This window comes from Nipponia nippon, unplaced genomic scaffold (assembly GCF_047370975.1).
Source record: "Nipponia nippon isolate SJK-2023a ecotype South Korea unplaced genomic scaffold, ASM4737097v1 scaffold_3, whole genome shotgun sequence".
In the NCBI taxonomy this organism is placed as follows: Eukaryota; Metazoa; Chordata; class Aves; order Pelecaniformes; family Threskiornithidae; genus Nipponia; species Nipponia nippon.
Genome location: NW_028262347.1, coordinates 106,598,426 through 106,742,604, shown reverse-complemented (window position 1 = coordinate 106,742,604; position 144,179 = coordinate 106,598,426). Strand labels below are relative to the sequence as shown.

General features: G+C 41.8%; 3 protein-coding genes and 1 long non-coding RNA gene across 8 annotated transcripts; all 4 read left to right on the top strand.

Moving 5' to 3' along the window:
- The first annotated feature begins 44,130 nt into the window (after nucleotides 1–44,130).
- ERCC6 (ERCC excision repair 6, chromatin remodeling factor) lies at nucleotides 44,131–93,821 on the top strand. Of its 5 annotated transcripts, none has more exons than XM_087766479.1 (22): nucleotides 44,131–44,255; nucleotides 44,663–44,896; nucleotides 45,436–45,869; nucleotides 48,416–48,536; nucleotides 50,969–51,077; nucleotides 53,102–53,828; nucleotides 62,906–63,031; nucleotides 66,825–66,983; nucleotides 71,471–71,606; nucleotides 78,372–78,467; nucleotides 78,919–79,095; nucleotides 80,473–80,589; nucleotides 82,039–82,134; nucleotides 83,940–84,158; nucleotides 84,921–85,031; nucleotides 85,471–85,590; nucleotides 86,648–86,742; nucleotides 88,636–88,781; nucleotides 88,864–89,592; nucleotides 90,220–90,421; nucleotides 90,758–90,836; nucleotides 91,272–93,821. In XM_087766479.1, exons 3-22 carry the CDS (start codon nucleotides 45,439–45,441, stop codon nucleotides 91,698–91,700), a joined length of 4,425 nt encoding a protein of 1,474 aa, XP_087622605.1. In that variant the 5' UTR covers nucleotides 44,131–44,255; nucleotides 44,663–44,896; nucleotides 45,436–45,438; the 3' UTR covers nucleotides 91,701–93,821. The 5 variants fall into 5 exon arrangements, with proteins under 5 accessions (XP_087622605.1, XP_087622602.1, XP_087622606.1 ...); XM_087766476.1 differs by having other exon boundaries at nucleotides 78,297–78,467; XM_087766478.1 differs by having other exon boundaries at nucleotides 44,196–44,255; nucleotides 44,820–44,896; nucleotides 78,297–78,467.
- A 3,616-nt stretch (nucleotides 93,822–97,437) lies between these two features.
- Nucleotides 97,438–100,493, top strand: LOC148054820 (uncharacterized). Its single transcript, XR_015706882.1, has 3 exons — nucleotides 97,438–98,527; nucleotides 99,197–99,399; nucleotides 100,280–100,493. It is a non-coding gene; the product is annotated as an uncharacterized LOC148054820 (long non-coding RNA).
- A 90-nt stretch (nucleotides 100,494–100,583) lies between these two features.
- Nucleotides 100,584–106,651, top strand: LOC148054819 (bone morphogenetic protein 7-like). The gene is made up of 5 exons (XM_087766289.1): nucleotides 100,584–100,878; nucleotides 101,081–101,220; nucleotides 101,970–102,086; nucleotides 103,278–103,479; nucleotides 105,057–106,651. Exons 1-5 carry the CDS (start codon nucleotides 100,584–100,586, stop codon nucleotides 105,503–105,505), a joined length of 1,203 nt encoding a protein of 400 aa, XP_087622415.1. The 3' UTR covers nucleotides 105,506–106,651.
- Nucleotides 106,652–121,820: 15,169 nt separating this feature from the next.
- DRGX (dorsal root ganglia homeobox) lies at nucleotides 121,821–141,188 on the top strand. Its single transcript, XM_087766356.1, has 6 exons — nucleotides 121,821–121,890; nucleotides 124,696–124,793; nucleotides 125,060–125,161; nucleotides 127,744–127,916; nucleotides 128,246–128,358; nucleotides 138,450–141,188. Exons 1-6 carry the CDS (start codon nucleotides 121,857–121,859, stop codon nucleotides 138,713–138,715), a joined length of 786 nt encoding a protein of 261 aa, XP_087622482.1. The 5' UTR covers nucleotides 121,821–121,856; the 3' UTR covers nucleotides 138,716–141,188.
- Nucleotides 141,189–144,179: the final 2,991 nt, after the last annotated feature.

The following is a 144,179-nucleotide window of genomic DNA, read 5'->3' as shown; positions in this document are numbered from 1 at the left end:
TACTGTAGGCAGTACAAAGCCTGTGGCATGCTTTGGGCTCACACAGAGGGGTCATGTGCACCACCAGAAGACATGCCGCGGCATTTCAGTTGCTAATGGAGATGCTCATCTGGGGCTTGCTGACCCACTGAGCTTCTCTCTTGGGCTCTGGCAGGCAGCCCAGCAGCCCCAGTAGTCCTCCTGTGCCACACCACTGCAAAGTCACACAAGCAGTGGGTCCTTTGGGAGGCAGCATCTAGTTTCCTTGGGATCCTTTTGTTCATAGACAATGCTGAAATAACTTCACCCATTGTGGCCAATATCAGTGACTGTATAGCTCTCCAGAAACAAAGCCATAAGGTTTCAGACTGACTTGAGCCACAGAGCTAGTCTGCACAATGAATGTCTGCACCACACGTATCCACAACAGGTCAGAGCTGAAGGGGCCCTGGAGAGTCATGAAACACTCCCCTCCTCACGCAGAAATTTGACTTTTGGCCTTAATTCACATTCCCTTGGGGTAGATCTGGTTGCTCTCTGAGGGAGAAATCCAGCCCTGGCTCACTCTGAGGCTGGAATCAGGCCCCCACAGCATGGTCTCTCTTTCAGCATGAATTACATATTATGCTCCAACTTTGACATTTCCTGGGGCTTTGCCATGCTGACGTCTTATGCAAGGTGTCCAGGCTTTCAAAAGAAAAGGGCTTTCTTCAGCAAAGAGGTGGCCAGAATGGCCAGGTGGAGCTTCCAGAAAACCTGCTACCAGGAATGTCCTTCCCACACCCCAAATGCCTTCCATAATACTGCAAACAATAAGTAAAAGTTTGCTTCCTATGAAGGATATCTGAAAGTCCTTTGGGACTACAGTACAGATCAGGACAATATAAGTCTTTGGGATCACAAGTGCAGGAAACAATGAAACAATGTTCAATTTTTTATTATTTTTTAATAAAATGAATTCCATATTGTATTGTAATACTTCTATGAGACTGCTCCTCAGTCACTTGTGGCCCTTAGCACACGCTCTTCACCTTCCCTGGGGGCACCTGACATTTTTAACATCAGCAAATTTGAACGTGATTTATTCAGTTCCTTAAATATAGCACTTACCTACTTATAAAATACTGCCCCAATTCTTTTATATACAATAACCATTGTGCTTACGATGACTTAAGCCATGCATATTATTTTTTAAAAGAATTATATTTACATGGAATGTTTAAGAAAAGAATTTCCCAGATTCCGGAAGTAGAACCTCCTTCAGAACAGGAAGGAAATCATTAAGTTTTGCCTTAAAATCCAACAAGTGTAATGGTTTATTACCCAGCAGGAAAACAGTGAGAGAGTTTCTTTTCAAATTGATGAGGTGAGTTTTTATATTAAGAGATTGTTCTGAAACTCCATTGCCACTGAAGAGTGAGTAACAACACTCAGATCATATCTCAAGCTCAAAACATTTTAGAGATGAAGTCAGTAATATTTTGGGATGGGGGACACGTGAGGCACCGTGAAAGACAAGGACTTGCTCAAAGCCACCTCAGAGGCCAGTAGCAAAGCTGAGCACTGAACTCAGGTCTCCCGTCCCTCTCTTCTACTGGTCTGACCATGATTCCTTCCTCACTTCTAAAGCCTCAGTCACAAAGTCTTTTTCTGTAGTGATTAATTCCTCCTCAACGGACAGGACTTTAGGGACGCACTCTGTCATACTCTGAGGTTTTAGTACATCTTGTCCCTGGATTTTGAGCTCAATACAAGGAGATTTGAGGAGATTGCCAGTAACTCATAATTTGACAGCATTTTGGAAAGTCCCATTTAAAAATTAAGTTAAGACAATAACAAAGATCTATGGCCCTGCTGCAGCAGGACCACTGTGTGTTCACATCTATTCATGTCTCTCAAGTGACCCCATTTCTGGAAATGCCCAACATGGATGTGCAGGGATCCAAGGAGGGTGATACAATAGGGAGTGTGTTTTCCCAAATAATTTCTGAATTACACAGGGAAGTGCTGTCTAGCCCCTTCCACATTCCTGCTGGTGATTCAGTTCCCTTCTTACCCTGCTTTGCTGCACAACCTTGACAGTAAATAGACTGCCCTGCTGTGTCCCAGAGGTGGGGCTGCATTTCAACAGTGGCAAAAGTAGTTCCTGAACATAATTTTCTTTTATTTCCAGGCTTCAAAGCACTTTGAAATCCCTGAGAAGCTGGGGAGATATTACTCCTTCTATAGAATATTACTCCTCCTACAGACATGCACATACCCCTAGGACCCAAAGGCAAACACAGGGGGAACTTCAGTCCTAGAGCTGAACTCCAGCTGCATTATCACCTCATCTGTTATTTGATGGACTTTTGCCAATGGGCATTGTCAACGGGAAAAAAAAAAAAGGAAGAAAAAAAAAACTTAACAACTTTCCAGCTACTATTTTAAAGCTGTGAATTACACGCCATTTCCAATAAAGGAGAAGTATAGACATTTTGAGCATGTATTCTGTCTTCAGCTGGACATGGGGGAAGGTATGCCACTGTATGACTGGTCTTCCAGTATGAGCATTGCATGAATCAGTCAGGAGAGCTGGGGTGGAAGGGAGCTGCAGTCCCTTGAGCCACATCTTCTCCTTTGGCAAATCCACCCCTTCATGAGAATACAGCAAAAAGATAACCAGTAGGGAAGAAGATTTGATGTTGGGATCTCCATCACATCCAGATATGTCAATGACTTTAAAGGATCTCCAGCTAAGATGCATCAGTGAAAGCAAGCTCCGTGCTGGTAGTGGCCCAATCCTGTGGGACATTTTGTGTGCCTCCACTAACACTCACTCACCTCCGGCTAGGGAAATGGGCTGCACAGCCCCTGATCTCAACTCTCAGACATCACTTTTAGAGAAGTCTCCCCCTGCCTTAAGAGCAAAACTAAACTTAAACCCCAAACACTTTCCTGAATGTTTGTATTCCTTAAAACAGCACCTTCCGAAACTTTTCCATCCCTCACTTGCTTCCTTTATTTAGTCAGTTTGTCACTTTGTATCAGTGAGCTGTGTTGGATCTGGTGGTGGACATGTGTGTATGCAGTCACAGGCAAGTGCCTGCGTGCTCAACTGGATGAGATCAGAACTGCAGGACAGCAAAACTGTGTGTCCTGGACCGTACTGCAAAGGACAACAAATGATTCACCTAGCCTATAAGACCCTGGGATCTGAGTTTCTGGAGCAATACATTTTATTTTCCTGGTTTCTGTGAAATAAGATGTAGCTACTGGGTGTGTAGCTGAATCAGGTATGGGAAGCCATACGCTTGTTACAATTCCTCCTCTGTGGGATTAGCAGTTCTCAGAACTGGACACCAGCATGCCACAGGCCAGCAGCTGGGGAGGTTAGCTAACCTGCACCCTCTGTATTTCTAACATCTGTGATTCAGTGCGCGTAACAGTCACCTTCTATAAGAACAGACAGAATTTGCACATTAGCCACTGCTTACTGTTGGGCTTCAATAGGCAGAGCACCTCCAGCATTTGCTCCTGAAAGGATCAGAGCTGCAGATCCTCTTGCAGTGACTCACAGCAACCTCAACCATCCCAGCCTGAAGCTCTGCAGAACACTAGGGACAGACATACCAGTGTGTGTCTGGACACTGATTCAGAGTTTATATCATCGCCAGGACTTGGGAAAAAGGGGGCAAAGGGGGAAGGGAGAACTGGATTGAAGTCAAAGTCATTAATATCCTTCTACTTGAAGAACAAGTCCAGAGAGCAGAGGCAAGTAAGGTCAAATGTACATTAAACTAGTGAGATATAATAGCTACCAGGCACAGCTGAGGTCACAGAGCAATAATTGCCTTCCTTCTCCCCCCTCCAAACTGAAGAATTCTTGTCTAAGCAAAATTAAGTTTCTGAGCAGAGACTAGTCCATATTTATGATCCTCTGTGCTGAGGCAGAATGAAGCAAGCTCCCAGATGCAGGGTGGAGGTGGCTGAAAATGAGCTGCTCCAGGCCTTAGGGATATCACCACTACTGTGCCACAGAGGTGTTAGTGCTGCACGAACTGCTGTTGCAAGCATGGTCACCTCTGGGCTCCCTGTGATTTGCAGAGTGGCAGAGCACCCTTGTGCACTAGCAAGGGAGATGTTCAGGAGCTCTGCTGTACTTCTTCCCACTACAGGAGAGAGGGTACTTGGTAAAGGGAGATGGCTCAAAATGAGCAATCTTTCTAAAAACTCCTCCTCATACCCTGTTACTAAACCAAGAAGCCCCTTCCCATACCACTGTCCTGATCTGACTCATTGTGAAACCACTGGGAAATATATTTTCATAAATACCTGCATTTTTCACAAATCTGGTAGAGACGTCTCCATCTAGTGGTCTGGCCAGTGAAGAGAGGCTTACAGACTTCATGCTCCAGCTTGTCCTTCTACACTGAGCAAGCCTGCTCTGTTTCATGTGCTTTGGCTTCTCCAGCTGCACACTGATATAGCAACATTTCCCGAACTTCCAGGGGGTCCTGTTAATGTCAGAGAAAGGCCTGGAGATTCTTGGCTGGACACTCTGCTGTGAGCTACAGCCCAGATTCCACCCACTCAGCTCAGCCAGAGCAGGAGGGGATCAAATTGTCATCTCAACATCTGTTTTGAATCCAGTAAGAGAGAAGCTGTAGTGTCACACACATGCACACGCATACACACACACTCAAGTGCTTACAAATATCAGGCCGTGGTGACATCCAAGTGGTTTCAGAAGGTGGAGGTGTGAGTGAGGGGAAAATCTGGCTGTCCATCAACCCCCAACTACTATGTACTTGGTTCTCCTTAACAGCAAGTATAGCAAGTAATAGCAAGCAATAGCAAGCAATACCAACATTAATGCCTTTATCTCCTCAGCAACCCTAAGAGGCAGGGCAGCATTGTCAGCCTCACTTTACAGTTCGGGAACTGAAGGCCAAGAGTAGCCAGTGAGTCAACCCAAGTCACATGCAGGCTAGAGGCAGAACGAGGAGGTCAGTGTAGGTCCTCCACCATTCAGCCTAGCCCGCTTGCTGACTCCATGTGTAGTGACTCGCTCTGAAGCCTGGCAGAGGGTCCAGAGCAGAGCTACAGCCCAGTATAAATACAGAAACACAGCTTAATTCCCCAAGCATTGTGTAAAGTAGTATCTCAGCCAGGGGACACACTTGGATACCTCAACAGGACAGCTTTGTGTTGTCACCAAGTACGATGATGAATTGCCTGCTAGAAGGTAGATTTCATCCTGTGTGGCAGATGGGGAACAAGCCATGAAGATAGCTCACAAGAGTACAGAGGGGAGCAGGGCTGGATCCTCCTACTGACCAGGCGCCGTGCATTGCCTGCCACAGGGTCTTGGCCCCAAACTGAGCATTTTGAGGGGCAGCCAAAAGGGGAGAGTGGAAATGGATGGGGAGGTACAGAAAATGGCAGGGACTTCATACAATGTAAGCAGACACATTTAGGATGGAAAAAGCAGCTCTAATCAAATGGAACTCTGAATTTCCCTCTAGACACAGGGTATTAAAAATAATCCCAGCTGAACTCTACCCACCTCTCTCACAGCATCTCCCAGCTGCTTTAAAAATAAACAGCTCTGTCTGGGTGGAGCAGCAGCCACACATGATTTTGGGCTCCCAACCTGAGTGCAGAGACAGTGAAGAGTGTTCCCTGGCCCAGCTATCCAGGAGGGTCTGCCACATACAGTTTGTGACTGCAATGCCAACTGCGCCGAGGATAAGATACAAGGAGAAGTGCTCTGAGGCCATGAGCCTGCTCCCACGCTGTTGCCACAAGCTGCTCCTTGCAGACCTGCAGCCCCCCAAGCTCACAGACTCCTTCCCGCCCTGCAGCTGCTGTGCTGCCCTACCCCAGCGCAGCCTGTGTTCCCACCCAGCTACTGGCTGGCCTCAGCCAGCTCTGGTGAATGCTTCATCCCAGTTTGCTCCTGCTCAGAAACCCACTGCATGCACAAGAAGCCCCTGCTCCACTCCCACATGCCAGCTCACTCCCCTTTGCACAGCACTTCCAGACAGCCCCCACCCACTTGCCAGCACCCACACCTCCCTGTGGTCCTCTGTCTTACACCTCCCTCCTTCCCACATGCACACATTTCCACGAGCAGTCCTTGTCCCCCCAGTCTCACCCTTCTTTTCTCCCAAACCCTACCTCATGATGCTGCTTTGCCCCAAAGCCACAAACTCCCAGCACACCACACCACTATTTCTGAGATGTCTGTCCTTCCCTCCTCTTCCCAGGCTTGGGCATCTTGTGCAGGTAGGTTTTGAGGCAATCCTGTGTTTTTCCAACAGTGCTGCCAGCAGCATCCCCCTCACCATCCCATGCCAGCACCCGCATGGGGCAGCACCTTGCCAGGCACCCCAAGAAGAGAAGGCTTCCCTCCAGCATGCCAGGATATAATCTCCATGTGCCAGGCAGCACACACACTGCATTTTAAGAGGCTTTAGCACACGTTACATAAATTCCAGTGTCCATGGGACTCTTTTTGCCCACAGGCTCTCCAAACCTGGGACAAAAGTTTCACCAGGAGGGCATGGGTGCCTGGTGGAGTCAGGGCCAGGATGGGGTGCAGGCTCACTGGAAGACCCAGGACCTCTCAATGACCATGTTTTACCACAAACAGTTGTCACAGACTTTGCATTTCTCCTCTGGAGCTGGGCCAGCAGCAAGTCTGGCGGCATGGGAGTTGGGGAACAGAAAACCGAGGCTTTATCGGTGCCAGGGAAGAGGACACAGTTTTGGTTGTGAAATGGTTCCTGACTGGCTCTTGGGTTTTAAGTGGTTTATGTTGCAATCTCTACTTCTTTGAATTATCGGAGGTTAGTCAGGTATACAAAATTTCCTGCATCAGGCTCTGCTGATCTTCAGACACCAGAAAGCTTTTCATTTTTTAACAAATTCTCTCCCAGGGACTGCAAGATCTAACAGGTACCTGGCAGATGACAAATGAGCCCATCACAGGCTGGAATGCTGGTCTCTGTCAGTTGTCTTTCTGTCCCCCTCTCAGTCTAAAGACTAGGATCCCTTCCACCCCTGAACCCGGCCAACTCCTAACAGTGTACAGAAACCCCCAGGGGAGGTGGAAACCACTGTCTCCAGCAGACTCCAAGTCTCTAGCAAGTTCCGAATACTTGAAGGTGTTAACCTTATTTGAAAGGGGAAGCAAGTAACAGGGCTAGTTCATGGCAGAAATAATCAGACTGGGTGGGAATTACAGCTCCTTTTGACAGGGCCACACAATCTGCTCAGCAACAAACCCTTTGTTAATCTCCCACCTATTTCCTGCTGCAGCATTAATTGTCGGGTGTTACTCAGAGGGAGGCAGCAGGCAGCAGCAGGCTTTCTCTTCTGACCCAGCAAGGCTCACCACCACCTCACGGCAAGCCCACCATGCCACTTCGGAAAGCTCCTTTCTGAGGGACTTGGCCAAATGACTGTTTCCAATTCTGGCTGCTCTGTTTCAGGCAGAGCACGTACACCCACCGCGGGCTCGATGCATCATTGCAGGCTTGCCTTTTAACTTTCTTCAGATTCTGTTCAGGCAAATTCTCATTGATGTCTGTCCTCTGGTACATCCTTCTCAGAGAGCAACTTAGCAATGATCTCGGTTGGGCTGAGGCAGAGTAGCCTACGCCGTGCCCAGACGCAGACAATCTCTCCAAGGAAGCCTCAGTCAGAGATGCAGCCACATGCTCCCACCCGCCCCATCTGCCGTGGGTTCACAGCGGAGGCTCTCAGCAGAGGAACCCCCCAAAAGAATCTGCAGCCGCTGTTCCTCCCAAGCTGCCCATGGGCTGGGGGGAAGAGGAACAAGGCTGGGCACTTTCCTGCTCCCAGAAGAGCTTTCCCCAGCACAGATATGGTGAGAACTCAGCCAGGGTAGCAAGACTGACCCAGCATAGGCGTGCATAGAAGTGCCTGGCCTGGCACAGCTCTCCCTTGGTATTTTTAGAAATATCTTTCTGGCATGAATGAGGAGCTTTTCATACAGGATGGACAGGGCATGGGAACAAAGCAAGCATGCACATCAGAGAGAGAGCCCTCAGGCAGCACTTGACAAGGGGTTTGGAGAATGTGACAGAGATTGAAAATCTAATGCTGGTGAGTTCATGAAGTGACAGAAAATGAGCACTAACAATCAGCTCCTTCAAGTCCAAGGCCTCAGAGATGTTCCTGACTCCGTCACTCCTGCCAGCTGTATTCTGATGTGACAAATCCAAATTTTTAACATACCAGCGTGCTTTCCCCACCTTTCCTATACGGATTGCTCATTGTTTTCTCATTCCTCATGGCAGGCGATTGCTCCTTGCAATGTAGATGTTAAAGAGTCACAGGTTTCCTGAAAACCGTAGCATGGGCTGTGAAACCAAACAACACATGCTGTACAATAAGTCATAAAGCATGTGTGAAAAATAGTTGACACAGAAGCTGTCATGGAAACCAGTGCTACCAGAGAGCACACAACCACAGAGCTGCCATTAAAGGCTGCAAAGTTGAACACAAACGCTAATCACTAAGGCAGAATATATTAAATTTACCCTCATGCCCCATTCAGTATTCACAGCAAGTTAGCTGAAAACTGCAACCATTTCCGCTAGCAGCACTGGATGGTAGTTAGTAGTAATTAAATTACCAGAAATCTTCTCATAGAGAAATTCTTTTCATCTTGTGTACCCTAGAAACTGTTTTTCCTGACTAGGCACTGCTCTTCTCCCAGGGAATAAGTCCTTTGAAAACAGACTACATGCATTTCCCAGGTTTGGGTTATATTCTCCTACTTGATTGTCTCCCAGCTCCCCTCAGCAACAATACCCTGCAAGCGAGAAAAAGCCCAGGATGGGAAAAGAAGCATGGTGAAACCAGATTAGGCTGTTCAGGCAAGATAAAGAGAGACAGACTGAAAACTATACAATACCCTGCAAGTATTACAGGCGTATCCCACACCGTGATCAAACCTGTGGTCCTTAGATACCAGCTAGAATGAAGTAAGCGACCTAAAAATATTTACATATATAGATACCTTTTGACATCCCACAGGCAGAGAAGGGGTGGAGGAACCTTGCCCTCTGTTGTGGAGAAAAAGCCTTAGAGCCTTTCCTCACTCCCCAGCCTGGCATGTTTCTCAGATGGCCTCGCTGGCTGGGCCTCAGGCATGGGTGTTGCATGTTCCGATGTTATGGGGACACACCAGAATTCATCCCTGATGGCAGCATTTACAGACGAGAGCAATGCTGAGCTGTCTGGTGTGGTCTGGATGGAGGTGGAGGATTCTATTTTTTCCTTCTGCCACTTGCTTCAAAAGATTTTGATGTATCCAAGGGCCAGAGCTGTGCATTTAGTGTATTTTTCGTGCTCTCTCTCAGGGCCTGGTCTTTATCTCAGTGACTTCAGAGAGCTTCAGAATTGCACTGGTTCAGGCTATGAGGAAAGCCAGCTTTTTCTGCTGACTCTACAAACATATAACAAGGCTTTTACTGACCTATAAAGGAAGCGTCTAGGCCAGAGTTGTCAAAAATAGGGCACTGGCAAACTTATTTCACCTTATTTTTAATCCACCTAAATACCATAGGTTGGAAAGTTCATCTAGTACTCAAATGTTTATAGGGATCTTATTTTGTTCAAGAGGCTATAGAAAGAGAAATGGTGGAGGAGAAAATAAACTCCTGATGAAGAAAAATTAGGGCTGATTGAAAAATTTGTCAGAATTCTTTTTCTGGACAGAAGTCAGATGCTTGAGTAACTGCAATTTTTAGAGTACATGAAAATGTGTGCTTTCTGTAGAAAATAGAGTGTCTGTCATAACCTTTTGACTGAAAAGAAAGTGATTCTGCTAAATGATCCTGGCTAACTCTTTTTGGTTTATAGGTGAAAAGTTGCATTGTTTCACAGAGAGATGCAAGAGGAAGAGGAAGGGTCAGGTAGGGAGGGGTCCAGTTACAGTTCTACAAGAAAAGATTTTAAAGTAAACTAGAGAATGCCCCACTACAAATGAGAAAGAAAGAAGGATCCTGAAAAGGGGATGAGGCAAAAAAATGTAAAATTAAAGCATAGGTTCAGATTTAATGAGGTGCATAAGAATGACAAGGTCCATGCTCTTTTAATGTAGGAGTCAGAATAAGGTCTTTGGCCAAGACTAGGGCCTTTTCCACACATTCACTGCCTTCTTTAATGACAAGATCACAACCCATTTTTCCTACAGTGCTGTTCACTGCACATACCTTGTTATTATGCTCCAGCATATCAAACTACAATATGCGCATTTTTTATGATATGTAAAAGGTGCAAGCCTAGCTAACACAGATGGCTACATGACAGTCATGATGGGAAAAGGACAATATTTTCCATTAAACAAAGAGGCTTCAGTGCAAAAATAATGAAGCGTGACACAAGATCAAGCTGCAGCTCATCAGATTGGGTGCAGCTTTCCTTTAGAATCACTGAAATCCAGAATTCTGCTGCTGACCCCATGTCAGCCTAGGTTTGTTTCTTCAAATGAAGGATGTGAATGCCATGGCTCCAAAGAAGGCATTATCTCTTCACTTGCTCTTTCCCCACATGATAAGACGGGGAGGTGGCTGTATTTCTGACATTTCCCATTTTAAGTCAAAATACTTCTACTGATGCTGCCAGGACCTATACAGAGCAAACAGTGGGGCAAATTTACACCAATGGAACTTGTGACCCAAACTGACTCAGACCTCAGCATTTTTTTCTATGAGATAGACTCCAGAAATGCCAGTTTTATCTCCCAAGCTTGACAAAAGCAGCTTAAAGGCTTTCCCATCACACTCAAAGTGAGAGCTGATAAGGCTCAAAATCCAGAAATTGCTTACTTTACAACTCTAAGTCCCTTTCAAGGTGACCTTCTGCCCTGAAAGCCTAAAACCCCTCACCAACAACTATATTTAGGCAACTAAAGAACTGGAACATCTGGGAATAATAACAGCAGTCTCACTTGGAAATGGCATTTATATACCATTGTCTAGAAAGCATCACCATGCTGCAAAAGCTTTGCAAAATCCACTTTGTAGATTTCAGACTGGAAAATTACTTGCTAGACAATTTGTGCATCACCAGACGTGATGAGCAACAATCACATGTAGGAATAATCCAGTTATTAAAAAAAAAAAAATCTTAAAACATGGCTCAGCAATGTGATCTGGCAAAAAAAAAAGACCCTTTAAAAAGTGTCCAAAACTTTCTTCAACCAGAATGTTTTTCATGATCTTTTGAAGGTGTATTTCAAGATTGCCCTTCCAGCACTGAAAATGCAAACCCATCAACAACTGACCAATGCTTGAGAAAGAGGAAAGCAAATTGATGTGTATTTTCACCTCCCAAGCTGAGCAGCATGTGAAAAAACAAACAAGCAGCCTTCAGGATCTCATAGCACTTTCTTTTGATTGCTTCCTTTTAAAGGGGGCTGCAAAGCTAAATGGAGCTCTGGGTCAATATTAGCAGCATTAGTTGTTTGTCCAGCCTGCTCTTCATCACAGCTTGCCTAGGGCTATGCATGTTCAACACGTAAGTAAGCAAAATAACTAATCTCAGCTAAAAGTTCTTTGTAGATAGCCAGAATTCTGTTGGTCCACCCTCTGATTCCTTGAGAATCCCTAAATGCTTCAGTAGTGTTGAAAAATAACAACTAATAAGCCTACTTCATACAGCCAGGGGAGCAGAAGCAAATGTGCTAGCTTGACCTAACACTAGACTCTCAGGACTGTAAGCTGGGTGCAGACATCAGCTGTTGGGCCTCTAGAGGTCCCCAGTAGAGACCTCTTTCCTAGACTGTCCTGTACCAGCAGTAGGTGATAATTTGCTGAAGCCAGTGGCTAAGCTTGCAGTGAAGTGCAAAAATAGCAGGTTACAGTTACACAGGACATCATATTCATTGGCTCTCTAATGCGAGGACATAATTCCTCAGGTGGGGGCTAACAGCTGTATCTGGATAGGTTGCCAGGACAACCCAGGCAATTTCAGTATGATGGACCAACCCTAGCAAACATCTTCATGCTGTGGCCAAGAGTTGAGGTACAGACAGTAAAGAATTCATTTGCATCTGGACATATCAGTACATTGAGTATTTAAAAGCATTTGATGTATCATGCTGATACATGCAGAGATATTCAGGACCAGAATCTGACCTCCGTTTGAGGCCAATAGCCTCAGCCTGTGGCTGAGATACTCATTCAGATTTACATCTCTGGCTCTGCCTGCTTGCAGTCATAGCAGCTCCGCGTGATAATTAAATGCCTGTTACACTAGTACACTAGTACTAATTCCTGGACTAGTAGGAACATCCTAAATTTAGTAGCACAGCATCAATGCAGACAGCAAACAGTGTAAGACTGTGGGACTTGTTAGCATTTGCAAAAGTCAACACACAGGCACTTATATACCAACCTCTACCACAGCTGAAAGTAAAGGCTGGGCTCCGAAGTCCAACAGCATATCCGCACCAATTACTGGGATCAACATCAATGTCACTGTTAAGCTATGATCCAGTGACCACCTGAGCTGCAAACGTCCTTACTCTTTTTCACCATCATCCAATGCAGTCAAGGGAGTTTTGTTGAACCCCCACATGTGAAGTCAGCACCATCCCCAGTCTTTGTCCTCTCCAGTGAGTATTCCGAATTTAGTCAGGAATGCAGGACATCAGCCCAAGAAGATCCCCTGCAACTCCACCTCACTCCCGCTCCCCCTGCACCCCATTTCCTCTTCCACCTCCCCATAAGTAGCAGCAAGTCTGCGAGGGTAGGTAAAAGACTTTTTTAGATAAGATTGCTTTCTTGAGGGGAACTCTGAAAGGAATCTGAAATATGTATTTTGCACGGAGCTTAAAAAACTATGAAAAAGCAGCATCATCTGGACAGTGCTGGTGTGCACTGCAAGGTGCAAAGCCTGCAGAGGAAGGGCAGCTCACAAGATCCAGGTCCACTCAGCAACCCTTGCTCCATCTGCAAGTCACACTTCCTCCTCAGCTCACCTTGGTGACTGTGCAGCGTCTACGTGCTTGTTACGTGCTTGGCAATTGCTGAGGTCAAACTGAATTCCCACTGCCTCTCTGATTTCAGCTCTAGGCTCACTTAAAAACCCAAAGCTGTATCATGTAGCATACATTCTTTAATTTTAAAATTAACTTCTGTGGGGACAAAAGGTGAAATAAAGTAGGGAAGTAGGACAGGGAAAGGCAAAGGAAATTGCTTTACTGGAACACATTTTATTAGTTTTGGTACTGTCTCTTTTTCAGCTGGCCAAATAATTGTCAGGGCTGTTTCAAATCTTGCAGAGGAGTTTGTGGAGACTCGAATGATATGCACTTGTCACGACTCAGCCAGTCAACTTAAGGTTCCCAAGCATCAGCCTCTGAGCCAACAGGACACTTCATGACTCCACTAACAAAACCAATAATTAGAATTACAGAGTGACAGCTATGAAAAATAAACAGCAACAAAGATTAAAGACTCCAAAGTCACCCAACCAATGGGAGCTGAAGTTTATGTACTCAATTTAAAAAAGACTTCTTAGAGCTCCCCTGTGGTCTTTTGGCAATTTGATTTAATTTAGTCTGTCCCTCCAAGAAATAATTTTTAAATTAAAAGAAAAGGAAAAAAACCAACCCAAACACTGCAGTGCATTTGTCCAGTGCTCAGGCTTGGTTGATTACAGCTTTCTAGCTTCCAGAAAATCTTGGAAAGCTTTAAAAGCCAGACGACTGTTACTGGATCCATGAATTTTTCACTTTGGCAGATGTTTCTCCCTTTACTTACACCCCAACAGGGCTCACCACTTCCAGTCACAGTCAGCTAGGAAGATGGGAGTCCCCTGTCTCTGTAGCAACTGACCATAACCAGATACGGAGCCAACGTGTAGGTATACAGGGCTCCATACAGGTAGGGCAGGAGGAGCTATTCCTGGTCCTGCCCCCAGCACCACTAAAGAAGTAAGAGGAGGGCTTAAACACACACTTTGAACCCAAACAGTGGAGCTGTTATTGCTTTTAGCAGCTGTCACACACAGGTTGACTAACACCACTGTTTTCTTCTGGACATCTACTTTGGGCACTTGGGCTTGCCTTCATCTGTTCTATACACCCTCTGATCAGGCAAATAATCTGACAGTTCAAAGGACTTATTTTTCATTTTTGCCTGCCTTTTTCAGCCTGAAACCTTCACCTCCCTCCTCTGCGGAGCTCCCCCCCAGTCCCTCTTCAGTTCTGATCATGCTAAGGGGAATTTTCAAAGCCAGCCATGCAAACTTCAGCTTTCCTCTGCTGCCCTTCAGGATTACAGCCCTAACTTGCCTTTCTCCAGCCCCAGTCTGCACCAATTTTAGCATAGCACTGAAATCTGCTGAAAGGCGATGAAAGTCAGAGACAGAAAGAGCCAGGAAAACAGATCCCATCTTGACAAGCATATGACTCTCTGCAGCTAAACATCACATGTTGCAGTATGAAATTAAGCTCTCCAGACATGTTCTCAAGCTGGAGGCTTACACTAGCCTCAACTCATGCAGGCCGGACTGCATGTGAGTGCTTGGCGCCTGCCAGAGCACTGAGGTTGTTCAGCACCATGGGGTGTGCTGGGTTGCACTTACTCACAGATGAGATCCATGAGCTGAATGACATCTTTCAGTCAACATTTCATAAAGCTTTTGAGTTACTGAATTTTCTTCTCAGGTGCTTCCTTCCAGACAGGTGTTTGCCAAAGACTCATCCCACACTCTCTGAAGTCAGCAGAAAGGTTAGCAGGCACAGGGCCAGACTCCAGTCCCTCAGCACTAGCTTTAAATTTTCATGAAGCAAATTGCAGACTCACTTTCATCCTCCTCCCAGCTGTATTTTACAGACAAGCACCCATCACTCAGAGCTGAATCAAAAAGTTTCATTTATCTGCACTCCCCCAGATACTCCTCCTTTAGCTTTTGAAACATTGACTGGTACACCATTGTCCACCAAATATCGAAAATTCCTGATCTATTTTGAGAGCAATGTCAAAGGCTACTTTTACTATTAGTTTGAGAGAAGGGACATTCAGTGCAATGAATCTGAGGAAGGAAATTTAAGACATGAAAACCCTGAATGATTTATTATGTCCTGAATAGGAAAAAACAGTATCTGTGTGACTTGCTAGAAAAATGGTGGTATTTAAATGATTCTTCATTTTATGCTGGAATATAGTTTTTATACTTTTCCTTACCCCTTCCTGCCAAGCAGGTTCTTCCCACTCCCTTTGTCTCTATTCCTTGTACTGATGGTGATTTCAGCAACTTGCTTGTGGGGATCTTAATTTTAGAGTCACCTTTTTTTCATATGAGACTTTTCTCTTCTTTGTATTCTTGTCACTTCCTTTCACTTAACACTGGGTTTTTACATGATGAAAGAACAACAAAACCAATTCAAAACACATTAATGCTGTTGGCTATCTCTCTTGTGGAACACACACTCCTACTTTCTACATAACTTGGCAGTACTCAGAAGACCTATTGCTTACATGCCAGCACACACACATGACTACACAAAACTACACTTTATATAATGGACCCAACCTTTTTGTGTGGCCAGTTTGTGGCCAGCACAGACTCAGCGGTGGCTCTACGGATTCTCACCATCCCTTGATTCTTACCAATTTACCTTTCTGATCCATTTGGTCAGTTTTTCATATAAACATATTTCAGCCTCTGATCTGTTTGTCTTCTGAATCACAGAGCATTATCATAGCTACAGAGTGCAGAAATCAAGAAGAAAGCTCATGAGAAAAGTTAGCAAAGCTTATTTGGCAAGGATGTCCAAGCAAACAAGGCTATGCTTTTAAAAAATATAGTTTCCTTTTACCAGAAAAACAGGACTTTGGTGTTTACATCACCACCAAAGCAACTTCAGGAGCACAGTGACTGTAGAACTTTGCTGGGACACTGATTTAATAAATAAAATATCTTAATAAACCAACACCATTTCCTGAAACACCTGTTCTTGTCTGCTTCCTATCCAAGTTTTGGCATGATTGACTCTTGCTTAGCATTAAGATCTGATGAGATCATAGCCCAAAGCAGTATGTTGAGAATTAAAGGGAGGAGTCAACCAATATCATCAGAAGCCCTAAATTCTCATTCAAGTCAACACTGGTGGGCTGCATGCCCTTTGGAAGTAATTACTGTATAGTTGTTGGCAAGGCACTTAAGAAATCACCTTTTGTCCTTCAATTAATTTTTATCAGGAAAATAACCAGATGAGGAATGAGTTTCGGTTGTTCCAAGTCACTTATCTTTTTCTAGATTAAAATGGAATAAAAAGTGAAAGAGTCATTTTTGCAGTACTTCAAAGGCTGCTCCATGCAGCGAAAAACAATGCCAACATTTTGAGTCAATACTACAATGAAGTCCTTCGCTATACTAATGACCTGCAAGTAAGTATCACTTTACATCCTTCTTCATATATTATCTCCCTCACAGCTAATCAATCCCATTGTGATCTCAATGTAATTTGTAGAATCCCTTATTTGTCAGTGGGCAGGAAGGGCCATAGTCTTTGGGGACTGCTCCATAAGCCATGAGAATATGCATCAATTGGTAACATTTAGGGACTATTGCAATCATTCTTTAAAAAGTCCACTTTAATTGCTAGGCTGCCATTGACCATGCTGCATGCCAACAGTTCCCAGTAATAGGCTTCTGCACATGAGGAGTGAAAGAGATCTGGCAGTAAGTGGTAGGTAGTGTCAGTGGCTTTCCTGAGTAATTTCCTGAGTTCCTACAGAAAATGAACCTGTAAGACAGCTGCCTTAAAGTTCAAGAGGCATAATCAGACACAGATGTGAAACAAGGGCAGCTCTTTGGGCTCAGTGAGAGGAATACATCATTTTGAACACACTCATCCATTGGCAGCTAATTAGTTCCAATAAAATTGGGTGCGTGCTGTTTGTCAAGGCTCTGAAAAGTCACTCACTCCCAGAACACAGATAGCAAAACACTCTGCCTGACCCACCTGTGCCATCATCGAGGCGAAACTGCTCATGTTGAGATTATTTTTTTAAAGGTGTCTTATCAAAACAACTATTTCATATTTATTAGAAGTAATTCCACCAGCCTTTCTAACTACATCAGTCCCTCTCTGTCCACTAGGTACAGCCCTGTCCTACTGCTGAGGCCTGTTTGGATTTGCAAAGGCCAGTCATAGATGAGATATGCAAGCCTAGGTCCAGGTTTTCTGAAAAGCCATCTCCACCTCTTCCAGTGATGGAGCATTGCAAAGTTAAAAAGCCTTGGAAGATGAAGCACCCACTAGTGGGCACCACTGAAGGCCAGGCAGTATTAACCTTTATGCAGGTTGCCTGTTCTCCAGTGAAAGCCACCTGGAAGAGCAGTAGAGGAGAGGCTCAGACTGACAGAATATGCAACATCATACTTGGAAGACTGCTGCTCTCAGAAAACACTGCTGATGACCTCAGATGGAGTCTCCGCAAGCAATTCAAGTGGCTGAGATGAGTATACCACAGTATTGCAGTTTTGCACCAAGTGGTTTGTTTTCATTGGGGTGTTTCTTATTTTGCCTTTTTTTTTTTTGTGCCTTTTTTTTTTGCCTTTTTTTTTTCCCCATCCTTAATTAAAAGGAGCTAAGATTTTGTCTAAGACTTGTTAAATCAAGAGGGAGAATGCCATTGACCACAAAGAATGGTGCATCAGTCTGTTTGCAAGGACACATTGTTGGTTTGACTCTAGTAGCATGAGCAGATTGAAGATGCTTACATAATATTTACAGACTGGTTTACTCCTTGGAAAAATTCCTGAATTAATCCTGTAATGCTTTCCCTTTTTGTGAGTCTTAAAGATAATTGCTTTGACATAATGCAATAAAAATGGTTCTTCCTTACTAGAATAAACATATCCTTGAATGAGTATAGTGAATTTGTATTTGGAGAAGAGACGGATCTTACATGTTTTACTCTTGTTCAGTGAGCACATTTTTCTGCAGCATTCCTCCTCCTCCCCTTCACAAGGAAGCCTGTAAGTGCAGGGTGGGATTTTTTTGCCAGGCTCTCTATTCACCAAGCCAAGGCACTGTTCAGGCCCAGTACCCTGACAGTCTGATCTTTTCACTGTAGAGATAAATAAGAACAGAAACTGCTGGCTGCTCATGGCTTGGATAAGTGCACTCTGCACTGGGTTAAAAACTGGCTGGACGGCCGAGCCCAGAGAGTGGTGGTTAATGGAGTCAAATCCAGTTGGCAGCTGCTCACAAGTGGTGCTCCTCAGGGCTCAGTGTTGGGGCTGGTCCTGTTCAATATCTTCATTGATGATCTGGATGACGGGATTGAGTGCACCCTCAGTAAGTTTGCAGATGACACCAAGTTGGGTGGAAGTGTCGATCTGCTGAAGGGTAGTAAGGCCCTACAGAGGGACCTGGACAGGCTGGACCGTTGGGCCGGGGCCAACTGCATGAGATTCAACAAGGCTAAGTGCTGGGTTCTGCACTTCGGTCACAACAACCCCATGCAACGCTACAGGCTGGGGGAGGAGTGGCTGGAGGGCTGTCTGGCGGAAAAGGACCTGCGGGTGTTGGCTGACAGCTGCTTGAACATGAGCCAGCAGTGGTCAGGTGGCCAAGAGGGCCAATGGCATCCTGGCTTGTATCAGAAATAGTGTGGCCAGCAGGACCAGGGAGGTGATAGTGCCCCTGTGCTCAGCACTGGTGGGGCCGCGCCTCGAGTACTGTGTTCAGTTTTGGGCCCCTCACTACACGAAGGACATCGAGCTGCTGGAGCATGTCCAAAGAAGGGCAGCGAAGCTGGTGAAGGGTCTGGAGCACAAGTCTTATGAGGAGCGGCTGAGGGAGCTGGGGTTGTTTAGTCTGGAGAAAAGGAGGCTGAGGGGAGACCTTATTGCTCTCTACAACTACCTGAAAGGAGGTTGTTGTGACGTGGGGGTCGGTCTCTTCTCCCTAGTAACAAGGGATAGGATGAGAGGAAATGGCCTCAAGCTGCACCAGGCGAAGTTTAGGTTGGATATTAGAAAAAACTTCTTCACCAAAAGGGTAGTCAGGCATTGGAACAGGCTGCCCAGGGAAGTGGTTGAGTCTCCATCCCTGGAGGTATTTAAAAGAAGGGTAGACGTGGTGCTCGAGGACATGATTTAGTGGTGGACTTGGAAGTGCTAGGTTAACGATTGGACTTGATGACCTTAAGGGTGTTTTCCAACCTTAATGATTCTATGATTCTATGGCCTTCTCTTTCATCAATACTGCACTTCCTGAGGAGGCTAGAAGCCAGCCAGGATCAGAAGAGAGAAGCTGTGGTCATTGCAGGTCATGGCTGTATTTGCTTTCTGGCTTCCTTCCAAAGTAATACCTTTTCTTGGACCAGAGTTTATTTTGCATTCTGAAAATATTCTCAACAACACCATTTCCTTTTTCAAGTTATTTTTTGCACAGCCCTTTGGGAAACACTGTAGCATGCCGGCCAGCATGTGTGCGTGAGCGTGTGCATGCCTGGATCTCACACCACCGCCCAGGACAGCCTCAGAGCTTTCCCAACAGCTTCTGACCTCTGCAACCTCTATTAAGTCTTGAGTAGCTGCTCAGTGCCTAGGCAGCTGCAAACTAGCGGCAATAGAAACAACTACTAGTTCAGTAGACCTAGGCCTAAATTCTGCCTTGCCCTCTCACTCAAAACCGTATATTTTTTTTCAAACATCATATACAACTCAGCCATGGCAACATCACTTTATGAAGTTAAACCATGCAGGATACCTGTCCCAGTGACTGAAAGAGAAGCAAGCATGCTACCAACATTTAGGCCGGGCCTGCTTGGCCTTTCTGATATTGTCCTATGTTCACAGAGGCTGCGTACACTTTAGCCAAGGTCCTCTCCTGGAGGCCAAACTGTAGATATCATGAAGGCAGCTGCAGAAAACAGGTACATTCCCATCTGGCATCCTCTGATCTAGGATCTCCAGTTCAGTTGTCGTAACTCTGCTCATGCTTAAGCCCAAAAAGATTCAGTTTGCATCGCATCCCTTTCACTTCCAGTTCAGACACCAGACTTAGTAAACAGTCTCAAATCTTCCAGATGACAATAACGCTGGGTCACAGCTGACCACCTCTCCATTTAGGAAATGGAAGATTAAACAGCACTCTGGTTCCCCCAGCAACAAAAACACAGGGCATTTCCTTCAGCCCCATGCTTTAGTTTCTCAGAGGATGTTTACCCACACGCTGCCAGAGCTAATGATGTACTGCAGGTTCAGGGACTTGTTGTGAACCAACCGTAGGATGAACTCGAGGAGCAGAATGCAACCGCATGGTGTTTCTGGAGGTGAAGAATGGTTCAGTGAGTAGGAGCAAAGGGCATTGATTAATCTTACTTAAACTTACTTGTCCCTGCAGTGTATTTCTGTTGTACCAGAAAAATAGCAGTTTGAAACATATGAGACATCACATTCTGTATTTAAAAATGCCTCTCTATATTATTTCTCTCTCAGTCACCATGGGGCTAGATCAGGCAATGCTTTCCATGAGTGCTGGACTGAATGTAAGAAGTCAGGGCTGGTAACTTAGCCACTGCCTCCTGAACAATGACCTGTTTCCCTTTTAGAAAAGAAAGAGAAAAGCTGAGCTTGAGCCAAAAATGTCATAGTGATCCAACTCTGACTCTGGCTTTTGGGTCAAGCAGCAGGGTCAGGAGGGCCACCGTGGCACTTATTCAGTATGGTACTGTTGGAAAATGTAGTTTTCTTGAACTTTAGGTTTTCTGTTGGAAAATATGTCAGTAGAACTGACCCTGGGGAGAGGAGGGAAGCATGGAGGGAGTCAAGAAGAAATATTTCACTTCAAAAAATTCCCTGTATCCACTCAGTTCCTCATATCCCCATTTTGTCTAATGGAACGCACTAACCTCCTAGCTGTCTCTTAATTTACTTGTAATCAGAGGCAGTGTGAGCTGCACCTTCCCTATTCTTCCCTATTGAAATGACCTCTTTAATGCAAAGCTAGGAAGTATGACTGAATATTTCTTTATACTTCCCTGGTGGTTATGTGTATAGCATTAGTCTGAGTCACTGAAGAAGAAGAAGCTGTGCTAGCTTCCCCCATCAGTTCAGGACACTGCATGGTCTCTACATCTGTGTCACAGATGTCAGCATTGGGGACCTTTCTTTGGACACAGCTCTTGTCCCAGTCTGCTCTCAACTGCAGCTCGCTTGTGTTTTTCTTCTGTTCTGAACTCTACCTTAAACATGAACTCACATGCAGAATGATTTCCAAACAACTGTGAAGTGTAACTGCAGCAAAGGCTACTGAGTGAATGAGCTTGGTTGTTTAGCTGCTCAGGGTGCCCCAGCTGGGGCAGACCAAAGGAAAAGAGAATAACAATTTCATCAAATGAGCCACACAGAATTACCACACCTCTTCGAGTGAGGCCATCCTTATCAGAATAGGCAAGTCCCACTAACAGATTTAATTTCCTATGTCTGTGGGCAGCTTCTCAACAGTATTAGAAACCTTTTGGTTTTCTTCCCAAAGAGTGGGTGGACAAAGTGGGGAAAATATAATTTCAGGAAACAAATCTTCAGGACCAACACAGAATCTGTGATCCATTAAGCTTTCTGAAATGAACCACTTCCACAGCATGTATCATTCACTAGCCACTACACACACTCTGCAGAAAAAGTCTCCTCCACCATGCAGAACCCCCATAGATAAATGCGGTGCCTCCTTCACTTCCCACCCTCCTTGCCTCTGCATCCGCACTGTGCTGCACAGGGAGCAGGGGAAAGGGCCACTACACGAGTGAAAGGGTCACACTTCTACTCATGGCCTCGCCTGGAGCAGCTGGGGTTTCTCAGGATCTGAGGAACAGTCAATTCCTTCTGCTTGAAACCTATTTCTTGAGCCACTGCTTTACCCAAGTGTACAGTAGAAGGTGGCCTTACTGTAAAAGTTGCTTTCCCACAGCACTCCTAAAACTCCTCTGCCTAGATTTATGCTCCTTCTGTTAAATAAATACAATAGCCTGCACCTCTAATGGTGACTAAGCCATGGTTGGTTTGTGTTTCATTAAAGGTTTAGCTCTTGACAAACGGAGATGGTCAGATTATTATATATCTGATGTGAATGGGAGAGTAATGCAATGCTAAATGGCTTAATGAGCTGGAAGAAAGCAAGCTCTGCCTAACCACTGTTTTTGCAGGCCTGCTAATATCTATAATTCATCCAAATAATTGGCAGATAGATGATCTATAGCAGCCAAGTAATTCTGGCCATTCCCACCTGGATAGTAAAAATCTTGATGATTAAACAAAATGCCTGAAACTGTAGGTGGCAATAAATCCTTGTGTGTTGACACAGGATCTGAACTAGCAGAGTCCAGGGAGACCAGGGACACTCTATGCTGGCTAGATCCCACCAGGGCAAACTGTGGTTGGGCTGGCAAGACAAGTAGCTACAACATTACCCTTGATAAAGAGGAGGTGGCAGAAAATAAAATGCCAGTCTTAAAGCATCTGCTGCTATTGCTTATACACAGCTTTCTGGAAAGTGGAGTTGTGTAGCCTCCTTGGCCTGACTGTGTCAGCCATCATGTGAAGTTCTGTCAAGACTGAGGTTTATGGAAAGATGGATGTGCTCCCATGCCTCACAACTACCTTCCAGTGAGAGGAGCTTTTAGACTCTGTTGAATAAGACATGAGAAAGAAGTATGTCAGAGAAAAATAAAACCACCCTGATTTTAGTGAAGCCTCTTTCTTACGGCTACCACCCACTCAGCTTCAGAGAAATAAACACTGCCAAGTGGACACACAGCCTCCAGTACCCAGACACTAATGGGGCACGCTGGGATGTATTAAACTTTCTGACAAAGAACAGCAGCACCAGTGAACTTGTAAGGTAACAGCAAAAATACACAGAGTTAAGCGCTGGTTGTATGTGCTGCTAAGACAACCAGAGCTGGGGTTGCCTTTCTGGCACCAATCCAATACTTAGAAAAACGCTGCTGTTAGATGCAACTCCAAGTCAGCTGTCAACACCATCTAGCTTCTGGGCTACACACTGTTGCTAACATCTGCCTCTGAACGGATGATCTGAGCCTCCATAAACTCTGTCAAATCTAGATAGTGACCAACCTTGTGTCTCAGACCAATCCGCAGTTACAGTTAACAGAACCACTAACGTGCCAGTTGCGCTGAGAGGAGGGTTTGCCATTAGCAAGGCTCCATGCTTTAGATTCTTTCAGGACATGTGACTGATGCTCCCTAACATGGAAATCATAACACAAGCAAGACTTGACAGTGCAGAGAATTTCCCCTCTTCACCTCAATAAACTTATATTCTTGGTCCTTGAATCATTCCAATTACTTCCAGGACATCACCAGGGAATCAGGTGGATGTGAACCTTCTGGGCATGAAAACAAGTAGACAACATCTTGGAGAAAAAAACAAGAGAAACAATTTGATTTCATTGTGATATATTACTTCTGCAGAGAGATGGAAACTAAGGTATGAATCTACATGGCTCCTCTGAGTTTATCAGTTGACATAGGCTATAAGAACCAGAAACAAAGTCTTGCAAAACCCAAGATAGTCTTGATAAGAACTTTCATTATTGGCCATTGAGTTCAAAAAAAAGCAACAGTCTGTGCTCATCTGGCAACCTCAAAACAGCCACTAGAGAAGCTGGTTCTAGAGTTACAATGGTGCAATACGACCATCTTCATTTGCTCCCACACATGCTGTTCAAAGCAAGGCTTTTCCCTGTTCTCAGCAGCACATAACTGTGTTTTCACAGTGGAAGGACAAAGCACCATGGATTTGACTTGCACTCTCAATATGTTATTATTTGTTTTGAAGAAAAATGTGCACAAGAAACCTCAAGCACTTATTCAATAGATTGCAATTCTGTTCTCTCTGCATCTGGTTTACGCTAGCTTTCATTCCAACTTATTTCAAGTTAAGCCTCCTGGTTATTAACCAGAACAAATTGCTCTCGTGTTCCCTTCAGCTCAGTAATCAGGGGAAGATTTCATACCCATAAAAAAGCATTAGATCGTTGTGATAACACTTTTGGGGGAAGGGGAGTTAATAAGAAACTCCTGCCAGCTTGAACACATAGGATACTTTCTCTTGAGCTAACGCGGGAGGATGTGTTCCACACCTCCAATAGAGTGACTCAAGCTAGTGCTGTCCACATAAACCACCAACAAAGCATAAAGAAATGTCCTGTCGTACTTCCTAGCTTTGCATTAAACAGGTCCTTTTGACAAGGAAGAGTAAAGGAAGGAAGTTGCAGCTCACATGCCCTTGATTATAAGTAAATCAAGAGACAGCTGGGAAGTTAATCTCAGATGTAGCATTTGTAGAGCATTGTCTTTGATGCAACACATCTCTCCCTTGTGATATACTGCCTTCCTGTAAGCGGCTGTGAGTCCTTTAAAATATTGTTTTCCTAAGGGTGACGTACACAGACAACAGGTAGCTATTTGAAGCACATATTGGTATGCTTAACTCCAAGGAGGCACAAAGCCTATGCCTGGGCGGTTCCATACAACCACGTGCAAGACTGGAGCCCAGAAACCGCTCCTGTGGCATCCACGTCAAGTGGAATTTTGCTGTCAACCTCAGTGCGAGCAAGATCAGGTTTCTGCAGGCTCTGGCTGTAGCTCCCTCAGCAAACTAAACTGATCTCTGGGCTCACTGTTGCTGAAAGAGTGAAAGGGTCTTGCCGACCCTCTTCAGTGATAATTTTCACCTACATTAGTGAACTTAATCAGGTCACAGATGGACCCAACAAACAACTGAGTTGGCAGAAGAAAGGGCAGAAGCCAGGAGCAAGAGCAGGGGACACACACAGTACTTCTCAACAAAAGTGTGTTAACCAAAATACTGTCAGAGAAGACCTCATAAAATGTGGTAAAAATGAGGAGCAGTTGCATAATAGCAGTGTAAGCTCAGGCTGCTGATGGAAAAAACAGGAAAGTACAGTAGCAAAATACTCCTGTATTCCTTAGGCCAGGAAGCTGGGTGGCTGTGGGACAGACGGGACCAGGTTGCTGATCTACCAAGTCCGCATTCAACTGACCCACACCATCCAATGGCCACAGCACCAGCACTGCTCACATAGGGAGTGTGCAAACCCCCAGTCAGCAGCAGCTTAAATCAGCTGTGAACCTGTATTTCCAATACAAGAGTCCCAGGTGCCAGGAAGGAACTATTCTGCACTGATTTCCCTACTACCTGGTGGTATTAGTTTGTCACAATCTGATTATTTAAGGCTTCAGGGATTTTAAGAACATGCTCTGTTCCTATTTGGTACTAGGTCATCATTGTGTAATTTAAGAGTTGTAAGTTGTCGGGCTGCCAGCAGCACACTGTACATAGGGGACGATGTTTTTTGTTGTTTAACCATTGTTTAAGTTTAAATAAAATCTTAATTGCAAATGGAAAAAAATCTGCCTGGTCAATCAGGCCATGTCTGCTCTGAAGAGAGTTTCCAAAGCCTGTTCTGAGTTTCACAATTGGGTAGTTCAACTTAGTCCAGAAAAAATTCACTGGAGTTAACAATATGAAAGGGCTTGCTTCAAACTGTTACCAAACTCCCACTCAAGACAGAAAATCAGCTGGAGAGCACCATCTATTGACCAGAAAAAATTGCTGTATTGCTCTCTTTTCGCTTTCTATAACTCAAAGCCAAATGCATCTCCACCACGGCTGAAAGCCGGATCTCCCGCTGGCAGTTCCCCTAGCTATGTGCAGTAGGGTATGCCCAGCTGCGGTACAGCCCTGTAGGGAGCAGGAAGGCACTCGAACCCATGGCACAGCTATAGACCCCATGCAGGGGCAGCTCTTTTACACTTAGGGCAGAAATTTTGGCTTGAACATATGTGACCCAAGGGCCAGCTGCTGAGGGGAGAACAGTCCAGGCAGTCCCAGTGCTTTATTTCAATGTAATTTTCCTCCCTGCCAATGACCTCTAGGTTTGGTGACTTCATGGCACAACCAAGCTACTGGTGTTTTCTGATTCTGGCTTCAGAGAACCACAGACCCCTCACCCGAAGGTCCATCCCACAGAAGAGCAGCATCCCAGACCTGTGAAACTAATCTCAGACTGGCACCTGGCCATTGTCTCCGCATGGCGTTGAGCAAATTCATCAGCCCCTCGGCCTCTTTCTCCCCATGCACACAACAGCATTTTCCTGTGTGTCTCAATACAGAAGGGGCAGGAGAGGGCTAGCCTACATCAGCGCCTGTACTTTTGTACCACTCCATCAACAGCCCCACAGATGGCTGGCTTGTCCAGAAAGTGCATTTTCGACCACAGAATTCTGTTTCTGAGGATTACTACTACAAGCTGGTCTTATCTTTAGACTATCTCTTTTTAGATGCCTAAGTTTAGATTTCAAGGGTTGGCCTATGAATCCTACTTTTAACTGCGAAACACAGCTCCCTGGGGAACACTTTTATTAGAGCTGGCTAACAGTTTTGGCCAGAGAAGCAGGAAAGAAATCTTAATTAGCTTTTCACTACTTTTTGCCTAATTGCCATTTGCATTTATTAGAAACACCATGAACGCATAAAAATGAAGTTAATGCTGTCACTTGTGCCCAGGGAGGCTGGCCCAGGCTGGGTCCAACAATGCAGGTCACCACCACACTCTGTGGCACTGATGCTCTCCTGGAAGAGCTCCTTAGAAGTCAAATAGGTTGAAAGGTCTCACTCAGTGTCCACCTCCAGCAAGGTCAGAGGGACCTGACTGTGGCACAAATATAAGAGAGGAGCAGAGCCTCATAGCAAAGGCACTGCTGCAGGTAACCCGAGTTCGTTTTCCCAAAGCGACACCAGTGGTTCAGATCCTGACTGGCCATGAGGACAGCTCTGAACTGCCCTAGCAGTGAGCCACAGAGGGACTATCTCCATCACATGCAGGTCTCTGGAGGACTTCCAGCTCCAGTGGTTTTCCAGAGACTTTTTGCAGAAGCTGTACAGCATGAAGTTGGATAAATAAAACTTATCAGCAATAACTGTGAACTAAACTATCAGTGATATCAGTGAATTAAATACCCAGTACAGGCTGTGTTTGTGTTTGAATTGAAATGGAAGTTTTCTGAGAAATAGACAAGCTGTTCTGGTCAAACCTGAGCATTTAATACATATTTTTTCTAGAAAGAAATCTGTTATTGGGTCTTTTGGGGGGCAAGGGGCAGTTCATATAGCTAAATTCTGAGTGGATAAAAACATCAAACTTCAGAGCAACCAAAATCCGGATCCCAATCAGAACATCTCAGCTCAAATCAAACACTGGCTGAGAAAGTAAACTTAAGAGTGGCAACAACTGCAGCCCCACCATCGTCTACCCACCATAGCAAATTTCCTGACCTAAAAACGTGGGATGAAACAATACAAAACTAACTGGATTTCATGGGAGGGAGGGGGGTTCTCTTTTTTCAGAGCTCTTCCCCATGATGTCTATTCACCCTGGCCCAGGATACAGTAAGGGATGTGGCAGCGCAGAAACAGAAAGGCAAGCCATGGTGAACTGCAGCAAGTGCTCAAATAGATCAGCGCTAATAAGCTAAGCTCTACGGCAAATTTCTGCTGCGGAGTAGAGAGGAGACAATTAAATCAGAAGCAAAAATTATGGCTGACAAAAAGCTTGATACAATTAGGAGAAAGATAAATCAGCCTGTTAGTTACTCCAAAGGAGGCAAGCAAGAGAATCTCCAGCAGACAGCACCCTGTCTGAGATGCTTAAGTGGAATTCCCCTGGGAGTAGGCCGGCAGGTCTGAGGTCTCACAGCCCAGAGCACAAATTGGAAAATAATGAAGCTGGTCTGCTGTGATTGCTAGAGAGGTGACAGCGCTGCAAAACAAAGGGATTCTGAAGCCTGAATTAGGGCAGTGGGAGAGATCAGCTTGCACATACAGCAAGGGGTTGGGTTACATGTAATTGCTCCTGTGAAGAGTGGGTGGTTTGGAAGTGTTATGACAGCTGCAGAGCAGAGGATGTCTCTGCTATGAGACAATACAAAGCTGGACCAGAAAACAGGGAGGCACAAGTCACCGAACTCTCTAACGCAGGGCAGGGCCTTTGTCCCAAGGCACTTGCAGTATGCTGGCACTCCAGAAGCAGATAAGTTTATCAACACTTAGGTTCATCCATTCATTCCCTCCCTGCATCCAAGGAGCACACAGTGGCTCTACACAGACAAAGAAATAAACTGCAGGGTAGCTAACAGGTCTATTCACTGCACAAATCCATGCATATGAGCGGGACTGTATCTTCTCACAACTCGCAGGGCAGGGCTGGAGGACAGTGATTTTTCAATCTAGGTCTATCATCTTTATTGGGTTTTCACCCTCATCACTTGAAGGCAAAAAAGCTTTAATTGCATATTCTTAACATGACAGGTTGTCCTCCCAATATAATCTGTATTCAGAAGTTCCTGGAACTGCACAGCTAATTTCAACATGATTTTAATCTTTAAATGACTGATATGCAACCTCACCTTTAACTCCATCTTTACAACTTTCATCTAACAATGCATTTGGCAACCAGTCCCTCTTGTCTGCACTTTCTATTTAAGATAGGTAATGTGAATGGGCCTGCAGCAGGACAGCTAGCACATTCCTGCACTAAAAGCTCCCATGCAGCTAGAGCTAGCCTTAAGTCTTGCTGCTTTTAAAAAGCTCTATATCTGCGTGCTGGTTTGGGCACAGTACTCACAAAGCTTCCCCTTGCATCCCAACAAACTGGGCACAGGTGCCTTGCCAATGCACACGCGGGGAGCCTGGCACGCTGCCCGCAGCCAAAACATGAGCATGCCCCTGGGCTCCGGCAGGCCAGCTGGCCGGGGCGGCTCAGCCTGCTGGCACTGCCACTACTGCTCATCAGGCAGCCCCGCGGCACCTCCGCCCCATTCCCCATCTAGCAGGACCCTATGCGTGCTGGCTTCTTCCCTGCTGGCATCAGCATCCAAAATCCTTTGGAAATGCTTCACAATGGATGAGTTTGTGGTGCAAGCATGGCACATTTTCCCCTTCTGATTTTATTCCACTGAGTCCTAATTTGCCTGTGCAGTGGTTGATCTCCTAAACTGTATTAGGGTACCACTTGGTTCTCCTGTTTTGAGGAGACTGGCAAGTGAAAACTGGACTTGAACAAAAGGGAAAAAAGTTGCTCTGAAGAGCAGGACAGCTGTTAGCCTTCCCTCTACCAGAGGGGAGCAGGACAGCATTTTTAACACAAAGCAAGATGAAACTCCAGCTCAATGGCTTGGTTTTGACACTGCAGCAAATGTTCTTCCACAATGCTTTCCATACCAAGGGCTGGTAAGAGCCCTGCAATGGAAATGAAATGAAGACCCCTATCTACACACCTTCCTGCCCTGGTGTCCAGGATTCCCCACACCTGACACTTGTGTGGCTCTTCCCTACAGACCACTGTTTGGCCAGTCTTTGTTCAACCCCTCCCGAGCCCTGTGGTCATTTCCCCAAGGGTATAAGCCCATTACAAACCTTAATTACGGAGCCCTCTTTAGCTCAGTGTGGACAGACCCAAGTGTTTTCAGCACAGGAGGTCTCTCGTTTCAATCCTGAGGGAACCTGCCTAGACAACCACTGCCACAGCAGAGCCAGATTGTGCCTTGAAGGCTTGGGCCCATGTGGGAGCATCACTGAGCTGCATGTCCTGGGCAGAAGCTCGAAATGTGATTCTCCAAGAGGAGGTGCAGTCCTTCCATCGACTGAGAGTCATCTGCTATACTGAAAGCACTGCCCCCTTTCCTTGCTCACAGTGAGGGTGGCTTGTGCCTGACAGGTCCACTGAGCTCTGAAGGTAAAGACCCAGAAAACTGCTGGGGAAGGGACCAGCAAGAGCAGTAAACAGATAGAGTCCTTGTATGTGCCCCCTCAACACTTTTCATTAAAAAAGCAAGACCAAGTATCTCTGCCCCATGTCCTGAAAGAACACTGGTTCTGCTGACGTGCTTTCTCCCAGACCCTGCTGAAAGCTGTCTTTGAGGCAGAGCAAAACCATGCCCAGAGCATCACAAACTTCAACTGTGCCGGGAAATCTAGGAGTGAAACAGAGAATGATGCTGCAGAAACCCAGTATCTCTCCTTCCACACCTCTCTGTCCTTGCAGAAAGGGCAAACAGCTATCACAGCGGTTTGCTGCAAAGGGAGACAAAGCAGCACACACCAAGCCATCACTGTTCAGTATGCAAGAGAAGAGGCACTTCTGCATCAAGTCACTCGGGCACACACTGCGTGGAAGGGGAGGTGAGCAGGGGACCTGCAGCCTGGGGGCCACAGCTGTACACTGGCAGCTACTTCTTTCCCCCCGCCCTCTCCATTATTCAATCACGCTATAGTAGCTCTACCAAAGGTGTAGGAAAAGCCTATTTGACCCTCACTGAAGAATAATTCCCTTGCCTCTGATGTAACAGATCTAGCATTTTCAGCACAGAGAATCAGGCTCTTTGGCCAGTTTTCACTCCCACTTAGTCCTCTGAGAGTTTACTTGAGTAAAGGCTGAGAAACTCAGCCCTTCCACTGTAACCCAGTGTATACAAACAACGGGCAGGACCTGGCCCTGCTAAGAGCCACAGGAGCATTGGTGCTGATTTTGCTTAGGCTGCAATTCCACAGTTAGTTTTCTATTGAGAGAGGAAAGAGAAAGCCCCCCTCCTTCTTCCCCTGCCCCCATTCTCACTAGTGCTTGCATGTTCTCCAAATCTACAGCACAATTTGCACAGGAGATTCTTTGTTATTTTTCCTTTCCTGTAGTAGCACAAATTTAACATGCAACAACCTTGGCCTTTTTGATGTCAGATATGACTCATGAGATAGACACTGGCTTTACTGATTAATCTTACTTATGCACATGTCTTATTTCTCCCCTATGACTTGCCAAGAGCATTTATTTCTGCTACACTAGGAACAAAATCTCAGCTATGTCTCCGGAGCATTACATATTGCAGACTCTGTCTCTTTGGCCCTCTGCATTAATTTTCTTCAAATGACACCAAGGGGCCAATATGTTAAGTTTGCACTATTGGTCTGACAAAATTTTGGCTTCTATTTATAATCATTTGTGTAAAAAGCATCAGTTTGGGTTAGGTTAGACCTATTGTGGAGGGAATTGCTCCAGCACAGACCATTCCGAAATTGCTTTCACTTTCTGTACTTGCTGAGGTTTGTGTTTTTGATGCAGCGTAAATTGTACCAGGGATACTGACAACTCTCTGACGTGCAATTGGAGGTGTACACTGGAAGGCTCTATTAATCCTAGCTTTGGTCTCCTGTCCTTTTTAAGAGGATTTCTTTATAGAATTAGGTATTGATCTTACCCTAGTTATTGGAGTTGATTCACAGCTGCATAACTCCATGGCCTGCTGGCATAAACAGACTAAAATCAGATGAATACTATGAGCAGCAATACACAAGATGCAACAAAGGCAATTCCAATTACATACTAGGGATGGATTTCTGAGCCCCTCTGGACCCCTGCCCCAGTGTTTTACTTCCCTTACTGTTCTTTTTCTTCATCATCCAGGTACAAGAATCTAAGATTATTCCTTACACGGTATTCTCCCTGGTTTGGGTATATCATAGTTGTATGTGGCCCATGCTACAGGGCTTCTGACATTTCTTTAGGCTGACTTAACTGTAATAAATTTAGCTGTCATGAAGTTCTTTGATATTTAGTCTAAATTTTGTTTTTTAATGTTGTCATAATACTTCTGGTTATAAATGAATGCTGTCCCCAGCTGCTCTACAGGGAGGACTGTAAAACAGTGTATTTTCATCCAAAATGTTCAGAGAACACAAAGGCTTCCCTAGTGAGAGGTCTAGGGTGGATCCCACTCAATCAAAGGAAAAATCCCTTCTTCCCTACATGTTTGTTCATGGGTATGTTGAAAAAATTCTTGCAACCTTCCTTTTGATGCAGGAGCTATGAGCTCCTAGATCTGCTAGATCAGCCTGCTCATCTTGTGGACTCTTCCAGGACAATTCACTAGGACCACTCCTGGGAGCAACTTGAAAGCACACTGAATGCTGGCAAAGTCATACTGGTGTCAGCAGCCTACCCCCAGACATCTTTTCCCCAGCCCTTCCTTACAGTGCATGCATGGTGCTGCCATCTACTCTCATCCAGCAGTTCTGGAAGCACTGTGTTGCCTATACATGCTGAACAGCAGTGATACTGATGCGCAGTAAAAGACAGATGCTTCCAGAATTATCAACCAGCCTACCTGACGGTAAGGGAAAAGCTGCACCATGCCACTATTCCCTTACACAGAAAGGATGCAAATAACCCATCAGATACAAATCTTGGGCTCTGTAAACCAATCCTGGATCTACTTTATATTATTCTTGTAGCAAGACATAGGAATGGGGAAGAGGTGTGCCAACATCCTGAATGGACTGAGCAAAGACATATATTTTAATGCAGAGCTTACTGGCTCACAGTTCCTACTATATGCCCTGAAGGAAAGCATAGCAATACCTTTTGTATATACCTAAACAAAGGTATTGCTCTGCTTTGCCATACCTAACCACATGGCAAAATACAAATGGTGTATAGAAGTATACACCGTATACCCTACCGTGTAGCAAGCATTAAACTCAATAAGTCTACAAGGGACTATTCACTGAGGAATCTTGATCTGAAGTTTTGGCTTTTGATCACTTCACAAATAACTAAGAAAATATACTAATGAGGTAACTGATCCATGTTTGGAAAAGAATATTGTGCTGATATACACAGCAAAAGAATATAGCTAACCAGAACTGTCCCTTGCAAAAACAGACCAGCATGGACAGAGTCCCAAACACCTCATCTCTTCCTCTTTCTAGCTACATTGTAATCATATTTGGCAGCTTCTGGAATTTAGGAAATATAAGTTTTTATATGCGTGCTTATGAAAAGCCCAACAAATTTTTGCAACCTTAACTGCATCTTGCCGTAATGAAAAGTCTCTTAGCAGAGGCTCTGTAGAGCCTGGATCTGCTCCAGTGAAGTCTATGGAAGGTTGCTTATGGATTTCAGCCTTTGAGGCTCAAATCTAAAAAGATTCATTCACACAAAGAGCCTCAGAGAAGCCGAATAACTAGGCTCAGCCTAGGCTGCCCTGAGATATTTTATTACAGATGAAACCAATTCCCTTTGAAGATAAGAGAATGCTTTAGTCGATGGACTCTATTTTGCTTTTGGCTAGATCTATGTAAATCTGGAGTAATGCCACTGACTTCATATGAACCTCACCCCAGATTTACAGTGATGTCACCAGGAGCAGCATACAAGCCCTGGTTGATTGAAAATTAGTACCAAACCCTTTAATTGAAACTAAATCATAAACTAACTAGTGGGAAGATATTTTCTCAATTGCACTTGTGATTATTTTTAATTTGTAGTTAATTATTAATGTAGCCATTAAAGTCTAAGAATTCACATAAATCATCATAATCTATGTGAGGAATTGACCATACCTAATTAACTCCAATTCTTGGTTATTCATTATTATTTTTTCTGGGTAACCAAGGCCCCTAATGCTATAGGGTGAGCCAAAAAGTCTAGTTTGCTTTGAGAATGTATAGATATTTGGGATTTGTAGCATATTGAAAGGCCCACATTTTCTTCAGTATAACTTCCCCCAACTCAAACACATTCCAAGTGAGGTGCAGGGAGAATTATGTTTTTTCTTAGGTAGACTCTCAATGTTTTGCTTTCAAAATATTTGAATTCTGGACCAAAATAAGCCAAAAACATACATGGAAAGAGAAAACTTTAGGCATAAAACCTCCATATTCTTCAAAAGTGTTTTCTCCTGAGAGAAATGCATTTTTGAGATATCTTTTTTCCACACTATTCATAATGCCAAAGCATTAAGCCAGTGGTGAATATGTTAGGGTTATGCCATACTTTTAAATGTTATTTAATGTAACATTAAGAAATCACTTGAGTTCCTGGCAAAGTCTACTCATTCCTTTATAAATGTTTAAGGCTCAGAGGGACCATTACCATAATCTAGTCTGATCTTCCGCTAAACAGACAGCCAAGCATTGAGAAGGAATATATTGTGGATATCATTAGTAGTGAGGCTTTCTATACCCAGTCTGGACATGGAAGACTCCATGGTGCCACTTGGAAGTTGCACTGTTCTTCTAGTCTTAACCTACCAGGCTAAATTGGTGGAAATTCTCAAGGTAAATTTATTTACTCAGCCATCTTAAGAAATTACATGATACAGAGCTAGGATTATACAACAGCATAGCCACTTACCTCATAGATGATCTTCACCTTTTCACCCCACTCTAACTTGTATCCAATACTGCCTACCATTAGATCATGGCCTCTAGAGGCACTTGATGGAGGTATGGTACCTTTTAAACCTCCCAACACATGTAGTTAAACCCCTGCACTGAGTAAGGTCCCTCATTGACGCTCATCTTGGGTCATTATGACACAGTACGCAGGCTGCAGGGGCATTACTATTTCATCAGTGATGTCAGTAGCCAGGACACTTATCCAGATCCTATTTCATCCTCCAAAAGGCTCCTGGCCTCAGAAGATGTCATAGGGTCAGGAGATCTGGAGAAAAGTCCAGAGCTGAGGAGAAGGGGAATGCCAACCTCAGAACAGGTCACAGAGGGGTGGCATCAAACACATCGTACCACAGACAATAGCAAGCCACTGTAGAGCAGCAAGATGGAAGATGTTTTCTTATTATTCCTAGAACTGATATTCAGGGTCTCATCTGTAATCCCAAGCTTTACAACAGTCTGATCAGCCTCTTGGCCTCATCTTTCTAACTCCCACCTCATGCCCCCTGGATCTATTTAAAACAGTCCAGCTAAAATGATTTTCTTGGCCTGTTATTTGACCATGTCACATAGAGCAAACCTGAGCCAAAGGCAGATCCAGTTCAGGCTGTGGTTCAGGTTTGGGTTTAAATCAAAAGAATGCTTGTGGTTTGCGTAGATAGAACATTAACAAGTAACAACAATGTAATAGCCTGTAATAACAAGTTTACTTTGAAAGAATACAGTCACAGATGAGTCAAAAGAAGAAACTAATCCCCTGGGTGATATGGTTTTAGGATTAATAGAGTAAGAAAACAGTTAGATCTTCAGAGACATGCAAACTGATCCAAAATGCAGTAGGGTTTGTTTGGCACCATGCTTCCAACTTTGACTCTATCCTAATAAAAATCAGAGTTGCATATATTTTTGTGTCTTTCCCCTAACTTCAGTAAACTGATTTCAACCTATTTAAAGAGCAAAATGTTCCCAAAGTTCAGGGGCCTCTATTTTTGCAGCTCCAACATTTTTACTAAGACATCTCCTACTTTGTGACATTTTAATTATTCACAGCACCAGCGCTCTGCAAGTGGAACATGCTGTGTATTCTCCATTCACTCATTCATTAGTTTTAATTAAACCCTTTAATTTTATTTATGCTGTCATGGACTGATTAACAATTTGCAGCACAAACCAGGAAATCTTAAATAGCACCTTGAGAAATCTTCCTTGCTCTAAACAGAGATCTGTTATAATAACTACAGATCTGCAGGATTACGTTCTGAAAGGCAAAAGGAACCACATCAGCAGCTTTCCCAACGCAATTTTCTTTTAGCTGTTTAACAAAACATATCTCAAGGCCTTTGGTGAGAATCACAGATGATGAGGTGTCCAAGGGATTCAACAGAATGAAACTGCGGACAGACACTGTGAAAGTTCCTTTATTAGAAGGAGTATATGGCTGAGCTGGAGCAGCACGATGCAATAGAACAGTGGACCAAGTCCCACTTCAGCAGAGACTCGGGACATTTTAAGTGTTGCCAAAAGGATGAAATGCACTGCCTGGAACTTGTTAAAGGATAAATTCATGGAACAGCTTAAGTGACTCTAAGCACAGTCTTGATAGCTGTAACTTACACATTTTATTATTCTTTTAAATTCCTGCCTTCCATTTAAAGTGTCTGTAACTTGCACCTTCTGACAACAGACCTTCTGTCGTTCAAGACCTTCATCGCAGTGATCTTAGAGCACCTGGGCACATCAGCATATATGCTATACCTCACTTAAATTCAAAGATTTAAGTCCACTCATAACAGCCACCCATATAGCTTTGCACTGCCCTGCTCAGCAATTAATTCTGGTCCCCAGATTTCATAACAGCCCTTCCCTCACTCTTCACATCTGTTCTTTCCAGTCCCCCTCTACACAATTCCTTCTCACATCTGTTTCTGTCACCATCTGCACATCCCAGCTCTGCCTCTCTTGCTCCCTCAGCAGTGTTTCATCCCTCCTACCTGACTGGAAAAGACTGCCTCAGAGCACTTTTTTCCCCCTTTCCCTACTAGGTGTAGCTGTGCTCACCCGTTGAGGCAAGGCAGATATAAGTCTAGGAGAAGAAGAAATAAGCATCTCCACTAAACAGAGCTTATTGAAAGATTTGGGCAGGATACCCAGAGCTCCTGGGCCCTTTCTCCTACCCCACTTCCCTTCTCCGTGAACCACCTTTACTCCTGACAATAAGGAGTGGGGGAAAGAGCAGGTAATCATACTCCCTCTCCACCTTTGCTGGAATTAACTTGCAGGATTTTCAGCTACTTAGTCCCTACTTTAGAAATGTAACTTCCAACTCTCTGCTCAGTACAACATATGCTTTATACAACTCTAAGTTACTGTCAACTGCTGTGGAGCCCTCAAATAACTATTCACATTTTTCTATAGTCTATTTGCGCAACCTAGCAAAATGCAATTTACAGACATGGAAGCAGTCCTACCATGAATGAGGGAGCTGTGCATTAGCTACCCCTTATATGGTACAGGATCCACGCTGCAACGGGAGGAGCTAATGGGGTAAAGGGGGAGAGGGAAAGCCTCCTCAGGGACCACGACCATCCCTACACAGCCTCCATCATTAAGTCAATCCCTATTATTTTGCTTATAGGCTTGCAATTACGGAGAAATAAATACAGAGTGAGGCACTGACATTTCATCTTCCTGGCCTCTGCTCTGAGTACAAACTGAGCCCAGACAGGGAAATCTGTTTGAGTGTGTCAGTCTAAAGTGAACTAAAACAACACAACTCTTTATCCTTTGGCACAGCCTTCAAAATCTGCTCACACAAGAATTCAGCAATGAGCTATTTATAGAGGCTGAACTACCTCCAGGCCCTGTGCATAAGGTTATCCCAGGAGAGCCCAGCTACGACAAAGCAGAGCAACGCAAGCTGAATCTGCCTGCCTCATCAGGAAGGTTGAATTTCACTCTGGCCAAGAGCATTCTGGGCAACAAATGAGGCCTCCCATAATGTATTCCAATAAAAACAAAGGCTTTAAAAAGAAATCAGTGTTTTGTTCCCTTCCAAGACACATAAATCGTTTTAAATTGTGCTATTTTAGAAGCCTTTGTGATTTCTTTTAGGTGATGCCTCCCTCTAGTGTTAAAGGAGGCAGGTGGCTGCTACCTAGTCTGTCTCTGTCAGCCCACTTTTTGAGGAGGTGAAAGACTTTTCAGTACTTGAATATTCATATGTTTCTCTTCATGGCACCACCTGACAGTTCAAACACGGTCTTACCACGACTCTGCCAGCGAGCTTTAGGAATCATCATACCTGCCAGTCACTGCAAGGAGACCTAGCACAGGTCGTCAGCAGGTGAGAAAGCAGCAGCCTATGGCTGTGTGGATAAGAGGGCAGCAGAAGATTCTGGTTCTGGGATACAAGGGCCAGAGCCTCATTATAAGCTTCCTGCTGAACAGCTATGAAGTACACAAAATGTGAAAGGCTGGTTTGCAAAGACTCAATAAACTTCCAGGTTGAACTTGCCTCTTTGCCTACAGGAGATTGATGCAATTGCTCTGGCAACATCCTATTACATGCTTACTCAGTACTCAAAACTGATATATATTTGTTTGCTTTTTATACAGAGCCTTAAAAAGTGCTGTGTACACACAGCTATAAAAGATAGATAGCAGAGACACATGTGAAGTAATGATCTGGCTGAAAGCTCAAGAACAGTCCTCTACGAGCTGCAGCAGATTCAGCTAGAAAGTCACTTTTTTCTTCTTCTGGAGAAACATGCAGCCCAAATAAGCACAAACACGGAGCTTTCCTAAAAATTTGGTATTGTCAAGAACTTTCTTACATGTGAACCTTAGTCCAGCAATATTTGGTGGAAATACAAAAGGTGAGCAATCTAACCACAGTAAAGTAGTGGGAGAAACCTTCACTTCTGGAATTTGTTCCCATTTGCAGTCATGATTTTTCCAACCTAACAGTGCATTAGGAGTAGATTTCTGCATTTAATTTCTTAAATGCACCACAGCAGGGAGAGAGGGGGAGGAAAAAAAACCAGTTTTATTTCTCTGCAATATAAAAAGCTATTGCTTGCCAACTACACAATTATTTTCAAAGAGCTTAGCATCTCTCTTAAGTTGATGTATTAGCTTTATTACACCAGCATGGCTCTGAGAGATACTTGCCACTCAACTGGCTGGTACAAAGAGATATAGAAGCTTTATTACTGTGGATGGAATTCCCATTTCTGCCAATGCTGCCAGCAATTCTGTGCCCTCCTGAGAAGTAATGCAGCCCCTAAATCATTTATTATCTATTTTCATCACAGCTTCACAGTTTTTGCATTTTGTTTTACAAGTGTCAGTGTGCCTCAGTGTATAGCATTTTCACCACCAACACAGAAATCTCCTAGGGTGTTGGCTCAGACCCACAGCTGATACTTCATCAGGAAAGGATTGAAAACTAGAGAAGCTAAACTGATATGCACTAAAATCTGCCTCTGCCATCTGTTTTTTACCAGAACAGTGCTGCCTGTGGGCACTAGAACACTCCATACCTGACTTCTGACCCCTCTAGCATAGTGTTGGGATTTCCAGTTTCTAAGCTGACTTCAGGCAGGACAAGTGTACCCAGCTAATCAGCTCAGCCACAAAAGCAGAGTTTCTACGAATAGCCATAGCACAGGGAAGCACATAAGTGCTTAGGGAAGTTTTAGGTGAAACCTGAGGTGTCCGTCCCATTGCAGACCTCTAAGCAGGTGAGGGAAAGTTTATTCTCCTGAAATTCACTCTCAAGATTTTACAAAGTTGTGTTTGAGGCTTCTTCCAAAATTCCATTAGAATCTTTCCCTCGACTATGTTTAACAGGCCAGCCCCTTATTTAAGCACCTGGCCTTTTTTTAAAGCTAGCGTGCTTCAAGCTACTTGAAACATGTTTTTTCATAGCAAGGGGAATTAGACCCTAAAACAATCTACCAAGTCATGTAGTGGATTTTCTACTGTTTGATGTATTCAGATCAAAATGTGACATCTTCCTAAGCCATCTGTGCTACCTCAGCTCCAAGACACAGGCCTGATGTAGGAGTTACTGAGTGAGAATTTTTGCTGTGTGCCACACAGGAGGTCAGAAAAAAGTGATCTAATGGTCCCGTCTGGCCTTAAGCTCTGTGAATCTATGAATAAATGAAAATCTTAAGCCTAAGCACTCTGGGACAAGGACCGTCTTTAAATATTTAGCAAAGCACTGTGTCCACTGGGACTGCTCCATAAATATAAGCAGCAGTCACATGCCTGAGGCTCAGCCATCTCAGGTCACCTTAATGCATGTAAACACTTGTGTGATGAGAGCGCGAAGAAGACGTTCAACTCCTGGGGTCACTTAACTCTGAAAATGTAGTGGTTCAGATTACTTTTTTCTTAGCCGGTCAGTCTGAGGCTTTCTGTGCAGTTGCTCCATTGCAATCAGTCATAGTTCATGTACAGGATTTCCTCAGAACAAAATCCTTAAATACATTCTGTCACAAAGCCCTTCCTTAGCCTTCAGTTTGGCAAAACACATACTAAAATCTGTGGAGGAAAGGCCTAATTGAAAAAGCAAGACTGAAGATTTGGCCAACAGTCAGCAGGGCACACCCTTAACAGCACAACCAGGCCACTAAACGGCTTGAGAGGGTTATCTCCTGCTAACAGCCAGGGACTTACACATGGCAGATTATTACTGGGTACACTGGGTACATCACTGGGATGTGTTTCTCATAGAATTCCCAGGCCATGACTCTCGGTATAACTTTTTAGAGTAGGAAACTGAATAAAAATGATGGAGTAAAAATTAAACCACTGCCCCTTTCCTCCTCTGACAATAATTTCAGAATAATCACTGACAATAATTTACAAAACCTGCTTTTTCATTATCCAATTCAGAGTCACAGAAACAAATTGCTTCCTTTCCAAGTTGTTATTCTATTTGAGCTACCTTGGAAGCCTGTTTGCATTTCCTCCCAGCCCTCCAGAACTGACAGCTGAGCTCTGAGCTGCTGCTTTACATGCTCTGCCAGGATCTTTCCCAGTAATCCTGCAAGGCTGATAGAAAGGGAAGATGTCCACACAATTTAATTTCCCAGTCTTGCTAGTTCAAGTAAAAGAGCATAATTACTGCATGTCAAAAGCTGCCAGAACCAGCTCCAGCAAGGATTTAGTGTCATCACTAATGCTTGCATGCGAGGGGGGTGAAGATTGTGGCTACATTAACATTAAAAAAAACCTGACCAAACAAGCAGAACTAGTCCTGCGCAGAAAACGACACTGCCAGTGATTTAGCAGAGTAGCTGCATTGCAGCTAGCAGTCATCTACATGTAGAAAAAAAACTAAAGAAAATTAAGGGAAATGCAATGAAATACTGCAGTAAAATACTGAGAAAGATGGATGCATGGGACTGTACCAGCGACTATGTGAAAGGATCAGAAGCCATGTGTGCATGTAGCTGAGAGCAGACTTGAACTTCTGATTCATCAGAGTTTAATTTTCTCCATGAAAATGACTGCACAGAAAATATAACTTCAAAGTCATTCTGGTTTTTAATATGGATTTTGTACTTTTACAGCCTTTGTAATGGACAGTGCCAGGCAATAGCTGAGGCTGGGAACAGATCGAAACCATAGATCTAACTTGCTTAAGCAAAACTATGTGTTGAGGTAGAAGAGGTAAAGAAAGGCATAGTGTTGGAAATGCATCAATGATGGACCACCACGGAACTAGCTTTAAAGGGCTACAGAATCTATCCCTGCTCTGACTTTAATGGAGCCACATTGATTTTCAGCTGCTGGGAGACCTGGCTTCAGTAGCCTTCAGTCGAACAGCCTTCATTCACACCACCTGGGAGCCTGACCCAGTTTGCAACAGACTAATTGCACAATAGGCTTATTATTTATACATCATTCCCAGCGTATATGGTGTTTCACAGACAGATGACATTGATCAGTCTCTGCCTGAAGGGCCTCCCACATTTTTATATCATGGTTTCAGAACATTCCCACAAAGACGATCTCCAGTCCCATATATCCCCTCATATACAGAGCACAATAGGGATCTTTATGACGAAGCTCTACCAGGGACGTTTGGAGTTACAGCCAGAATACCAGTGTAACTGCTTTGTTCTGTGAGTACCTGCCTTGAAGCAATAGTATTTAAAGTTGGATTATAGCCTCTTTCTTCTGGACTTAGTACTGACCATCTCCCACATTTGTAAGCTGTTAACCCATAGAAGCCTGTTGACATATACGAAAATCTTCACTCATTTTCCTCTTGAGATTGGGAAAGAAGCAGCCTTTCATTTGAAAACTCTTCTCCTAGCAAGTAAGACAAAGCTCTTTTTTTCTTCTTCCAGGACAACTTATCTTTTCCCCCTCATTAATCAGTTTCTGGAAAACCAAGCCTACCCCTCAGTTTAGTTTTGACAACAGCTTGATATTGCTCTGTCCTTAAATGCCCCGTTTGCTGCCTTTCTCACTCTGCTGAAAGACTTTGCACTCTACATTTTCAATTGTTTCAGCAATTACAAAGCGTTGTTCCTTGTATTTAGAACACAGCAACAAAGGTTAAAAATAAGCCTCTTCGTCGTCATTAAATACTAAGTAAAGGATACTTGCAGTAATAGCATATTTCAGAGCAAAGGAGACAAAAAGGAGTGTATCAACTAAGCACTGTTTTATTTGCCTGCCAACCTTTTGGGTCTTGGCCTTACAGACCTTAGAGGACCAGTTCTGTGTTTTCTTGAGACTTCCCAACATTGGGGGCTGGAAGGAATAAGGGAATGGAAGGAAGGGAAAGGAACATCTTCAGTCAAGGACCTGTAATTGTAGTTCAGAATAAAGCCAGGCCACCAACAATTTTGAGAGTTATTCATTAACACTCACACCAGTGGGTATTAAAGGAAATGGTATAATGTGTCATAGAGAGCTTGCAACATGGAGAGCTTGGTAGGATACAGTATTTTACTAAAACTATCAGTGGTGGTGATTTATGAGAAAAAGTAAGAGAACTCCTACTCTTGGAGCAAGCATGTAGGGGCTCTGTGGGTGTGTCAGGTGTGCCACAAATTGGGCAAAAAAAAAGTTTCAATGATGTTTGAAATGCTTGAATCGCTGGGTACTTCATTTATCAACAGTGTTTTACTACAGCAATGCAGGCTCCATCAATGCCCTGTAGGAACACAGTTGAGAAAATGTCAGACAACCAATGTCTAGAAAGACTAGGACTTTCCTCATACAAGAGAGATATGGGGCTACTAGAGAGAGTCCAGCAAAGGACCTCTAAGATGAGCAGGGACTGGACCATCTCTGCTGTGAGGAAAGGCTGAAAAGAGCTGGGACTGTATAGCCTAAAGAAGGGAAGATTGCATCAACATGTACAAATATATAAAGGCAGGGTGTAAAGAAGACAAAGCCCAAAATCTAATAAAAGTTATCTTCTCTCCCTATACACCCTAGCATACACCCTTAAACTTTCATGATTAAAACATTACATCTAGTAATACACAAACCACCTCTGCTATTCCTCTGTTAAACAACTGTGACATTTCTGCATAGTTACAATCATAATCTTCTACATGCAGGGTGACTAATCAGTAGGACCTGGGATTTCTTTGGATCAAAGTGCACTACAAATATATTATCATTACTGGACAAGCTTTCTTTCCCTCTTGGCCTCTAGCATTTTGTTGAAATTAAGTGTCAGAAGAATAAGGCATCATGACTGTCACTTACTTATATACGCCTTGTCTCCAGCCCTGAATAATTTACAAAATAATAATAATTTTTTTTTTAAATCTTTATCTTGTTTCAAGACATTTCACTGCAAAAAGATGACATTAAGAACACCCAGAGCAGGACAACTAAAAAGCAGTTGAAGAAAGCAACTCTGTGGTCAAACTGAATCACGAATTGTCCCCTGAAGTCAAGAGTTAACCCTGTCTGCCTCAGTATTTAATTAGGAAAACATTTCCAAATGTATTCTGCTATGTATTTACCCTCTCACAGTTGGCCCAAGGCTGTTAGCCAATAAATTCAGTTCTGCTGCCCAAAAGAGGAGGAGCTGAGTCCAGGACTCTCATGCCACTGGAATGGGGAGATAGAAGGAAGGGGAAAGAAGGCAGAGAAAGCGAAAGGAACCCTGGAGAAAACCTAGCTTTCTGCTTTTGTCACTACCAGAGAATTAGGGAGACAATAGAAAAGAATGCAGAAAACAGAAGAAACTGCTGCTACAGAGCCCAGCAGGCAGGAGGACAGTAGCGCTTATGACTGCTCATCTTGCCAATTGCTTACTAAGCCTATAAGCAACCCTGCTGCTAAATCCCAAGCTGTGTAGCATCCTTCTTTCTTCCCCTTTGGACAAACCTTGATGCAATCAAATTACACTATTTGCATGTTTGTTTTTTGAGTCCTGAGGTAATTTTGCATCCACTAGATCACGCTTCCTTTCCCCAGCCTTTCACAGGACCATCAGCTGACGTTAAGGTATGTCAAGGGGGGAAACCGAACTTTTGAAGTGCTCCCTGTAAGCAGCTCCACTGTGGCTCTGGACTACAGGCACTTCTGCCACAAGCATCCGTCCCCTGCAGGGTGGCCGGCCCCAGGCCGCCTGTGGGCCTGTGCGCAAGCGGCCCAAGCCGAGCCCATGCACTGTCAGGTGAAACCGCACGGACGAGGCAGCCTGGCGGTGAAGGCCAGCGGCTGCCAGCGGCCTGGGGGACAGCCAGCCCCGGCTGCTCACGCCACCGCCGGGCACGGCGCCACAGCCCGGCGCGAAGTCACCTCCCCACCCTCTCCAACGCGACGCATGCGCAACTGTGACGGACGCCGACGTTGAGGAAGTGACGCATACGCGAGCGGTGAGTGGCAGTGCGCGGGTGCTGTGCGCTGCGCATGCGCCGTGCGCAGCGGCGGTGAGGCGTCCCGGCTGCCGGGCAGCGAGGTGAGTCCCGCGCCGGGACCGGCGGTCCCGTGCGCCGCTCCCGCGCCTCCTCTTCTCCCTCCGCGCCCTCCGCCTCCTCCGCGCAGGGGCTGCCAGCGGCCGCCAGCGGCCTCTCCCGCCCGCCGTCCGGGGCCGCGGCCTGCCCGGCTCTGGCAGAGGCCGTGGGGAGGCGGCGTCCCACGAAGCCCCTCGCGTTTCCATTCCGTCTTTCCATCCTTGTCGCCAGCCGTGAGGGACAGCCTTCGGCCGGCGGTCCTGTCCCGGCCCCGGGCGTGCTCGCAGAGAGAGGTGGTGAAGCACGGGAACTTGGGGACCGGTGTAGGCGGGGGGGTGGATGGGGCCCGGGGTCCCTGGAGGAGAACTGGCCGGTGCGCGGGGTTGTCATGGTAACCGTTGCTTGAACGCAGGGCCAAACCCCTTGCCTGCGCGTTCGGAGCTGATGGAAGAAAACTGTGAGCTGGGACTGAGATGCACGGGCTGCCATGCTAGGAGAGGTTGCTGATGAAGGCCACCTGCCCTATTAATGTCTTCTTGCAAGTTAATAACACTTGTTTCTCCCCGAAGTTGATAAAAAGTACATCCTTTCAGAAGACACTCTCACCCTGAAACCTCCAAACAATACCAGCTCCAGGCTTGCCTTGGTAAGTCAGTCCAGTGTTAATTTCCTATCAGCTAAGATGCTTCGTGTTCTGCTTCAAAGCTGAATGGTCAAACTAAAGCCTATAGCCAACTGTTATTATTAGTGCTTTCACTGGCATATCTTATCCTGTTTCAAAAACTTGTATTTTTTGGTCTGGGATATGTTAAGTTGCATATGTTTTTGTTATGTCATAGTCTTGTGGAGCATGACCATTTGCACAGAAGACTGAGTTCACTCTCTGGCAAGGAGAGTAATTTTTACAGGTTGTTTTATTTGTTTTGATATCAGCGTCTTCCAGGAGTATTCTATATAGTTGTCTTTAAGAAGTTTTGGCTGCTTTTTCCTTTTGTTTCTGGGAGAAGCCTTTGGGGGGAGGAGTCATGGAGCAGTAGACTACTAGGTGTTTTGAAACAAGACTTTCTCATAAAGAAACATACTCATTGTTTTGCTTACTTTTGTTTGGGCACAATCTTCATGAGGAACTTTGTGTGTGTGAATGTTCGTGTGATAATGTGGTTCTTCTTTTTTGCCTTTGAGCAGAGGATGCCAACAGACAACAGCCAACTGCCAGGCAGTATCCAAGAACAAGACCCTGTTACTACTTCAAGCAATAATTGCCTGCATAATGCTGAGGAATTGGGAATTGAACAAGAAAATGGCATTTGTAACAGTGACCTGGGTAATAGTATTAGAGTTCCCAACTCTGCCAGCCAGTCATCCACTACCATGGCTGTTCCTTTGGAGGTGCCCAGAAGAGGACAACCCCTTTTACAGATCAACAGGCAGCATATTCAGTCCATCTCATATAGTGCACAGGCTGCTGAGCTCAAAGGTTTAGGAGTTGATGTCTATGACCAGGATGTATTGGAGCAAGGAGTTCTTCAGCAAGTAGATAATGCAATTAATGAAGCTAATAAAGCAACAAAAATAGCTGATGCAGAGAAAGAATATCGGTCAGTGCTGGATGACTTAAGGTAAATTATGTCCTATCTTACTGTTCCTTTCTGTTACTGACTATCTAATGAGGCTCAGTGTCTCATGTTTTTAAAAGTTGGAGATGAAAAGATGTTTTGAAAGCACTAGATCACATGTACTCTTCTGAGTCACCCACCTTTTAAAAAAGGAGAAAATATTTTTCACGTCAGAGCAATGCTTCATTGCTCTTATTTGACTAATTCAGTCACGCATCAAGGCAGTAGAGGACAGCATATCTCCTTTTTCTGCTTTGTCTCCTACCTTACCAAGATGCATGTCTGTTTTCTCGGTGGCAGAGAACTGCATTATACTCTTATTCAAAGTTCTAGTTAGAGAAAGTGCCACTTCTTCAGTTCTGTATGCTTCATGGGGTTATCTGCTTCTGGGTATGTGGTTTCTGTAACTTGAATGACTCCATATCGTAAGTGTACTACAATGAAAATAACCTTATCTCAAGTGCTTAAAACACCTTAAAAAAAAAAAATCAAATGCTCAATTAACATGGTATATTGATAGTACAAGACTTTGAGGAATAGGAGCCACTAATCTTTTGGGTTTTGGTCTTAGATCTCCCTTTCTGTTTCTAGTCTCATTGTGGAGTTACTGTGTGAACTACTGCAGGTAAATAATTCTACCTGTGCAACTTTAATGTGTTGCATTAAAGTTGTTTTTTAATGCTCAAGAGTGCTGTAGGCCTCCGTTACCTATGTGAACTGTCACATAGCTCTGTTGTTATGCATATACTTAATTTTATGCACTTCATTAATTTTCCAGTTTGGGTGTGGAAATGTGAAATTAAGTAAGTTTGCAAAACTGGAACCTAATTTCAGATGTTATGTAGCAGAAGGACATAATGAGTAAGATGGTCATTCAGAGGAAGAATGGAGCAGTGTAACAATTGCAGTTAGATTATGTAGTTATTGAAAGAGTGGTGCATGGCACTGTCAATTAGTTGATGTTTTCTTGTTTTTCTTCAAGAAGCATCCTATGGTTTTTCTTCATCTCTATTTTCACTTTCTACTTAAAGTTGTAAAATGAGATTTACATGAGGGGATGCAAATGGTTTATGCAGACCTGTAGAACCTCGTCTGTATATGCTGTAATGTGCAAGTCTGAAAGTTGATTTTGGAGCAAATTAGCAGAGACATAGCTGGCTTGTTGAGCAGAGGGACTAACAACTTAAAGACACATGAGTACAGCGTGATAGAGTTGGTTTAAGTCCTGCAACATGGTGAATGCATGACTAGAGGTAAAATCAGGCAAGAAGTGGCTTTTGAGTAGTTGGCACAGAGTTCGTGGTAGAAGTTGCATGAGTCTACAATATACACACAAATTTAAGCAGAAGAAGGAGCATAAAAAAAGGTTAAAGTTAAATCCTGTTTAAGTCATGCAGTCCTGTTAAATAAAGCTTTGTGGAAGAGGACAGTAGCGGTATGTATGAAGAGACCCTAGGCCAGGGAAGCAAGAGCCAAAAGGTAGGAGACGTGCAAGAGGATGGTATACTTCAAAGCAACAAAACAGAAGTCTGAGAAAGGGGATGGCATGGTTCAAAAGTGTTGAAAGAGAATGGAGAAGTGAAGATGGCAGTGACAGCTGGGGAGCTGGTAGAATATGTCTCCTAGGAGAATAGTGGTAGAATCCAGATTTGAGCTGGAGAGAAATGTGGCCCAACAACTTCCTCCCTAACAATTAAGGAGCCTTATGTAGTGCTTTTCTTTGCATATGAGGGGAATAATGGCTGTTTTGCAGGTGTTGCAAAGAGTTTTCTTTGACATTTTTCATAATGCTTTGAGATGCTAATTTGTGTATCCTTATGAAATATTCTGCTATTGGAATCAAGAAACCTAGATTTGTTGCTTCTGATGGTGGGACACTGCCTCCTTTCTTGCAAACAAATTCCACAGCAGAAACAGATGATATTAGGTTATAGTACGTGGTTCAACCTGAATTTCATATTGTATAGGGAAACAGGAAAAATGGTAGTGCATGTCTAAGGAAAGTTTAATGTTGATGTGCTGTTAATTCTTTGAGCTAGTCTGTCTTCCTGAAACTGTATTTGTATCTTGTAATCTATTCTTTCTGTAAAGGAGACATTGTAAAGGTAAAAGAAATAGGCTTCCTTATATATTGGCATCAAACTATTAAAATAGTTTTAGAAAATGGAAACATGGGATTTCCAATTTAGATTTGTTTTGCATTTTGTTTACCTTGAATAATAAAAGCAACCACTATTGCTTGCTTATTATCATCGTCAGGCTTGTAACTTTTGAGTACTAAATATTGCAGTGGTTTGTTCAGTTTCCTTGCCTCTGGAATTTTAGTATTAGCAAAATTTTGTTTAAAAATATTTTACGATGTACAACTTTTTAAAGTGTTTAGTATTTCCAGTGTTGTTTAAATATAAAATGCTTATTTAGGAAATTACCTTTAGACCTTTTTAAATCTTACCGTAAATCTCCTGAAATTTCTAAATTGTCTGAATCAAGAATGTGCTATTTTTCTTTCTAGAGTTGACTAGTACATTGCAATCTTCTTGTTTTTTCAGATCATGTACAACATCTCTGAAACAAGTAAATAAAATTATTGAGCAACTTTCACCTCAAGCTGCTGACAACAAAGATATAAACAGAAAACTAGATTCTGTAAAACGGCAAAAATATAACAAGGTGATTGGATTACATTAATTTCCTGCTGACAATACTTAGCTTGTACTTTGGCTTAAGGTTTGGATTATGTGATATAATTCTTGTTTAATTACATGGTTCAGAGTCAGTCTACAATTGCTGTTCCTTCCCTTTTAAATGGTTTAATTTTCTACCAAAAAATGTATATAACTAATTTCAAGATGTGAAAGTGAGAGCTGATTATTTTTTTTTTTAATCATTATAAGTTTCAAAACAAGCTGTAAAACTGAAGTTCCAGGACCAGCTTGGAAGACTGATTTGCATTAATTTAATTAAATCCCTACCAGTAGTATTTGGAGAATTAGCAAAGCATTGTTAGGGCATGATTCAATAGATTACTTAAATCTCAGCTCTCCTGGTCTTCATTCCCTACCTTCCTTTCCTTCATTCTCTTTCATTGCCTGTATGTTTCTTGTACCAGTACACATCGTTCCTTTTTGTGAGCCATTTTAACTCATTGATTTGGCAGAAACTGCTCCAGATTTTTTCTGCCAGAGGAGTAAATTAAAGGAGCTTGTAGAGCAGTCTAGCAGGCATCAGGGTAATGTAAGCAATAGACCTATACAGCTGTGAATACGAAGAAGGAGATTTGAGAAAAGGGAAACTTCTTCTGGTCAGGAATGTAGCACTTTGATCAGCTCACCATCTGATGGAAATTCATCCTAATAATGATAAACCTGACTGAAAATCTTATTGTTCTTTGCCCTCAGACACTTCTTCCCAGTCTCAGGTCATTTGCCACTGACTCATTCAGTTGTTTGGTTTTTAACTTTGATCATTTCAGCAACTTGGATAACACTGTGCTCCCAATTCGGCCAATTAAGAGGGAGAAAGTGAGGGGGACAGTACTGAACAGTGGCACAGGACTAGGAGCAGGTAGCTGGAAGTAGTAGGAAGAAATGCATTAAACCAGACTTACCGCTGAAGAGTGATCATGTAATTGGACACTGTATTTTGCTTGTTTTGATATTACTTGAAGTAGTTTATGCAAGTGTTAGTTGTGGAGGAAGTTCAAACCTCATTGTGAGTTCATTGTTAGCCATCTCTAACAGTCCTTGAAGTGTAAGAGTAAATCCCTGTATGAAAACTATAATAATCTGTAAAAGTGGTTAGTAACCTCAAGAGTGTTTTGGAGGCAGGCAGTGTATTTAAAGCTGGTCTTGAGCTACTTTTTGCATGGAGAAGTGCCTTTTAGTACTCTTCCTTTTGTTTTATTTAAAAAAAAAAAAAAAGGTTAAAGAAGACCGAATTCTTCTGTTATTGAGACAAATGTGAAATTAATGACTGGTACAAGACAGCTATTTCCTTAGAGCTGTCATACAGGGAGTGTTTTATGATATAAAGTACTCTGGTAGCAAGGATAATCGTGCATGCACGGGAGATAATATATTGTACCGTGCATGAATATACTTACCCTTTGTGGTTTGAAAAGTGCTACATGACAACATGGGCAGGGTAGTGAACCATTCTTCACCAAAAAAAAAAAAAAAAAAATTGGCTTATTTTGCCATGAACTTGATTTTTACTGAAGTATGTGCCTCTCTAGGTAAGGAAATCTTTCCAAAGAATGGAGTTACAAATGTTCAAAGTTACATTGCCTGTGTCTTTGTTTTACTGGTTGGAATTTCTTGTTTCATAAATGAAAGTTAGCAACACCAAAGAATCACATCATCACCAGTAAATATACAGTTGAGGATACTACAATCAGATAAAAGGTGTAATAGAAGAGCTAGCTATGAATTATTTTCATAGCAGTAATAAACTATACTTGTTATAGCATCTGTAATATTGATTTTTTTCACTTATTTTTTTGAAGTCATTTCACTTGTAGTTGTTGCTGCTAAATTAGCTGTGACCACTCCTAAACTGTGTACAAACATATATTAGGATGGTGAACTGATATACAATTCCAGTTTCTTTCTAACAAAACATTCCAAAACTTCTGGGATGATAAATAAATCTCATTAAATCTTGTAGCTGTTTTTAGTGGCTTATTAACCATTAACCTAATCTTGCAAGTCATGAACAAGTCTTTTGGTGTTCTCTGTGCATCTCACTAATCCACTTCTGGGCTTCCTTCACTAGAATCAACACATTCATAAAATGACCTCAAAAGAAGTACATAAAAGTGCATAATGTGCACGTGAAACTTGTGTGTATAAACAATCTGATCTTACTGTATGCATATTGTAAGATGGTTGTACACATGAAATTGTGTGTGTTCTGTGGGTTGGAGCCCTGCAGATACTGTGGTGACGCTTTTTTGTTTCAAATGCAATACTGTGAACATTTGAATATGAGATTCTGGTGGAAAATACTGCAAATGTAGTAATTTGAGTCTTTTTTTAAAAGGATAGCAAGTTTATGAGCCAGAGTAAAAATTAAATTGTGTATCTATCTACTTGTCATTCAAGGAGCAACAGCTAAAGAAGATCAAAGCAAAACAAAAGCGTCTGCAAGCAATTCTTGGTGGAACAGAGATTCTTGATAAAGTAAATGAGATTGAGTTCGAGGAAGATGAAGGTATGGGAGAAGGCTGAAAGTTCTGTTCTACTTTGATGTAATGCCTTTTTTTGTTTGAAGCTAGTTTGCAAGATCTTTGCCAATAAGGAAATAAATTTCAGTGGTTTGCTTTCAAAGAGAGAGTTAAGAACACTTATTCTCTGCACCTGCAGAATTGCAGATCTTGGCATATTCATGTGGGAAGTTTTAAAAAATGGATGTTAATCCGTGTTCAGCTCAGTAGGGATGGCTGAGGCACATTAGAGTATTGGGCTTAATAAATTGGAAATCCTAACGTTTTTCACAGCTAATTTGATAAAGATGACTAACATCATGATTGAATTACATTTTATATGCTGGATGCTATCAGTCAGCGTTAACAAAATTGTTTTTTCTTACTGTTGGGAAGTATCACTAGAAGTGGAAGGGGGAAGTGCTTCTCTTTTTCAGGCTGCACTGTGATTTAAAAAAAATAAAAATAAGGCTTCTTCCAAAGCAGGATATTTGTTCTCTGTGTTTCACTAGGTGTTCTTTCTCACTGCTGTGTTCAAACTGAGCTTGGATTTTGTAACTCCAGCTTGGCTGTATCTTGGCCACAATCACTAATTTGCAGTATTCGGCAGGGCAAGCTTGGACCCCATTGACGTCTGCGCATCGTCTTTGTGCTACATTGTTGTTTGCAGAGGTGTAAACTCTTTGTGCTATTTGTCCGTTGCAGATGTGGCTGGAATGGATTCCAGATTTCACAGAGCTCTCCTGATTCAACAAAACTTACAGCGAGTCAAAACCTTAGTAAACTTTTCTTAGTAGAAAAGCATCTTTAATCCTTTTTTTTTTTTTTAATGGGTTCATGCAGTAAAACTCAGTGTGATGAAATGAAATTAAGAAGTGAATGGAGCCCAAAACAGAAGAAATGGAGTTCAGCAGTTCCAGTAGTTAGAGAAACTGAGGGAGTGGAGAGGGAGGAGTTTCATGCCTGATGCATCATTGTTACTCGTTAAACATGTTTTGGTGATAAATACAATGCTTTAAATGGGACCGTATAGAGTAGCATGCCATGGTGGCAATTCTGGTACAGCTATTTTGAAATTTTGGACCCTAATAATATATTTCAGGCTGGAATTCCCCTTCAGCTTCCTGAATTCAAGAACTTTTCCCTCTCTTTGGTTTCAAACACCAATTATAGTTTGTGTTAATATGTGCAGTAATTGCGTATGCAGTTTAACTGAAATGCTCAGCCAGCCAATCTGAAAGTCATAATCCTAATATTAGTATAATCCTAATATTAGTATTGTAGAATAGGAAAATGTTTTCTTTGTTTTGAAGCATGTGGGAAGACAGTCTTTTATGTGTTTTGTAAGATTTGTGTCTGTCCTGGTATGGTAATGGAAATGTCAAATTTCAAGCTTATGAGTAGAACTGAAAAATCAATAATAAAATAGAAATGGATGATGTTGCTGCATATGGGAATGCTGTGGTTTCTTGCACTGACCATGGTGACACAGGTTGAACTGACAAGAAATGGATGATGTTGCTGCATATGGGAATGCTGTGGTTTCTTGCACTGACCATGGTGACACAGGTTGAACTGACAAGAAATGGATGATGTTGCTGCATATGGGAATGCCGTGGTTTCTTGCACTGACCATGGTGACACAGGTTGAACTGACACCATAGGGAGCACATTAGAGTTCATGTGCCATGGAGGACTGTAATTTTATGGTAGTTCTTGCTGCTGTGTGTTGTTTCAGAAGTATTTGCATTTTGATAGTATGTGTAATGTTTCCTATGTAAAGTTTGAGAAGTAGTTTGAAGTAATAGTTACAGTCTGACTTTTTTGGCCTTCTGTTTTGTTGGGTCTTGTCTTTTTTGAACTTCAAGTATTATGTGTGACAATAATTTGGACTTTTAATTTGTATATAAAAACTGAACTGAATGCGTATAAAGCCGGGGGGGGCGGGACGAGACCAAAACACCCTTGTTCCTGTGTTTGAGTTCTTCAGAAGGTGTTAAAGGCATGATGCATGTTCTGATTCTTGTTGTAGAACCTGGTCCATCGTGTCTTGGCAGTATGCTTATGCCTGTTCAGGAAACAGAGTGGGAAGAGCTTATTCGTACTGGCCAGATGACTCCATTTGGAACTAAAATACCTCAGAAGCCAGAGAGGAAGACACGACGGTTAATGCTAAATGAAGCATCTGATTTTGAGAGGTACTTAGCAGACCAAGCTAAGCTGGCATCTGAAAGAAAGAAGTTATGCCTTCGCAAAGGAGCAAAGAAGAAAGCACAGGCCAAAACCATTCAGTGCGTAGCTCCCACATCTACTACAAAGGAAAAAAGGGGTAAAGCCCTGTCAAAAACAGATAAGCGCTTAAAAAAGCACATGAGAAAACTTCAGAAGCATGCCCTTCAGATTCAATCAAAGGCAGAGATTCCAAAAGAAAAGAAGTATCTTGAGGCCAAGAAGTTCAGGCGTGAACGGGAGGATGATAGTGGAGAGTCTGAGTATGTACCTGATGAGGAGCTCTTTGATCCAGAAGCATCAGAAGAGGAGGAAGAGCAGGCATCTTCCCATGCTGAGAATGATTCTGATTATGAACTCAGGAATGTGTCAATAAAAAGAAAAAACTTGGTTAAGAGAGATTTTAAAGAAGCTGAAGATGATGCTGACTTCTTTCCAAGCTCTGAGGAAGAAGAGCATACACTGGGGAAGCGCAAAGTAAAGAGATGGAGAGATGATGGAGATGAAGACTATTATAAACAGAGACTAAGGTTAGTCCTAGACATTTTTATTAGTAACATTAACAAATTATGTTGAACATGCAAAGGGCTATGTCTGTAATACAGTGCTAGGAATTGAAGTAAGGAAAACGAGGCAGTCAGAATGATCATAGCCTTCCAAGAGGAATCAGACATACCGCTTAATTACAAGGACTTTGCTGTTAGATTTTTCTGATTGTATAGGTCCTTCAATAATAAGCTATTTGTGTATCAGTGTGTGTTGTTGATTGTTTGCAGAACTGCGAATGTGCCCAAAATCAAGTACGTATAAAACAATGTATTACTTGGCAGACAATGCCCTCCTCTCTTCACTTTTCCACTGAGAGAGAAATCTTTGGTTTGGGATGGGGTGAGATGCTTAGGTTTTAGCTTTAAATAATTAACTGCTAGTCAAGAAGAAATCATTTGAATAAAATATAGTTACATACTGTTTTTGTAGAACCTGTTAGTTTATTGAAATCCGAGGCAATTGTGTATAATTTGTAGGCTAACAGGTTTATTTGAAAATCAATACTAAAAGGACCTTTTGAATTTAAACTTGTAAAATATTTACACTGGAAAGGACAATATCTATATTATTTGATTATTAGCACATAATATCTTTTGCATAACTTATATTAGAAGGCACAAGTAATGAAGACTGGACATTTATACTGCTGTTTAGTCAAGTCTAAAAAGAGTTGCTCTGTTTGACAGTGATTTTCCTCTTCTTGTTCTTGATGAGAGTGAGGGTAAAAACATCCTTATCTGAAGAGATAGTGACAATGGTGGTAGCAGTGGTGTTTTCTGTCACTGTGATGACCTAAGGTTGTAAACTGAGTAAGGTTTCTAAGGAGAATCTAGTATGTTAGGTGAGGAAATACAGCTAAGAACGTGTTATTTTTGAAAATGGCAGCTGAAACACCTTGTGCTATTCTGTGATTTATGAAATTTGTATAACCTGTGTGTTGATGATATCTCTGTAGGTACAGTGTGCTGTTGAGATGTTTTCTCTACTGATAGCATAGCTGTTGAGCTTCTAACAATCAGACGAGCAATGTTTCCATTTTCACAACTGCCTGCAAAACATTTTGAAGGGGCAATGAAGTGACATGTAATTTGTTAAGCTGTTATAATGCTAACTAGACATGCCAGTGAAGTGAAGAGACATTTCTGCACATACTGGCAGTCAAAAGATCAAGATCACTAAAATGGTTCGTTTGTTTTAATTGTTCTGTAACCACTGCCATGTTGTCCCTTTTCTAGTATAAGGGTTGAGCTTCATATAATGAACTTCAGCCTGATGTTAGCATGCTTATTTTTAATTAATTACCTTCAGTGAATGTCCAAGTAGTTTTATAGTCCTCTAGAAAATCATGGATTCCAACTTGAAAACAGCTGCTCTAGAGTGAAAAGAAGAATATATGCTGTCAGTGAAAGGCGATTGATGTAGTGATGAGGCCTAGCATAGGAACTTGGTTAATGCTTGGGAAACTCGAATTTTACACTTCTATGTAAATATAAAATTTTACGGATTTAAATGAAGTTGTATCAGAGAAGGGGTCAAGACATAGAGGTATAAATACCGTCTCTTCCTGTGGTGAGAGCCTGAGCTACTGTGGAGGAAGGGGTATCTTCTGATAGCAGAGGTACTCACAGTTGTAGAATTACTGGTAACAAAGGTAGGAAGAGCCCAACTTCACTTTCACATCTGAGGTTACAAAGGCAGATCAGGAACTGATATGAGGCAATAGGTTTGCAATCCCGGGATGCTGCTTTTCAAAATTAAAGCATAGTTTATTGCTCTTGAATAGAAGATTTCAGCAAGAGGCTAATGTGAACAATGTCCAAAGGGTCAAAAAGAAATATGTTTTTTATTGGATGCATTAACAAAAATTAATTGTACTTAATTTGTAAAATATTTACTATTTTATTGAATAAAACTGTACTCTTCACATTTAAATTAGACCAATATTAAATCATTTTTAATTCAGTGTTTTCATCAAGAGTAATTTATTTTGATTGAAAGTTTTAATATGACTCACAGTTTAAATTCATTCAAACACACTTTTTAATAACGTTAAGATTGTGACAATTTATCCTTAGCAAAGTCATATCATAGACTACATTTCTTTTGGTTACTAAAGTTACAATAAAAGCCTAAATGAATTTTAGAAATATCAATAACTGTAATTGCTACCAAAACACTACATCTCTTAAAAATTTCATAGCTACAGTTATTGTGGCTGTTAAGCTGCAGCTGTCCACATTGACGTTTTTATGCTGACACCCCCAGGTAATCTTCATTATGGGAAATGCCATGAGAAAATAAAATGTAGTGAATTAAGAAACATATTAAGAATGCTGTAGAAATGCTGTCATTTGCTTACATTTATGTCCTGTTTCATGTCAGTTTTACTTTTGAATGCAAACGAATGGGTGAGATTATGGTATATTTTACCCCTGAGAGAGGCAGGGGAAAATCCTTTAGGATTACTTTAGTCTTCTGAACATCTAGTCTTGTGCTTGGTGCCGAATACAGTCCTACACTCTTAAAGATGGAAAATTAGTTTCCTTAACATTAAAACTTTCCAGAGATGGGACTTGAAGAGATTGGTCTGTGTCAAGGGGAAACTACGATGATGTTGTTATAGCATGATAATTAGCTAACTGCGGGACTGCAAAGCATCTCTGAACAAGAGACTGTTTTCAGAATAGGAGCTGGTGTTATATGCAGTAAACAGGGCAGGCAGGAGAGCACCCGGCTCTTTCCTTTCCATCTAAAGGCTACTTGCAGTGGTTGGCCTTGTCACTCAAAGCAAGATGTAATCAGTGGCACGTGAAAAAGTAAAAGTTAGCTATACAGAATTCAGCTCATGCTCTCAGTAATGTCAGTCCTTTTCCCTTGCATGGGTCTTACCTTTCTCTACTTACTGTTGGTGGAGCGATGTTGCTGTGCAGCCACGCAGGGGAAAATTCTTGTGTTCTGAAAAGGTTAACGTCTAACGTGAATCATAGTTTGCAAGAATAATGAACAGTGGCAAGGAACATGGGAGTTATGGAGAGTAAGGTAAATAAGTAGAATACTGTCAAGCAGCTAAAAGTTTAAGATTCAGTGAAAAGTAGCGGATCATCATTCCCAACTGTTCTTCATACTGGCTGTTACCAGCTGAACCCAGAGGATTAGGTAATCAGTGTCTAGGATGGTGCTGAAGGTCTCGGAGGCTTGATCCCCACCAACAAATATGTTATCGATGTATATTTTGTTGTACTCAACAGTGACCATCTTGGTCTAGAAACGTTCAAAATTATTCTTAAGACTTTGCAGATGTGGAAACTTATCAAGGTTTTTTTTGCATATTCAAAATTTTCTTTTGCATGTATTAAAATGCAAAGCATAAGTATAACTAAGTAAGTTTTGCTGCTTATAACATGCGTAGTTAATGTGTTACATTGTTGACATCACTAATACAGTATCTGCATAAGATAATAGCTTGGAGTCAAAACAAAACAAAAAATTAGCAGTCTTATGGTCACTATTCCCATAGCAGTTGTCAGTATGTATCTGCCTGCTGTTTTAAGGAAGGAATTACATGTCATGTTATGAGAGATAAGTGCCATATCTGTGTTTTGTTGTGTATTCTGTATAGTTTGTGGAGTACAGTTGTTTGAATTCTTCAGTTGCTGTCAAGTGCTCAGAGGCAAGACTAGGAAAGCTGCTTCTTCCATGTCTCCCAAGTGACATCCAAGCAGCTGAGTAGCTGGAAGTTGTGGCTATCAGTGCACAAAGCAGTTGATACAACGAATAAAACTAAAAAATAAAATCCGCTTAAAAATAAGTTGTTTTTCTCAAATTAGATAAGTTTTCATGTGCTAGCTCTCTTTGAAATATTTGAGTCACTGAATCTCTTCATGTTTCAGAATTATAAATTAAAAAAGGATTAAATATTACCTTTCCTGAAAGATACTTTCTTAGAGCATCCTAACTGCTCTTTAAAATGACAAAGCCAAGACACAAATGAAGATATATTTTGGCTCACTCGCTGAGTACACCTTTCATTCTAAGCTCAAGTGTGTAATTGTCTACATCAGTCTTAATTTACTTATGAAGACTCGTGGTACTAACTGCATGTATCTCATCTGTTAGGACGTACCAATTAAATCTACCCGTATAGACCATAAAAAGTTAGATCAGAAAAGTAATGCTGAATGCTTCAATTTAGCAAATTAGAATAATCTGTAAGGGATTCTTAGCTGTGTAAAATAGAAAACATATTGTGCTTCACAAATGCAAACGATATTAAACCCTCAGCTTGTATTTTTAAAAAAAAAATCAAATTGTTCTCATTACTGTTTTGGATGCAGAATTTCTTTCTCGGGTATTGCAATAAGTGGGAAATGGGCTTAGTATCTGAATACATTCTTATATTAAGAAAGATTTAATTGTGTGATATATGGCTTTCATACTGCATTTTCAGGATAAAATTGTATTTATGGCAGTGACCATGGACAACATAAGATAGATTTCTCAAAGGTCATGCTTTTATTTTCAAGAGACCTTGGTGATATAGTAAAACCTGTATTTTCTGATTGTTTAGGCATTCTAATGATGTTTAACTGAGGTGCATAAGGAATATATTGACCAAATGGTCAATATGTTGCTGTGTAGTTAAGTCAAATATGAGCTACTACTGTTTCTTCCTCCAAAGTTTTACTTCTGGGGAAAGGTACAAGACCAGACTGACTGACTGATCTGGTCTAGCAAATAGTGTTTGTCCTTCCATTGCTTCAACCATTTAGATATTTATGCTTTTTTAAAGAAAATAATGAAGTTTTAGTGTAGAATATCTTAATACAATGTCTTACGTTAAGTTCTCAGCCTTTCAAAAACTGAATAGCTTCTTTAAACTTTGAAAGTTGTTAGTGGTAACAACAAATTGCTGCTTTTTCTTTAAACTGATAACTGAGGGGAAAAAAAACCTCCAGACCTTTGGAAGAGATGTAGTACTGGAGCCTTCAGTACTACAGCTTGTGTAATTATACAGGTCAGTAAAGTAGCAGATACAGTGTGTACAAAATAAACTTTTCTTTAGGAAAATTAAGTACGGGATTTATTAGTTCAAATTCTAGATGTCTAGTATTTTCTAGGTATCTAATAATTTTAAGAGAAATCACAACATCGATCAGACTTCTTGCAGAAAATATAGTAGTTATATTAAGGTGAAGTGCCTAAATTCCTGAACAGCTACAAGCCAATCTCAGAAACGTTTCTTCTTGGTTGTTTCTGGATCACTTTTTCTAAAGTACACTAGAGGGCAATCTGTTTCTTCCCAGGGGAGACTGAAGTTCCAGTGTTGGCTAGTGGCGATTCATATTGAAATATAGAATTGGAAGCAAACTCTTGTACAAATTATTGCCCTGCTTGAGTTTAATATGGATTTTTTACCTAGCTGTCACTTCGGAAGCTTTGTAATCTACAATTGTTTTGATTTTAGTGTGCTAAGTAGAAGTTTTCTTCCTTGGATTGAGTCTTGTCATAACCTAGTCAGATAAAATCAAGTTCTGACATGCCTCAGTTCCAGTAATGACATAGTCTGAAGCAATGACTGTCGGCATTTGTCAATTTGAATTGTTGATCTTTTTCTGGAACTCGGAAGAATAATTGACCAACTGTGCCTGATAGCACAACATTGTAGTACTGAACAAAAATAAATGCATTTTTATGCTGTGCGTCTAGAATGTATCATATCTGCCTGCTAGACTCCAGAGCATGAATGTTATTTTCCTAAATCAAACATTTAACACACTGCTAGTCTAAGAGATTTCAATTCCTGTATTAGGGTAGATATATAAAAGTATCTGTGGCGAAAACTTTGACACTTTATTTTTAGTATGTTCTTTTTTTACTACTTAACTGGATACATGATTTCGTATAATGAAATAAGAACAATCCAATAATAAACATTAGCAACTCATCAGCTTTTAATCAGAAAACTGAAGATCGTCTTTGTCCATCTTGTTTTTTTCCCCTGCATAGGTTGCTTTTTCTCTCCATCATGATTTTTCCTTCTGAAGACTTTCTGACTTAAAAGATCAAAATATATTCCAGTGAAGCTGGCTCTCTAAACCTGCCCAGCATTGTATTGTCTTAGTTAGTTTTTCAGTGCGATTGTTTTTGGCAGTTATTGTAACTTGTGTATATTTGGAGATGGTGGTGTTTATTTTCACTTAATAAAGCAATACCACAGTTCCAAGTTTGTGACTGGTTCCATAAAGGTAGACTGTAACTATTTTCTGAAAAGATACTGGTGAAAAGCTGATCTAGAAACTTGCCATAATTAGCTTTCTTTTATGAGAAAGGGTATACGATTGTGTTGTTTGTATATGAAGTGTTGAACTTCCTCCCTGTTCTCTTGTTCCTAACCCATTTTTTTTTAAAACAAATTTGCCAGAGCCACAGAAACCTTTAAATGGAAGTCCCAACAAGTTTCATTGAAGTAAGTGGTCAGGAAGACAAGAGAAACTCTGTTAATGCTGCCACTGGAGAAAACAAAGCTTGAGCTTAAGTCTTGTTATGAGTTTGCAGATCCTGTGGAAGGTGATTTTGAATGACCTAACAGCAAGAAGAGTCTCTTTTAGTGTTCTCACCTTATTTCATACCAGAGAATGCAGAGTAGTGTCCTTATGAAGACAGGCATCATTGGTTTAATTGTCCCCAGAACTGCTTATGTAGTCAAAAAATACAAGGGGAACACTAGACCTTCACTGCCTGTTTGTTGTTTTTGGGCGGGGGGGGGTGTTGTTTGTTTTTTTTAATTCACTAATGTGTTCAAGACAGAAAACTTGAATCAAATTTGGTTTTAAACAGTTTTAGCTGACAGGATTTTTCTCTAGCAGAGAAGGCACTTCTCATATCGAGCTGGAAGGAGTTACAGTACTGTACGTGACATTGAGCCAGTTGTGTCTGCTCTTAACATGACTGAGCTAGATAGCAGCATGGCTCGAGTCTTAAAGATTTGAAGCAATGCTTGTGACGTTTTGTAGTGTATTCTCGTTTGCTTGCTAGGTTGGAAGTGCAAAATGTCAGGGATGGTAGCTGTCTTACGGGCAGTTGTTTGAGAAAAATTTTAACAGCGACTTCTATCTCCCTTGTTTTGGTTAGTTAGGTCACGATATAAATCAAAATAATTAAACTGTTTAAGTTATGTTTCCATAGCTGATGATATTGTCAACTTTGGGCCAGAAATTAACTAACATTTTTATGATTATGCTGCTTTTTCCTGACATGGATAAAATTTGACTAGTAGCATTGAAAACATAAGGCACTCAGCCCATAAGCTTAAAGCACGCTGGATTGTGCATAGCAAGGCTGGAAATAAAATACAGTTTGCATGTCAACCTCTAGATGCAGTTTATCTTCAAATGCTTGAAAGCAATGCAGAGCTTTACAGAAAAATCAGGATAAATAACTTCAAAAATTTTTTAAAAAGAGGAAAATGTGAATTGCCTCATGTTTTTAAATAGTTCAGAAATCCTTTTTCCCAGAATAAGGAGTGTGTTTTGGGGAAGGGGGGTGGGGTTTTTGTTTTGTTTTTTAGAACTCTGTTAATCCATTATCCTGCCTATTTTTTTAATTTTTTTTTTTTTTTTTTTTTTGCTGCTGCTACGGAGGCAACCTAAGCTAACAAGTTGTTTGTGTAATGGGTAAATGGTAACATGTTACCAGAAGGGAAATGGAGTAGTCACTCACCTGTAGTGTTTGTCATTCAGAAACTGGAGGTGTACTGGAAAGCTATTGCATCCTGTTAAGGCCTCCTCCATCCAGTTACTGCAGGACTGTTCTAGAGCACATTCTCCAGGGTTTCTTCAATGTAGAGTTAAAAGACTGGACAGATGAGTTTTCCAGTGTCTCACTCAAGAGGCTGTTTGTTGCTTAATGCAGTAGATTTCAGTGCTGGGTGGCTTATCTTACTTTTTTTGGCCTGAATTTTCCATTTGCTTCTTTTCATCCCATCGCTACTATTTCTAGTTCTTTGGGACCTGAACAATTTTAGTCTTCATATTTTATATTTCAGATACTTCTAGACTATCAGGTGGTCTTCTCCTTCAGCCTTTTTATGAGATGAAATATGGCTGCTTTTACGCTGCATCCAGAACAGTAACATAAGGATGTTTTTCATCTGTTCTATAGCTTGCCAATTTCTGTAGGAATTTTGTCAGTTCATACACCTGTTTATACACAAATTCAGTGTGCTTGCAGTGAATGGCACTTTCACGGGAGAATTGCAGCAAAACCCAAATTGTCAGTGAAGTGCTGTTGATTGGTTAGTACATACCCAGCTAGCAGTAGCATACGCTTACTATTACAGATAGATGTTTTTGGGTCACTAAAACACAAGTCCATAATTTCCTTGGATGTTGAAGATCCTTTGGTACTTTTTCAAAAGCAGAGGGAACGATGGGACAGGAAGGTAATTCCCTAACCTGCCTAAAGTCCAAATAAGATTAGGCTGCAGACCACAAATCACTTCGTAATTTCAAAACCTCAAAAAACTCATTCTTTTAATAATGACTGCTTAACAGATTTAGAGCACGTAACCCCAAAGATGGTGATGTTTCCAACTGAGTCTTCTGTATAAGATTATATACAGCTGCCCATTTCTCTAGGTTAAGGAAGTTATTTAAGTATTTGGTTAAATTAATAAAATAGCTTTGGAATACCTAAGCTTTACTGATATTTTTGTGGGGGTTTTTTATGGAAGTTTAGGAATTTAAGATAGCCAGATTTTTTTTTATGGTGTTAAGTGTTGATTCCATTATATTAGTATTTCTGTCTATAGAAAATTGTAACTAGCTATAAAATTCTGAAGGCTTATAACTAAATAGTCAGGAGTGCATGCACCTTTTAATATGTCAGATATTTTGAGCGTTTACTTGAATAATTCTCTCCTCCAAAGGATTACTGTTTAAATCATGACATCAGAGATTGCATTTTTGTTGGGTTTTTAGCTGATTGAAAATTCAGTCTAGTTTTCATATAGTATCTTTTCTATGCAATAATTGAGTGTTGACTGCTTGTGTCACTCTAGGAGGTGGCAAAAAGAACGTTTGAAGGATAAAGAACATCAAACAGCTGAGGAACTTTCGGAAGAAAGTGACACTGAATTTGAAGAGGGTTTCAAAGTACCAGGATTTCTCTTCAAAAAGCTTTTTAAGTATGTATTGTGTACTTTATTTTAATATTATGCTGCTGTATGCTGTTAATAATATTAGTAATAGTCATGATGATTTCTGGATGCCCTTTGCTGTAACTTTTACTTCAGTGAATGATGCTTCAACTTTTACTTCAGTTGTGTCTGTAGGATTATTTCTTTAAGAAAGGCTCCAGGATCAAACCTCAAAGAAACTAATTTATTACAAGCACAAAATGCAGTCACATGAAAATACAGGTGATAACTGGCTGATGTGAATATTGTGAATGCATATTAGCTAAACTACAAATTGAGAAGCTCTCCTTGTTTCTTTTTAGAAATGCTTTCTTTTATTGATAAGTGCTTGCTTTTAATTCAGGTGTGGAGTGGTAGAATAACCTTACTTTGAAGAATAAGGTGTTGGCAAGTTGTGGTAAATGAAAACAAGAAATTTGGGTGTTTCTGTGATTGGGTGGAGTGAGTGAAATTTTCTGCTAGTAAAAAACATAAGCAACTTTTTCTTTAAATAACTACTCAAAGTAACTACTTATAATTCATATTGTAAAATAGTCTTGAACATTTTGCCCAGTAAAATTTTAAAATATGAAGAGCGCGTTCTTAATTCCTTTAGTAGACGGAAAGCACTCTACAACTCATTCTTTAGTTATTTAATGCTGGATTACAGATTTGCATGTGACTGCTTTCTGTTTCAGTTTTTTTGAGACCATGGTGCCCAGTGATACTTTGAAGTTCATCTCAACAAGCTATTTACAAAAGGCAGCCCAAACAAGCTAGCAGCTGACAAGTTAACTTCATCTATAATGTCTCCCGTAACTTTCATGCATACTAGGCTTCAATTCGTTTTTGCTGGCAACATTTCACACAGCAGGGAAAAATATCTTCTCTTTCAAAAGCTAACTCTTTTATAATTCTTATAATTAGCGTAGTAGAAAGCCCTGGTTTATAACAGGCATGTGTGGTATCCCTTCCAACAGGACCACTTAGTCTTAACCTCAAAGAAATTATTACTGTTGTCCTGCAGTTCCTCAGAAGGAGAGCACTAGCTCTGAAATGGAATTGAATTAATGACTGGGTTGCCAGGACCATACACAGCCAATATGTGGTCTCCAGTTGTTTATGCAAAGGTACTGCAGAAGTAATCATCCTGAGAACGGATGTGTAGTCTGAGCAACCCAAAGGGAATTGAAATAAAACAGACAACTAAAAATTAATCTTAGAGATACCAGCCTCACTAATGAAGGGTATCCCTGCAAGCATGAGTCAGTTGGCAAAACTTCTTAAGCGGTTAGAAAGATCAATTGAGTTGAATGATTTGTCTGACTTGTAACTTAAATGCTGAAATCTCCAATGTAGGAAGGCCCATAATCAATAGGCATTAAACTTTGAGTTCTGAGCAAGTTTAGTACAAAACATGGCAGTATATTGACCCAAGGAGGTGTATAGCAGTATACTGTAAGTGATCTTTCTGCATAGTTTAATTTAATTCCAAAGAAGTTAGCTCACACTAGAAATAGTGGATCCTTATGTTCGTTCTTTGGTAAGCCTGTTAAAGTGGACAATCTGTTTCTTCCCTACATGCTTGTCTGCTTTGAGTAACATTCAGCAAGAATACCATTGGTGCTGCTGTGGAACACCATCAAACATAGTGAACAAGACTGACTTACAAACATTGCCTTATACTATTTGCACTTAGCCTGAAAGAATGCTGTCTGTATAAACAAGAAACCAGGTTCCTTCATTATTTGCTTTCAGTGTGTGATTTCCGTGATATGTCTGAAATGCAGTTTTGTCTCAGCTGAAACAATGCAGCTGAACTCTGCTAGCTACTGTGGTGAATTTTGAGGGATGCATCACAGCATGATTGCTCATGCGAAATACAGTTCAAACATAACTAATTTGGAAGACCAGGCAACATTTTTATTTTACTTCTACGGTATTTTTGGAGTAAAAAAAAAAAAATGTAAAAGCATAAGATTAAAGAGAATTTATTATCTCTCCATATAACCATAAATTCTTGGGGGGGATTTTTTTTTACTTTAACTTTTGTGTAGTTGCAATTATTGCATATTTATATGATTATACAAAGAAAGCACCTGCATCTTGTCCATTTTTAGATAACCTTGGAGCAGAATTTTTCACAAACTTAATTCTCTACTGTGAAACTTTCTTAGGAGAAGGAGGGAGAGGGAGAAAGATGGTTATAAATGCAGCTAGCTTTTAAGCACTGGATGTAGTCCTAAGAAATAATACGAAATAATATCAGGAAGTTCTTGAATGATTGTCTTCTGAAGAGACATGCTGGACATTAGTCTGGGGGAGCAGCTTCTGACTGGAAGTAGGGCTCTCTCCAATTCTTTAATATTTCTGTCAGAAAATGTTTGTCTTCATAAAATGTAGTAACGGTAGCATCTTAACCCAATTATAGCTAATCCTGCAAGCCATTTCATAGTTGTTTTTAGATTGCTGCATTTCTAAGGCAAATTAATTTCTAATAAAAGAGGGTTGATATAATGCGTTTGAGACACCAGCAGATAGTATGATGTCCGAACCATTAGATGTGTTCTTTGATCATCTTTTTCTAACTACTCAAGCCATTTGTTTGTCTCCGTTTAGCATTCTCTAAATCCATACAGAACTCATCATAAATTGATTTTAATAGTACTTTGTAGACACTAGTGTCATTAGCTGTCAGTAGTCCTAAATAGTATTTGTTCAAAGAATGAAACAGGATTTTGAAATGTACACAAGACAATGCCCTAAAATGAACATTCCCTATTTTATGAAAAAAATGTGTTTTGCTCTTTGCTGTGCTCTGCACTCCAGGAATGCATGCCATCAAGAAAATGATATCAGTAACCTTGTTCTTCCTCTTAAGTTACAAGACACAGGAGTGCTGAAAGGTGGTTTTTGTTTTGTTTTGTTTTTTAATTGTAATGTAAATATACTTTCTTAATTTCTTTCTGTTCTGCTTTCAATTTAACCCACACACGTGGTGTGTTATTCCTACTTGTCTCTCTATTTCATATCATTATAAAAAAGCCTGTCCTAAAGTGATTCTCAGTCCAGCATCTTATTTCTATCTTTCTGGCTTGCCATTGTAAATCTTGCTTTCTAGTCTACTTCTTTTAATTGGAATGTATTTTACATTGTTGCTTATGCAATTTCCAGTGAATGACTGGGAGTGGAAGCTACCCTGATACTCTCATGTAGTAATGCTCTGCTGCACCCCATTCACTGGAATACTTTCTATTGTTTTGCCTTCCAAAACATTTTGCCTTGTTGGCTTTTTTCTTCATTGAAAGAAACTAAATGTTATTAAATGAATTTATGTAAAAAGAAAGCACGCTTTGACAGATGTGATCAGTTTCCACAGTGGGTTATAAAGTCTGTATGCCTTAAAAGTCAAGCTTTTCCTTCAGTTCAAGGTATATGTTCCAAATAATATAATTTACTAGACCTGTACATGTTGTCTTTTCTGAAAAGATAATGCTTTGTTAGAGTAGCTTTCCAAGTTGCTTTTAACACTTAAAATATACATGAAATAAAATACCCTCTAATTACCATGACTATCAGTTTAATTAGAAATGTTTTAGTGTTGCATACAGAATGAAAGTCACATGCAATGTCTGAGTGCATCAAAAATGTATGACCTAGTAAATACAGCATTCATGTAAAACACACATCCAGCATGTTACTGTAACTAGTATAAGAACCTTGCCAAATGATTAATTCATGAGTACTTTCTGTTATGATCTGTATTATCAAACATTTGCCGTTTTCTTTTTCCTTGTTTTAGGTACCAGCAGACAGGTGTTAGGTGGCTCTGGGAATTGCACTGCCAGCAGGCAGGAGGAATTCTGGGAGATGAGATGGGATTGGGCAAGACCATCCAGATAATTGCCTTCTTGGCAGGTCTGAGCTACAGCAAGATCAGGACTCGTGGTTCAAATTACAGGCAAGTGCTCCTCTGCAGACTGTCAGTCTGTGGAGCTCAATTAATATTTCATCAGATGTATTGCTGGTGGAGGAGGGTCCTGTGAATTATTAATGACATTTCAATTACAATATTCCTTTAATTCTTTTAGTGGGGGACATCAAAGGAAAAATTTTACGAGACAATGGAGCTGTAGGGCAGGAAAAATTAAACATGTAACACTTTTAATGAATTCCAGGCATTGATGCTTCATTTTGCAGATGAGCCACACTAGATATTTTGGGTCAATACAGTGTCTAAGGTTAGCTTCCACAAATGGATTGTTTACAAACTCAATTACATTAATATCAATAGTTTACACAATATGGAATTTTAAATTAGATGTAATACCTTTAGTTCCATTTATTAAATTTTACATTAAAATATTTGTTCTGGCAAGCCACCAGGTAAATGCTTTACAGGAAGCAGAAAGATTATTTGCAATGAAAGTTAGAGTTTCTGATCGGCAGGGAATTATCCATGCCAAAAAAATAGTAGTAATAGTAAAAACAGTAACTTATACAGAGGAATTTCCATTTGCTTTTTTTTGTTGTTGTTGCTGCTTTTCAAAACTATGTTAGAGTGACTGGCCTTTCTTACAAGATCTTCTATGCTTTTTTGTTACTGAACAATGCTTTAAAATTCCTTCTTCGTAGGTGAAATTACTGGAAAAGATACTTGTTGGTGTCCTTGGATTTACAAATGCATACATGAATAATACTTGATTTTTCTAGTTCTGTTGGCCTGTTTACCTGATGTAAATTACTACATGCAATTAAGCAAATACCATAGTATATACTAAACAAAAATAATTAACTTTATATAAAGGCATATTTAAATTATGTTCAGCATGCACATGAATTGTAAAATAATGCTTTAAAGAGAAAATATTACTGTCTTTTTCTCCAGTTGCTTCCTACTGTAGCTTTTATATAAAAAACTCCAGGTCCTCCATCACTCAGGTCAGTTGATTTACTTTAATACTGTACAGATTATTTTGTGTAGGTATGTTCCCTGCCCCAGCTTGAGAACCACTAAGCTGATGGAAATCCTTTGGGAACATCTCTTGATATTGTTACGCAGTTACAGCTTAAGACATAAGATACTGCAGTGAAACTACAATAAAAGTTTTTGAAAAGGCCAAAATATAAACATACACCTAAGTTGCAGTGTTCTTTCCGCATGTAAGATAATGCATTCAGTTTCATTTTTGGGCTGGTGCATGTCATGAAGTCCATCATGATAGTAATTCCATAGGAGGAAACAAGGTTTAATTTTTTTGGTGAAACTTACTCTGATTTTGCTTGTGTGCTGTAAGGCAGAGGGTCTAAACAACTTGATCTTTGCATAGCCCAGTATTTTCCCCATCTGCGTTCTGAACTAGGAAGGCAGTAATGCTGGCTAGCTAGCTTCTGTCTGAAAGCCATGTAGCCTAGTAAGCAGAAGACCACCTGGTCAGTCTGGCTGAGAAGCAGGTATTAAGAGTGGACATAGTTGTGTTGTCGGCATGTTTAAATGTCTTCTAGCCTAGCTTGTATCTCATTACCTTGATGTGTAGATGGAGCTAGTGTATTACGGTATGAATCCGGCACTGCGGGCTTTCCTAGCCTCAGCTGGCCTTCTGTAAAATGGAGATAATACTGTCATTCCTGTGCAGAATTGCAAAGACTGTTGTATTTGGAGGCACTTGAGCATTAAAGCAATAGAATCACTTTTGTTGATATTCAAAATATTCAGCTTTATTTTCTATCAGTGAAATTTTCTGAAAAAGTATTCTTTAAAATAAGGTGAGTAGAAATTTCCTTTTGTAAATTGCTTCTGATTTTGAAGGAGCCTGAAGACTAGCTGAAGTAAGGAACTACTTGTTACATGGAGTATAACTATTACAAAAATTAAAATGTTGTCTCACTTTTAACAGTTGTTGAGCCATACAGCTGGGGAAAACCAAATGCCATGTGAGGTATCAGTACAAGTGTTGCAGCTATGGTGGTGTAAGGATATAAGGGAAGCAAGATTTATAGAGAGGGAAAGGTCTTTTGTTAGACAAGCTGAGGTAGTTGGAAAAAGCAACAGCTTTCAGACCAATGGTCCCTTCACAAGAAAAAACAAAGCAGCAGCAAACTTCAAGTAACCCATCTCTAGCCTGTTAAAATCTGCATCTATCTAGGTTGAAATCTGTTGTTGAAATCTGTTATTGAAACCTGTTGAAGGGCGTGGGGGTCCACAATTTTGCTTGTTTCCAAACATATTATTTTGTTTAACAAAGATGTTACCTTTCACTACAGACTTTGCTTCATTTATTTGAGAGATCAGATGAGAAACTCTGCCATAAAGTTTGTACACTGATTATTTACTCATCTGTGCTCTTCAAGATACTGAGATATAATCATACACATTAAACATTAAGGCTCAATCTCTACTATGAGTGGCAGAGAGATTAATTTCCATGGTGCTTACATAAATAAAAATCCATTGCCCCAGAAAATTTGTATTGTTCTTGCTGCCCTGTTCTTTTTTCACTAGGATTTAGTTGTCATTTCAGTTTCATTTTGAAGGCATGATTTGCTAGTGCTCGGCCAATAGAGTTGGTTATAATGCAACATGTTTTCCTCTGCTAATTTTTTGAGTACTTAAATATTATAGTATGACTACAGCTTCCTTTTTCTTGGTAGTAAGTTGCAGGAATAGATCTTATTTGCAATTCCAATCACATCCAATTAAATAAGAACTAATAAAGGATACTTGCTGTGAATTTGGGTTTTATAAACCAGAAGCAACAGAAGAAGAAAGAGATTTGGGTATATTGATCATATATGATACTGACAATAAGCTATTAGTACAATGCAACTGTGAAAAAGGGACAGAATATGTTATGACAATATATTTGGGGTAGGAACAGGGCAGTACTGGTATCCTGGTACGAGGCACCAGTAAGACTTTGGTTAGGAATGTTGTTAGTGTCACCTTTGTTCAAGGAAAACAAATACAAATTGGATGGGCAGCAGAGCAAATCTGTTGCAGTGATTAAGAGAATGAAGGATGCCTCCTAAGTGTAGCAAGAAGTGCATGGTTTGTTTAGTTTTGTGAAACAGCACAGAGTGGAAGAAGTTAGGTGACTCTTCTATATAAATAAATAAAAGCTCTCAAGAGAAGAATAAAATGTTGGCTAGTGGAAAGTGGTTAGAGCCAGACTAGACACAGAAGAGGTTTCACACAACCGAGTGAAGGGGGAGTGGATTTTCTGAAAATTGATCAAAAGAAGTGTGAACTCTTTGTGTAAGCTGAGGGGAAAAACAAAACAAAACAAAAAACCCACAGATAAACCCAGCATGTGAGCTTGTTTGATACAGACCACGGGAATAAATAGAGGTAATTTGTTACTACCCTTGAAGAATGAGAAACTAATATGTTCTGGGAAAGTTGTCTTTTTTGCTATAAATATTCTTAAGAGCAGTTGGCAATGTGAGCAGTTTCTGAAGACATTAACAGGTTTTTTTAAAGCAGGGTATTGCTGGTGTCTGGGAGATCCTTCTTTATTGCTATATGCATGTGGTCTTGAATGTGTACTGTGATCTTTTGAACTGTTTCTTAGCACTTGTATAGTAGTATGTAGTCAGCCAGACACAGATCAGTATGTGATAACTGTAGCTATTGCCTTTGTTCGCAAAGTCATTTTGTTCTGCTTTTTAAAGAGCAAATATATTTGAAAAATAAGTACTAGTAACCGTTACTTAATGTATTTCCTACATGATTGTTGGTATTTGTGATGGTAATATTTCTTGTTTGGCTATCATGCGAGAGATTTTTCTCTTCTTAACCTTAAGAGTAGCTCTGAACTTAATATACAGAAAGACTTTGTTTCAAATGTCCTCAGTAATTCTCAGAAACGATCATATTATTATGAATAAGAAACTTCTGAGACAGTTTAAGCCCAGCTCAGACTTCAGGTTCCATGGATGATATATTCTGCTGCTTTAGAGTCCTTGTCTTATCTGTAAACTATGGTGATAATAGTACAGTGTATTACCAACATGAAGCAGAAAACCTGTGTGTAAGTCCATTTGTGAGACTCAAGCTACACATTCTTTTTAATAGAAGTAATAAAATATTTGTTTGTTAATTTTTTCTTTTCTCTTATAGAAACAGCAGCCACCCAAACCTGATATGTGTTACCACAGGAGGAAGTTCCCTTATGCCTTATTATTTGGAGCTTTTCTGTTTCTGTGTTTATCTTGATAGATGCATCCATTAACTGTTTGGTGGATAGGTTCTTATAGCAGTACCCCTTTCATCTTCCGTTAAAAAACGGACTTCCAGAAGAACAAAATGCCAATTAATTTCCATAGCTCTCATATTCCACTTGAACTCTAAAGTGTGTCATTTTAATATGTGTGTATTTTAATGAGCCACTTAATACAGAGTATTTATTTCATGTTAAAGGTTTTTCTTGCTTGAATATTTTATCTTAGGTACCAGGGATTGGGTCCAACAGTGATTGTTTGTCCAGCTACTGTGATGCATCAGTGGGTAAAAGAATTCCACACTTGGTGGCCTCCATTTAGAGTCGCTATTCTCCATGAAACTGGTTCTTATACCGACAAAAAGGTAATGGTTGACATCCATTTTGTAATTCCGGAAGCTTCTCTCTTTTTTCTTTTTTTTTTTTTTTTTTTGTGCTAGCCAAAAAAAATCCTCTGTTTCTGAACGTTTCTGTGCAAGCTTGTGCTCTTTCTCTGATTGTTGTAAAAGAACAAAAAGTTCACTGGCGTGTATAGATTTGTTAGGAAACTGAACAAAAAGGGGATCACACGGAGGACAATTACATTATGATATAGACTAGCATTGCCTGAACAAATTAAATGTAGTAACAGGTTTCTTGCTTGAGCTTTGCTTGTACTGTAGTCCATGCTAGAAGTTCATGACTAGACTGCTTGTACACCAGATTCATGCTTCTAGTACTGGTGAATTCTTTCCTTGCACTTTTGTGCACCAGTATGTCTTTGATCTAATATTTAATACGTTTTGCTTGCACAGGCAATTTCCCTTCAGTTGGTCAGTATGTCAGTTGATATCACCTAGTTTCATTTTCTGTAATGATACTGTTACTTTGTTGGTTTTCTTTTTTTTTTTTTTTTTTTTTTTTTTTTCTCCAAGCAGTGCCTTTTCTGTCTTTTAATTTTCTTGGGCAGTCTCTTAATATGCATGTTCTTATTCCATTTCTTAAGTTGACAAGCCTGACTTGTCTGAAGTTTCAGTCCTTGGTACCTTGCAGGAACAAAAGCAGGAAAACGTAGATTTTTGTTTTCCCTTGGCCTCATATTTCAGATTCTTAAATGGATTTTCAGGATTCAGCAAACCATTTTTAAATTTATCTTTAAATATTTATTGAATTTCTTGTAATAATATTAAAATGATATGGTGCTTAATTGCACTTGATTAAATGTATTCTGAGGTAACTGATGCAGTTACAGTACATGGCAAAAAAGGAATAGCGTGCTCAAATGTGCTAATAGCTTCCTGTTGTTCGATTAACTTGGTATGTTTTCAAGCCCTAAAAGTCTGTTGACCTCAATAACATGCTTGCATATCTTCCTAAATTAAATCACGTGTGCTTATTTGGGGGTATTTGTTAATTAATGCACTTGACAGACTGGCTCAAATTTTTCCATCTGCAGGAATAGGCAGGTTTTCAGGACTTCACCTTCCTGTTATCCTCCCACAAATGCCTACTCAATAACTTAAAATTAAGAAATTTAGATACCATATGATCATTTCAGATACGTTCAGTTCTCTAATTCTGCCTTAATGCCTCATCTACTGAGCTGCAACAGTATGCTTTAAACAGGTGTCACTGCTGATGTGGTCTTCACCTCATGCAGATTTTTTTCCTAGATGCCTCTTAATCAGAGAAGAGCAAGCTTAAGACTACAGTAAAGTTAAAAAGCCAACAAAACTTTCCCATTCTAGTTGTCCTTATACCTGCAAGAAAACTTTACTACTAATTTATTAGCATAAATAACACTTGTACACTGAAAATATATCACATAAAATACAGGCCAGGTTATTTACTACTGCCTAGAATTTCTTTTCAATATACATTCTTTCTATGAATAAGTTAGTTCTGATCTGGTGACAATTCCATCTTCTGATAACCTATGGCATTACAGGAGTCTGCTTTTGCATAAGTTAACTTTATAATACTCATCCAGGGACTGTTCTGCCCTTGTGCTCTGGCATAAGGCATAAACTTAAATAAGTTGAAGAAATAAGAAAATTGTGGTTAGACTGCATAAGAACATATGTTTTTTCTTTGAGATTAATTTTTACATGGCTAAAAGCCAAGCCGCTGTGTACCTGTGGACTCAGGGTTGCACAGACCTGTTTGGAATTAAACTGACAATTCCAGGATTCACCTGTTTTTCTGTTAGTATATCATGGTTTATCACAAAGTAAATGAGAAGAGTTTTGTGCTGACCAGCTAACTTCCCAGGAGATGGGATTGGGGAACTGAGGTTAGAATGGTCTGGACCAGTGGAAGAACATAATTGTCCCCCAAATTAACTGGACATCAGACAGTGAAGATCTTAATGGATTTTGAGGAATATATTATCCTGTAGTAGTTGGCCAGCAGGTTGTTCATGGTAAAATACAGTATTGCAGCTTGTTCTGTACAGGCCTGTGAAAGAGGACAAATGATTTCTAAGGAACAGAGAAAGATCAATCTTAAAACTAATGAAGGAGAATTTTGGAGGAAAAGAGTTAAGCAATGACAGGTGTCCCATATGGTAAGACAGCATTTCATAGCAGAAAGAGACAACAGCTGAAGTTTCAGTTGATAAAACTTAAGTTGATCTTTTAGGTGAGATGGATTTATGTAATTATTACCATAACATTGTCAGGAATCCTGAAATATTAGCAAATACTAAATCTTTCAGCACTGGTGAAATTACATGCTTTTATGAATAGGTATTTTCTGTTGCACCTTCTACAGTACCCAAGCATCAATGCAAGATCCTGTCTCCCAGTTCTTTAGACTTGCCCACAGAAGTATTTGCTTGACAGTGAAGAGTGAGGAAGACATCTGTTTGGATTTTTTTTTAATCATAAATTGATAGTAGGCAATACCTTGCACATCTTTTCAGTTAGTGAAACTTTTTTAGTGTTACAAAAGGACTTCTGAGCAGTGTGGTAAGTGAAAGGCTCACTGATCGTTACATTGGCATAGCCTCTCTTCCCAGTCCATTTTGGTTTTCTTTGCAAGCAACTTCAGGATTTTCCACAATAATTGTATGAAATAACAGCTTGAATTGTGAGCACCAGATCGGCTGCAAATCTGGTCAGCCTGTTTCAGATGAGTCACTGAGACACCCTGCTTAGATATCTCTGCTGATACAGTATTTGTGTAGGATTTTAGCATATGTGATGCTTCAAAAGAGAGACTACTTCATTCCTTTGCTAAAATAACAATGGTAGACAATTTTTGGCAGTAAGGGAGAGAAGTGTAAAGTCCCAGTTTCACCCCTTGAAATATGACTAATAGTTTAAAGGCCTTCAGCTGTCCACAAGGGAAGGCAGATTGGTATTTTAGATGATTGAAGAAAGACACAATAGGAGGTTGGATAGGTTTCCAAGACTTTAGAGCTAGTTTAAGGCATTTGGATGAAATGTAAAACTGGTGCTTTTTTTTATTGTTATCAGTGCTCACAGAAGATCATTTGGATGTTCTATGATGATAAATGTGCTTAAGTTGGAAACAGTAGGAAGAACCAAATTTAAGTAGTAGTCTTCCCCTGTGAAGTCAGCTTTCAGTTTGAACAAAGTACAGCGTTTGTGGCTAAATATGTCCTGTGGTGCTGTCTTATGCTATTAACCTCCTACTATGGTTTACACTCAAATCTGATGTAGCTTAAAGTAACTTGTAAATATCAGGTGCTCTGAGACCTCTAAGGATGAGAGAAAATAAAGAAGTAAATCCAATGTAGTCTATCATAAATACTGTTTTATTTATGGTATAGAACAGAAGATAAGGGGAAGAAAGCTCTGTAAGTGTAGGAAAAAAAGCCTTCTGTACAAAGAGCTTGTCCTGTTGTTTCAAAAACTTCTGATGGCACATGAGCATTTCTGAATCATAGAATGTAAGAGGCAACATGAACTTTGGTTATCTTGGTTTAACATGTCGCATATGGAAGTAAGCTGTATTTTTTTAAGATCAAAGCTGAACTTTTAATTTCTTGATCTTTAGAACAGGTATCACTGAGCTTAACAATTCTTTCTGGTGGTAATCATATACCATTTGTAAAGCCATAACTTTACATTTCCTTATTCTGGTCAAATGCTGGACACACAATGCAGCCCTCAAGAACAGTTTTGTGATGCTTGCACCTGTGGAACCATCTATTTGAAGATGGCTTTGCACACTGAAGATTTTAAACCCTCTACCCTCACAGTAGAGTACATGTAAAGAAAATAAGCTGCAGAGGTTACAGTTATTGGCATGACTGCATATGGAACCTTTATTTTAGTCAAAGGCTCTATTTCTGAGTTAAGGACCAAACTCAGATAAACTTAGTATCATGCCACAAGAAGTAGCATTCTTTTTAAATATGTACTAAGTGCTTTAGCTCTTATTATTTCAACTTTTACATTATTAAACATTGTAATGCGTTCTTTTGAAGCCTCTTCATGGTGCCATTTAGATTGTTTTATTGGGGGCAGGGAAATAATAAAGAGGTTTTATAGGTTGAATTTATGGATCTCTGGGCTTAATGGTTGGTTATGAGATAGTGACAGGCCTGCTGAAGAACACATTTTTGATTCACGAGTGGTATATGGTTGTATAAGTGACTAATATTATCTCTGTAAGTTCACACTTGCCTTAAAGGTATCTGAATGTTTAGAGAATTTTGTAGTTATCACTAGGCTAGTTCTTTAAGTTCAATCTTAACATACGCGTTTCTGTTTAAGAAAATTAACATTTTTAATACATAATAATATAGAAGAGTTCAGGTCCTCTTAAATATTTTCTACAAGACTACTTTATGCTAAAAAAAGATAAACCTTATTTCCGTAAGCATCAGTCAAAAAAAATGTCCTGTTTTTGCAGCTTCAGAAACAAACTTGTAGCTACAACGAGGTACCAACAGGAAAAAAACATGTGCTTAGAGGTGCGTCCTCAGAATAAATCATAAACATGCTTTATGAATAAATCATAAATGATGCTTGCCAAAAATCTTCCAGTCTTTGTACATTGCATGTGTCCCAGTGAAGACAAGGCAACACAATCAAATTATCACTTTAAGTTAGGAGAAAATACTATCCTTGAATTGTAAAGGCCTGAAATACTGTGCTGAACAGAACTACAAGATCAGAATTACTCGAGCTACTCGCATGTTCCTCTATACATTAGCATCTTTTACAGGCCGGAGTTCAGAATTTCAAAGGTAGATAACTGCTGTGTAATCTTTTGGCATTAGTAGGATTTGTCTCTCTTAAGCTGATTTTTTTTTTTTTTTTTTTTTTAGTTTAACGGTGCATGCCCTAAAGTGTTTCATTGAAGTGTATTTCCTGAGGGGGGAAAAAAAAAAAAATAAACATGCCTGAATCTAACCAAACAGCAATTGTGAATTAAAGAATAAATGATAAAATAGCATAAATTCTGAAATGCCACAGCCTCAAAGCAGTGTGTATCCAATATTAAATCTGTTACCATATTTTAAAATATTTAAAATTATTCCAAGAGCTGCAACTAAAGCGAGGGTAACCTCTGAGAAAGTACCCAATGCAGTAAAATGAGAGTTGATAAGTGTTGTAGTGTGAGTTGATAAAATTGTGGTGTTGTATTTCTTCATTGTCAGCACAAATGCTTGTTTATTAAAAATTTAGCTTGAAGGAAACTTTAATTAATTACAAGTTCAGTAAATCCTGACTAGGATTCTGCTCTGGTGTGTTTACAGTGAATGGCCTTCATGTGCCTGTGTTTCACTTCTGTTCTCTCTGCTACCTGACAATGTGATTTATGGCTGTTGTTTTCTACTAGTCCACTGTTTGCCCTCTAGGAGGGATTGGTCTCTTGAGCCTCCATAATAACAGCAGCACTTTCACAAAACATCTTTTAATGACAACAGTGTAGCATTCTGTAAGTCAGGCTAATTGCAGACATACCCTATTAATTGCAAAAACTAGGAGAGGTTACATATTTTACAAGCTTTTAATTTGAAATCGCCCGAGATGATTTGTCTTAAGTGTTTGGGTAGAGATGTCTACAATATTCTATGATAGGCCATTGCTGAGACTTTAGGACACGGTTGCAGACTATGGGCAATGTACCAGGTAGAATTAAGCTTTGGATGTCCACATCTGCCTAGAAATCCTACTCTGTCTGTAATACAGATTGTTCTAAATATTACATATTCTTTCGAGAATCATGATGTCAACATTAAATTATGTGTCATGGTTTTATCAGGAGGTGATAATCAAAAAGTAGAAATTCCTGAACAGTTAAACGCAGAAGAGCTTTTTGAGTCTTGGGGTATGTCTGAGCAAGAAATTTTACTATAATAATAAGAGATCGTGGACTTTACATTGGCTATGTTTGTTTCATCCAGAATTGCCTCCCAGCCCATCATCTTCTGTTTAAGTCTTGTAGATTTATATGTGGAGGATACATGCAAGAAAGAGGAGTCTTTATAGATTGTCCCAGCCCTACATAATTTACAGCTATAAAGGCTAGTAAAAACTTGGGGAAAGGATATAGCTTACAAGAGAAGCACAAAATTTGCAGATTAATAACAAATATATTAATCCTATTAATGAAAAGATTGGACAAAATTTAGGACTAACCAAATAGATTTTTGTGATTGTTTTTCAGTTTTTTCACTTGTTTAATTTTCCTCTAATGTTCTAGAGCTTGCATGCAGTACCCAAAGCTGGGATTGTGAGGTGAATATACAAGAACTTGAAGAAACTGGTTACTTAAATTTAATGCTTGCTTTTTCAGACATTGCCTTAAAAAAAAAAAAAAAAAAAAAAAAAAACAAAAACCACTGTTTCCTTCTGACCAGGCTTCAGGTCAAATTCTGATCTAGTATGACACAATATTGAAGTGCTTCATTCTTTTACAGATGAGCTAAGAATCATATAATCAAAATCTTGCCTATACTTATTTTCTTTGCAAAGTAAATTATATATCTGCTTTTTCAAAATTTTTTGTATGTACCTTGGACAGCAAACCCGTAGTTCAGTAGGTCTGAGTTTTCTGTCTCACTGTTACTGACAACGTGCACTTTTTGCTTTTAGGTGAAACTAATTCGTGAAATTGCTTCATGCCATGGAATTTTAATTACGTCTTATTCATACATTCGACTGATGCAGGATAACATCCACAGCTATGACTGGCATTATGTGATTCTGGATGAGGGTCACAAAATCCGAAACCCAAATGCCGCAGTCACACTTGCATGCAAGCAGGTACTTTATGAAAAATAAATGAAGATTCTAAGTGCTCTGGGGGGAGGTTCCAAAATCTAATAGCCTGTATTACTTTATTATAAAAAATACACGTTTGACCATTAATAAAGCATAAAAACATAAATCACAATGGTCTGTATTTGACTATTTCATGTACTTAATATTTTTAATGAGTTTACATCAGTAAGTTTACAGAAATATGGTAGAGAAAAAAAATCAGAAATTTTAAATTGTGTAGTAATTTACCATTAGGGATAAATGTCAGATTGCTGGTGTTCATTTTATGCTAACAGCTTATGGACAATATATTGTAGAAAGCTGTTTATTTCATGAATATGAGGCCACATATTTTTAAATGAGAATTCATTGATTAATTGAATATCCTCTGAGGCAGGTTACACCATGAACCATGAAAATAACTTTCTTTTGGTTTTGTGTTCTTTATTAATAGTTCCGCACACCCCATCGAATCATCTTGTCTGGCTCCCCTATGCAAAATAACCTAAAGGAGCTCTGGTCCCTCTTTGACTTTGTATTCCCAGGGAAATTGGGAACACTACCTGTGTTCATGGAGCAATTTTCTGTTCCAATAACCATGGGAGGATATTCCAATGCCTCTCCTGTCCAGGTAAATGCATCAAAAATATCACTTTCCTTGAAGGAAACTTATGTTGTTTCTAAACTGACTTTTAAGTGTACTTCATGCTGTATGTTCTAGAGAGTAACCCAAAAGAGTTGCATGTGTGTTTTACTGCTGCATTTGTGAATAGAACTGTTCAACTAAATGCGACCATTTCATTTATACAGGGGTATAGCTTATACACAAGGTTTTCTTGTCAAAAGCCCTAACGTTTAAATCATTAGAAGTATTCTTTGATATAAAATAAAGATAAGCAAATTGGGGTGGGAGGTGACTGATCTCGTAGTTTGATGTCTTTAAATAGAACTTTCCTGTTTGATATCAAGCTTTGGCAAATTATGCAATAGAGGAATCCTTAAATCCAAACTGAAAAGTGTTTTCATTTTAAAAAAGCTAAAGTAGGTATTGGAAGTCTGAAAGTAGATAAACTGTTTAATTTTGAAAGCAAAGATCATTTGGAATATTATTCTGAGTAAGTATGTCTATTAATCTTTGTAGTTGTGGCTCTCAGTATTTATGACTTCTTCAACATTTTTCAAATTAGCTGATAGATAAATTGTCTGCATAATAATCTGCAGATTAAGTTTCATGTAAATGCTAATAAACTTGTATCCCTTCAAATATTCTTTGTAATGTTTTGCACACATACATTTCTAAAGTTTTATTTTCTTTTTGAGTTTAAGTACTTCCCCTGTCTAAAGCTTAGTAATTTACTAAATTGGGTAGCCAATTTGTTTTTTACATATCAATAATTTATTATATTCTTTGTTTTGCTTTAAGAGAAATGAAGGTATTTTTAGCCATTATGTACAGTTAATACCCATCTCACACATCCATTACCCATTATAGAACCATATGCTCCATTTAAGGCCAGAGTGACCTTTAGTTTCTGTGATCATGAGGATTTTCTTGTACCGATTTTTTTAATAGTCTCAAGCGGGCACTAATCTTCACGTATTGTCTAGTAACCACCCTTGCTGCAGGCTTCTTTTTTGATCTTCAGTATATGTATTAGCAGTTTTTCATGAGGATTTTGGTTCTGTGCAAGTTTATACTCACTTCTTGGATTGGTTTCTAAAAGAAATATCTCATTTCTGGTCTCTTTTAAAGTCCACTAAATTAAAGATAAATTAGGAAAGATAAATTAGTGGTGTCTGAGGAAGACTTACTTATTCAATGTTATTGTTGCTAACATGAATTTTATTGCAATTCTTGTTGTGTTGAAAATGTAAGTGTAGCTCCACATAAATCATAAACCATCTCATTTTGTTAGGATTTTCCTATTACTCGTTATGGAATTTTGCTTGTTGCTAAAATTAGTATCAAGAACCAAAATAGAACTCTTGCTTTTTCTTCCTTTTTCAGGTAAAAACTGCATACAAATGTGCCTGTGTGTTACGGGACACCATAAACCCCTACTTGCTGCGAAGAATGAAGGCTGATGTAAAAATGAGCCTTTCACTTCCAGATAAAAATGAACAGGTTTGCTTATTTTTACTATTAGATCTGAGCCCTCTCCCTCCCCAAAATCCCATCTTTCATGGATGTTTGAAAATAATTTGTGCTAATAGCAGATTAAATGTTGTTTTAACTAAAGATAAGACATAGAGCTTTCAAGTTGCATATTCTTTTCACCTGTGTTGTGAGTATTAAATGATCATGGTCTTGCAGGGTCTATACAAGTAAACTCTTATCTGAAAAACAAAGGATATATGAAGTGTAGTCAGGTCTGCTTAATACTGTCCTGCTAGGTCACAGGTGCATACAAATGAGCATCTGTGAGGTGTTTCCCATGGTGCATCTCTTGGACACTTTAACATTGTTTCCTGCTGTAAAAAGCTTAATTTGGGCAGCAAATAGTAGAGGAATACTTGATGGCATTTGTTCATATTGCAAGCTAGCTGGGCCTGTACGTTCTAATAAATTTCCAAATAGTAGCTTTTTGATCTAAAACTTCTTTGCTCTACAAAGAGGTGGAATATTTTTTTAGGAAACATTTTGATTCAAAGTAGAGGAGGTTAAAAGGATTAATTAAACAACTGAAATTCCTACAAATACTCATTTGTAGGAATTATTAGATTCTTCTGCCACCCAGGTTTCAGTGCTTCAGGTTTTCTTGTCCTCTCCTTACTCTTTTCCTTCCTGTCTCCTCCCTCTAAAAGAGAAGTAGATGTGCTAGTCTTTGTAAGACAGTCCCGAAAGGTACGTAATAAATGAGTAGGCCATACTCAGTTTCTGCTGTTCAGTCTAATGATCTTTTTTTTTCATTAGCTTTTGAATTTCTATATAGAGAGTCTGGACTACTTACTCTAAAGAATGCAATCATAAACAGATTAAAAAAATTTTTGTTCTTGTCAGTCATAGGGCGCTACATAAGTTTGACTTATGGCATAATGTTGGGTGCCTAGCAGGATGCGACGAAGTGATTTTGTTCTGTTTTAGCCCATCAGACCATCTGAAAAATCATTACATGCTCACACTCAAGGGCTAATGACAGAACAGATTATGTGTGCTAACCTTCCCATGAGGTACTAAGGATTTGCAAGTTGTAAGGAACATAACAGACACACAATGGAAAGTGTTTCCTATAAACGTAGCTTTGAGAGAATGCTAACATTGAACAGTTACCTCATTAAAACTGGAAAATAGCAGCACTTCCAAAACTGAAGCAGTTTGAGGGGAAAAAATAACTGGGAAAGGGCACAGAAAAACTCATTAAACCCATCTTAATGATCATGTTCATTCTCTAAGAATTCTATTTTTTTTTATTTATTTATTTCTAATGATTTCTATGCAGCATCTTTTTAACTTAGTATTTCAGTATGTCAGACATCTGTGAAGCTTCATTGTAGTGCATTGTAAAACTTTAAAATTCACTCTATTTGGAGTTTACAGATTGGGCTTGAGTGGTTCGTTTGTTTGTTTTGGTAGGTCCTCTTTTGCCGTTTGACAGATGAGCAGCGTCAAGTTTATCAAAATTTCATCAACTCTAAAGAAGTTTACGAGATTCTCAATGGAGACATGCAGGTTGGCATTAATTAAGGTTAATGACAGGTAGAGTTTGATGGATAAAGTCATAGACTGACCTTCGCATTCTAGCTGGATTCTGCGCAGAAAGGGAAGCAAACACGCTGATCTCAGTTCTGCTTTTTGGATGTCTCCTTTTTTTTCTCAGAAATGTTCCATGGAATATGTAGAGTTAGTGATCCATATGTAGTGGCATGACAAGGTAAAAGTAGGAATGGAACGGGCTTCGCAATCTTTGTGATCTTGGGAACAAATTATGGCTTGTTGGATGACCTGCTTTAGGTAACTGTATGTGTGCTTTTAACCAATTGCAAAAGCAAAGCAAAGAAAAAGAGTAATTTGTCCTGAGAGTACGGTTCAGGTATGATAACTTTGTGAGGCAACAGTTGATGATTTCATAGTTTTAACATATAGCAGAGCAAATAGCAAGCATCCTTGTTATTGTCTTACTAGTCACTTCAGTATCTTTTGCCTCCATCCTCATGACATAAGTGTTGAAATTGCTGTGGCCAGGGTGTCAGCAGTAATTGAAATACAGTTTCAAATGCCTGCTGTTGCCTGCGTAAAAAGTCTGCTATTCCCTGTGACTCCTACGTTGCACACATCTGGTCCGTTTGACTTCTGTATGCATGCAGTGGACGTTTTTCAGTCCCATTTTAGCTGCAGGATACAGATCTATTGTTCGTAAGAGGAGAAGTAATGTGTCTTGGCTATAATGTGTAATTTACCACGTTTTCTTGTCTTGCAAAGTGTGAAATTCCTTCTCCCCTCACCCCCAGTGGCTCCCGTTAGTTGTATGGTCAGTACAGCCATGTATATTGCAGTGCCATACAAAGCAGATGTTGACCTTATCACTGTTTTGACTTCTTTATTTTTCCAGATCTCACAAAGGTATAGTGGCCAAGTTTTTTCAAGTGCCTAGCCTTTTTAGTTATCCCAATGAAAATTATTTTAATGATCTTGTACAAGACTATCTGCAGAAATTTCTCAAAGATGTTACAGAATGGGCTATCATATTTGCTAGAGTTCTGAAAATTTTGAACAGTAAATGTCAATGCTTTTACTAGATGTTTTGTGTTGACAGCCGTGAATCCCAGCTGAAAAACAAAAACCCCATTGTACAAACAAACCATAAATTATGAGCAGGCTCATCCAACTTGTAGTGCCAGAAGATTGAGATATTGGCTGTTTCAAGCTAGTTCATTTTTATGAGTGCCCATTATATCAGAAGAATAAATAACACTTGTAACATTATTGAATAAATAACTGAACAGAATCCTTCTAACATAGCATCAAAAGTGGTAATTTTCAGCTTGATATGTTTGCTCAAATATGTTTGCTCATCTGTTCTTTGCTACCATGCATTCTGGTATCCTCAAGGTCTGTCTTAAGTTACCTGCTAGCATGGCGGGGCTTGGAAGGAAGGACACAATAATTTAAAGTAAAAAACCTGGTGGAATTTTTCCTTTTGAGTAGGAAAAATTTGACTGAGTTACAGCTACAGACTGCTTTTGCTAATGTGGAAATTGTTGCAGAATTCTCTTAAAATTGTCACCAGAATAGGCTCACAAGAACATAAAATTTCATTCATTCATTGACCTTCTCTTGTACTGATTTTTTCCAAAAACTTCCATGAAACAAGTATTAGCATCCATTGGCTTCTCTAAAGAGCAAACCACTATTAAAAACAAACTTCTTGATGATGACTGGATTAATCCATTGCTGTTTATTTTTCTCAACCACAACCTATATAGATACAAGTATTTGTCAAGAAAATAAAAATATTTTTCTCCTGTATTCTTTAGATTTTCTCAGGACTAGTTGCTTTGAGAAAGATTTGCAACCATCCTGACCTCTTCTCTGGTGGTCCCAGGATTTTGAAGGATGTACCTGATGCTGAAGTGGAGGAAGCAGATCAGTTTGGATATTGGAAACGTTCTGGAAAAATGATAGTGGTAGAATCCTTGCTGAAAATATGGCACAAGCAGGGTCACAGAGTGTTGTTTTTTACTCAGTCAAGACAGGTAAGATGAGCTAATCGGTTTTAGTTTTAGTTATTACTAAAACTAAAAAAGTGCATGTGTGTGTCCCAACAAGGCTTGTAATTAGAACCACCTTTTGCAGTGCCCTTCTCAGAAAATTAACAACTTGTTGAAAAAAAAAAAATACTAAAATGACTAATGTCTTTGGAATAATTGGAGACCAGTTCCCAAGCTCAGTAAGCTTTACTGGAATGACACAGTGTTGTGGCAGTGTTGCCCAAATTAAATATACTGCATCAAAGCTTGTATCAGTTGTACCCATATAATACCAGGCTGAAGCAGGGGTGATGTATTTATTGTCCCTACTGTGTAGTTTTGGCATAGAATTTGTAGTCAGTTTGCTTGCTCTGTTTAGTGCATGTGCACATCTAATCCTCAGAATTGTGTGCTACAGTGACCTTCATTTGTTTTACCTATGTGTTCATGATTTTGTCTTGCTTCTGTGGATTCCCTTGGAATGCCGCTCCATTTACCTGGTTAACTGTCTTGGGACTATGGCTCTGGACTTCCCAAACCAAGCACAAACATTCCACTCATGCATTCAGCAGTGAAATAACTACGCCCCTCCTCCCCCCAGTTATGTAAGATAATGAATTTTCTGCTCATTTAAGGTTCACAAGTTTTTGGTCGTCATCTTGTTTGTTTGATTGGCACTGCAGTTAGTACCAGAAATTCTTAGGACTTGATCAGACAGTTGCTCAGTCTTCACATCTGGATTTCATTAAAATTTTTCCATCACAACAGATGCTGCAGATACTTGAAGTCTTTGTGAGAGACAGAAACTATTCCTACCTCAGGATGGATGGCACCACAACAATAGCTTCCAGACAGCCCCTTATAACAAGATATAATGAGGTGAGATGTTGCGTCCCACACACTGATGCCTGTTAGTGAGTATGGTTGAGTTCTTACATTCCTTTTTGGTCTGTTTTTAAAAACGCTGCTTCAGGTTTGAGACACAAAACTGGGGAGTTCAGTCAAATGAAACCTCTTTCTTTGTGAGAGCAGAAAAAAAGTCATCACTTTTTTCACACTTAAGTTGGGTTTTCTGCTAAGGAAAAAAACGCAGTTGAAAAGGGGGAAAAGAAATTTTATCGGACAACAGTAAATGAAATTTAGATCAAACTACTTTTATTTGTCAAAAGAGATATTAGGCAAAGAAATGTATTCCTTCTCTTGGCTCCCTTTGCATCTTTCCAAATAATGCTGATAACAAACGAATCCAGGAAATAAAAAAAAAATGATCTTGTACTGTGGTAATTCTTGCTTTAGTAAATTCTCTCTTGTGTTATAGGACAAATCCATATTTATTTTTCTTCTAACAACTCGTGTTGGTGGCATTGGAGTTAACTTGACTGGTGCTGACCGGGTTATTATTTACGATCCTGACTGGAATCCCAGTACAGACACACAGGTGACTTTAGTTCATTACATTCCATTTACCAGCTAAGCTGAAATAAAACTCAAGATGGAATGACATTTATCTCCTCAAATAGTGTTAAAGCACTATGTTGCTCTTCCCTAAGTTGCTGTTTCCAGCAATGGTCGCTTAGGGTGCAGTTCCACATTATGATTACTCTTGTGGCAAAGCCAATTTAAGTGGTTCCCACCACATCCCCTTTATGCTGTTATACCTTACCACTCTTCAATATTGTGGATTCATGTAGTCTGTTTAGTGTAGCCAAACAAACAGTTGAAATGCTCTGGTTTTTTTTTAAATAAATAAACAAACAAACTAGATGTTTCTGAAGGGAGAGTACAGCTGTGCAAGCTCTTGAACAGGCATGACTGTTCATGGTGGCAATGCAGGGTAAGAAAAAGAGAACAAGTGTTGCTTAAATTGGCTTTGTCACTAAATAATGATATATAGCTATGCCCTTAGAAGTTGCTGTTAAGCCAATACCGTAAAGAAGTTGTTCTTTATCTGGTGGTGTGATGACTCTGGTTTATCAGATCCCTTAACAGTATATGGGGCTTACAAGTTTGAGAGGAAAAAATTATTTTTGATGGCAATCCTACATAGCTCTGAGATCTGCAGGTGTGTAGTCTGACCTAGAGTGGTCTGTTTTAGTGGTTTGTTCATTTGTAGGAAAGCTTTCAGTTAAGAAAAAGAAGAAAAGTTCAAAGGAAATGTGTATATTAAAGCTCTATTGTGAAATAGATCCCTTTTGGAATAAGTCTATATAAAGTACGTATCCTAGATACGAGCTCTAATTTTTACATAATTTATTTTTTGCATAGATTTCTTGGTACAATTGAAGACTTGTCTTTTTACATGTGTAAACGTTCTAAATTGTTTTCCTCTCCTGCTGAGTTAGTTGTCCTAATGCTGTAGAAATACCATGGCTATGTAACTTCCCGAACTATTTGTTAAATGTCCAAACTAGGTTTGAAACAGTGGTATCAATAGCTCTCTGTCAAACACATGTCTAACAGGTTAATGTCTGGTAACCAAATCTTTTGTGTTTCAGGCTCGGGAACGTGCTTGGAGAATAGGCCAAAAGAAACAGGTGACTGTGTATAGGCTTCTCACTGCAGGTACTATTGAAGAGAAGATATACCACAGGTCAGTCAGAACAATTCCTTGGATACAGCCATATGCTAAAGAAAACGTTTGTAGCGAATCTGAGGTGGTGTAATAGTGATGTACCTTTGCATGTGCACACATGGCTTGTAACCCCCAACCTTGGTCATGATGGGCATGTCATGGAAAACTTTTAAAAATTTCTGCTGAGAAATGGGCCGCCTTCTAATATTAGACTCCCAGCTGCAGGCCTGTGCTGCTGCCTCTCTAGCTCCAAGACCCACATGCTAAATATACCTCATCAATCTGTTCCAGCAGCTGTGTCCAGCACATCCAGAATTCACTGTAAATGAGAGAGTATGAGGCATAAACAGGAAAAAATGAGCCCCTTACTCAGAACATGAGACTCAACAAGTCTGAAATGCAAATTGAAATCAACAAGTTCTTTATATTGTCCTTAGGATATATAAACATACATGTGGGACATACATCCATTTACTACTCTGCAAACCCAATTTGATTTTATTCCCAAATCATTCCAAAGTGGGAGAATTAAATCCCAAGAACCACCAGTCATATTCACATTATTTATTCCAAAATGTAGCTAAAGGCTTAAAGTGCTTGTATTTTGAAGTCAATGAAATATTTTTGGTTTGCTTTCCCATTCAGCTTTCTCAGTAGTTAGCTTCACTCACGTGAATTCCAAATGAACGTACATGGGAATCCTCTGTCTAGGCATTACACTTTGGAACTGGAATATCCTCTTTGAAAATGCAGATGAATGAAAAGCTCTAAATAATGAAATAGCGGCACTTATTGAGTGCCTTTTTTAATCTGTTTTACCACATGGACACAAAGCATCCGCTGTTGGTTGGCTTGCGTCCCTCTGGCATACTTCTGTTTGAACAACACTGACCACATCAAGGAAGTGGGCTGTAAGGGTCAGGACAGCCATCAGAAGTTAATTTATTTCCAGAACAGTGCAATGGACTTCAAACTTTAAACAAGTTGTCTTTTCTCTTTGTCTGTGTTTTCTTCCCTGCAAATATGTGATCATCCTTGCAGGAAGCTATGAAGCTCAGTTAATTCTTAAAAACTTTGAAGTCTTCTGGTGGGTGTACTACAGTAGCTGGCACCTCTGTTTAGACTTAATTTTTGCCAATTGGATTTAAAAATAGTTTCCCTGCTTAATGCCAGCGGAGCCAAAACCATGATAAAAAACACTTCTTGAGAACTGATTTCCAGCCTTATTTAGGGATATATTTTTTGTACAGGTAAATAGTGCCTAGAACTTCCAATCAAAAGCTATGTAATACAAACATGGCATAGAAGTAGATTTACCAATACTAGACTTTTTGCAGCTTAGTTCTCGCCCAAACTTGTTCCTTTCAGTCCTCTGCAGATGGGCTCTTTTTCCCTTCCTCTGAACCACAAGTCTGGTTTACCTTTTCAGTGATTGTCATCCAGTCATCACCATCAGACTGAGCTACTCTGCTGCTTTTGATTCCTCCAACCAATCGAACCATTAAAATGTTGTCATTTTAACAAGATCTTGTTTTTTCTTTCAGGAGCTTTCTGATAGTTTTATTGTAATATATGCAAGTTTTTCAATTTTAATGGACAAAAAAATTCTAGCTGTAAAGTTATTTATTGCTTAGTTAAGAGATGCCTCATAGGACATTTCAGGATGGTGGTTACCTGTTGTGTTATGGGGTTGTTGCAAAACAATAAATCCCTGTGTTTAACAATTTAGTTGGCTGTTTGAAAGTTACTAACTCAAGATTGTCTTTTGGAAACTAACATCATCTTCCAACTGCTTAATTGTTCTGCAGGGTAACGTTTGTGCTTATACAGTTTTCTCTTTAAGTACTTTATTCAGTACTTAAACATAGCTAGACATTGTTTCATGCACAAAGTACTTTTTTTATTTTTTAGACAAATCTTCAAACAGTTTTTAACGAACAGAGTGCTGAAAGACCCTAAGCAGAGGCGCTTTTTCAAATCCAATGACCTTTGTGAACTTTTTACTCTGAGCAGCCCAGATGTGTCTCAGGGTACAGAAACAAGTGCAATTTTTGCAGGTACACATTTTTTAATATTTGTTTAAAAGAAAAAGTGTTTGAAGTGTTTGATAAATGGATCCTAATTTCATTCATCCTTCAGGTACTGGTTCAGATGTTCAAGTCCCAAAACACCAATTGAAACGGAAACTTGAAAAGCCACCTGATGACATATCTAAAGGTGATCTCCATCTTACAGAAAGCAGCTCACCAAAGTACAGCAAGCCATCGAATTCCTACCCAACCACCCACATGACAAATTCTTCTTCTAAAACAACAGAGACAAGTGAGGAAACCAAAGGAAATTTGGAAGCCTTTGACCAAAATAGCTATGCAAAAGAGAATGCACAAGCTGCTACTAATATAAATTCATTAAATAAAAGCAAGGAGGAAAGCTTGGAAAGAGCTGACAAATCTACGTCCCAGTCATTGCCAGGTGATGCAGGGTCTTCAGAGAATGCCAAATGTCTGAACGCCATGGTGGCTGATGAAGTATGTGGAGCTGCTAATGCAAATGTCAAGGGAGATTTTAGCCTTACATGTGGTGCGGCTGGCTCTTGGGAAAAGCAGGTTGCTAAAACTGAAGATGAACACTTAGGTAATAATCATTATAAATGTACCTCAAAAACAAAGCACAGGGTGGATGTGCTGTCACATGAAAGCCACAAGGATAAGTCTAAGAAGAAACATCACAAAGATGCCAAATTTGAAGGAGAGCGCATTCCTCATCTCGTAAAACAAAAGCGATACAGAAGGGAGAACAGTGAAGAGAAGGAGGAAGACTCAAAGAAAAATGACGATTATGTCTTGGAGAAACTTTTCAAAAAATCAGGTAACAATTGCTATTTGGCTGCTCAACAGTGTCAGATTATTTAAAGAGAGGTATATAAAACTCACACAAGTGAGGGAAGGAGCAGTTCTGTTACTCTGATGGTTAGAGCTACAATACAAAACATGTTTTATCTATTCTGTTACTGTAGTGAAACATGAAAGTGTTCATTGTTGAAATGCTCCGGTTATGAATGTGCTAATTACCTTGGCACAACCGTTTCAGAGAGATCTGCAGCCTTCCAGAAACACTTCTGGATATAGAAGTAATGCACTGTTTCTTCTGGAAATAAGGATGTAACCAACCTTCATTTACACAAGGGTTTCACTTCTGTCTGTCCTGTCCATAACAATAGAAATGATCGATTTACCCACATAATTGCCAAGTCTGTTGTGAATAATGACCTCATCAGCACACCAGAAGTGGTTTGCTGTCAAATTGATTGCTTAACTGATAGAAGGGGATTCTCTTATTAGAAATTACTATACTGAAGTGCTGAATATAATCAACCTGAAAAAGGAAAAATGTGATTGTGGCATTCACTTAAATGGTGAATATTTAATTTTACAGATAACCATGTAAGTTAACAGATGTCCTCCTTCACCTTTTCTTGTATCTTATGTTTTTTAGGGGTACACAGTGTTATGAAGCATGATGCCATTATGGAAGCTTCCAGTGCAGATCATGTGCTGGTAGAAGCAGAAGCAAACAGAGTGGCCCAGGATGCCTTAAGAGCCTTAAAAGTCTCTCGACAGCGATGTTTAGGAGCTGCTTCTGGTGTGCCAACCTGGACAGGGATGAGTGGTCTTTCAGGTGCACCATCAGCAATAAAGTAAGTTCAGTTCTCACACTGCTTTTCCAAAAATAGAAGAGTTCCTTAGGATGCTATGTATTTATCTTTTTTTTTTTGCACTTGGTATTTGCAGTAACATGCGTCAAAGTGGAGTTTCATGTTTTATATTTAATAAAGACATGAAGGCATACTACAAGCCTAGGAAGTCCATTCTGAAGTACAAAGAAGGCATTATTGTTGCACAGTAGAGGAGAGAGTTTGGCAGAGGACTCTTGAGAACCCTAAAATGCAAACCCAGTCAGTGTCTTTGGCAAAACTATCCTAATCATTTTGAAAAAGATGTTTTATGGAGTTAATTCTTTTATGGGTTTTTAGGAGTCGGTTTGGTCAAAAAAGAAACCCCACGCTCCTTTCTTCACATTCCACTTGTGCATCACCTGCGAAGAAGTGCAAGGTAAGAGAGACAAGCTAACATTTCTCTTTTAATAGCTGATATATGTGAAATATTCTGATTTATGCAACAAATCTGATTTATACTGTAGATGTCTCATATCCATTTATTGTATGATTATGTAGAATTCTAGAATTTTTAGTCACCCATGAATTTGATTTTTCATGTTTTGATATAGCATCTTGATGAAGTTTAATTAGATACATCAGTCACAAATGGCAACATGGTCTGGTTATCTGTCTCAAGACCAGCAATGCTTTTCTTCCCCTTACTAAGTTCTAAAGTTGAGACCAGAATATATTGCCTCTTTATTGTGTATTTCAGATGACTAGCTTCTGAGTGTTTGTGTTTAAGTTAAATCAGCAGGCAGATTTTGTTTAACAGATTCTACGGATCTCAAAATGCAACTTTCTCTATAGTCTGTATGTTTATTTGCAGGATGCAGATACAATAAAGAAAGAAAACTTGAAGAAGTGTAATTCCAACGGGCACTTTGATGGAAAATCTGGAGAATCATCATCCAGTGCACTAGACTCTTCATCTTTATTAGCTAAGATGAGGGCAAGAAACCACCTTATTTTACCGCAACAGACAGGGAATGAGGGAGATGAGAATCATCAGCAAGCACCTGCCCCAGCCCCAGGTCCAACAGAATATGATGAACTGCTTGTGGATGTGCGTAACTTCATAGCGTTTCAGGCCCGCATGGACGGCGAAGCTAGCACTCAGGAAATACTGCAAGAATTTGAGTCCAAACTGCCTGTGGCTCAGTCCTGCGTCTTTAGAGAACTTCTCCGCAATCTCTGCACCTTCCATAGGAGCCCAAATGGTGAAGGTGTCTGGAGGCTAAAGCCAGAATTCCGCTGACCTTTGTCAAGGGAAGGCACCTGTCTGTGTGCTCAGCCACCGCTCTCCTTTCAAGGACTTACTGTTTGTCATTTAAAATCAGGAATTATTTCATATTCATGATTTAATAATTGACTTGAGCAGTCAGTGGTGCAGCGCTTGTTGCAGGCTCAGAGCTAACTTAATTTCTGATTTACACTATTTATATGAAAGTGCCATCTACCTCATAGATGAAACAATACAAAATATCAGCACCTTTTCTTCAAAAGAAACCTTAATATAAATGGGATAAAGAACATGTACTGACTTTTTATTGCAATAAGAACCATGGATGTTGCCATGGGTTGTAAGACTTTTATTTGATTTCTGTGAAATTCCAAGAACTCTTCCTCAGTTTTCTGCGTGTTACTTGAATGGTCATGGGGCACACAATGTACCATAGGAAAAAAAAAAAAAAAAGATAGTGGTCAGCATGAGAGATTCACTTGTACCAACAAGTGCATCAAAATCATTGTATGACACTTTCATCAGTAGTGAGAATTTTGTTTTAATGTTGATGCTTCCATTGTTGCCAGCATCTAGCATACGCAGTGTAACTTACACCACTAATTGAATTGGGAAATAGTTCTGCTGCCACAGAGGTTTAATCACAAAAAATGGAAAGCCTGGCAGGATCTTGAGATGACTGACAGTTGATAATTATGGAAAACTTACTATATTACAGAAAACCCATTTACACCATAAGCATCGATTCGGTTACAGTGGCATACACCACTGGCAATTGCTTGGTACAATATTTCTTACCGCTGAGGTGACAGTAACTTGTTTGTCACAGGTTGTGGACTGATAATTGAAATCCCATGAAATGTTCATGGGTCTCGCTGTAATTTATATCAAAAACATTCCAGTTCCCTGTTAGCACTTGAAATTTTATACCTTGACAAAGACTGAGGTGTTAGTAGGTCAGAGGGGGAATGGTTTCACTGTATTTTACTAAACATAATCACTTTTTGCCAGAGACATAATTGGAGCATGTACAGAAGTTACAGGTCATATGTAGATAAGGAAAATCTCGGCCTTCCTGACAGTCAGACAAGTTCTAATACCCATTTTCTTCCAAGGAAGGAAGGATTGGATTATTTGTAGCAAACCTGAGTACTACGTTGGGTCTGTCTTCAAGGTACTAGTGTGCTACGTAAGGAAGTCTTAAGGGGGGAAAAATGGATAGATTTTGAGAAAACCACGTTCTTGCAGCAACATTAAATTACTGTATGGCTTAAACTGTATGGAACAGTTAAATATGCCTAATGTCCTTCCTATCCCTAAGCTATTAAGAAAAGGGAAAGCCGAGCTACTTCTAGTGTTTTGTTCAGTGTGAAAGTATCTTGTTTACTTCAAGTGAAAGTACAAATATTGAAAGATGAATGGTGAAGCAAGAATACAAACTGTTACTTTGTTCTTGTAAAGAAAGTCTTTATGACACTTCCAATGGCTTTTCCTCTTGTTTTTGCTCAGTGCTAAAGGATCTGTAGAGTTTTGCAAAAAGTGGTGGCATGCTGTTTCAATAACTGGTCAGTTGGCTTTTCGCAGACTGGACTTGGAGAGGGCGGACAGTCCAAGAATCTGTTGCTTTTCCTCGTGGCATTTGAAGGTGGGACTGTTGCACCTTTTTGTGGCATCTCTCTTTCTGATCCCATTTATATTCACTTACATTCCCTCTTTCAGGAGAAAGATGAATCCAAGAATCTAGGCTGCAGTTACAAAACACTTCAAACATTATAGATTTGTTGATATGACTTAAAAGGATCAGTAAAAGAGTAAAAAAAAAAAAAAAAAAAAAAAAAAAAATTTTGCTATTCTCTCCAAAGCTGTAGGGAATTTTAATTGGGCTTGGGTGTCGTGCCCCCACGCATCCCTGTGCCCCAAGAACAAACCAGGAATTCAGCTGTCAGCAAAGCGGCTGTTGACACCTTAGCTGTCAGTTCTGGTGTCCTGTTTTATTTACTATTCCAATCTTAAAGACATAGTTCCTGTACTAAGGAAAGTTTTCAGCGTCTCGCTGATGTGTTAATGTAAATGGACTTGCATGTGCTTTTTGTAAATCCTTGGCTTTTATGGACTTATTAAAAAAGAGAACCAAAAGTCTGTTCTAGAAGTCTTCTTTGGGGGCGGGGGGAAGACTGGGGTGGGGGAGCCATCTTTTCTGGTATAGTGTGGCTCTGACTAAATGATTCACATTAACTTTAAGTACATTTCCATTTTTCATACAACTTCAAATTATGCATCCTAGCAACTAGATTTCTTTGCAGTGCTAGCTTGTGTTTAAAATGTTTAAAAGACTGAATGAATATTAGTATAATACTCAAAAAAAAATATTTTTAAGTATTTCATCTCAAAAGTGTATGTGATTAAAGGTTTCCAGGCTGATTTATAGGTAAAAGTTGTTCTGGACTATAATATAGCTGCTATACATTTTAAAGTAGAGGAGTTATTTCAGAATAATCCTACTTTTATTCCATAAAGCATTACCTGATTTTTTGTTTTTTTATCTTTACCTGTGTAAATTGAATTCCTTTCACCTCTTCAAGGAATATCTGAAACAATTCCTGATTAATGATATTGCATAGTCAAACATGTTTACCATTAAATAGCTTATAGGTACACAATATTTTTTAAAAGCTTGTATTTTAGCCTTGTATACAGTTTCCAGGTATTCAGTGCTGCAGTTGGTAGCTGCTACTTTATTTGTGCATGATTCCAAAAATCACTCGCGTGGAATGCTTGTGGTTTTATAATTTGTTTTCTTACCTCAGTGAAAAGGGGATAAAGAATGATCAAAATACAGATGTTAATTTAGGAATCAAGTTGAAAAAAATCATTAAATCTCATTAAGGAAAGAAATTTCAGCATGAAACAATGAGTATAATCTTAAATTTTTTTTTTTTAAAAAAAAGGTATACCACAAGGAACCACTGAAAATTTCTTTCCTGTAAAGATGCTAAAAGCTGAGCACCATGCTACTCCAAAAATGTCATGCCAATGTAGATGATGTGACCTACTACCCATACAGCTCAGCAGACAAATGCAGTTGAACAAAAATCTAGAATGCTAAATAGCAAAAACTTGGATTGTTCTGTAAGTGGTTATGGGGGTTGTGCACACTGTGTGGGTAAAATGTGCTATACTGGTATTTTAACAACAGAAGTTAAAACTCTTACCATAATTGTTCCTTCTGGTTTCAAAACATATTTGTAAAGGGGGAGGTAAAAAAACCTCTTTGTTTTTTAAGATGTTTCCCCCATCCCGTCCTCCTTTTACATTCTTCCAGGTGTTTATTCTCCTGTGTTCATCCTTTTGCTGAACACTTAAGTCTTGTATAGCCAACCCACTCATCTCTGGTGTAAGAACTAAATTCTGACATAGAGAACAGAGATTCTGCTAAAGGTTGTAGGCGTTTGACTCTTCTGAACAGTAATGACCTGCCACAAAACAAATGTTAGCAAGGTGCTGAATGGATAGATTGATAGAAACGGTGATTAAAAATGGAGAGGAGTATTTTTAAATCCACAACTTCATACTGTGGCTCAGCCTTTTCTCAAAGGCCTACGCCACGTGGAGAATTAAGTTTACTGCAGCTAATAAATGTTATCCTCCCATATAAAGCTGTAGAGAACTGGGCTTTTATATCTGTAAGTTTTGGCTTCAGATGATAGTCACCTATAGACAGTTGTACTCAAGTCACAAGATCAACTTTGCTTTTGATTCCAAGATTGCTAAACTTGGCTAATTTTGACTGTCTTCTAGTAGTGCAATTCTCTGCCTTTCAAGAAGCCACAACAGAAGGGACAAGACTTTCAAAAGGACTTAATGGGATTTTTGTTGTTCATAAAATCCTGCAGCGCTTCCCTTCTTTGAGCTACAGAGCCACTAGCCTTCATCAGAGCCAAAAAGTGTGTTATCTGGGATGCTGCACGTACATGATTGAAACAGCCACAGAATATTAGCCTTTCTCCAGTTTCTGTGTGCTTATTGATACTGCTGTATGGAAAGGACAATTAGACGTGAGTTGTGTTTCTGAAAAGGGTTAGCGTGTTGCACAGGTTTTTGGTTGATTTTCACAAAGAATGATCTTGTGGGCTCCATTTTTGGCTGAACTCCAGATACAGTTTGAGATGTGCTTTTCAAAAATCATGGTGATAGGTGGTGGCAATGATTTTTAGTAGCCATCTGAAGAGACCTTTGTGTCTTGACTCCCCAGTTAAGGTTATGTATGAAGTGCACTTGGTTATACTGATGTTAGTCTGCAATTGAATCAGGGCTTTTTTCCTCATCTACCAATTAACTCAGTTTGGTAGTGAATGAATACTGCCAGGACCTGTAATGCCCCTTCACTAGTAAGTAAGGAAAAAGCTCTTCACAGAGGGAGAGTGTTTTGCATTTGCTAAGGCTGAGCAGATACACAAAATCTGTTCAGTAAACGATACTACTGTGTAACAGTGTGAAAATGAGAGGGGAATCCTCATAACAGCGTTGGTGGGGAGGGATGGAATTTTCCAATAGATTTTCAAATGTTACACATTGAGATTTATCAAAAATAAAAAAAATATCCACATATAATGATATACCATACTTTCTCAGTGACAAAGATATCCACAGGCATCACTTAACTAGAAAAAGCAGTGTGAAAGTTATTGTTGCAGGATATATCCTTCAGGGAAAGCTGTCACAAGAAGCAGTAATTTAAGCAATTAATTTGACAAAACAGTCTTAGAGAAAACAGTAACTTGACTAATGTTCTTCCAAAAGGGTAACACTTTTCTCCAACATAAAATAATTTTATTTTTAAAAGAAGGAACTGGGTAGATGAATAATTAAATTGGTGGAATAATACCTGACTTTGCATTGGTTTTGCATACTGTGTCAAATCTAGTAATAACAGTTGAAGTAGTTTTTGCTCTTGGAGGGAGGAGGTGTTGAGGAACAGCCGTATCTCAGTGGTTCAGCAAGGAAGGACGATGCAGTGTTTCTTGTGCTGGTGGTGGCTGTGCTTTCTCAAATGATAAATAAAGATGATTAAAAGATTAGATGTGAAGAGACCCTGTAGCAGCTTTATCCAAACTTGGCTTACTCCCAATATATGGGCCAAGAAATTACTTAAACCATGAGGAAAAATTAGGAAGGAATTAAGTTAGGTAGCATAGTCGCTGAGGTGGTTTAAAATGTGGAGTAATCTACCTGTTTGGTCTTCTCGGAGCAGGGAGATCTGGATTCTTCTGCTATAAACCTCTGGGTAACTTTGGATGCAGTACTATACTGCCTGCTGCATTGGTTTCACTATCGGATGGATGCAGTCTTTCAGGGAAGGCAAGGAATCTTTCAAGTCCTTTGGAAATGCTTCAGGAAATGATAGCACAGTACAAAGAAGTCCTGGTTGGAAAAACAGAGGTAATATGGCATCTTATTGTCTAGATCATTAATTCAGAAACTGTAGTTTACACAAAACTATCATACAAAATTGCTGAGAGTCCAGTTTTGAAGGGCTTGAGTAGGGTACATGTCTTGGAGTCAGGATGTGCTGGCAAGTCTGCACTTGGGAGTTTATCTCCTCTGGGAGAGGTATTTATATATTAGATACATGGTAAAAACACTCTCTGCTACTTAGGGCCATTTATAATTTCCCTGTTCCAACATTCAAGCTAAATGCTGAATATACACTTACTAACTCAGTGACTCTCTCCATCTACCCAGCCCTCAAGGGATTGCTATTCCAGGCTCTGGGGTGACGTCAACAGTCCTCCTTCACATGATATCGCTGATGATACAGTCCTGTTCCTTCCGCTGAGACTTCGAAGAGGAAGCTTTCCTTAGTAATTCTTAACTTTTGTTGGTGACCCTGGTTTTGCTGCCTCTACTATCATTAAAAGTAAAGAGAAGTCTGACATCGTTCACGCAAGGGTCATTCCTCTTTTCTTTTTTAAATGGGTCTAAGACAGCTGCTACGAAGTGAGTGAAATACCTTGTGTTCTTGCTCCCTGCCTGCAAAAGCCACAGTGAAGACTGCAGTGCATCATTGCTGTGTTCAGGGAGCAGAAAACTACTTTTTTTTTCCCCAGAACGAAGAGATTTGTTGAGTCACTAAACTAAGAACTACAGAACCTGCACAGAGCGTGTACAGAGAAGTGTCAGGCAGCTGTGTCGAGAAAGCAGCAACTTCCAGCCTGCGCTGTCCACTTGTTTCTTATTGTTTGTGCTAACATGAAATTAATGGGAAAAGGGAGAAAATATTCTGAGCTGAACTCTTCATTTCTGAATAGCAGAGCTGGACTTGCATTCAAGTCCAAACTTGCTAAGGTTCTGCAATACCCAATGAAGGCTCTCAAGTAAATTTTGCTCTGCCCACTATTGATATCATGTGACAACCATGCTTTTTCAATATTGCTGTCCCATATTAATTATAATGGCATCAAAGATGATGCGGCAGGCCACATAATAAATCCCACTGTTCTTACCAATAAGCTATACCTGAAAGCCAGAGGATTTTGAACTCTTCAGACCCTCCAAGCTGTTTATCCAGTCATTTGAGAGAGGGAGAAGGAAAAGCAATGCCAACGCTGAACTCTTTAAAGAATCCACCTAAAATTTTAAGTTGTTAACTATCTATTATAGTTCCCTACAGATTCCCTGCTTTTCCTCGGCTCCCAAAGCCACACTGCTCACAACATGTAAGTTGAGAGAACCTATTTTTATTGTACAGAACCGGGAGGTTGAAGCCTTGCACTAATTGCAAACCAGTACGTAGTATCATCAGTGGAGCCATGACCAACTCCTGCATAAGGCTTACATAAGTGGTGAGTCATACAGTCTTACGAAAGAATAGGGAGCGAGGCTTTCATTATGTTGTTTGCCTAATCAGAAATATGAAAATAAAAGAACACAGCACTCAGTGGGTTACGTTTGGCTAACTGTAGGCTGGAATTTCTGCAGTTGCACTACTATGATTGAGGCATTTCGTTGTTTGTGGTCCCAGCTTATATTAAACAGAGAGGATTTTGTCATAAATCTTTGCCTCTGGGGCAGAGTTAAGGTTGTTTGGGAACCCTAGCTATGTGTTTCCAGACATTAATGTCTGGAAGCAGCACCATGAGAGTAAAAATGAAGGTATATGCCTAGGGAGGATACTAGGAGTAAATGAAGAGGCCCAAGGGCAGGGTAGGGTTTGTGAGGATAAGCATGTGAAGAAGCACTGGAGTAGAAGCAAAGCTTTTAGAATGACTGAAAAACAGTCTAGCGATGATTTCTCACATCTTACTAGTCTCTTTCCATGCTCTCAGGCAGGTAGTTGAATGGATATTACTTTATGCAGCACTGGTATTAGCCATGAGCTGAAATACCTACAGCCCTTAGAAGACAACCGGAGAGTTTTGAGGATCAAAGTTGGCTGTAGCTTTATATGCAGCAACAGTGCTCTTTACACAGGTCTGATTAACCTATCACTGCTTCTCATTTTCTTCCATCAGTCCTCTGCACCTCATGTGGCAAAGTGGACCAGCAAGCTTGTGTCCTGGTGAAAAAAACACAGCAATAGTAACTACCCAAACTTTTTTCCGAACATGTGGCTACAATAGCTGAAGGCTGGAATGAGTGACAGTAGGAGGGAGTCTGGAGCTGAAGAGCTACATGGCCAAGCACCCTAGGAACTTCAGCTTTACAGCAGCAAAAGGTGAGTGCTTCCTGTATCAGAGCCATTTGAACAATCCAGATTAAACCTTTTTTCTTCAAATGGCTAATTTGGGAGTGTGTGGAGCTGTAGCCTCTTTGTCACCACCTCATTCCACTATGGGCCCACATACTTGCTCAGTGGAAGTACTCCTGTCTAACATAGCATGCCTAAGCAGAGGAGCCAGAGAACATTTCTTCCTGCTCCATAACCTACCTCCCTTTGCTTTCCTGCCTGGAAAGGCAACATGGGGCCGTGTGGCACAAGCTGAACAGGGAGTGCTGCATGAACCCTCAGGAATGTAGAATTGCTTCTCAGTAAGTTGCCAGGCTGCCTTAAAAAGGACTAGTATGCAGGATGCTTAGCGTTTGGGTTCAGGTTTTTTTGGTGGGGTGGGGAAGTGGAACTCCATCAACCAAAGTGGGGAAAAAAGGCAAATTATTGAAAGCTGGTTCAGTTTGGGAATTATTTAAGCCTTAAAATAGCTTTTCAGAATGCGTATGCCTCCCCCCACCCCTAATTACTTTGAAGCTTGGCTGCTCTTGCTCCACTGCAATAGCAGAAACCCGGACTCTGCCCCTAAACCCCACCCCGGGCAGCTGTAGAGCCCGGGTTAGAGACTTGGGCCAGCGCAGGCTCCCTGCTGCCGCCCGGCCGAGCCCGGCCGGCTGCCCGGGCTCGCACCCGGGGGAGCTCGGTGGGCTGCGAAGCTGGGAGAGGCCGAGGCTCATGCTCATTTTCAAGTCTACGTTTTATTGCTGTGGCAATGGCAGGCAACAGCACCTGGCATCAGCAATGCACAAATCAAAGCCTTTTTTTTTAAAAAAAAAAAAAAAAGTAAATTTAAAGAATAAGATTTTCACAAGTGCGGTTTTCTTTGCAGACACCCTGAAAGCAACAGCCGTGCCCCCGAGCCCCGGCCGGCAGCTCTCTGATGTTAACGAGCGAGCGGCGATGCCCCACTGAGCCCTTAAGGGGCCTTAATGGCCCGGGCGAGGCGCGGCCGCCCACCCCCGGGCAGGCGGCCATCAGGGCTGAGCACCCGGCCCCGCGCACTCGCCTCGCCCCCTCAGCCTCGGCGGGCCGGGGCCCGCGGAAGGGCCGCTGTCCCCTCACCCCAGCCCGGTCATAGCCGCGACGGGGCGCCGGATACCGCAGGCGGCCTTCCCGAGCCAGCGCCGCCGGCCATGGCGGCCCGCCGGCTGTGGCTGGGCTTGGGCTTGGGCCTGGCCTGGCTGCTGAGCCTGCCGGCGGCGAGCGGCCTGCCCCTGGCCCCCGGCCCGCGGGACGAGGTGCTGGCGGCGGCCTTGCAGCGGCTGCGGGAGGTCTTCGACATCGAGGAGCTGCCGCCCGACGTCCTGCCCCGCAAGAAGCCGCCCCAGTTCATGGTGGATCTCTTCAACAAGGTGGCCGACGCCAACGGCATCACCCGCGCCCCGGGGCTGCTGGAGGGCGACGTGGTGCGCAGCTTCGAGGACCGAGGTGGGCCGGGGGCGGCGGGGGCCGGGCGGCGAGGTGGGTTCCCCGCAGCAGAGCAGCGCCGTGCCCGCTGCGGGGCCCCTTCGCCCCCCGCGTCGCGTCCCCCCTGCAGATTTGAGCAGACCCGGCAGCTGCTGTGGCAGACGCGGGGGTGCAGCTTGTTTTGGGGGGCCTTGCGTTGTTCCTGAAGAAGGCTCTTTTCCAGTGCACGTGGACCAGTACCACTTCTACTTCGACATCAGCGCTATGGAGAAGGGCGAGCAGATGCTGAAAGCCGAGTTCAGGGTGTTCAAGCTGAAGAGGACACATGTGTCTCGATGGTCTGACGTGAAACACTTTTGCAAAGTAAGTACGGAAATAATCTGTCAGTTAAACGCTTACTTGTGCTTTCATTGTTAATAATACTGAAAACGAGGAGTGCAACCACTTACCGCGTAAACCTGCTTTATTTTTATTTTTATTTGATTGTCGTCCTCACTTTTTCTTTGCCTCCAGCATGCGGAGAAGTAGATGCAAGGTTTTGGCTTTGGTATGCTGTCCTGTGCGCACGATGGCAGATCCCTAAACATACCTATGTCAGACCTATCTCAAACCATACCGTAGTTCTCTGGGTTTTGAGATGTTTTAAAATTCGAAGCGAAATTTTGTCTGCTTAAGCCGCTCTAAAAGATAACGATAGCAATCAGGGATTCATAGGAAAATAGGGCGGGTGAGGACTCTGACCTTGAATGTATCTGTTCCTTTGGCAAAAGGCAGGACTGGACTTTTTGCAAACCTGAAGACAAAGATGTGGAAGAACAGAAGACTTTCAGGGTATCAGATGTTAAAAATAGAAAGAAAAGGGATGGTCAGGGTATTTTTCTGTACTGTCAAATAGTCCCGTATCCTACCTCTGAACACACCTAGAAGTAGATGTATATAGTGATACTTGTTTTTCTCTGTTAAACTGCCTAAAAACTACTTTTTGCCTGGTTTGGAATGATAGTACGATTTTACAGCCATGATGAGGCAGAAGTGTGCATAATCTTCATCCTCCTTGTTTTGTTGGAAGAACAATTGGTTTCTTATTGTTTTGTTGTATTGCTTTCATCAAGGTGGAAGTGTATGAGCTCTTGGAGAGTGGAAGTAAGCCACAAAAAAAACATCTAATTGCATCAAGATTATTGTCCCTGTATACAGAAGGCTGGGAAGTATTCAACGTCACGCAGACAGTAAGCAGAGAATTCTGACTTAATTTTAATTCTAAATCTCTTAAGATGACAGTCAGCTTGTAACTCCAGCGTTGCCCTTATGCGAGGTTATGTGGTCAATTCAAACCGAAGGACAGCAGCAGAGGAAGAAGCTCTCTCTCTACGCTTAAAAGTACACCTGATGCTACCTGAATTAAAGGAGAAGTGTTAATATGCTGCTAGCAGCACAGGCATGATGAGAATTGAGTAACCCAAACCTAGACCATAGGAGGGACATCAGACCAAGTATGTCATTGTGATTAAAACATGTTACCCCTTCGGCTGCCAAAGGAGATGGCATTGATTGTGTGCTAAGAGTAGATTTTCATTTCTCCTTTTTATTCTGGTGACGTTACTACAGAGCAGATGTGCGGTGTGCTTCACCGTTGTGTTTCTGGAATTGGATCATGGTTGGATTGTTTTTCTTTTAACTTGCTCTGTAGACTTATTTATTTGTTAGTTTCAAGATTTGTTTTGTAGATATCCTTAAACTATAACAGTATGTGAATGCCTTTCCATAGCAAACAAACAAACGAGATTTAAAACACTCAGTTTCTTGGATTTAAATCTGTACTCTTGGACAGTGTTTTTCCTTGCCTAAGCTTTATGGTCAGACTGAACAGCATGCTTGGATGATTAGTTGAGTTGTATCTTAAGTCATGATAGCCCTGCTTGAGAATGGCCTGGCCTTATCTATTAGTCTGTAATTATAACAATTAGATAAAGTAAATTTGCTTGATGGTGATCTGATTTCTTCAAATGCCATGTTTGTTAGATTTAAATGAGTTTTAACGGTATGGAAAGCCTGGAGAGTTCATATTATTGTGAAAAATAAATTCCTGGCTAACGTCAGAGAGGATTTATTTTAGTGTTAATTTAAACTCCTAGTCTCATCTATTCACTAGTAAATTCTCTGAAATTAATTATCTTCCTGTAAATGTAGCTTTAGGGAATGCATATGGTATTTTGTATTTTTAAATGTTGAATTATTGGTTTAAATATTAAACTCCATTGAGTCTCAGCTATATAGTTACCTCACTTCTGTGATACTGTGTGGTCTTACACTCTCATAGTTTGTTGCCTGTTCCCTTTTCCTAATATAAACATTGCTTCATCGTAATGCTGTAATAAGAATATTGAAACGTTAATTTTTCATTTCCCTTTCATTACCAGGTTTCCAAGTGGGTTGGAAACAGCAGCTCCAACCACGGCTTTTTGATAACTACAACACATGTATTCAGCAATAGAATTGAGCACAACCTGGTTAAGTTTGCTAAGAGCCAGGGCGCTTTGCAGGAGAGTAGAAATGCTCTCCTTGTCCTCTTCACCAACAGTAACAAACGGAGGTCTTCCAGCTTTGTACCCTCTTCCACAAGTAAGTTCACATGGCAGCAGCAGCTGTTTTAGAATATGAACTCCCTGTTCATCTTCTGTTACCTTCTGCTGCCTCATGTATACCTAATCTCAGTATTTACTTGCGGTGTTGAACAGGTTTGAAGTTCAGCTTTGTCACTGATCGGAGTTTGGTTTGATAGTTCTTGCTAGTAGATCACCCAGCCTCTTAAGTTGCCTTTCCCCTCAGAAAAACTGTGTTTGCAGGAAATATTCAGAAAGGCTAGGGGGAATCTGATTTATTTTGTTTGTAAAGGGGTGGGAGTTCTGTTTTGTTAAATTAGTATTTATATTATAATTTCTTCGGTGGTGAAGTTTGCATGAAAATTGTGGATTAGGTTTAGGCTAAAAAAACTTGGTGACCTGGAAAACTTTGTGAAAATGCCAGTAAAGCAACTGTAAGTAGAGTTAAGTGCAGTTTTCAAGAGAGGAAGAGGTTGTTAAAGAAGCAATTTAAACCTTTCTGTCCTTGGCTTGGTTTTTAAGCACCTATTTAACTTCAGTGACTAATTAGCATTGTGACTAAAGGCTGCTTTCATCAAAGACAACGCCCTCATCCCTTAAATTACAAAAAACCGTGTCTTACCTCTCCCACTGGTCTTCCAGTAAAACCAACTAAGGCTGGATTTTAGAGCCTGATAAATGCAAAGAGCAAAAGCTGGGAGGAGCAGCAAAAATGCTTCTGTTTTGCAGGGTTTTCTGGTAAACGGTTGCATTTGCACATTAGAAAAAAACGGGGTAGGAATGGCATCAATATTAAGAACTAGGTGGTGAAATTGAGTAAAAACAAAAATGGGGCTGGCCTGTTTATTTTTGTTTTCCAAAGAAAATTTTTATAGTGAAATTTTAGATCACAATTTAATGACCATCAAGCTCTGTATGGGATACTGTGTTGGGATTGAGAAATTGATACCCATTTCTCAATGAAGAAACTCCTTAGACCTGCCTGTTGTTTGTGGTCAGTGAATCTGCGCAGATTGTTCTTCTACCAGAAGAAAGCCAACCTATTGTCAGTAAGCTTAATTCTCTAGCAGTGTTCCGTAAAACTGGATCCAAAAGTTGAAAAATATTTTTTAAAATATTACTCTACAGGAACACACTCTGTTTTGCAAGTGTATGGGTAGAGCCCCCTGGGAGGAGAATACGGGAGAGAGAAAAAGGCTGTGATCTCCACCCTCTGTTAGCACTGCTCAGTGTAATGTGTGTTGTAGGAGTGGCCATATAAAGGCCGTTAATACCATTCTGACCAGATTCAGCCTTAAAGAGGGCCTGTGGAGTTCACAGAATGTATTTAGTATGTCATTGAGCTTTTCCTTTATATTTCTGCTGAGTTGGGGCCTTTCAGGCTGCAAAGTGCACCACAAGATTTGGCGGTTGTTGAAATATGGCTGAAATGGCAATTGAATACACACCCCTTCAGGTACTTTCACAGTTAAATGTCATTTTAAAATCTACTCTGAAGACTTCTGATGTAGATTCATGGAATAGACTTTCATGCAGAATACCGTACTTAGGAAATTAATTTCTTTTGAGAAAGATTAACACACAACTTCATTTCAGAACCAGAGATGAACCCTGCCAAAAATGATGCTTCACGTATGCCTCGTGAAATTCGGATCATGGAAAGCAGCAATGCAAGCATGAGCAGGAGACCTCGAGCTGCTGCAAACCCTTCTGCCAAAAGCCAGGTAACAGCATGTCATCGAAGGGAACTCTACGTTGACTTCCGTGCTATTGGCTGGTCAGGATGGATTATTTACCCAAGTGGCTACAATGCATTTTATTGCAGAGGATCCTGTCTCTTCCCCTTGGGGGAAAGTCTAAATGCAACAAACCACGCTACGGTTCAGTCCATAGTCCATACACTTAAACTCTCTGAAGATGTCAGCACACCCTGCTGTGTGCCAGATGAATTGAAGTCCCTCAATCTTCTTTACTTTGATGACAAAGAGAATGTGGTCCTTAAAAATTATAAAGACATGGTGGCAACAAGGTGTGGTTGTCATTAGCAGGACCTTTGTCTGTCTGCATTTGGTGTGCACCTGGATTCAGTTCCCCATTTGCCACTGAAGATACCAAGGGAGATGGCATTTCAGTTTACAGGGCAGGAGAGCCAGAAACTCAGCTGTGCTTCAAATCCTTCTCCCCTCACCATGGCTGTGTGGAAAGGTGTTTAAGGCTGGCTTTTGAAGAGCTGTGGGCTTCTGGAGGGTGTGGTGACCTGCATGGAGAGCTCTTCGAGTGCCTGTACACCAGAGGAAACCATTAAAAACAGGAACTTGCTATGTGAAGGAGTTGAAACACATTGAGTGTTCAAATTAAGGTCTTGTTCTGTATATTGAGGCTCAGAATTTCCTATGATTTAACAGGGCTGGTATCCTGCCTCAGTCCAGGATGGGGTGCAGGTCTCTTAGTAACACAACCTTACTCAGTTTTGACTGCATGATCCAGTGGGGATGTACACTCCTACATAGAGCTTTCAGGATAAGTGTTTGCCCAGAGCTAATCTCTGAGGCCTCTACCATCTGCAGCTTATGCGTTGCCCGGAAATGCACTTCTTCCCCCTGTTTATGCAGCTCTGCCAAACACAGAGACCTTCTAATTCCCCTGGGACTTGCTAGCCAGTCTGAGGGAACACACAGATCAGCATTTCTCTGGGAATCAGCAAACTTGGCTTCTGACTCAGGGGCACACCTCTGCATGGTGAAGGGTCAGCTAGTCTTTGTACAATCATTCTCTTCCGCCGTGGTCTGCTGTGGCTGTTAGGCTGTGTGGCAGCAGAGATTGCCTTTGTATTTATGCAGTGGCTGTGCAATGGAATCCTAAGCTTGGGTCAGAGTCCCCATAGTTTAGCAGGAAGAAAGAAGACCACTACGGTTTGGAGGTCTGTGAGAACATGCTGGATGCTGGCCTGGTCCTGTATCTGAGGCAAGTTTGATGGAAGGTACTCGCTGATTCCCTTCCATTCTTCCTTGAAGCATAGCACATAGACTTCGAAGAGGCCCTCTGAGGTCTTTCAGTCTTGCTACTATTTAATGCAGGTAACCAGCCCATTGCAGTTCCTCAATCAACCATTGAGTTGTAACTGCAGCCTGGTTAGGTTTCTTGTCTCCATTAATCCTTGAAGGAGGCTGACTTCTTGCAGAACGTGACATCTCCTGTGGGTAGAAACTTCATGGAGAATTTTTTTACTCCAATGAGATTTAAAAAAAAAAAGTATGTAAATGTTTTTCTTTCTGTAAATACTGATGTCTGTAATAAATTTATTTTATTTAAAACCCAAACACTTGGAGTATATTAACTTAATCTGTAATATAAAATGTTAATTTTCAAATAAATGTAATGTAATATCAGTCTGTGGGTTTGTATTGTATTTGAACCTTCTTCCTAGAGTCATGAATCAACAACTTTTCCAGAAGAGAGGACATTCCCAATGGCTTCAGTGGGCACTGTATCAAGTTCTCTGACTCCATGTCAAGAAGTGTAATGGATAAGCAGAATAGATGTGTTTTCCTTCAAGGAGGATCCAGTAATTACTCCTGAAGTGAAACTCACATTGAAGCTTCTTGTAACTCTCACTTGAGTGAGGTGTAGAGATTAAAGCCCTTGAAGTTGCTCACATGTGGTGCTTGTAACAGAGCCTGCCTCATGGAGGTCCTGAACTTAACATACCTGAGATGGCTTCAATTTTCTTGGTGTGTAAGGCCTTATTTTCATGTATGTTGTAATATCTTGGGATGCCTTCATTAAAATTTCACTAATTTAGAAAGCCAGGACAAAAGAAATACTGTTATTCACAGATAAAATATATGTATGAGAAGGCTGTGCGCTGTATGTGTAGGCCAGGCATGTGCTTATTGGAACTACAGCCTGGAATGGGTGGAGTAGAGGAGCCTGAGCAAGACAAGGAGTTAACAAGAAAGGATGGCATGCACGGGTCAGTGTAGAGAGGAGGGTTTTCTCCTGCCTATTTTTTTCTCTGGAAGGCTGCAGAGGCTGTTGTAAGTATCAGCAGAGCTGAGGCACTCCGATGTCGGAACAGCTCCAAGAGCAGGTCTTGCTGCTGGGAGCAGCAGTTAGGCAAAGGACTTGGTGCTCAGTCCAGGCTGGAACAGGCAGTGGAGCATTTAGGAAGCTCGTTTCTGTTAAGGACAAAAGGCTCAATTCCCCCAAGCCAGGGAAACAGGCTGTGATAGGGCTGCTGTATTTCCATCCAGCAGCCTGCGTGTTGGACTGGTGGTGTGTGAGCTATACAGCACATGCACAGGGACTCCAGTATGACTGTTTCAAAGCTGCTGTATGTGCCCAGCATGGCAGAACAAAAGCGTTCGTCCTTTCGCCAGAACAGCCCATCATCACCATGCTGGCCACGCTGCCTTGTGCTCAGAATTCCCAGACAAATGGTGAAAATCTTCCTCTGCCTACGTAAAACTTCAGGGGGGGTGGGAGGGGGGAGGGGAGGGCGTTTTGATCTTGGCATATGGTCACGCTGGTAAAGTGGCATATAAATCTGGTAACAGGGTGGTGCTAACTGCTGCATCAGCCATGCCCAGCCATTGGTTTCCGTGCTGTTGGCAAAGGGACCTTGGAAAGTGTAAAGGGTCGTACTCTCACTTTACTGGTTTATTTCCCAGGCTGCTGTTTTGCACTTTTCCCTTTTCACGGCAGAAGTATCTGTGGTGTTTTAAGTCTGTAGGAACCATACCTTGGGAGTGGGAAAATGTATCTGCACTGAAAGTCTAGACAAGGTCATTTCTGAATGGTGACTTCAGCTGATGTTATCTATGCTTCTTTTGGTAGGGGCCCTAAGAACTGAAGCCAGAAGTTTTCACTGCCAATTAGTGCTGGGAGAAGGACTGCATTTGGAACGGACTGGCTGAGGCAGTTTCTGTGTCCAACGCACTCCAGTCTTCTGTCTGTGACATGACAAATGCTTCTAGCACCATCAGCAGTCTATCAGCTGCATCGTTCACTGCTCAACTCAGAGAATTGTCCATTTTTTCCAGGATATCTTAATGGGTTTAATCTTGTTTCAGATGCCAGGAAAAAACAGGAAAAATTTTCTATTGAAAAGCAAGTATAATTAATAAATAAATGATGGGCACACTGAATACTAGCTAACATAGTGCTGCCCTACAATAGGTGAAATATGCACGGTCAAGCTATGAGCACTCAGTAGTTTTGCGCACATTAAATTATTTTTTTCTGCGCCACTCAACATAGTCTCATTATGCCCCATTAAACCCTGATAATTAAAACAAAATATATTGGAATTGTTTATCCTGGACTTTGTAAGGAAATGAGGTTCATAATAATGCCAAGGGAAAAAATTTACACTACACCAGAATTTGTAATTAGAATAACAATTAAGCACAAGTATCCTCCTTTTTTTTTTTTTTTTCTAGAACAAAGGTACATTTTCTTGTTATTCATTAACTGAAATAAGTAAGAATTCCAAAATAAGAAATGCTACGCTTTGGAGTTTTGTTTTAATCAGAACATCATATGTTTAGGTGGCATGCCAAAAAGCAGCAGCTAGGGTTTTGGAGGGAATAGGGGTAGTCTTCAACATAGACAGTCTGGAAAAGGATTGGCAACACAGATTCTGTGTTGTTATACCACGTTGCATCACGACAGCAGCAAGAGAAAGCAAGGCTGGTAGCAAACCCCGTTGTGATAAACACTATACCAAGACCAATGAGGAGCACACCTGGCCCTGAAGAGCTCTCCTTGTAAAGAGCAGAAACAAAAAGAAATACTGCACATTTTGTGTGCTGGATGCCACCAAGAGCATCGACGCCCCGGCGACTGAAATTCGGAGGTATACAGAGGAAGAGCCCCATGTTAAAGAACTGAGAGCCCTGCAGCATCTCTCCCCTGCCTCCAGCTCCCAGCCTCACCGAGGGCACAGCTACAGCAGGCGTGGGGCTGTCTGAGCAGCCTCAGCTGGTGGCTGGAAGCAGAGGGCCCTATTAGCCATGCACGGTGGCGCATCTCTACAGCCCTCAGCTCTGCAACTCAGGGTCTGCTGGCTTGGATCTCTGACAGCTAATGGGTCTCTCTGCATCTTCTCCACAGCATGGCATCAGTGTGATTCTTCTCTGGTAAATAACACACCTTGTATTTTATACCCACAGGCACATGGAAAGCAGGATTTCAGAGGCGGAAAGACTCAGACAATGCCTAGGAAGAGAATCCAACCCCATGGTAAAGCTATAGGGTTATGTTCAACCCCACGATAAAGAGTTTGGCCTGGGTTTGGAACCAAAGATATCCAGGTACGTGAGGTATGTTCAGTCACACTCATTTATTGCGTAAGGTGGGGAGAGCACTAAACCTGGCCCCGACAACACTGCAGTGGGATGGTAGTGGGATCTAAGTATGATGTGGGGAGAGCTAGTGGAAAAGAGCACAAATCCACCAGCAATTAGACTTCCATGGTCTCCTGTTTGTAGAAATGTTTGTTTTAAGGGATTTCTGTGGTGCTCCTGTCACGAGGTATAGATGACGGGAAGGTGCTTCTTGGCACTGAAGCAGGGGGAGGGATGTGCTGGGGATGTCCTGGGGTGGGTAAGGCAGAAGGGATGGGCTTGGGGAGATTGGTCTGGGATGGTTTCCTATGTGAGGGGGGAGATAACTTAAATGTGCCCACCCTGAGGAAGCTGGAGCACAGCAGTGCTGTAAGTAGCTGAAAAGCCTCTGCTCTATTCTGTCTGCCCTGCAAGCTTGGAAATGATGTTCAGTATGAGACATCCAGTTAGGAATGCTCTGAATTGTTTCCATACTGCCTGGGGTAGTTACTGTGGTTCCTGTTCTCCCTGTAGGAAATGGGGCATTTATGTGCTTTACTTGAAAGACCCGTGGAGGATAGTATTTGATTCATAGCGCTGGAGCTAGTCTCCTGAAAAGAGAGGAGAGAAGCTGGGTGCCTATTGTAAGTTCCAGGGCTTTCCCACAGATACTGAATCCTCCAGGTTGTCTCCGGTCCCTTTAAGATCACACATGCAAATATATCCACGCAAGTGCATGTATACATGCGGGGTTTTGATTACGTATATCCATGGGCGTATGCATTCATGTTCAGAGGCGGCCTCCCTCCTGCTTCATCCCAAACTGCTTCCCAAAGGATGGTGCTACCTGTCCGTAATTGAGGGGGAGCACTCGGGGCTAACTTGAGAACATTGCCACATCCAGAGGGTGCATTTCATGGTTTTGTGCAAAAGTATGTCACACCTAGGCCATTTCTCCCCTTCTGGCATCGAGTGTAGCTCGCCTCCAAGGAGAGTAGTTAGTAGGTGTGAATTGACCTTTGGTGAATGAGACAATTGTGCCTTAAAGCAGCTAATTAAATGTTTTCTTTCTTCCTACTGGGTTTATTGCTAGAAGTCATTCACAGAATAAGAGGGACTGCTAACTTTCTGTTGTCACAAGGATGTGTGCTGCTATAGATTCATGCAGATACTAACTGCCCTAATTCAGAGCTAGATCACAGCCTGTCTTGGTTCTGGAAAACAAAAGCTGTAAGTTTTGCCTGTAAGTGGGAAAATGACCTGTTACTGAGAAGTGATTGGCCTTTAACTGAAATCATGATTTGGTGATGCTGTAAATCCAGGCCTCATGACACAAAGCGGCCTTACGGCATAAATCCCGGTACACTGGTTCAGATCTGCTCACAAAAGTCCTGCTTGGTTAACTATCAGGTTAAGCGGAGTTGTCAGGCAGCATAAAACCCGTGTGTGTACTTAAAAATCAGTATAGACTCTATACCGTGATCCATGTAGGAATCAACTGTTTGTCCATGTTAAATTTTCTGCTGAATGTGCTGAGCCAGCGTTGGTGGCCAGGCAACTGTGTCCTCAAAAGCCATAGACAAAAAAATAAGTATAATTTCCCCCAAACATGTCTTAAATTCCCTGGGGTTAAATTAAGGTAAGCATTGGGACAGCTTTCTTGACAGGAAAAGCCCTACAGGCCAAAGTGCTGCTCGGAATAAATGATCACAATTTTCAGAATAAGCAGTGAATTCTGGGTCGCCACTGCTACTCCCGGGATTCCTATTTTACTGCTGGAGTCTGGGCCATAAGTGGAAGGTGTCAAGGTTTTAGTGGCTCGAAATCAGAATTAGAACAGTTGATGTTGCAAGAAGAAGACTTGAGCAACAGGAGTTAAAACTCTTGATTTATTGACTGGAGAGACAGATATTTTCTGTTAGAGCTAAGACATTATTTCTGTTTAAAAAAACCAACCAAACGTAAGCATGTTAGATACTCCACTCAATATCTAACTTCACTAGATCAACCAATACCTTCTGAGAATTGTTTCAGTTTATTTAGTAAGATTTATGCTTTCTGTACCACAAAAAGAAGAGGACTATGCACCATGTTGGGGGAATGGAAGAAGTGATTTAGTTTGCCATTTGTAAAATACTCCTGTGCTTGATTTATCAAAACTACTCAAGAATAAAATCACAGAAAAAATTAGGCTGGAAAGGGCCTCTGAATATCATCTTTGTCCAACTTTCTGGTTGTATATCTCAAAAGATGGAGATCTGACAATGTCTCTTGGCCCCTGTCCCAGGACACACCCACTCTCAGCATGAGTATTTCCCTTGACCTTGTGACTATGCTCTTGCTAATGCGACCCAAAAAAGGTTAGGGGTTAGCATTCAGCACTGCATACGTGTACCAAGGGCATATGATCAAGTCCTTATCCACAAGGATCCCCGGATAACCTAAGGAGTCAGCCCCTGACCTGTGCCAATATGTGGGGTTGTTCCCTCCCAGGACCAAGACTTTGCATTTGATGAACTCCATGTGGTTCTTGTTGCTTCCTATCCTGAATAACTCTCTGTTTCCTAAATGTGGTATTTAGTTTTAGCACTGGGTTTTGACACAGTTTTTCAGCTTCCTTTGTCACAAAGATTTTGTCTTGATTAAAAAAAAATTTCAAAAACTCACATTTATTTTAAGGATATGACAATGCAAAAGCATTTCTAAATTCTCTCATGTTTCTCTGGAAATTCACAGTTCCCGAGTGAACCTGTTTACATTTACATATTACCCTGGAAAGTTCACACAGGTTGGCTCAATAACTGCATACATTACAAAATGAAAGTAGTTGATTTATTTTCGTATGGTATTGTAAATCTATGCAAAACTTTGCTTTCTAGTTTTCTGGTAGAAAATGGGTCAGCAGGTAACTAACATATACTTATCATTTCTGAGATGTCTTGACAATTCCTAGGATTACTTCTCCTGTTTCCAAATATAATTTATAATTATTATTGCAGTGACAGTGTTTCTGGTTCACAAGGGTACGTTGTCACAGGTCCTGCATTTTCAGCCCTTGTTTTACAGGCTCAAGTCCTGTTACTAACTGTAGCTAGTGACTTCTACCAAGATGAAATTTTGACCTGGACATTGGACTGCTTCTCATGTGCACGGGCTGGCCAGTGGCTGAGACCTAGAGAAAAAGGGGCTGGGATTCACTTCACCTAACTTCAGATACTGACAACAGAGACACCAACATGTGATCAAATTAATTCCACCCTGAATGGCTTACCTGGAGTCCTGCAAGAGCCTGACAGTCTTAGAGCTGGATCACAAGACTAACATCCCGCTGGCAGAACAGTGATGAGAGGTGGTCACCAAGTGACATTTTCAAAATGGCCTGAGAGTTTTGGGAGCCAAAAATTGCTCTACAGGTGGGTGGGAGTCAGAGGCTGCAGTGCACTTGCCATTTCCAGCTGCCCACCAGCTCCCTCCCCTGGAGGCTGCTGCCACGGCTGATGTGCTGAGCTTGAGGTGGGTCCACGGCCTCTAAAGTCACCATCTGGCTCCTCGTATTGGCTTATAAATGCGACAGCTCAGAAGCTGTTTCAAAGGCAGCAGTCTTTGGTAAATTGACAGGACAGGCCGTGTGACCATAGTCACACACCAGGACACCAGCTGCCTCTGTGGGCCAACACCTTTCAGCCTCACTGCTTTCCTGCAGCAGGTACTGCGCAAGGGTGGGCAGAAATATTTTTCTCCATTGCATGAAAATTTTCAGGGTCAATCAGTCAATCAGCTTTCAAATTTTTGCATGCCAAAAAGCTGAAAGAAAAATTTTACTAAAAAAAAAAATTCAGAATTCCATAATCTTTTATTCTGATTTCAGCAACAGAATTTTACATTTGTACTTTGAAGTTATTTAAGGGTTTTCTTCATTACAAGTGCTTTTTGAACATTTTGGAAAAAAAATGTCAAAAGGGCAGGTTTTTTTCTGTGAACAGCTTCAGTATTCAAAGCTCAACATTTAATTTTTTTAAAGGAAAAATGTTAAAATATTCCAAAGAGGTTCATTCTCATTCTGGGCAGCAAGAGATATGTGTTCTGAGACTTGTGATTGCAACTCAAATGCGCATATAAAATGTGAATGTAAACTTCAAAAGTGTAGATGTAACTTGCCTAAGGACAGGCTAAGAAAATAAACCTAATTAAAAAAATATTAAAATGAAGGTTTGACCATTGCAAACCCTAAATAAACTCCAGAGAATGCCAGCAGGGTTCTGTGCTCCCATCCAGACAGGCAGCATAAACAAACTGATAAACAGCATGACCATGGCCATTCCACTTCTCCTGTTGTTTCTTGGATGACAGTTCATGAATATATCACTTGCTTCTCAAGCAAGGCCAACCTTAGGTACAAGAAGTCCATCAGCTGCCCAGAGCTCTGTGCTCCTCAAGGCCACCCAACCTTTCCTTCTTCACCACACACTGTCATGAGATCAGTACTTTGTGGTAACTCCTGCGTGCTGACTGTCTCTCTGTACAGAAGCCCCCAGGGTAGTTTATGCCTCTTTCATTGATAGGTAAGTGACCTTGCAAGTTCCATGTGTGATAACCTGTTCCTGTTCAAAGTCCTGTCTCAAGCCTTCCCGACTTATTTCACCAAATGCTCCAAGGTGCCTGAGACAGGGATAGGACCTGCATTTTAAGGTAAGAAAATGGTACCGAGGGCACAGGAAAGGGTGGAGGAAGGGCTTTGTGGTCCTGGTTTAAGAAAATATGTTGGGAAAGATAAGATTCATGAAGCTGGAAGTGAAGGGCTGAAAGGCAATACGGATGGTCCATCAAGTTGAATTTTTTTTAGAATGCTTTAAGACCCTGCCCTAAATTTTGCATGACCCTGTACTGCCTTGTTCTTAAGCCCAAAGAATGAATTACAATTTCCTCCTTTCCTTCATTCATGTTTAAATTGTTCCATCTCATTCTCTGAATCAACAAGTCTCTGAACATCAGTGAACACCATTTTCAGTGTTTCATTAGAAATACTCTTAGCACAGAGCATCCAGATCCTTGGAAATAACTCCAGAGGGATTTGGATGGAGAAAGGCCTAGTCCTAGGTTCCCATTCAATCAAGCATTAAGAGGTGGAGCAGGAATGAGCTTGAATGTAAGCATGGTTAGAAGGGTGGGCTGAAGGACTGAGGAGGTGTTACACATAAACTATGTCATCCACCCATCATGAGAAGAAGAAAAAGGGGGAAAGGAAGGTTTTAATCCTTTCTTTGTGCTCTTTCACAGAACGAGCAGAAGGGTTTACCTTCTTGATGCTGAGATGAAGACTTGGCTTTATCCTACTTGGCGATGGATAAGACCATGACAACATCAAAATACCTAACCAGCTAGCATAAACATGGTGTTGGACCATCTCTGTGCTCAGCTAGAGATCTGAGACAAGTTTTTTCTGCCAGAAAGCCAATTACCCTGTCTTGTTAACACAAGCAGTTGTGGAGAAGAGACCATGTCTCTGGAAAAAGTGAACTGTTTTCAGGATTTCTAAAGTCCTAGGCAATAGTCAATGTCTTTGAAAAGATCATCATTGTTTTAGGGGCTTCACATGGATCAGGAACCTAAAACTGGGCAGCTATATTTGAGAATTTTATATTGTTCCCAAATATGCTCTGTCAGAACAAAGGAGGAATAATCAGTAGTACAGCTGATGTATATTTCAAGGGCCAGTTCCTGCAGACTTCCAAGCACCTGAAAAATTCCAAATACACTGGTAAGTCCATGGGAGAATAAGGACCACCCAAAGAAAGCACAAACCTAAATCTGAGATATAATGTGTCTTTCAAATGTTAACTTTGACCTCCACAGGTCTCAATCTTCTAGTAGCTCTGGGTACCTTTTAGGCAATAGGAAATCACTTTGACCAGGGTAAATAATACCAATAATCACATAATCCACATTTATGTGAGATCTGTTCAGTTTTCAAAACCATTGGATTCTAGTAAGCCAAAGCAGCTGCTTCTGGAAAAAACTTTTCTCCAAAGGCAAGGTCAAATGGTGAAGATGTTAACTTACACATTCTGAGTTTACTGCTCTCTTCTGCAGTAGGTGTCTGTTATGGACAACATCAGTAAATCAGTTAGTCTTTCTGAATCTCATTTTCCTACCTTCAAGTAATGCTACTACTTTTTCTCACTCTTATAGCTGCTCCCTTGGAAGTCTTTTCTCACAAATCTTGGTTAGAATTTCTCACTCATTTTAGTGGGAAAGAAGCATCTGGGAAGAAGCATCTTTATATGACACCTTCATTAAAAAAACCAGACAATCCCCCTGAAAACCAGTGTTGTTTTGCCTGAACAAATCCTGGCATAGTCTCACCCTGCACTCTGGGTCACTTCAAATGGTAAGGGGACCAGGCATAGGTTGGGTAAAGGCATAGATACAGGTAGAGAAGCGTTGCTGCTGCATAAGCCTTCTGGCAGATTCATCCTCTGTGCCACTGGAGATGTCACGGGGTACCTTCTTGTGCTCCATGGAGAGGGAAGGCAAAGTATGGTTTATGGGCTGTCTTCTGCATGTTCATACAGTTCTGGCCATAGGACTATAGTCCTGGTCAGCTCTGAAAGGAAACACATAGTTCTCCTAGACACAATACTGTATGGCACAGGGGGGAGAAAATGTGTGTCTATCTACTTGTAGCTTGGTGTGACCTGGCTTAAATGAGTATAATACTTGTGGGGACATAAACCTAAGGGGTCATGGGATCAGGCCTGGCACACTGCATGACTTCTCAGTGGCATGTAATTTAAGAAAATATCCTTCCTTTCCCAAATATTTTCTCTGCCACGTCCTGAAATTTCTGTCCAAATCCATTGGTTGCTCAGGCTTTGATTAGAGACTTTCCTCTTCTGTATTGCATGTTCCCATATCTAAAGATCATGTAATTTCAGTCCAAACAGCAGCTCTCAAATGAGAAAAAATATGTCCAGTATATGCAGTCCCCATTAGAGGAGAAAAAAAAAAGAAAAAAAAAAAAAAAGGAAGGCTTACTTTCATTGTAAGTGGGACCAGGAACATAAAAGTTCAATTACCAGAATGCATTTGCTTTGTACATTTTAAACCTGCTTTGTACACTTTAAACCTGCATGTATAACCGGCACATGCAGTTGGGTCTAATTGCTGCTTTCCAGCTCGGCCTAATTGATGCTCTGATTTGCAGTCACCTACCTCTACAAGCCCATGTTTCATTACATTTTACCCTTGCTCCCGAAATCCTAAAATCCCCATGGGGAGAAATAGATTACAGCAATCCAGAGCTTTTGTGTGTGAACTGACAATTCTTTCTCCCCTATACTTTTCTTAGTCTACACGTGAACAATGAAAACACAGTAGGTTGACAAAGACATGTATTAGTTACCCCAAAATACTCCTTATTGAGGCAGACATAACTCCTTTTGAACTCACTAGGAGTTTTAATTAAACTCTGAATGAAAACTGCAGTGGTGTAAAATCAGCTCATAGAGATTTTCATAACCTAATTGGGATGTTTGTATTACAAAACTGTGTAACTCTCAGTCTGTGCTCACAATTACAAAGAAAAAGTTCTTTGCTGAAGAATGTGTCAGTATTTTCCATGGAAAAATGATTTAAGGAAAAGCTTTTGAAATATGGAAACCTCATGGTTTTATCTTTAAATAAGCATTTCAGTCATCATAAAAAAACGCTCTAATGTCTCCTGCAGCTTTGATTTCAAACACATCACATTCTTCATTAAAGCAATCATTGTTAAAACAGAGGGACATAAAGCAACATAGGATTTATTCCTTCATTAAACTGATGATCCGTATATGAAGCCAATTAACATTATGAGTCTGGTGAACATCAAGTGTAAAGAGGTTACAGAAAATTAAAAGCAGTCACCTTGGTCTTTAGATAAAGAAAGAACACTTTTACATTATAAATTATAAGAGTGTCCAAGCGGGACGAATCGGCAAATTTGGTTAATTGGAAAATACATTTTACTGCACATGAATTAGGGTAAAATAACCTTTTAGCTGCTAGTCTTTTTTTGTGGTCAGGTATTGGGAATCATGGGAAAGGAAGTGTTTGGACATGGGAAGGCAAGAGAGCCATTTCATCAAACTCAAACCATTCAGACTTTCTTGAGTTTTACAAATGATCCCCTCAAAGCTGAGTGCTCTCAAGGAAAACGTCCATTCAGTAATTTTCCTCGTCAGTTCAGTCCTAGGTTTTATTGTCATGGAAGAAAAATGAGAAAAGGCGTGTTTGTGTGCAGCACAGGAACAGTTTTGCTTTAAGACAGACGCAATCAGCAAAACATCTGTCCAGAATTATATTTACTTGGACTTTTCCTTGCAGACCTAGTAACTAATATTGATGTAATGATAGTAACATTAGTAATAATAATTATTATTATTAATAAAAAAGTGCGTGTGGGAGAGACTTTAAGGACTTTGCATAAAAAGAGATTTTTTCCTGAAATATTGTAGCTCACCTCTATATGTTATTTCATGCTACATCTTGTTTTTAGTGCTTGCCTTTGGTAGCTAGATGAGAGGAACTGCCAGAGAAATACTAGCCACGATCCAAAGCAATTTACTGTTTTGTTTTGTTTTGTTTTCCCCTGTGGTCCCAGCTTCTCAGGAAAGCGCCTACAGAAGGGGGACACGGAGAGCCCCAGGAACAGCCCTGACCACAGCCTTCCCGCGGGGAAGGGTCTGACGCGGCGCTAGCCCGCGCGGGGCGGCGCGGGGCCGGGGGCGCGGAGCGGCGGGCGCTCTCCGTGGTGCTGAACCGCGCCGCGCTGCCGCCGCCGCCGGCCCTGGGCTCCGGCCGCCGGAGAACGGCACCCAAGACTCCCAAGTGCTAACTTTTAATTATGTCAGCCCCACGTTTCGGGCATTAAAATTAAACAGGCACCGAACTGGCGAGGGGTGGGGGATTATATATTGCTTAGTTATCTCCTTGTTTTGCAGCTGCTGCTCCTTGGGAGAAAGTTCAGCCTCTCCCGGCTCAGGGTCCTTCTGCTTCTATTTAAAAAGCAGCGACTTGGAGCACTTCCCCGTGCTCCATTTCACCCTCTCTGCCTGCTGCAATACGCTGAACTTGCAGGCTTCAAACTGCTGGGGAAAGTGAGTCTTGGAGCCAAAACAGCAATGCAGCCCCCTGACTAGAGCAAGGCCTGAGAGCGCCATAATGAAGTTATTATTATTTTATTAGGGGTTCTTATGATAAAACACTCTCTCTCACTCTCTTCCCGACGTCAGAGAAAAAGGAAAAGGCACATCTGTCTCTGTGCAAAGGGATCCTGCAGTACTGGCCCTGCGTGGATTTTAAAGCTCGGGATGGAGAGGCTGGCAGGGGAGATCCAGACAGCACCTCTGGGTTATGCTCTTCTTTTTAAGGTTAATTGACCTAAAGCTTGTGCTGCTATTTTAAGGAGCGCAGCCGGATTCACAACATTGGTCTTGCGTCTTGCACGGTGCTGTAAAAGCCGTCTCAATTCACAGTATACGTTGCTGTTCAGAGACTTGCCTGGATGGTAAGTCAATATCTGTTTTCAAACAGAGATATCCCTAGAAGTGTTTATGTATGTGTATGCATGTGAATATATATATGTGTGTGTGTGTATATACACGTGTAGATATATATAAAAACTTGTTCGAATGCAACTTTCTAAAGCTATCACTAGTATGCTAAAATTATAGGTGAGTGGCTAAGATCAGATGAAATCAATTTGGATCTCGGGTACAACTAATTTTTGCCTTGCTTTGCTGAAATAATGCTTTACAGGACTGAAACATAACTTCAGCTTGAATATACACTAGGGGAATTTCCACATCTATGCCTAGTGTGAAAGGCACATAGAGCAGGTGATATTTCTAAGGCTTATTAGTGTTTATTTCATGAGACCGTATATGCAGAATAACTTTCCAAAGACATTGTCTCTTCAAAATCTCTATCTATAGAGATTTACCTGTATTGTCTGTATCCATCTCCTTTGCTCTGGTATGAACGTGCTATGTCTTTAAACTCCCATCAGATCTAGGAGAGCCTGTGTAGATTTGCTCGCCCTTCCTGCACAGAACATTACAATGTTTATAAAATATTAAATTTGTGTAGTCTGCCGGAGAAGCAATTGTTCCAAAATAAAATCAGCAGTCTAGACGAAACATAGACACCAGAACTTATCAACAGTTGTCTGACTTACATCTTCTGATGCATCTTGAGTGGGTCATAATACCAACTTTATTTTCAGTGGTGCATAAATTAATTACACGCATTTAATAACCAAAATATCATTATATTCCCCCTTTAATATCATAAAGGCTTTACGCCAGGGAAGCACTTAATGTGCAGGGGGCCATAACAGGCTATTATCCTTGTGTAATGCTATTACAGAACCAATTATGCGCCATTATACTTGCTTTTTTTGCAGTTTATGTGATTTGATCCAATCCCGCGTCCCTGACTTGAAAATTTCATCTGGGTACTTTAAAGTCTAATTTTCACCCGGGCTGAGGCAAGGGCCATCTCTCTCCGCTGAGCCTGTCTCTCGGATGCATTTTAAAAGTAATTGCAAAGGGTCCCGCCGCATATCATTTGCAGACGGGAAGCGAGCATAAATCCAGAGACCCCTCGCTGTGAACAAAATCAAACTTTGCCGTGGTACGATCGCTTGGAAAGGCAAGGCGTGTGCAGAGCGGCCCCCCAAAACCCATCCGGCGGCAATTAGCCGGCGCTTTGTCAGCGCCGGGGTCCAGGCGGGGCAGGGCTCTCCCGGCACGGCGGGGCACGGCGGGGCCCCCCCGGCCCCGCAGCCCGGGGCACCCCGGGGCGGGGGGCCGGGGGCCGCCGAGCCCCGGAGCGCCAACGCTCGGAAAATAATGGGATTTTGTTGCTGCTGTTCACATTCCTGGTGTTTGCTGAGAAATGACGGGGTTTTTCTTTTCATCTCCCGCCCCCCCCCCCCGGCTCTGCACACCACGTGGGCCATTTGTAGGGCCCAATAGACCTATCCAAGTTACTCACTGTAGACAGCGCTGGAAATAATCAGATTAAGGCCAATTATGCGTGAGATTATAAAGGCAAGTGCTGAGAGGCAGAGCATGCTGTAGACAGATATAAAGACATCTGGCCACTTCCAGAACTCCACAGAGCCCTTCTGTCTCTCTGCAGCCAACAACTCACAGCGCCTTATTCCAGTGCAAAATACCCCCAAACCTTACTGGTGATTTTTACTTCTGTTCGGTTTAGGTATGGATTATTATTTCTATTTGCCTTCTGGATTTTTTTTATATGACTGCATATAATTTGTTTTTTTTTTTTTCTTGCCGAGGACATTGGTTTCCAACCTGAACACAGCTCTCAGTGTGCTGGATGCTTTAAAAAGAAGAAAGCTTTTAGGTTTTATTGCCGTTTCATTTAGGCAGAATAATTTAATTTTTTAAAAAAATGGTTCATTCTTAGCTATAAGCGGTTTTTTTCTTTATGTAATTATTTGCTCTGGAAGGGAATATCTGAGATAACTAGATAGATAGATGGATGAACGAATGACTGAATGAATGTATAGATGGATGGATAGATAGATAGACAGACAGAAGAACAAGAGACAGATAATCTGCTATTCGTGAAAAAAAAAAAAGAAAAAAAAAAAAAAGAGAAAAAGAGAAGCAACAAAGTTTTACTGATTCTGATTACTGTGCACCTACCATGGAGTTTTCTGCCTTTGGCTTTTTCAGTTCGTTGCACAGGGTGTCAGACACTACTTTCTCTGCTTCCTCTGGGATGGGATCTAGGATTGTCACTGAGTTTCTCTGGGTGCTTTCTCCCGGTTATTCACCTATTCCGTTCTTTCCCTCTCTCTCTGTCTTCAGGTCGGCAGCAGACACCTCGGCGGTGCGTGGCGGTGCCCGGCGGGGGAGCTGGTGCCGGTGTGTCGGTGCGGGGGGTGCGCGGAAGCCCCGCGCCCCGCGGGCTGGCCCCGGCCCCGGCCCCGGCCCCGGCTCCGGCCGCCGTCGGCCTCGCAGCGGCGGGCAGCGGGCGCCCGCCCAGCCGCAGGGCCATGTTCTACTTCCACTGCCCCCCGCAGCTAGAAGGTGAGTGTTGTCGCACAGAGACGTGTAAGTACGAGAGCTGAAGTTCGAGGTGGTGGTGGGGTGTGCGCTGGGGGACAGAGGAAGAAACTGTGGTCCGACTTGCTCCAAGGGCCCGCACTTTTGACTGTCGGGGTACAGATATGTGCTGAGATAAGATGCGGATCTATAGAGGCAGCTAAATATAAAAGCGCATCATCTTTTTCCTTGAGAAAACACAACCTTATCCCCTCTCCCTGCGCCCAGCTTTCCCCTCTTGTCACAGGATGGAAAGAAGGATTGCATGATTATTTTTTTTTTTAATTTGATTCCTATTGGAAAGGCCTTGTTTTTACACCCCCACCCCCGTCATTTTGCCACCTGCCTCCCCTCTGTGGATAGCCATCCCGCAGTTGAGCCTCAGGCTACGAAAGAGATGCTTTTCTCCCCTCCCAGCACAGATGTTGGTGTCATGGCTGTAATCGGGACACTTTCAGGACGTGGTCACGCCTCCTCCCTCCAGCCAAAGGGACTGCATAAATCTTTAATGCTATTTTACAAACATTCTGCGGGAGGATGGGGAAAGACGGGGCACGACTGAAAAAAAAAAAAAAGGCGGAAAATAAATATTTGGGAGGATTTTTTTTCTTTGTGTTATTGATCAGAGGGGTTTGTTTATTTATTCTGTTTGTTTCCTTTAAAAAAATAAATAAATGGCAGCCTTCGGGATTTCCCCACATATGCCCAGGGCCCTGGCCACCCGCTCCCTCCGGCCAGCGCTCGTAGTGCGGGGAGCAGCCCCGGCTGCCCAACTTCAGCCCCGGGCGGGTTGCCCTGCCCTGCCCGGGCCGGGCCGGCGCTCCCCGCGGCTGCACGGCGGGGGAAGCGGCCCGTCCCCGCCAAATGCCCCTGCCCGCCCGCCCCGGCGCCTTGCACGGGCATCGCCCGGAGAGCGAGGGGCTTTCCCCGCTGTAGCGCTGCCAGGAAGCGGTGGTGCCGCGTTTCATCCTCCTCCGGGGAAGGGTCATCCCTGCCTTTAACCTCGGCTGCCCCAGGACCAGCGGCCCCAAGCCGGTCTGAGCATCGCCTGCTGGAAAATTGTCTCCCCAAAGTTGTCCCCGGCCCGGGCAGGGCAGCGCCGGGGTCTCCTCCGCGCCCCGCCAGCCCTCCCTGCCGCCCCCGCCTGTGCCACCGAGCGCTGGGGCGGCTTTGTTCGTTAGTTTTTGGCAGACAGCTTTGGAAACGTGCTCTTGTTTGTTTGTTTGCTTGTTTGTTTGTTTGTTTCTCCGGTGGCAGTTTGGGGCTGGTGCCTGGTTTGGGCGGCCCGAGTCGGGGAGCGCTCCCCGCGGGCTGCAGCCTCTGCCGGCGGCGGGGCTGCGGGCGGAGCGGCCCCTCGCTCTCCCGGCGAGGGCAGCAGCGGGGCGGGGGGCGGCCGGTCCGCCCTGCTAAAGGGTGAAACCATCCAGCGTAGAGCATCCCAAGTGAAAAAAACAAAACAAAACAAAACAAAAATATACCCCTCCTCAATAAAAAACGCCACCCACCCACCGCCAAACCGAAGAAGCGGCAACAGAAAAGCCCTTTTCGGTCAGCGTTTTCGGTGGGTTTGGGCACCCGGGGAGCCCCGGCGGTGCTGGAGGGAAGTGACCGGGCTCTTGGGGTCACCGGGACAGTATTTTATTCTCTGATGAGCATCTTCCAGGGCCGCAGCGAGCCGTCCGTCTATGCGAGAAGGGGGCTGGGGGCCGTGTTTATCTTCCAAATGATGCTGCAAGATGAGCGGCGACCTCTAGCCCCTGCGCCCCGAGGCAGGGCCGGCCCGGCCCGGGGTGCTCCACCGGGCAGGTGTGCGAGTGGGGTCCTGGAGACACTCGGCAACGCTTTTGTGGGTTTGGGTACTTTTATGTTCCGTGGCTTTTTGTTGTTTTGGGTTTGGTCTAGGGTTTTTTGTTGTTTTTGGTTTGGTGGGTTTTTTTACTGTGTTTTGTCAGCGAACAGAAAGGGAGTGAAGCATTTCAGCCAGGGCACTGGTGATGTACAACTGGGGGAGCCGCGAAGGCCGGGGTCTGCTCCACGGAAGGCGGTTTGCATCCCGGCGGGCTGTCTGCCCTCTCCCGGCCTCCGACCAGGGGCAAACCCCAGTTCCCCAGTCTCCCACTCGGGCCTCTCGACTCCCCCGTTGGGAATGGGCAGGGGCTCCCTCCTCCAGCCCCGCTGCCGAGTCGCGGCGGTTCAGCCGTGGCCGAGCCCCACGAGGACTCCGGCCGCCCCCGGCGCTCGGCACTGTACGAAGCCCAGTGGCCGTGTTCGCCGTTCGCCTCCAGGGATGAGGACTAACACACGGGGGGCGGCGCGGCCTCTGCTCGCAGCGTGGGTGGGTGTGCGGGGAAAAAACTGCCAACGGCCCCGGTCCTGCTCCTTCCAGGCACGGGGGCTTCCCCTTGCTCCCCCGGCAGACAGGCAGGGCTTTTACGAGCTCGACCTGCCGCCACCACACCTGAGTCAAAGCCTTCGTCCTGTTAAAACACAATTGGCCCGAAAACGACCCTCGGCGGGGTGAGCTCAGGTCGGCAGGACCCCCAGGTGCCGGCAGGACCCCCCAGCCCGGCGGGGCTCCCGCTGCCTGGCGGGGCTCCCGCAGTGCCCCCCGGCCCGGCCGAGCTGCTCGGGGCTCCGCGCCCCGCGGCAGCACTCTCCGCCCGCTCCGTCCCGCTCCCGAACAGCTCCGAGCCGGGGTGGCTCCTGCTCCCGGCCCTTTCCCCCTCCCGGGGCGCGGCGGGGGCTGCGGCTCCGCGCCCCGCGGCCCCTAACGCGGCTCTCCGCCCGCAGGCGCGGCCCCCTTCGGAGGTCACTCCGCCGGCGACTTCGACGACGGGTTCCTGCGAAGGAAGCAGCGCCGCAACCGCACCACCTTCACCCTGCAGCAGGTACGAGCCTGCTCCTCGCTGCCCCCTGACCTGCACCCCATCGCCCCTTGCCTGCTCCCTGCCCGCCTGCCTGCCCTCTGCCCGCCCCGCCCCGCCCGGCTCCCCGCCCGGCCCGCAGCCCCCCGCTTTCCCCATCCCTGGCAGAAACCTCCCCGGGGCAGCTGGACGGGCGCCCCCCGGGCCGGCAGCGGCAGCTCCCCGGCCCGCACCGCGCTGCGAGCCGTGGCCTGGCCCTGACAGATGTTCGCTCTCCTTCCCTCCACCAGCTCGAGGCACTGGAAGCCGTTTTTGCTCAAACCCACTACCCCGATGTGTTCACTAGGGAAGAGCTGGCTATGAAAATCAACCTCACGGAAGCCAGGGTGCAGGTAAACATTCTGGGGAATTATTTAACTCTCGGGTATTCAAACTGGCAAACTTTTTTTTTTTTTTTTGACATCATGACTGCAGAGTGCACATTTGGCCAAAGAACGCAAATGAAGACGATCTGTCATTTTCATGATGCACTTTAATAACATCAACATAATGTGGAATATTAGATTAGGTTGATTAATCGGTCATTCATAATTAACTAGTGATAATGTTCTACACTAATTTGTCCGCGTCTCCAAGGTACTAAATTACATCAATGCACATCCATTTCCTTGCTTTTGGAGGGGGTGTGTGTGGAGAAAAGAGCTGAGATGTGATTCTCCAAAGCAACTATGACCACTGTCGAGCAATGGGGTTAGTCAGCTGCAGGGAGCCCAGCTGCCAGGAAGAAATATTCTGCACCTCTTCAACTTTTCTCCCTTTCACCTTCTTTCTAAACACTTAATTTAGACAGCTAAAGAGCCTGCAGAGCAATTCCCACACCTTTAATATGATCCAATAAATACCATTGACCACAATCGCTCTCTTTCCACCCCCACTCTTTTCCACCCCTTCCTTTCTTCCTTCCTTCCTTCTCCCCACTTTTTTCCCCCTTTTGTTTTGACCCAGGTGTTTGTTTTTCCATATCCAGGGATTAACTTGGTGCGTGTATAAGCTCTGCTAAGAACAGTAGCCCTGCAGTTGTCAGAGATGGATCCCCATAACTCTGCAGGCATCCACCACAGAGTTGCAAGCCATTTTTTGAACATGATTATGTATTCATTTTATTTATGGGGCTTTTCTGCATGCTGCTTTTGTATTTTTTTTATTTAGGTGCTCGGGGTTAAGACTATGCAAAGATCTAATTGTAGGAAATATAATAGCTTGCCTTTTGTTCCCTAGGGTCATGTCAGTATCTCTTAAAACCCAATGGCTGAAGAGAGATAATGGAATTCACTGCAGTAAACTGGGGATTGTAAACAAATTATTTCTCCTATAATCAGATTATGCGATCCTGATTATTAAATCTGAACATGAATCATTGGTCATATGCGGGCAAATTAAACTGATTATTATTTGGAAATGAAAATCTCCTTTTGCCACTGCATTGTAGGTACTGGCTTAAAAAATAATAAAAAATGCCATTTTGGCTATTGGTGCCTAAAGACTGAACTGCAAATTGAGATAAATGGCACAATTATTGAGCATTCAGAAGTGGAAGATCATAACTTCTTCCTGAAAGGTGCAAGGGTGAGATAGGGGTGGTGACAATTAGATTGCTGAGGACTGGTGTTTAGCCTTGTTGTTGGCTATTATGCAAACAGACAATAGATGCAAGCATTTGTTTAGCCTGCTTTCATGCAGGGACATGGGGAAACACAGAGGATGGGAGATATGTTTACATTTATACCCCTTGCTCATTCAAATATGATTAATGTGCTATAAAGCAGAGTCTTAATCGAAGATGATGTTGTCAAACAATAACTAAATAGGGAAATAAACGACTTCATCATGCTCTTTCCTCAGAAGCAGGCGAACTGTCAGTGCAAAGTCATTAAAATATGATAATGAAAAATAGCTCAATTAAATGTTGTTATAGCTGTGACCTTCATTCAATTAAGACGCAAGAAAGTGTCTGCATTTTGCTTTGCATTTAACTGCTCTAAATTTAGAATATAGATAAAATCATTATTCAACATTTGCTGATACATGCAATTAAAAGGCAGCTAACTAAAATGGAGTTGTAGGAGGAGAATAATAATAATAACAATCTCGTCTATACTTGAAGTCATGTATTAAAATGTGGATTTCCTGACCTCAAGAGAGGCTTGGCATTTTCCACCTCAAATAAGGTGCTTTCAGAGCATCAGCTCCAAGGTAAATGGAAAAAAAAAAGTGTTTGGACTAAAAGTCGGGGGATAAAATCAAGAACATGAATATTTGTATTGCATTACAGGAAAAAAATAAGTTTTGGAAACTGGTGTGTAGTAAACTGCAGAATGATCTTCCAAAATTAGTATCTACCACCTTCTGAGTCCTCTAAATGCAGACTGGACAAATATATCAGAGGAATAACAGAAAGTATCAGTCCTCTCCAGGAAATGGGCTGGATAAGATGGTCTAATACACACCTTTTCATTTCTGACCTCTCTGATTCTAGCAGCAGCTCATTTGAAGACTTACATACAGTTTCGTCAGGGTGCTTAAATACATATTGAAGTCCATCCCTATACAAAAGGCTTTTAGACATGTTAATACATAGAAATCAGTGAGAATTAAATGTGTCCATAAAAGCAAGCACATGTTTAAATGTTTTGCTAACTGGCACAATAGCATCAAAACTCGTTTTTATTTTTTTTATTTTTAACATGCCTTTTGAATGTGTTTAGACATTCCTGGCTTGTTTTCCAGACACAGAAATATTCCAGATACAAATGTAATCTTAAGGCTCAACTAGAATAACAATGGGGACACAAAATAAAAGGAAGTTTTAGCCAAGCTTCTAAATAACTGATTTCACTAGAGTAACAATTTACAATTTCCTTGCTTTGCATTCGGCTAAACACGGTATTCAGCCTGGATTGCTCTCCTGCTCCAGGTGTGGTTCCAAAACCGAAGAGCTAAATGGAGGAAAACAGAGAGAGGTTCTTCTGACCAAGAGGGCTCTAAGGAAACAATGGCTGAGGTGGCACCTCCTGCGAGGAATTTAAATTCCCCTTCTCCAGCAGATCAAACCAGGAATAAAAAAGAGAGTCTGGAGATCCAGCAGAGGTAAGAGTAATACATGTTAGCAGCTGCCTTTCTTTGGGGCAAGTATGCGTCATACATACGTACATACATACAGACTTGCCTGCTGATAAGCCTTGACCTACATGGCACCATCTTCAGGTACAGCTCAAATCATTAGAACATGAGCTGTCTCTCTTGCAGCTCACTGCTCCCCATGGAGATGTTGAGAAGCTGTTGGCTATGGGAGGCTTATGTTATCCAGGCTTGGTCCCATCTAGTTGGACGCTGAGACACCAACATGTTTGTGTGCATATGCTGTCTTTGGAATCAGCTAGTTCTGGTTTTGTAAGGTGTTTTCTCTTCTCCATCAGCCTGAGTCGAGCAGTGGGTCCTACAGGACCTTTCTTCCCTTCCTGCCTGCCGGGGACTCTTCTCAACACAGCCACCTACGCACAAGCTTTATCCCATGTCGCTTCTCTAAAAGGTAAGTGACTGTTTAACTTCAGGGATGAGCTCAAAGAGCAGCTCTTTTGAGCTAAGCAGCATGGTCCCACTTGAGCCAGTGGAGAAGCCTTTGGGAAATGATGGATCCTTCTTTCTGTTATGATTGGCAGGACTTGCATTGACCGATGCTGCTGGTACAGGAGTGAGTCTCCTGTTGTAAATTGTAGCATCATTTGTGGCGAAGCTCCTTGATTTTACTCAGTTAGTTTTAGTGAGGTCAGGGTTTGTCTCAAGGAGCAAGGCAGGTAGGGTTTGCTCCTTCAGAGTTTTCTTTGCATATGCTTTTTTTTTTTCAAAGTCAAATTTATACTAATAAATTAGTTATGCACATCCTTTTGCATTATACATTACCTGGCACCGTTACTGATGCCTCATCCGCTCTTTGCATGCGGTTTCCTTTGCAGTACATCTCTGCACAATGCCAGCCCTTTCTCTTCTTGAGCAGTAGGTCCCCTCTGAGAACTTGAATAAAGCGTGTGCATGGGGACAGGGGAGGATATAAAGTAATTCCTCATTACCTGGAACCCAGGCTTCGGGAAGGGAACATCCAGTGTCCATATCCTTTTCAGCTCCCAAAAAGTAGCAGTATGCATCTTTTAAAAATAAATCACCAGCTGATCCATTAGCTGTTCCTAGTCTAACAATTTATAAGACTAAGGGTGTAAGCAGGATGAATACAATTTATAGATTTATAGGATGTAAAGCCTCATAGCACTGCCAAGCACAAAGTGGCACATACATTTATTCTATGCCCCAGTGTGGTGCAATAATTTGTGAGGAAAGTTTCCCAGTTTAAGACCCTCCACAACAAACACAAATGTCCTCCAATACCTCTCACTATGTTCCCTGGCATACCTCATGGTTTGTGTGAGTATTTCCAGTTAAATCAGCATTGCCAAGATATATTTCTGAAGCAAATGCTTGGAACTGCTGAGGTTCGCATTAAGTCCAGTGTCCTGCTCCTTGTTCCCCCTTCCCTCCTCTCTTTCCAAAATAGCTGAAGCCCAACACACCATACAGCTACTGCTATTTTGATAGGTGTGGGACCTGTGATTTTGAATCAAGAAAAGCCATACAGGTGTGACCTGAGCCCTAAAACTTAAATGATGACTGTCAACCTAAACTCTGTAAGCAGGCAGTGGCTGCTGGATGGCACAAGTCCTCTTGATCTCTGCTCTGTGACTGCAAGGTCTTGGGGCAGAGACTTTCGGCTTCTTCCACTGGGCAGGAACAGCCTCCCTTCAGTAGATACAGGTGAAACTCTTCAGGCAAAAAGATTGTTCGTTGATAAATGTAGTCCTGGGCAGGTTGAAAGGTGTGGAAATGCGGTTGAGTTCAGTGAATCATTTTGGATAGACGTAAGGGATGTTTTTTTCTTAAAATTTACATTTAAGCATTTTCAAAATTAAATGCATCAATACATTGTTCTCACTTGCTTCATCTTTAAATGTATCTAAATTTTAAGAAAAATAACCCCAATAAACAAAAGCCAAGGAAAAGGAAATAAAAGTGAATGAAAAAAAAATTGTCATGAGGGTTTTTTTTTTCAGTTTTACTTATTTGGAAGACTTCCAGATATTCTTTTCTGTGATTTTACAGCTCAGCCACTAAATTGAGAGATTAATAATTTGCTCCTTTTTGCTTGATAGCAGTTTTACAACCTAGGGGCAGGAAAAATCCTATTCCTGAATTTCTTGTGGAGATACTTATTAGATAGTCAGTTGCCCAGGCTAGGAGGCAGTGTCCCTGAAAAATTTGTCCTAAATGTAAATATAGATTTTTTATAATTTGTATAGGGTTGGTCAGTTATCAGATGCATGCGCATTCTCTTGATGAATGCTGTCAGCTACATGTGCGGTTCATTACTGAGATGCCCGGTTTATATTTCCTGCCTGGCACTAGAAATCTCCAGCTACATGCAAAAGGACTGGGTAATATAGTATATTTTGATTTTAAGAAATCCAGTTACAGATTTGCATATCTGCATGTCCACCTATTGGGAGCTTTGTGGAGCTGCCTATGCCTGTCAGCATATTGTTATACTTGCACGGAACTGATAGACTGAGCTGCTGCTTTGGGGGAAGATCTTTTTCTTCTGCAGCTAGGTCTCAGTAATGTCAAATTTTGGCTTTGAGGTTAAGGGGGAAGCGTTTCTTGTTCTATAAGGTGGCAAATTTGATTTATACAAGCAGCGAATAATTGTAGCATCTTTCTTGTGGTATCTGTATATGGAGTATTGTCTCCTCTTTCCTTGGCTCATCTCCACAAGTTCCTCTTTCCCTGTTTCTCCAAGAGCAATTCACTTGGGCTGGGGTAGGGACTGTGCACAGCAGACCTTGAGCTTCAGTCTCATTAATTGGCGATGATGAACGGGACAATCTCTAGAGGTTCTGAGCGGACCAAAAGTATCACAGGCCTGATTAGCATTTTGTTTTTCTTTGGTATAGAAACACCAGGTGAATGATGATTCATCTAAACCAATGTATTTGAGAGCACAACCAAGCTCACGTGTCAGTCTGGAGGAAGAGATAATGGTTATGGGAAGGAAGGAAAGGACAGGGAGAGACACAGTGTTCACAAAACCTTTATATGATCTTGTCATCTTGCTCAATTCAGTTTGTTTGACTCTCCCTTCTCATTTCCCACTTTGAGCTAGGAGCTGATTTGTCCACTTCAGGCCTGCCAAAGGAGAACTAACCCTACATTTAGGTGGGCATTAGTCTGTGTCCTTATGTGTCTTAATGAAGTGACCTAAGCCTCTCCCTTGAGAATCTAGCCACATTTTGCAGCAGAAATGCTGACAGGACTCTGCCACAGTGATTCTGAGCGCATAGGACTTTATGCCACACAAAATCCTATCAAACTCAACACAGGGCATAAAATTCTGAGCTGTTTGGTTTTTGAATTGCTTGGATAAGGAGAAATTTAGCAAGTTGTAAGGTTTTTCCAAGATTTTGCAAGTTTTATTGAAGAGTGAAATGACCAAGAGATGTTTCTGGTGTCTCTCTTGTGCCATCCATGCTTTGAAACTACCAGGAATTCTTTGTGCTTTTGAAAATAAAATAGTTGCTCCAGAATCAAACCACCATTTCACTACCAATGAATGCAAGACCCCACTTTCTTCTATGCAAATGTCAAATTAAATGCAGCTCCTCTATGTGGATCCCATAAATAGATATGTATTCCCACCACTGGGAGAATAATCCTGGCCAGTAAAGGGAATCACATTCTTCAGTAAGCCTGTAAAAGCTGCCTGCAGACAGATGGGCACTCTCAGCACATCAGATACTACTGGGAAGCCTAGGTTGTTTTGTTATTCTTTTGAGGAGACAAGATGTGCTTTGTTGGGCTTGTGAGCCAACACTTCATTGGTGTCGGTGAGTAATATTTGACTGATGCTTTAGAAGGAGACAATTAAAATCAATACAGTGAATAACAAGTGATGATGGTGATGTAACTAATTAACAATTATTTTATGCTCTCAGGGACCATTTTCATTCTGCCACCTGAGAGTTCTCTGTCTTCTGTAAAGAAACTAATACTGCTCTTTCTCCTCTGATTTTGATTGCTTGGCTCCAGACCCAGATTTCCAAGGCTGCATAAAGTGTCCATGGCACATAGTTCCTGGTTCTGATTTGTAGTATAAGGATACAATAGTTGATGATGAAGTTGGTCTCGTAGAGACAAGAAATCTCAGGGCAGCCTAGCATGGGGCAGGGACTGAGCCTGCAACTTTGCTTTTAGAAAGATTGTGCAGTGCACTGTAGGCTTGCCTTATGCTTAGTGTGGCTCTGCAACTCTTCAACAGGCAACTCTCATCTGAACCCCACATATGCCACTTCTAGGTAAATGGGGGATATTGCTAGAGCATAAGACTAGGTCTGCTCTGATGAATGAGAAGAAAGCTATTCTCCCTAAGCAACATGTCCCATGAACTCTGCTGTATCTGAAACTGAGATTTTTTTTTTTTTTCCTCAAAGGGATGGTACTGCCACCTCAGCATGTGCTGTGAAGAAAGCAGGCCAGCTATGCAATAGTGATCAGAACTGTAATTCAGAGCATAGACTGTTCCAGAGAAGAGTACATTACCACTGGACAGTTTTTCTCTGTTTCTATCCAATATTCTGTATTCAGTAATACAACAGACATTTTCCTTGGCTTAGGTGAGTCCCCTTCCTCTCTGAAGTTTAGCACATTGGAGGCTGTACTTAGTAGCACGCATCTGTTAACTACCATATTACCTCACTAGGTACTATTCTTTCAGGAAATGCAATTTCTCATTTGAAAAATTAGCATAAGATCATAATTTCTGTGGTATACAGGGTTTCCTACTTCAGGGTTTTAAGTTCTTCACCACTGGCCATAATGAGGAAGGTTGGTTTGCATAGATGAAATTTCTGGTGTTTGTTACTCTCTGAAATTGTCCTAATTTGACAACTATGCTACTTCATTGTGGTGACTTCAACATTTCCATGATCTTCCAAGATGAATCACTTACTGTAAACTGTGCATCTGCAGTCCATTTAGTAGATTTAATTGCAGACCTCAAATATGAAGGGAAAACACTTGTTTTATTTATGGGCTGTATAACAATAGAGTCACCAGGAGAAGCTAGTGTTTTGTGCAGAGAGAGACCTCAAAGTACCTTCTTAATGGATGACAGCATGAATGCAATTCATTAATGTAGAAGATGTTATTAATGGGTGTAAACAAGAATCTCCGGTTTTTAGCGGAAGTGTTCTACCATTCTGGTGGCTGAGGCCAAGAGTGTGTCTGTTATATTCCACTGAAATTTCCCCAGACCCCGTGATGAGTGGATTGTATGAGGAGAGAAATAATTACACTTGCCAGGGAATTACTTTCATAATTCACCCACAGCTCTGTTCTGTGCAAGTTATAGCTCAGTTGGTTTTCACGGCACCTCCACACTACTGATAGAGAAGCAGGATTGCATTATGCACATCAAAGTGGATATTCCAGGGCACCATTGATTAGGCTCTTTTATGGTTTGTTGCTGCTGTGGTTGCTGTTGTTCATATTAGGGAGGCTTAATTGCAGTATCCAGGAAAAAAACACAACTAGAACTGCTCATCCATTACATTTCAATTTCTATTATGGAAAGATGAAGAGAATTTGCCAGATTCCATCGGACAATTCCCATTGCCAAGGCTGAGAAAGAAGCGCTCAAGGACCTAACTTGCCCTTGAACTGGTGTTTACCGAATTGAAGCATCGCTGCTTACCATAAGACTGGGGAATGGGAATCAAAACTCTTGGGGTCCTTTATTTTCTCTGTCATTCTTGATTATGGACTTACTGACTTTTCTCATGTAATACAGAAAATATATCAAGTGGGTTCTGTTTGACATTTTCCCTAATTTACCTGCCACTGTGATTTTAAAGAACTTAAAATATTTCTTTAGTTTGCTGCAGATGCACAGACCTTGAGCAAATTACTTTGATTCCCGTACCACGGCTCCCCAACTCTAACACTGCCTTACTTCACAAGTAGATTTTTTTTGGTCTTTATCACAAATATTAGGGAATATGCAGATACTAGGAGCCCTAAGAGCCATGGGAAGGAAATGGCTGCTGTCTTGTTCCTCCAGGACACATCTTGATTATGTTAGTGGACCATAGCTGGGCAGGGGTTCCTATTGACCCCTCTTGGAGTGAAACATGTCAGTAGGATTTAGAGTCAGATCATGGTTTTGACATGGAAGGTTGCTGATGTGGAAATGGTTGCTGAGCTGACAGTATTCAAGGAATGGTTCTGTTCTTCCAGCTCCTGTGGGCTTTGCTGCCAGCTTTTCTGTCCAAACAGGAAAGGTCCTGGCTTCTGAATTATTTTTTGGAACAGTACTAATTGTACAAATAAAGGAGGATGAGATCCTCCAGTTCCAGTGTCAAGTTATTTACACAAAAGTGCTCCTGTTAGAGCAACTTAGCCAGATCATGAGCTCTTTGTTGTTTGTGTTGGGCATATAGGGTTCACAAGCCAAGGAGATAAGAAATTGTAACATTTGGACTCTGCTGTCAGCTCTGAAGTGCTCTTCCAGCCTCTGGGCAGCACAGGGTGCCCTCCACACTTAACCAGCTTAGGCACTAGAAGAAGGAACCATCTAGTACAACTTTAGCAGCCTTGAGGCTACCCTAAATTATACTGGGAGCATCTGGTGCCTCTCTGTTTCAGGCTTTAAGTTCATGACTTTCTTGTTCTTCTGAACCTCCTGATTCAGAGCTCAAGAAGGTTTGGATAAAGCCATTTTTGTTTTTCCTGCTTGTGCCTCAGTCTTTAATAGGCAGTGTTGGCGTCATGTATGAAGAGTGAGAGGGAGCTCTCTTTGAATCAGCTCTCACTGGTAAATGACACTATAAACTCGAGGTTGTTCTTGACCTTCCAACCCTTGTGAAAGTGATTTCAGAGTTTATGAGGATTTAGAGCTCAAGCAAACCAATGTGACTACTACCAGAAGAAAACAATACTTAAATCAAGCATAATATTTTTTCTGAAAACTAGACAGCATGCATTGACAAGTGAGGATTTTAAATGGGAATGTTTCCTCACTTCCCTCCATGTCAGGTTGCTGTTCAGCTGTCCACATCAAATGATGATATGCACAAATACTGAAAGGGGAAGAGAACTGGGGTTTTTCCTTTTGGAAAGGCTATCTATTAAATTCTTTAAACTGTTGAGTTGAAAAACAAAATATATATTTTAAATACTTATATATCAATATGGGCCCTGCTCCCACCCCACTCTTTTCAGCTGAAGCTGAATCTTGGAACTGCACAAAAGGGTCCACAACCAAAATTGTAGATCAAATATCGTTACAATTGAAATGTGATGTTGGCAGAGACAAGACAGAACTAATTTAATTTTTCCTGTCAGTCTCTGTAGTAGATCAATTAAACTGCCAAGTGGATCAAATATTTCAGACTGTATTTATTACATTAAGTATTTATGTTCAGGCTGAGCATTTAAAGTATGATCTCATATAGGAATACAAGGAGGTTGAGATCAATTCAGCAGAATTTGCTGTAAGTTAATGGAAATCTAATTGTGTATTTTAATTTTGTGTACAGGAGGCAGTAAGTTCCTGAAAGAAAGAAAACGGTACCCTGCCCGTATTGTAGCAACTTGATCCAAATCCCACTAAAGTAATAGCAGACTGTCATAGATGTTATTGGAAGCTGGATCAAGATCTAGGGCTAACGGCTTAACCCTCACTGATTTTGATGGTAGCTAGGTGCCTAAACTCCTCTGAGGATTCAAAATAAGTAGGAAAGATTCCTTCCTTCCCCACTGTGGACTCGGGGTTACCGCAATAAGATGTAAAAAAACCACTGATGTCTGCTATATGTGGATGCCTCTTTCTTGGTGAAAGTCAGATCCCTGTCCATTGTAGGCTGACTGACGGGCAGGTGGAGACCTTGAGCTCCTGATTCTCCCATTGTTCGTCTTGGTTTTTGTGCCGGCAAAGTCTGACAGGTTTCACTGGACTTACTACCCACAGACACAGGCAATTGTAAAGTAGATTCAACCTTCCTTTTACATTAAAAAGAAATAGGGCTAAATCCTACTCTCCTGTATTCTAGCTGGACCCTGGAGCAAATGGCATTTGTTACTTTACATTTTTTTCAGATGTGAGCTGTTTGCAAGTGTTTTAACCTCAATGAAAATGAAAGGAATGGTTTATGGGTGAATGATTGCTAGAGATAGCCTAGTTTCCACCACAGGTAACTCTGCACCCACAGGTTGCAGAGCCACTGGGTAGTATCAGGTCTAATTATTAAGCAAAGAGCTTAGATTGGTACTGAAGACTGATAAATATTTTATCCCTCTCTAACAATGGAATGAAAATTATTCTTAGGGGATGGAGCCGATTCCTGCTTTTCTGAAAAGCAGAAGACTCTTTTCCACTTCTCCCCACCTCTCACTGAGCAGACAATGTCTGTGCTCCGTCCTGTGTTAGGTACTGCAGACGGGCAAGCCCTCAGCCTGGGAGCTGAACAGCCACGTTTGAAAATCTCACTCAGTTTGTGTTAGAAAGCAGCAGTGTAAAGACAGCTGATGCACAGGCAGGCCTCCATGCTCCCCCATTTCAGAGCTGAACCTTAAGGTAGTGGGGCTAATGGTACTGAAAAAACAGACTTCTGTATGGCTTCTGCAGCTAAAGACCTGCTGCAGACTGTAGGGACTCTGAAGTGCTGATCTTCCTCTCCTCCCTCTTGTTGAAACTGTGGCCATCCAGCACCCCTGAAGTGTCTGCAATTCAACAGGGCAAAAAATTACTTTATGACCGTGGCTGGTGGTGGCAAAAACTGTAAGTTGTGTTACTGAGTGAATTTTGTTATAAACCTTCTTCTGACCCGCTCAAAGCAGCCACAGAATTCAAGATTGAGCTTCCTAGTGCTAAAAGCAAAAAAGTGAGTGTTTTAGTCAAGTGCTGAAACTTGCTTGTGCAATTCATTTGAATCCCTGGACCCATGGAAATGTTGGTCTGATGATCATATGCTTTATCAGAGCAGTATTACAAGAGAAAAGACGACTTTCCAGTTACATTAATAACTTGTCCCTTGTAGGTTGTGTTTTTTAAAATGTAAAGAGTATTTTTTCCTGAACGTTACCTGCAAGCTGCTGATCTCTGACAGTTGCTGTGGAGAAGTCTTGCCAACATCCTAAAAACAAACAACTGTCTGCCTTTATCCCTAGCAGATGGGTGCTGACCCGTTGCTACCGAGAGCAGAAGTGTAAAAGAAAGACTACCTGCTCCCTGCAGGTTATTAGTTCCATCACTTAGTCATGAGCCATTTAACTCAAATATTAACTGCAGAAATTAAAGCAAGTCCTTGGCTTGGAAAGATCAGAGGAAGACATTGCACCATGTTAGAATGTGCGCGGCTGAGCTGTTTCTTGTTGGGAGGTAGCGTATCAGCAAAGGACAGGCTTTTGCCAGGGGTGCTGAAGAGGATGTGGAGTTTGTGTGGCCTCTGAGACCCCTGGAAAAACGGTGTAACTCAATGTTTCTCACCAGAGAGAAAATTAAAGTAGTAACTCGGCCATCTCACCCTGTCTCCTATCCTTACTCCTCTGACAGATTCTCCTTCATTCAATAGATACATCTAAGCTAGGTACCAGGGTAGCTTTTTGGAGGGACTGCATGTCCTGCCCAGTGATCAACCTATACTTCCAGGTGTGCTTCTTCGGGAACTGGCCCAAGTCCCAGCATTATCAAAGGACAGCCCATGTGTCTCAGATGACATGGTAGAGATGGTCTGGCCCGTCTCTCCTGATGGGACTCTTAAGCCATGTTGGCAGCAGCAGCTTTAGGTGGCCTTGGGTCACTTCTGGAGGCCGTTCTCTTTGAGGTGTCATCCTTAAGCAGCGCAGACATTGGGTGGGTGAAGGTAAACAGACTCCCATGGGTAAACATGATGCCAATAGTTGGCAGGGGCCTGGCCAAGGAAAAGCCTATTTCATCCTACAGTGAGATAGGAGAAGGTCATTACTTCCTGCATAATAACCAGGATATTTTCACCTTTCTCTCTGCAGTAATCTTTCAGGTGTAGATAAGTGATGGGACCCCCACACTCACCTACCAAATGCAGCTGCCTAAATTGATCAGGCTTCAGTGTCCAAGTGGAGGGCAGGGGACACTTCCAGCATGGAGCTGATGGTAGCCACAGAGCAGCAGCTTGGTATGAGAACTGGGGACAAGCTCAGCCTCTCTTATGGGGAAATCTCATGTGTGATCTAAACTTCACTGCTTGCTTCTGAGTCTTCACTGCTTGCTTCTGAGTCTGCTTGCCCTCACTCACTCTGTCACCCTGGATGACTCACAGTGTTAAGATCCTTCATAGTGGGCCTCAGCAGAACAGGATCTGGCTTTTCTAGCCCTGATCCAGAGAACATCTATGTACCCACTAAAGGTCACTAGGGGAGGGTGTTGTTGTCATTCAAGACCCCAACCCCATATCTGCTCTCTCCAGATTGACCATGGAGGGAACAGTCAGACAGTGCCCATGACCTTCCTCATCAGTGATGGTGCTTTGTCTCCTTCCTTCCCAGGGAGCCCCCTGTGCTCGTGCTGTGTTCCAGACCCCATGGGCCTCTCCTTCCTGCCCACCTACGGCTGCCAAAGCAACCGCACCGCCAGCGTGGCTGCACTGCGCATGAAGGCCCGGGAGCACTCGGAGGCTGTGCTCCAGTCTGCCAACCTCCTGCCTGCCGCCAGCAGCAGCCCCACTCCTCCTGCCAAACCCGGCCCTGAGGGCAGCCAGGACAAGCAGCCCTCTCCAGCCAAGGAGCACATGGAAGGAGAGAAGAGTGTATGAGGCCGGACTGGCGCCGACCTCTTGGCTCAGGGCAGGGACCCACCGCGGGGTGAACTGCAGTGTGGCCGTGCCTCGGCAGGACGTCACGGGGCCAGCAGGGACCCAGCAAATCTGAGTGGCCTCTTCAGCTGCCTTTCATGCACCCTTGCTTTTCTTGCGCCGCTGTAAGTTCATTTCCCTGATTTATCGGCACTATCTGTGTTTGGAAATGTTCGTGAAACTGTTTTTAGCCCCCCCGCCACATCCCAGGGGCACCGAAATGCCCAGGATCCTGGCATGCTCCTGCACATCTCAGCTCCCCATCCTGTGTGAGATGGAGGGCTGGCAGAAGGGCAGCGCTTCCAGACGCGACGTCCAGGGCAGGAGAGGCATCCAGGCATCATTTACCCCACCGTGCACAACAGAGGTAAAGGAATATGCAGGTATATACCAGTCTGGCTTGCTGTTTTCTGATGGCATTTGACTTTAACCAAATCTATCCCAGGCAAGCCAGGTGTAAGAGAAGCAGAAAATAGAACAAAACTCTTCATATTTTTTTCCTTCTCCCTTCTTTTCCCAAAAAGTGAAACTTTCCATGGAGTAGATTACTGGGAAATTGCTGAGATCAGTTTACCTGTGAATAAAATCCTTGCACTAGTCTCTATGTGATCATTAGTCTGTTACTCTTGCCATTCCCTGCGTTAGACATAAAAGACACATGACTCCAGAGCAGCATTCATAGCTTCAAACAGGAATGCTGGTATTTAACGGAGAGTGCAGATGTGTCTAGATCTGCACAAAGCTGGGGGTATGTTAGCATCACTCTCTTGGAAAGAAAGACTGGGAAACAAAATAATCCTGCATTGCAACACTGCAAATATGTCCTTGCATGTTTTGTTTTTAATAAAGAAGAAATGAAGCTTGGAAGGATATTTCTTTATGCCAGCCAAAATCAGACTATTCCATTCACTGAAGGCTTGTTGTAATGAATCTAGAGATGAAAATGTCTTAATTATTACAGAGTGGGCACAGTGCAAAGGAGAAATTGATGCCTCAGGAAATATAGTCTTATCTCTGACCCAAAACTCCCTAAAGAAAAGCAGACTGAGATTTGATGCTCTAGAGCAGGCATTTTAATCTGGGGTGCCCCACATTTTTGCCATGGGAAATGCAGATGCAGAGTTAAACTTAGTGACATGGACTTGCTTTTCTCAGGTGCCTTTTGCAGCCTCCTTAGGCTTGTCCACAGATGTCCCTGGAGAACAAGGTGAAACCACTGCTCTGAGACTTGACCAAGTAATGTGGAGGCTAGTGGAAGGATTCCTGTCAGCTCTGATCCTGCGCATTGTGCTGAGGGCCTCCTGCAATGCGTTGAGCACACACTTTTACACTGGGTTGTGTTTGGCTTTTTACTGGATTTGAGCTTGGGGATGTGCTTGGAAAGGCAGTCCCAAGTAAGGCTGGCAGTAAAAATTTCTCTTCCTTACCCAAGTGATCTCAGCCCACAAATTTCACAGAACCTGAGACTTCTTTGGTGCTGGCAAGACCCTCCCATAGCCCCTGGTGCACACCTTCCTTTTCCTGAGGACAGGCTTGGCATCAGCACCCATTCAAAGGGTGGAAGCCCTGGTCTTCAGGGGTTGGCTTGGCAACACTAAGCACCTTCTTTGCTCTAGGAGTGAAGGGTGCTGGGCATTCCCCCAGGGTGGGGTTTGTGTCTTCTGGACACAAGTCATTGGGGAGGGCAGTGCTGGGTCTGTCCGTGGATCCAAGTACAAAGAAAAGTCAGACAGGGCCCACGTTCATCAAATGGAGTCATTTTGCTCTACTTTTGCCACACCATGTGTTTCTTTTGGCAATCCCGAACTGTCCTAACTGCTGGGGGAACATGCAGTAGTCTGTGATCCATCTTTGTGCTCCAGCTTCAGGAGCTGCTCTGCTGAACTGTAGGTGGAGGGGGCTTCCCTGGCTGCAAATTATGGCTTGGTTTAAACAACAGCAACAACCCTTTTCTTCCACCAGAATAAAGTAGGTCGCTGTGTGCTTTGTTGTGGGGAGCAGCTGGAGAAGAGAGAATCACTGTTTTCTTAGTGATCTTCCCAATCATAATTTTTTTGTGGACCCTCCCTGAAAAAAAGACTAAAAAAATATTCCAGTCCAAAGAGGCAGGCCCAACTTCATTTCAACATAATTACCTTGCATTCAGTTGAACTTCAGCCCTTCTGTACACTAACTCTTCAATCTAATAGTTTGATTAAACTCGTATTTCCTCCAGAAAGGTACATAAATAAGTGAATTGTTGAGCAAATTAAGAATACTTAACAGCATTGCATCTGAAAAGTAGTTACGCTGATTAAATTTTCTGTCCTTGAGGATTTTCAGGAAATTACTTTTGATCGTCAATAACACAATTAAGTAAACTACACGCACATTAGCATGAATAATTGATAAGAAATTATGTATTACCACGAAGCACTGATTTAATAATTCATGATGCGACACTCTAGTGACTGTGCAAAACTGGATAACATCGACAAGTCTGCCTGATGTTGCTGGAAATGCTGCAATTACAAACAAGTCCATAGTTTTGTTGTACAATAAAGAAAAGTATCCGATGCATGCTGTAGTTTCTGTTTGTTTAATACTTGAATAAATTTAGAAAGAAGACCCTAAGAAGTTCCTGTACTGTTTTCATTCAGATCAATTTCTCTGTCCAAGCACCTGCTGTCATGTTGATGACCGTCCAGTTCCGCTTTGACCACAAAGATGCTGCAGCGTTGGAGAGGCTCTCAGATTCACAGCTAGAACCTGCTGGATGTCTCACAACTTGCAAAATTGGGGGGAGGGGATCAATGTTTTGCAGAGCCTCCTGTTAGGAGCAAAGTGGCATTAGTGCCCCAGAAGCTTAAGCCCAAAGTCTTTTAGATTCTTTGATGTCTGGTGTGTCTCTGATTATAATTATTCAATATGATTTTCTGGGTGGTTGCTCTAGAAGTCAGCCATAAATGAAGCGTTTGGATTGGTATGTTTTGAGTCTGTGCAACGCCATGTTAAATCCTAGGCCAATTCACCAACAATTCTCACAACGTCCCTAGGGGAGGCAGATACATATTTGCATTTTCATGAGCATGTTGTGGAAACCAGGGCATGGTGAGCCACGTTTTCCTCTCAAGTTTTGGTCTGAGACGTGTCTGGTCAGGGCAGTGCAGCCCAAGAGAACATGCTCGAGGTCACTGAGCAGCAGCACAAGGGCAAGAGCAAAACTCAAGAGATCTGTGTCTCAGTTGTGCCTGCTTCTAGCCACCAGACCCTGCTCCCTTCCAGATAGACTGCCTACAGCGGATGAGCCACCTACCTTCTTTCTGTGCTCTCATATATCAGGGCCATGCCACTTAAACCACTCCTGTAATGGCCATCTCAGTAGCTCTGATTAAGTCTGGCATTTAAAAGTTTATAACTCGGCTATAAAAAGTCACTCAGGCTGAACCCCAGTGTGAGAGGCCCAAGCCCAAGGGGATGATTTATATGCGAGCTATTCCAAAATCAGCCTGTGTGATATTTTTTCAATTCTGTGAAGGAAAAATGGAAGTCCAAGGTTTGAGGGACAGATATAAGACAAAAATGTTTTGTTTAATGGCTTACTGCATTGTCACTAGATCCCATGCAGTAATTCTCTGTGAATTTCCATGCTCGCATGAGCCAGGCGTAGCATGAATGGCCTCTGTGAAAATGTCACTTGCATGATTTTCATAAAGCATCTCCAGTCCTGGACTCTTTTCTCAAGAAATCACAGCCAGCCACAATGCCAAGATTTCCCCTCATCCCCCACCTTCCCTGCACGGGCCATCTCCCAACATCCTTACTCACCGCTCTGCAGAAAGACTGTGGTCCTGCCTCCAGCTCTGGTGCTGACTCTCAGCTTGTGCCATCCCCATGCCACAGTTCTCCGACCCTGTGCAGAGCCATCTGGGAGAATCGGTGCTCAGGGCTTGTGTGCAGGGTTATTGCAGTGCATTGGTCTGCGTTTTGTTAATGGGTGTTGATACAAAACACCAGGCCGTGGGACCTTCTTTATCAGGTTGCTTGCCATCCTCTCAGCCCTCCATGCTTTTTATCTCTTGTACTTCTATTTAGGCCTCCTTATGCCTACACACATAGCAGGAAATGCGAAGCAGAGAATGCACCTTTGCTCAGTTACGCCGTAGGCTAGTCCTTCCTACACTGCATGCTGGATAGTAATGAGATTGTTAGGCTAATTGGCTCTTTATTAAGAGTATTATTTACAATGATGCTGAAGGCCATATGCATGCAGAAAAAGATCTTGGTATACTGTTAAACTCTTCCTTCTTGCAGTCGGTGCCCTCCCCACTGTGTTCCCCGCAGGTTGCTGCCCTTGGCAAGTTTGGGTTGACCTTCTCTGCACCTCCTAGACTACCACCCATCCCGTGTCAGGGCCAGGCAGAAAAGCCTGCTGGTAGGGCTGTGTCTCTGGGAAGTTTGCACTTCTGCTGCGCGTTTAAGCTTGCTGCTTCCCTGCAGCAGAAAGAAGTCAGCGCCGTGTGGGAGGAAGTTGTTTGCTGCCGGGCGGCCCACAAGGGAACAGGGGATGGAGATGAAATGCTTGTGGTGCACTGCTGTGGCACATTCTCCCTCTAAAAGAGCAGTAATTCGATAAAGATCCTGTTGTGCCTGGCTGTTTGTGCGGTGGAAGAAATGTGTGAAGCAGGGGAAGTGAGAAGCCCTGAATTGATACCCAAGCTCCAAGTACATAATTCAGACCTCTCCACTGAAGAGTTTGACACCCCTGCCATAAATAAAAGAGCAGTAGAGTACAATAAACAATGCTTTATTCTTTCAAGTTAAAAACTTCCTTTGCGCTGTAGTAAAATATTGACTTCAGGTGACCATATTACCGCAAAATATGGTCTTTTCCTGACACCAACCAAAGAAGCCTTTACATAGATCTGGCCCATGAGAATGAGAATTTCATTGGTATATAGCAAATCCAGCCTTATTTGATAGTCATGTGTCAATAATATTTTAATAATCCAACCACAATGTCCTTATTGCCTGCCTTAAGTTCTCTGCCACCAGACAAGCAGGTGCTGTTCTGCTGTCTCAGAAGACTGAGCACCATTTTTTGGAGCTGTGACAAGTCTCCTGTGGTAAACTCATAATAGTTAAAACTCACCAGGATTTAAAGTATTGGCCTGCATAACTCTTCCAGTATTTAACCTTAATGGTTTCTTCTGTAGTCAGTGCTTTCGCAATACTGTTGTGACATCTATGACATGAAACAGAGAAGGAAAAAAACATGACCTTTTTAGCCAAGAAGAGCTCTCAGTGCAGAGCAACAAAAGGCAGGTCTTTTCTGCAGGCTGAATACCTTCCAGATCTAATGCCCACCCCTAACTCTGTTCTGATGCGCCTGGAAGTTACCTTGCATCTATATTTTCTCATAAAAGGTGACAGCAGCATTGAAGAG

Bases quoted from the DNA above. Each gene is read 5' to 3' on its own strand.
- DRGX (XM_087766356.1), top strand. From the start codon at position 121,857: ATGTTCTACTTCCACTGCCCCCCGCAGCTAGAAG. The intron at 121,891-124,695 runs GTGAGTGTTGTC...CTCCGCCCGCAG, and splicing joins CTGCCCCCCGCAGCTAGAAG to GCGCGGCCCCCTTCGGAGGT. The intron at 127,917-128,245 runs GTAAGAGTAATA...CTTCTCCATCAG, and splicing joins AGTCTGGAGATCCAGCAGAG to CCTGAGTCGAGCAGTGGGTC.
- ERCC6 (XM_009465674.2), top strand. From the start codon at position 45,370: ATGAGGAACTTTGTGTGTGTGAATGTTCGTGTGATAATGTGGTTCTTC. The intron at 51,078-53,101 runs GTATGGGAGAAG...TTCTTGTTGTAG, and splicing joins TGAGTTCGAGGAAGATGAAG to AACCTGGTCCATCGTGTCTT. The intron at 79,096-80,472 runs GTAAATGCATCA...TTCCTTTTTCAG, and splicing joins CCAATGCCTCTCCTGTCCAG to GTAAAAACTGCATACAAATG.
- LOC148054819 (XM_087766289.1), top strand. From the start codon at position 100,584: ATGGCGGCCCGCCGGCTGTGGCTGGGCTTGGGCTTGGGCCTGGCCTGG. The intron at 101,221-101,969 runs GTAAGTACGGAA...GCTTTCATCAAG, and splicing joins ACGTGAAACACTTTTGCAAA to GTGGAAGTGTATGAGCTCTT. The intron at 102,087-103,277 runs GTAAGCAGAGAA...TTTCATTACCAG, and splicing joins TATTCAACGTCACGCAGACA to GTTTCCAAGTGGGTTGGAAA.